Consider the following 144,179-nt stretch of genomic DNA (forward strand, 5'->3'; position numbering starts at 1 on the left):
AGTGAACATTGTATGAACGGGCGGCGCACGGCAGCTCCCACTTGGATAATTAAATATCTGGACTACGTAAACCAGCATGCAACCTTGCATACGCTTATCAGGCGAAACCTCACTGCCCATAGGGGCGGAGTCTTATCAAAATAAATGAGGCATGTATCCCACCATCTGCTGCTGTGCGTTTTCTGTTGCCAGTGATCAAGGCCATTATCGTCCGAAACATGTATGGCGCTTGTTTGAAGGGGAAGGCTGGAGCAACTGCTGTCCTCACGAGGGAGGTGTCGGCTCTCCGGGTGTGGCCTTTCCATGGAGGACAATCTTTTTTGACTATGTTTAGCGGCCTGTCCGGTCACGGTAAGGTCCCGCCGCAGACACAGCGGATCCTGGGCTGTCTGACAAGATGAGCCGGCAGGACCGGGGAGCACCCATCTGTGAGTGACCTTGCGTATTGGCAGAGGAGCCAGTTTTTAACTTTCAACAAAACCCACTGGGGTGAACATTGTATGAACGGGCGGCTCACGGCAGCACCCACTTGGATAATTAAATATCGGGACTACGTAAACCAGCATGCAACCTTGCATACGCTTATCAGGCGAAACCTCACCGCCCACAGGGGCAGAGTCTTATCAAAATATATGAGGCATGTATCCCACCATCTGCTGCTGTGCGTTTTTTGTTGCCAGTGATCAAGGGCATTATTGTCCGAAACATGTATGGCGCTTGTTTGAAGGGGAAGGCTGGCGCAACTGCTGTCCTCACGAGGGAGGTGTCGGCTCTCTGGGTGTGGCCTTTCCATGGAGGACAATCTTTTTTGACTATGTTTAGCGGCCTGTCCGGTCGCGGTAAGGTCCCGCCGCAGACACAGCGGATCCTGGGCTGTCTGACAAGATGACCCGGCAGGACCGGAGAGCACCCATCTGTGAGTGACCTTGGGTATTGGCAGAGGAGCCAGTTTTTAACTTTCAACAAAACCCACTGGGGTGAACATTGTATGAACGGGCGGCGCACGGCAGCACCCACTTGGATAATTAAATATCGGGACTACGTAAACCAGCATGCAACCTTGCATACGCTTATCAGGCGAAACCTCACCGCCCACAGGGGCGGAGTCTTATCAAAATAAATGAGGCATGTATCCCACCATCTGCTGCTGTGCGTTTTCTGTTGCCAGTGATCAAGGACATTATCGTCCGAAACATGTATGGCGCTTGTTTGAAGGGGAAGGCTGGCGCAACTGCTGTCCTCACGAGGGAGGTGTCAGCTCTCCGGGTGTGGCCTTTCCATGGAGGACAATCTTTTTTGACTATGTTTAACGGCCTGTCCGGTCTCGGTAAGGTCCCGCAGCAGACACAGCGGATCCTGGGCTGTCTGACAAGATGACCCGGCAGGACCGGAGAGCACCCATCTGTGAGTGACCTTGGGTATTGGCAGAGGAGCCAGTTTTTAACTTTCAACAAAACCCACTGGGGTGAACATTGTATGAACGGGCGGCGCACGGCAGCACCCACTTGGATAATTAAATATCGGGACTATGTAAACCAGCATGCAACCTTGCATACGCTTATCAGGCGAAACCTCACCGCCCACAGGGGCGGAGTCTTATCAAAATAAATGAGGCATGTATCCCACCATCTGCTGCTGTGCGTTTTCTGTTGCCAGTGATCAAGGACATTATCGTCTGAAACATGTATGGCGCTTGTTTGAACGGGAAGGCTGGCGCAACTGCTGTCCTCACGAGGGAGGTGTCGGCTCTCCGGGTGTGGCCTTTCCAGGGAGGACAATCTTTTTGGGCTATTTACACTGTATATATTTAATGGTCGACTTTCATAGAATTTTGGAACCCTTGTACAAACACTGTCACAAATTTGGCACCACCACTTTAAGTTCCTGTTTTCACTGGGGACACTGCGCACAATTGTAGTTCAAGTCTTTTGGGCATTGTATATATTCTTTCTTTCCCTGTTTTGGGGATATACAATCAAGTGTGATATACCGCACCATTAGTATGTGTGGTGTCTTCCCCCTCTGACATCACTTTAACCCCTTTTAATTGTGATTGTGCATCTTAATATCAAAACAGACAGTATCATAGCACAGGAACCACTGTTTTTGATATTAATCTACACTGGTTCCTCATTGAGTAGGGTCCCCTTGTTCTGGTTCTCGATAACAGGGATAGCAACAGGACACCATAAATGAATCTGGCGAAGGTAATTAGTGCATCATAGCCACTAACAAGACAAAAAGAACACAGAATGAGTGGAAAATCCAAGAACTAGACTATCATGAAAAAACAACAGTTACAAACATAGTGTTGAGTTACTTACTAATGAACCCCCCATGTCTCAGTAGGAGTAAGGAGGCCTCAGCAGAAGGTTACTTCAGCAGAATACATTGGGCATTGATTGTGGGAAAAAGGTGCACACTACCTATCCTTGGACAGATATCGTTGCAATGAAGTCCCTGCACTATGATGTCCCATGGTAGGATGGGTGGTTGGGGCAAATGCCAATTTTGGTACTTGCCACCTCTAGTAACAGTTGGCGTCACTTTCAACACATCTGTCCCATCAAGTTGAGGTCTGTTGATGGGTAATATTAACACATAACTCAACTGACCAAATGACCTGGTGGATAAGGGTTCAGGTTTTATGAAATATGCAGGGGGCAAATAGGAAAAAGTGAGAGATAGACAAATACAACATTCATGAACTGAATGAGCCCATCGCATCTGTTGGGGAAGGAAGGCGCAGTTCAGTTATCAAAAGCACTGTCCTCCAGCCCCAGACGCCGAAGTTATCTAATCAATTTGTTACTTATGACTTGAAAAATACGAAATGGGGAGGACCCACAGCTCAAAAAATTGTTATAGTTATGAAAAGAAAAATGATACTGTATTCAAATGGATGCCACATCGGCATTTTTCTGCCATTGTCCATCTTGGGTGCTGGGCTGAACTGCAAAGCAGGAGCGCTATAGAACATCTTTTTATAAACGAGATGTCCTGTGGACTGTAAAAATAAAATGTCAATATTGGAGAGTCAACATAAGCATAATAGTGTCTGAAAAGCAAGAGTGCATAGGATGGTGTAGTGGTGTGCTATTATCTAAAAAGTGAGAAGAACCAAGCTCGTACCACCAATCACAGACAACTAATTTCATGTACCCGGCTGATAACTTTAATAATAACAACATTATGTTGTATGCAGTAAAGCAGACCACTAGTTGATCATGTAATTACAGTTTGCAATTTGAGTCACTACTCTACATATTCCTATTCAACACACCTCTGAAGTCCACAGGGGTAGTCCCCTTTGAGTCCTAATGTTTCTTATTAAAGCAGATACAAGGCAATGGTCTTTCTTCTTGTCATTGTCAACGATACTTTAAGATCTATTTCAGCTGAAAGATATAGACCTGTAGTGTTTACAAGGAAATGAAAAGAATTTGGGGATTACTAATTTTAGTTTAGTCTTGGTAAATAAACTGACTGGATCCAGAAAAACCTACAGATGATGGACTTATATTAAAAAAAGAAAAAGGAAAGTATATATCTCATCAAGTGAAAGGCAAGTACTGATGCAGAATGATCCCCCAAACAATGCATTATCAAGTGCAGCTTACCAAACCCTCCCATCCACCACAAAATGATGGATCATTTGGTAATTATTATTAGTGTAAGTAAGGTACTTGTTCCACATGTATGGTTCCCCATATGTCTCTGCCTTCGCAATGGAAGGGATTCACTATATAGGGCAGTCTCAGGTTCTAAATCTTCTTCACTGGCAACCCAGCAGAAGGAAGAAAGAAAGGATACAATGGGATGGGAGTAATCTTGTTCTTTAACTTTTTCTTAGGCTACAGAGGCTTTCTATTTCAGCAGGCAGTCACCATTTGCTCATTTCAAAGTCTATGGTTGGACCGAATGTTGAATTAGTCTTTCTCAGCTCTTACCACTCAGCCAGACAGGACCAAATGATTGGTGTGCCCTCCTTATTTGACTATGTGCGCCAGGCACACTAGGCCATTCTATTTTAATTCATCCTTTACAGTAGAAGGTGTAAGTAAGCTGTATGCCCAATATAAATTATGTATGAATATTTTTAAGCAGTCCTTCAATATGTAGCTTCTGTTCTATTAGTTTTTAAAGTAGATTTTATCCTCAAACTCAGGGGTATCATCTGAAGGATAATCATTGTCCATGCTTGAGATGTCAGACCAATTACCCTCGTCATCCTCAGTTATTTCAAGAACACTATAATCCTCTGGAATTAAGTGTTTATTTATTTTAATCATCCCCTGTCTCTCAACATTTTAAGGCGAGAGACTGGCCCTTGTGACTAAGATACCTGCCCCATCTGCACTGAAAGCATGCTCCAAAGAAACATTGACTACCGGACATACAAAATACTTTATTGCAAGCCTGCTGAGCATTGTCCACCATTCCCTCTTGCCATACCAATAGATCAATCGGTCTTGACCCTGCTACACTGCTGTTTGGTCATCCTGGTAGTCTTGGACCATCTTCTGAATTCATTACCCCAACATGAAAGAGGCAACCCATAAAGGGTATGTATCACTACTTAACCTAAAGATAACCTATCCCTCCTGATCTCAACAGCCATTTGTAGTTTTCATAGTCCTCTCACCCTCAGGAAAAAGCATGCTTCATCATTGAGTCATCATGTAGGGACCTTTTTTCCCTAGACAGGCTCTACCTGGTAAGCGCAAGGGAGCTCTTTGATTTAATGGGAGGGATCCTAGAGTTAAAATTATCCAAGGAGTCTCATAAGGTTTATGTGAAAGGCCACTCCTTGGTAGGATTAAAAACAAGATAGGACGCCAAATGAGAGATTATGTCCTGGGCGTAAGTGAGTCAGCATGTTTCCACCACCTTGTTGCCTCGGTCCTGTGGTTTACATCAGGATCTTTTATGATGGATCCCTTATACTTCCACACTTATTTTGCCTATTGCTATAGTGAACTACCAACCTTTTTAGTGGTCAATTATCCACGGATGCCGGCCATTCATACAGGCATACATACAAATACAGACCTATATTGGAGTCTCATTCATGAATATCCTACATTAAGGCATCTGCAGATTTAACCCGTTTGCTGTTTCTGCCGGCCAACAGCCGCCGCGAGCACTAACTCGGTAGTGCTGCGCACGTCCGTTGGCCGACGTGGCCTCGCCCGCTTAATAGAACATTCAGCACCGCCGCGGAACGTTGAAGCAGCAATCGGGTAAAGAGAGAAAGGTTGGTAAGTACCACACGTGTCATGTGTTAAGGTGTCACAACAGACTCTTTGTGATGTGCCTATCGATAAAGAATATTGTGGTAAAACCCAATTATGCCTTATGATCCACAGACTTCGAAAGGAAAAGAAAAGTGTGCCCGAAAGAAAACTGATACGGGGAAAAAAAGAAAAAGAAAACTATCACCTGCACTATCGTTAAAGGCAGTGAGTATATATTCATGTAAGTACAAATTGCATAAGTTCAAATGCAGTCATCTCTTATGTGATAAGCACACAATGATTCCCTAAGTCCTACTTACTTGAAATTCTAGTTAACTAAGCCACATGAGGTTGGGGAGGCTGGTGGTCCCTGAAGTCACAAATTAAAATTCTAAAAGTAGAAAGACAGGGGAATTTGTTCAAACTCGTAAGAAAGGAGGGCGCTTTGCAGCTGCCCCCATCTTTTGCCCCATTTGGACTACTAGATGCTATTTTTTGACTCTGACAGAGCATTGGAGCCTGCTAACCAGGCCCCAGTGCCAGTGCTCTTTCCCTAAAACTGATATATGTGAATTGGCAATCCCAATTGACATGGACGTTACCCGTTCTTATATGTTCCTAGTCTATGGTACCAGTGGTACCCAGGGCATAGGTGGTGAAGGGGTCCCCAGGGCAGCGGCATGGACATGTGCCACTCTAGGTGACCTAAGCCACCTACTGACAGCAGGCCTGCCATTGCAGGCTGCAGAAGCAGTGCAAACTGCTCGAACTGGACTGTGCCTTCACCATGTGCAGCACATTCAATACGCTATTTGTAATATGTCAGGCACCCTTAAGGAAGGCCTCCTAAGCCCAGGGGGCAGTAGCAGCATATTGAAGATGAGGACATATAACCGCAAGCCTATACACCCCTATAGTAGTGTTCCCCATTGGGAAGTACTATAAGTATTAGCGGTCCATAAGGCAACATAGGCTGCCAATCGGGCATTTTCGAGGTTGGCAGCCCCATTATGGTATAGCCAAAATATGTCATATTTGGTATCAAACAAAGTTCCTTCTCATCCCTGATATGAGTCTTGTGCCCTGGGTGACATTGCATGCACCCAGGTGTCGACCTTAGAGGCTGCCCACCTGGCTGCCCCAGCATCTCTGTACTCAGGCTGACCAGCTGTGTTTCCTGAGCCTACTGCCACCAAGACAGGATTCTGACCTCCTGTCAGGCAGTGTGATCACTCCCAGGAGTCAGGAACAAAGGCTTGGTCAGGAAGGAGGTCAGACATCTCTCCTCCTAAGCGGGCTAGTGAAGTGGCACATCAAGGCGGTGGGTTTCACTGGCTGCACCACCCCTGATATGAATCAGGGCTTACTCCCAGTGTAGGAGTCAGCCCTACCCCAGGCACATTTGCACCTGGGCAGGTGAGAAATTAGCTATGCAGGGCGGTGTACACCCCCAGAAGGCTAACCACACTTCCAAGGTGAGCAGCTTTGCTCTGTACACCACCATTTGATTTCTGCCATCTTTAGGAATGGCGGAATAGAGGTTTCTGGATTAAACAGGTGACCTACACCACCGGATATAGTCACATCACCAGCAGACTATCTGCAGGGACTAGCTGCCCATTGGCTACTAGCTTCCACCCCCCTAACTTCCATAAATCTATGATTTCAGGGACCCCCACCTAACACAAGAACCTTACATCAAGGAACGACCAAGAGGAGATCCATGTAGCCACCAACTGGACTTTACCCACAGCACAAAAGCAAATAAGAAATACTTTGTGCCTGTGGCAACAGATTTCGAACTCAGTGAACGACCGTCATCCTTGGATAAAACTCAGCACTCCCAAAGAGAGAGACCCCTGTGGAATCCACAAGCACCCTGAGACTCATCAGGACTAATGTCATCAGTCTCCTGCAAACTGCAGGTAAAAACCTTCACCGGATTCAATGAATCGCTGGTCATCTTGCCCTGTGCAGGATCACCCAAAGCCAGGTGTCCCAGTGCATTGTGGGAATTGTAGTCTTGTCTGCCACGAAGTTTCAGGCTGCTACGACACTCTCCAAGACCCAGTAAACTTCCAGTATCTTTTTGCTGTGCTTACCAATACCAAGGCGTCTTGGTTGTCAATCTGGCCACTAACACCCACACATGACGCTGCATCTACAGGGAACATCATGCAACTTTCATCTGATGTAAGCAGCTGTGCATCTTTTGTGTTTTTCCGTTGTGTTTTCTTGCAGCACTGTGTAAGCCATAAAACCAGCATCCATGCGACTCCCATCCAGCACTAAGGACAGCCAGGACAACTCTCCACCCGGACTCCATGGGACAGGTAAAATTGATCTGACTATTGTGGCCTATTTCAGGGGCCCACATTACCTTGACCCTTTAAGGGTTCCACATAACTCATCCTGCAAGTGACCGATTGTCAATAGTAATTTCCCCATTGACCGCAATGTTATCTTTTTCATGTATTATTTTGTACTTATTTAATATTGCTTCAAAAATAAAATCTATAACTCTGGTTATATTTATGCTATTCTGTTAATTTTGGTGGCTAAATTAAGATATAAATACACTTTATTTTTATAAATTGGTGTCGAATTTCTCTCAAGTCATGTTGATTATTAATTGTCCATGTCGGTACTCTGAAATGCTTAACAGGTTCCTCTAGTAAGGCCTGACTGCTTTTTGCCACACTACCATAACTGAGTTAAGAATTTATAAGTGTGAACCCAAAGACCATCTTTGGGTGTTGTTATAGTATTACAAGGTGAGGACTAACACCAACACCACATAATGCTCCACTTTCCAACAAAACTCAACTCAGGAATTTGTGTCCAACCGTTCCAATATACTTCTTGTCCCCACTTACTTGGCCAAGGGGTCTGCCAGATAGTTTAACCAAAAGGCGGTACCCATTGCCTCGTATCCTGCTATTATGGTCATGTCTCTCCTAGTTTGAACAGCGCCACTTAATGGAAATACGCTGGCGTAATGTCAGAATCATGAAGTTCTGCGCTCAACTGTATTCAATTGCTTGCAGTGCCTAATTTGTAAAAGAAAATAAGTGCCAGGGCCCCCGTCAGAAGGGTACTGCAGCTTGCACCACCCATTGCCCCTGCCAGCGCTGCCGGTAACTACCAACACAACTACTAACCAACACATTCCTTCAAGTGTGACAATACAGACTAATCCAAGCCCCCAAAGTTTAAACAATAGCTTGGGTGGCAGGTATTAGTCATTTTTAATGTATATTGAGTTAGTAAACAACTATGGTTGTGCTAATCTCTAAATCTGATAAACAGTGCCACTATGTGGGAGATTGTTATAGGTAAAAAACAATAGAGGAGTAACCCCTCGTGGGTAGAGAGAAATATCTCTCTAACAATGAGCCCAAATGCTCTGGTCAGCACATTTTGCCCCAACCTGTTGCTGGATAATGCATATCCTTATAGAAGACCCCTCACTCACCAACCTAGTTGGTGACATGCTTCATCATCGGGGTCCCACCCCATAGGCCGAGTGCCTATAGGGTGTGCTGCGACACCTGATTACAGTGGAGCTGGTTTGGTTTTTTTATGTGTTCAAGACTATCAAAGCTGTGTTTAAAAAGGGCCAACACTACTCACTTCAAGTATTTTATTCTTGAGTGCTTGAACCCTCGTTAAAATTAAAGTGTGGCACCTTTGCCTAATTAGGTAGGCTTTGGTGTCAAAAGTAGTATTCAAAATATATAAAAATAGCCAAAGTGTGCTATGTGAATGTGAATATACAAAACTATTGTTTAAGAAGGTCTACATGTTTCAACCCATACATGGATTCAAGGGTTTTCGTCAGGACCGCTTAGAAGCGGAACTAACCTACTTGGTTCTTGCTCGGCTCTACGGGGCACGCCGAGCAAGAACCAAGTAGGTTTTTCGGTCTGACGATCAGAAGCGACAAGAGACGGAATCCTGTCATCTTGGTAACGCTGGTGCCCATGAAGCGATAGTTCCGCTTCTAAGCGTTTTTTCAAAAAAGAAAAACGCACCTTTTTTCACGAGACCACTATTTATGGTCTCTTTCTTGAACTAGGGCAGGACGCTCCTTAGCGTGGGCGGACAACCCAGTTCAAATCACCACGGTCCTGACGAAAACCCTTGAATCCATGTATGGGTTGAAACATGTAGACCTTCTTAAACAATAGTTTTGTATATTCACATTCACATAGCACACTTTGGCTATTTTTATATATTTTGAATACTACTTTTGACACCAAAGCCTACCTAATTAGGCAAAGGTGCCACACTTTAATTTTAACGAGGGTTCAAGCACTCAAGAATAAAATACTTGAAGTGAGTAGTGTTGGCCCTTTTTAAACACAGCTTTGATAGTCTTGACCACATAAAAAAAACCAAACCAGCTCCACTGTAATCAGGTGTCGCAGCACACCCTATAGGCACTCGGCCTATGGGGTGGGACCCCGATGATGAAGCATGTCACCAACTAGGTTGGTGAGTGAGGGGTCTTCTATAAGGATATGCATTATCCAGCAACAGGTTGGGGCAAAATGTGCTGACCAGAGCATTTGGGCTCATTGTTAGAGAGATATTTCTCTCTACCCACGAGGGGTTACTCCTCTATTGTTTTTTACATATTAGTTGGGGGACCAGGAGTTCCCACCTCAAATAGTGCCTGTAATTATTTTTCCCTCTCTCTCTCTTTTGTTATGAAGATTGTTATAGGTGCCGGTTTTGACAATTAAGTGCTGGTGCCGAGTTGCCGAGCACCGGAAACCACTGGCCCAAATTAAGCACTGATTGCATGGGTCAGCCACAATTCTTCTTGGTGTCTTTTGTACACACTCCATACTGTTCTCTGATGTTTGGGTTAATTCTTCAACTGCAAGAAATAAATCTTAAGAACCCTCCAAACCCTTTGTCAGAGTAATAATATTAAATTATCTTAACCCCTTCCATGCTCATGACGGAACGGTTCCGTCATGCGCATCGGTTGAGCTGTGCTCATGACGGAACCGTTCCGTCATGAGCCCATAGGCTCATTCGAACGTTCAGCACAGCGCGAAAATTCGCGCCGCGCTGAAGGGGTTAAAGAGTTTTCCACAACACTACCCAGAGAGCAATTAAGAAAGGGAAAAGTAAAATAAAATAAGCTATTAATACGGAAAAAGTTTTCTGCATGGTAAATAAGTGCACCTCTGCCCTGAGTGCCCAACTGTATTGTTGTCTGGATCCCAAATGCTGATTTACGTTATAGGCGCACACGGATCATATGTGTGCACCATGACATAGCTTTACCCTCTTAGTGGTGGAAGGCCTTCACAATGAGTAAAACAGCACAATAACACTTGCGGCAGCATACTGTGTAATGTTCTGTATTAGTGACCAAGAATGTTTACCCTGTGTCATTGGAGTGAGGCATACAGGCTTACGCACCTTTTAAAAGTTCCTCTGATATTTGTTTAACTCACCCTTGGCCCTCATCTAGTTGATGAAGAAGTGCATGCGTGGTGAAAACATGAGCTGAGTGCATGTGCAAGACATACACTACACAAAGGGTGCAGTGTGGGACAGTGTGCATATGGTAAATGTGTGTGCGCTAGCAGAGGGTGTTTAAAGTGACAAACTCTAATGCAGTACAGAGAGACTGTAGTCTTAAACAGTGTGCACAGACTGAGTGTGTGTGCTGCATGTGGAAATGGTGGTGGTAGCATGGTACATGGCCACAACAGTAGTAGACAGTGGAGTGTGCTTTGAATGTATACTGCATGCAGAAGTGCCTGCACTGGCACCTTACATGGATGATCTTGGGTTCCAGTTTGGGAAGCCCAGGCCTGCCTGGTGAAAACATGAAGAAAAGAGGAATTTTCCCCAGACAGAACTGTATATGCTTCATTCCTGTAAGCTGGATGGGACAAGCACTGGCTGAGGGGGAGCCAGGCTCTCGGTGTGCTTATCAAAGGGCTCTGTGATTTAGTGACAAATCACAAGACAGGGACCAGGACACAGGAAGAGGGAGATGGAGCTCATAAGAGAATCATAAAAGGTAGGGCTGAGGGCCAGGCTTAACTTTGATGCAAATGTAATTGTGGTTGACATTAGGAGTTTTGCAACTCTGCGCTCCACTTGGAGCGCAGAGTTCACCCAAAAATCTGCCTCCGCTGCGTGGTGAAGTTTTTGCTGGCGCCCAGCTCACATACCTCATTTCCATCACAATGTCTCAGCTGTGGCATGTGCCTGGCAGGAGAGGTGGCTTGGACACACAAGAGGCTTGCCCCGAGGGCTGAAGGAGGAGAGAGTAGGGCGAAGAGTGGCAGATACAGCCACAGCATATGCCGTGGGAACCCTGTTATACCTGAGCATCTGCTCAATTCAGCCCAGGCAATTGTGCATGGAGTAGGCAGGGCAGTTGAGAATTTTTGTGATATAAAGCCAGAAAGAGACAAAAAAAACTTCTGAGCATAGAAGTCATGGACTTCAATTGATTACAGTGTGTTTAAAATATGTATTCCTGATGTTAGAAAAATGATATTAGGTGTTTTCGGAGCAAGTGATAAACACACATGCAGGTGAAGAAAGCCCTGCAAGAAGCACTCTCGAAACTATGCCTGTGTAAACCACAGTTGGGTGTTCGCTGCTCAGAATCCAGCTCAGCAATGCATACAAATGCTATGATGCGTTCTCCCTTCCCATATACCTACCTGGCTAATTTGAGTGCCCAACATGGTAAGAACCATGGGTCACAGTGTCTCTGCAAGAGATCCCGAGGCTTGCAGAAAAGTCTGTAGTGAGCTCTGCAGCCATCTCCCCACACTGTTGACAGAAAGGAAGAACTAAGCTATGAAACTTTCCCAAAGTCAGCTCTGATAGGTCCACGATCAGCTGAGATTCACATGCATATCAGCTGTACCGCATCAGCTTCACTCCCTTATGTTTTCACTGCCGCAGACCGGACAGCAAAACAGATGTCCAACATGGCGTCAGACGGACCAAGTGAACAGCTGACTGACCAGCCGCTGTTCTTCTTCGACTCCAGGCTGTGGAAGTGATCTGTGGGAAATTAAGCTGCACTCCTGATTTTCACTTTGCCAGCAGCCTTTGATGCATGGGACTCATGTATTTCAGCTGCAGTGGAAAAAACAAGAAAGCAGAGACTGAACGGGTCTCAGGGGGATAAGCGTGTTCAGCATATTTCCAAAAGCCTTCTTGAAGGATATTGGTCATCATAATCTCTATTAATGAGAGTGCCCAAGGGGGCTGTTAGTGGCCGAACAATAATACGCATGCACAAGGAAGTCCACAGAATTTGGCAGAGTTTTTCAGAAACTCCAATGCATTCCATTGAGTGAAACTCAGCGAGCTCTTCCCAGGCCTAGTTACCATCCAGGTGTAAACTCTGGTCATTCTCATGAATCTTATTTTCGGTTAATCAGCTTTGGAGTCCTGCCTGCTGTGATAGACATCTTTAGAATGAAGAACGAAGGGGAGAGATGTCCATATCAAAGAAGCAGAACCCCCACATAACACTTCAAATGCCCAGACCCTAAACCACATTGGAACTATAAGTATGGGAGACTGAGACCTCATACTTTGTCATCTGCCAAGCAGCCAGCCAGACTGCATGAGGAGGGGATGCTCTGCAAGGCTTCAACCTGTGACCCAGACTAGGAGCCTACCCTGCTAGTCTCTCTACTGAGTAAGGGCAAATCATCCAGGGAAACCAAAACCACCGCCCTGGAATCTGGAGCACCAGTACGTGTCTGCTCACCAAGAGCGGTGTTCCCGTGAGGGAGAGTAGCGTGTTGGAGGAAGTGAGATCAAGAGGGTAGCCCAGACATTTTTGGTCTCCTGAGCGAGGTGTGAGGAACTGTTATGCACCAATTGGGCAATTGCCCGCATGCCTTGTCGTTCAGTTTGGTGACCCCATTTGCCTGGAGGAGCCACCGTGCACCAAAGGACAGTGCCACATCAATCGGCCCATTGCCTGTGTGCCACATTGTGAAGTTTGGCAATCCGCGTATGCCAGACAGACCCGCTGAGCACAAAGGACAGTGTTGCATCAAACGAGCAGTTGCCGGTGTGCAGTGTTTTGAAGTTTGGTGACCCCGTAGGCCAGGACAGGCCGCTGTATGCTAAGAAACTGTGCACCATCATCTTGACTGTCACCCATGTACGAGAAGTTGCTGCAACCCTGTATGCCAGGAGGGGCCACAGGAAAGGCAAACAGAGGCCAGCGTGACCCAAAAGTGTGGTTCGTCCAAGTGACCCGCATGCCAGGAGGGGCTGTTCGAAGCACTGAGGCTGGAGTGCCCTGTCGTTGACCATGACCTAAAAATGCTGCTACAACCAAGCCAAGGGAGGCTTAGTATCTGAGGAGGCAAGAGGGCAGAGGAGACACCGTTGGACCCTCTGCCGGAGCAAGAAGCCTGCCCCCTTCCCCGATAAAGGAAAAACCAAAGACTTACTGCGTGTGACTGGAGCCGGAGAAACTTTGATCTTCAGGACGCTGGCAAGCGCAGCTCAGGAAGGAGCGCCAATGCCTGCCAGGAGCTGTTCATGCAGCCCGGCTTTGCCGATCCAGGCCAGGACTGCACTGCACCACTGCCAGGGCTCGTAAGCTAAGAACTGGGCCTACCAGGCACCCGGGGATATACCATCTTTGTTTTTTGGAACCACCCAATTGACTCTAAATGACTTTATTGTCTGAGTACAAGAAGAGGAACAAAGCCAAGTAGCTTAAATTCCCTGGATGTTGCCACTTCTGAATAGGAAATAACAGTACACCCGTACATGGGAACTGGGAAGCCCGGGGTAGGGGGAGGCATGACAACTCCTAGTGTGCCTACCTCTAGGGGAACTGTGTTATTGTTTTTATAATGTTGTTTACCCTTGCGTGTATAGAATTTGAATTAAAATACTTCTTTAACACAAAGTAGGAATTTGACTTGACATTGATTTATTGTGTGCACTGAATGCACGTTGAGTTATGAGTTGTGTTCCCTGATCTGTACCCACACTTCCCTCAGAGGGAGCCTTTAATGCTTGTGCTGTGCTAAAACTAAAAGTCAGGTGCCGAAGGAAGTGCTTGACCCGATTGAGGGGATCCATAGTAGGGTGGTCCCTGGAACATCAGGAGTAAAAGGCCTCAACCACCTTGGGTAGGCCCAGTAACCCCTGCTTGCCACGTGGCCCTCTAAAATTCTGACATAAGCAGTCTAGTTTATCTGTCAACTGTTATACTTATTCTTGTTATTTCAACAAGAGAAGTTTAACATTCTGTGTCTGTAGACTGCCTAATAAAGAAGAGTATAAACACTAATTTAGAAATCTTTACAACATGATTTCAGTATCTAATAAGCACATATGAGGGTGACAGTGGCCCATAGAACTGCTAGCACATAAATAATTTTCAGGAAAGCAATTTTCAACACAGACATAGAAAAGTGTGATCAATGGAACATGAAGCACTATGCCCCCCCTAGAGTAAATCAAAGAAAGATTCCCCTGAAATACACAAAATATATATATATTGGATGTCCAGAGCATCACCTATTAGATTGTGAATAGTCCGTCACTTAGACAGGTTCATGGTTGTAAAACAGACAAAAGATCAAAGAGTCCATTTGTTTTATTGCAATTCTATGTATTATTCCATTAGAACAACAGCCGACAAGTGTTTCGTCGTTTCTAAAACATTTTTCAAGGCTCCAACAACTAGATAATAGACAGCCGATACAGTACGTACAAATGAGAAAATCAAATCCTGGTCCTCAGAACTCCGAGGATCACAGGTAGAAACAAACCGTGAGGAAAGTACTTCCAACACAGAACCTCACAATTAGTGTCCAGGCAATGGTATTCAATAAAGATCATGTAGCTTATCAAGTAAAAGAAATCGATTGAGAAAGAGTATAAATCTATTCCAGTATGAGCCTTAGTAAGCTCATTCCTTCGTATTAACGATCAATCAGCAGTCCGTGATTCAGATTCATGTGTAACACTTACACATGAATCTGAATCACGGACTGCTGATTTTTTTTGCTAGATATTGACTTATTGTGTGCACTGAATGCACTTTGACTTATGAGTCGTGTTCACTGATCTGTATCCACAGTTCCCTCAGAGGGATGAAAATAGTGTAATCGGTTTTAAGGTAAGTATTTTGTTGTGGGAGTTGGTATTCTGGGGTTAGACTCAGGGGATCCCCTAGGGTCAAGGATGTACTCTTGTTACACCCTCAGCGGCACTAGGGCGGCCGGGTGCAGGGTGCTGAGGCCCAATGTTAGCCAATAGGGGTTATGGGGCCTCCGGTTGGTGGCTGCTGACGGGCAGGCCACTGGTTTGTGGGAGCCAAGGTCATGGACTTAAGCTCACGGCAAATGGGGGTTTAGGCCAGCACAAAAGATGCACCCTCAGCGGCACTGGGGCGGCCGGGTTCAGAGTGCTGTTTTGGAGTCTGAAGCCCTGTAGTTTTCAATGGGGAGTCTCCAGTTTGCAAAAGCACTGCAGGCTCGGTAATGAAGGTCTTCTGGGTGCGACCACCACTTTGGGAGGTAAGTTGGGACACTGAGGGTTCATTAGGCACCGTCGGTTTGGCCACCCAAGGCTGTGGGGAATCAGGTGCAGGGGTGCCTTTTAGGATCGGATCTTCTTACCAGCTCCTGGCCGCGGTTGGGGGGGACCTTCCGGTTTGAGGCTGCAGGCGTCAGCTGGAGGCTTGAGGCAGGTCAGAGGTCACTGGATCTCGGGTCAGGATTGCTGGGGAGACCTCCTCTTGGTGTTGGGCCATTTAATCTCTGGCCGTGGATGTCAGGTGCACAGTTGTGCAGACTCGCAGATCCTTGCGGAGCTGGAGCCTGGTGTTGAACAAATCCGGTGTTCACAGGAGACACAGTCTTTGTGGTTGATGGCAGGCAGGTCCTCCAGGGCATTCAAGGTTGCTGGTTGAAGGACACACTGGGATTTCGCAGGAGCAGTTTTGAGGTGGAGACAGGCCGGATCAGCTGGGGCCAAGTCAGTGGGCGTCTTCCTCTTGTTAGCTTTGGCACAGATGTTCTGTCCTTCTTCCTTTCTTGTAGTTGGTTCTTGTCTGAGGAAGCAAGGTTCAGGGGTGCCCCTAAATACTAGATTTAGGGGCATTACAGGTAGGTAAAAGGTTGGTACCAATGTGTCACTTCCTCGAGCTGGGTACATCCCCTATTATGCCACTCTCCAGTGGGAGGGGGCATATGCCTTTCCCTGGTTGGCTGGGTCCCCCATCTGCAAGATGGTGGGGACTGAGAGTTGTGCTTCACCTCGCCTCCTGAGGGGAGGAGTTGTCAGAGGTGGGCACACCTCCCTTCCTCACTTAGTTTTCCCGCCGGTTCTTCCGCCCAAAGTGGGGGTCAGAACCAGTGGGGACCAGTTGCTGGAAGCAGCAAGTGGCCTGGGAAAGCTTACAAAGGCGGCAAGCCTTTGAAGTTTCCGCTTCGTGTACTCTGCCCATCCTGGGGGAGGAAGCTTGGCACCTCGTCCCAGGATGTGCATTCTTTCAGGTCCCTGAGAGCTGCAGGCTCTCGACCCAGGGGTCCAGAAACATGTCTGGTGGTGGCAGCTGAAAGCAGCCACTCAGCCTGGACACTTGTGATAGGTCAGTTTTCATGGGGCATCTCTAAGATGCCCTCTGTGTGCATTTTTCATTAAATCCCACACTGGAATCACGGTGGGTTTAATGTGCTGAGAAGTTTGATACCAAACTTCTCAGTTTTCAGTGTAGCCGCTATGGTGCTGTGGAGTTTGTAATGACAAATTCCCAGCACCATATACTTTTAATGGCAGCACTGCATTTACAAGGTTAAAGAATGCACTTAGACACCATAGGGGTACAGGGTTTGTGCAGCTGTACCCTCACCACTGGTATAGGGCACCCAGCTAGAGGGGTCACTGATCTATGCCAGAGCAGTGGGTTGTAGGCATGGCACACAGGGATGCGTGTCATGTTGAGTCTTCACTTTGTTCTGCACCAAGACACGCAGCCTGCAAAGGCAGTGTGTGAGCGTAATGATACAGGGCCTCTAAGGGTGGCACAATAAGTACTGCATCCCTTAGAGGTCTTCCTTGGTCATAGTGCCCTGGGTACCCGTGGTACCATTTATCAGGGGCTGACCTGTGGCCAGAGATGCCAATTGGGTTTTGTTTTTAATGCAGGTTTAGGGAAAGAACATAGGCCCTGGGCACCTGATTGGCAGGAGACCAGGGCACAGTCAGTCAAAGCACATCAGCAGTTCAGCAAAAAGTGGGGGCTACCATGCAGAAAGAGGGCACTTTCTCGCAGTGGCCCACTATTCTTGGCAAGTCCCACAGAGTGGCTGTGCTAAAATTCACTCTTAACTGCTGGCAGTCTCTGGTATGAACCAGACTGTCTCGAAGGCTAGCACCTCTTCTACTTGAGAATAAGGCCTTATCCCATATCTGTGACCTTGTATTACATATGTACCGATTTCTGTTTATCATTTTCTTAATGTAGTTCGAATCTATGTTTTAGGTGGTTACACACACTAAACAGGGTTCAGTAGTCACTCTCTGGTTGGTTTCGAGAAGGAAGAGTATTTTTATTTTGATTCCTAGCTCTCTTCCTTGATCTGTGAATCACCTTCTCTGGCTAACCCCTCATGCTCAACTTCGATAGTCCAAGTTGTCTGCAAAGAGTATGTCCTCTAAGGCTCTCAATGTGTCGGATAGTGGAAGGCTAGTAGCTTCAGAATTGTCACTGTTTCTGCTGCTTGCCAAAGCCTGTGTCTCCTCACATGACTTAAGTACTGCTGAATGAAACCAACCCATTGCAGAGGATGGCTGAGAACTTGAAGCGGTTGTTGCTGTAGGTTTTGGAGCTCGATGCTGCTGCAGAGACTGCGCGCCAACACCACCCTGTGTGGAGGTTGCGGCTGCACTTGAGAAATTCTTCCCCAGACTTGAATTTGTTGCTGTGCTACTTCTAGATCAATCTCTTTACTAATGGTCCAAGTCAGTAAAAGGAATGAGAGTGCTCTGCTTTTTTGTTTTGTGGATTGAGTATTGTGGCACAGATGTAGTGTTTGGAGAACACAATCTCTTTCTGCAGCTTTTGATTAGTATTCAATCAAAGGATTAAGCTATCCCAGAAAAGCTGCCTTTTCATTGAGACTGGTGAACATTTGTTCCTCCTTTTTCAACTGATCATCTAGCAGATGTAACAATGGGATTGCTTAATACGTGGAAACTTATTTCCTGCTGTGACTTCCTAGTTCCTAATCTCAAAAGGAAGTAGCATTTTAATGAGGCACTCCAGTAGCCATTTGTCCACCTCCATTTTCATGGCTTTGGCAGTTGCATCCCCTCTCCTTTAAGTTAAATTATTGTTGATAGACTTGTCCTGCTCAAACAGGTGCTTGTAGTAGGAGCATGTTTTAGGTTGAGTTCCAACATGTTGGAACCAACTATACGAGGGCTTACAGGTAGTTTATTAGCACACCTAAGGATCCTGAACTGTTTCCAGGCTTTGAATGAACAACTGAAATGAGTGCATACTCTCTGGCCACTATGTTGCTTCTTTTTTGACAAAATCCTGCACAATTAGACTGATGCAATATAATAAACACAGGACTCTGAAATATCCACTGTCAGCCAAAGCATTACTGCCTTTGTAAGTTGCACCAAATACAATTGTGAAACCTCTGGGTTTAAGCCATTTCTAGTCCTAGTCCTTGGTATTCAAAGGTGTTGGTAGCCATATGCATGTTCTCCATGGCAAACATCGCAACTGTTGTATGCTGTTGAATGCCCTGCAAAGCATCATTCGCTATGAGACCACAACTAGCCTTTGCCAGACTCCCTGGAAAGACATCCCTTGTGTGGTGATGCACATGTAATCTGCTCCTTGACAAGAGGTCCACATGTCCTATGTGAGATGGATGGACTGAATAGCGCTCTTCTTCATAGTATTGCTAATCAATTGCAGCGCTTCATGATACAACGCTGGCACATCCACTTTGGCAAAATAGCTCCGCGTGGGAACTTTCCTTTTAGGCAGCCTCCACAAATTCCAAGAAGCCCACTCCTTCAAAAAAAGAAAAGAGGAAGGTAAAGTAAAGCACTAATATTTTAGTCAGCTTCCTGTTGCAGAAAAGGGCTTTTTCATAGTTCAGGTAGTATGGCAACTCCTTGTTAAACATAGCCTTAATAATAGACTGTTTTTCTGGTGGTATCACTGCCACAAATTACCTATGGGTACCCGCAGCAGGTGGGCTGTCTGCGGCTTTTGGATGGTGGTTGCTGTATCCTGCTGTGCTTTGTGCCATGCAGAGGTTGCTGTGGGTAAGGACTGTATGCTATGTGGGAGGCTTACAGGGCTGCTTTGCGTAATGCTGCTACTGTCATACTTCTCTATTTTCACCTCATGACAATCTTCTTCTATCACCTCAGCTGCTGGCTGTTGCTCAACACAAGCAGCAATTATTTTAAGGTGCTCTGCCCACAAGATTGTGTGCTGTTTTTTCCAATGGACAGTTGGCCTATGTTGCCATAGTGTGCCCACCTAGCTTACCACAAAGAGCATTCCTGTGGCTAACGGAGCCTATTGCAATGTTATTCATCATGCAGGATATGCGTAAAGAAGTCCCAAACTGGGGAGGAGAGCTTTCTTATTGTACCAAAGCCTAAAACCCTGACCAACTGGAAGTAAAGCTAGCTGGATGTGTTGCTGTTTGCCTTGCTGTAGGGCGTTCTATGACTGTGGTCAGGGTGGTGATGGTGTCAGACTGCAGGTTTCTGGCATCTTACAAATAATGGGAGCCAGTGATTTTACCTCTGAGCAGGTTGAATAGAGGCGATCTGTACCTCCTCTGTGCCACTCTCCAGATTGATAATTACTGGCTCATCATCATCACCACCTTCCTCAGTTGCAAGGCTTTCAGGAAACTTCCTTTCCCCTTGTCTTTCGCACTTGGCCCCAGTCCAATTTATATCCAGATCATCAGAAGGTGGGTGTGGAAAAGATGGGGGAGTCCTCTTTCTTTTTCTTGCTGGAGATTGTGAAGTTGATAGGGAAGAACAATATTTTCAATAATATCTTGCTTAGCAAGCAACTCAATCTCCTGGAAGATCTGTTGCTGACTGCAGCGCCTGTTGTCCACTTTCATGTGATAATTCGGGTTGTGGCCGAGGCAATTCCATTTCAGATTCACTGCTCTCCATGGGATGTATGTCGTTACAACGCATGCTTTTTCCACGCATGCCTTTACAACGCAGGTTTTACAATGCAAGTCATTACAACGACTTGCGTTGGGGGGCGCTGGATAGTGAATAGTTTAATTTACTATTCCAACTCCAGTCCCCGTGGATAGTAGGGAAGGTTTTGGATAGTAAATTAAACTATTCCCTATCCTACAGCGCCCTCCAGCACAAGTCGTTGTAACAACTTGCGTTGTAATTCCTGCATTGTAAAGGTACTGCGTGGAAAAAGTTTTGTTGTAAAGGATGTTTCCCCTCTCCATGAGTGCACTCACTGCAGCGCTGACAGACATGGCCTTAGATTTTGGTGGTGGTGGTGCGGTTGATGCAAGAGTCTGAGCCTCTCTCTGCCCACAGGAGGCCGCAGTAGGACTGAAAAAAAATGAGGGCTTAATGCCAGTGGTGTCAACCACCTACTTCCTCTCTCCACTGGCCACTTTCATGGTAGGAACCTCCTACATTTTGGCCATCTTTTTAGAACTAACAGTTAGCACTTAAGCAGTAGAAGCAGACACACTTTGTTGTAGAAGACTCAGTGGTCACTCTCAGCTAATTCCTACATAAACTTCTCTCTGTATGAGCACTGGGTGTGATGCCTTCTGACGCACCTGAAAGCAAAGCAACAAAAAAGGCAGTGAAATGTGGACATTCAGACGAATCCAGCTAATGTAAGACACGTAAAGTCATCATCATCATCGTCCTCATTATCTTAAATTCCCAACAATAGTGTACCCAAAACATGCATAAACTATTTTCTCACATAACAATATTACACAGAAAAGGTTAATTTGTTTCCCACCAGAAACATGGGACCCATTTAGGAGGAAAGGGTGCAGGGAAAAACATATAATATATGTGTTAAATAATTGCTGGTGCCTCATCAAGACCAAAGTTGAGTCCATGGGAGGCAGGCAAAAATCAAAGAAAAACACCTTAAATATTTGCTGGTGCCTCTCCAGGGACCATGGGACCCTAAAGTAGGCAGGGGTTGCAGGGAAAATATAATAAATACATTCAATAATTCTTGGTGTCCCGCCAGGGCCCTCTGGACTCTATGGGAGGCAAGGGAAGACAGGCAAAAATTTAACAAAATTCAGGGCACCTGGTGACTCTATGGGAGGTGGGGGTTAGGCAAAAAACAAAAAACAATAGTGCACTACAATCAGCCACAAGCACAAATAAATACATAAAGAAAAAATAAAGCAAATGAGCAGAAATGTCACAGGCCTCTTCTATTAATGTTCCTCGAAAATGGCTTTTAGAAGGGGAATAAAGGGATTTAAGCACATATTGGTTGCACAACATGGTGGAAGCTAATTCATCCACCACATGGCCAGAAAGGAAAGAGGCATGGAGAACAAAGTAGACAGTTGCCCTGGGGTTCCACAGGCACCTTCCCCACTTTCAGAAAAACACCTTCTATCATTGCAGGGAAAGCTTTACTAAGATATAATCAGCAACCAGCACATGCAGACAAAAAATAAGAAAACCTACTTTAATGTAATCTACAACCATCCACAACCCCTTAAATGGTTATGAAAAAGCAAATAGCACAGCAACAGCTGGAATGTGAAACATACATAAAAATACACCTAAGGACTAGTGCAGGGAAGACTATGTCCCAAACAGTAAAACAACATTATAGTAAAATGATAAACAAATCAGTATGAAATTAAAAAAATTCACACAAGAAATGGAGAAAAAGTACATTTAATCAAAGGCCTCGACCATCAAAACAGTGCAAATATTTCACTATACAAAGAGTTAATTCAACATGTTCCCCCTGACTCAAGCACAAACTCCAGGCCACCTACCAATAAAGATTCACAATGAAAACCCCAAAAGTAAGAAAAACTTCTGGTGCATGCCCTCCCTCACACAACAATCTTTTTCCAAAGGGTTGAATTGAACTTACTTGATTTATCCCAAAAGGTGTAAATACAGCAGGGATTGTAGACAGACAGAGAGAGAGAGAGAGAGAGAGAGAGAGAGAGATGCTTTCCCTAAAGAATTCAAATACAGAGTGACCGTTGGAAGTGGGGCCTGTAATTTTCTTACCTTCTTAGGCAAAATTCTCATCGGGAATACAAGGATGAGAGAGAACTTCCCTCTTTCATGGCATACTATAATGTACATGCATGTTTGGGAATGAAAGAATATCATTACAGGGGTTCATACCCCTTAGGCACATTACAATAGCACTTACTGCACTAAAGATAGTTACACCCTTGAAAGTGTTTAACTGTATACAGCTTCTGAAGAGACTCAAAATTGGGATGAATAGGTGTCCCAGATTCGCTGGACATTCTCAGTTTTTCAGTATCTATCTCACCAAATTGCCAGTGGCGGCTGCCGCATATGTAAAGTGGGTGGTTGCAAGATCGGTAATAGGGAATAATAAATAATTTAAAAAGCGTACTTGTAGATGAGGGCCGCCTCAGTGCACTTCTCTGGCTCTCCTCAACGGCAGTCACTGGGGCACAGGCTCCCGACCCTCTCCCGACCTAGCTCTCAATAGCATGAGAGCAATGTCTGGATTGGTCTGGGCAGCCTGGTTTACTGCTCAGACAGCGCCTAGGAGTCTGTGCTATTTCTCCAACCCGGCTATGCAACACATCCATGTTGTAGAAATCTAAGTGCGCATATCTGTTTGGCCGGCCTAAGACTGCAGGCCAAACCGACAGGTGCACTTTACACTGCCCATCACTCCTCCCCATCATTGCCCGACCCCGCCCTACACTGACATTGTGTAAGTAAGTCAGCAAAAAATAAAATTATGATATTGTTTTAGTATCATTTTATTTTTTGCTGACTGACTTTGACAAGTGGGGCAAAGCTCCTCCACCATTACAGAGGAGCCGGCCCAGCAAATTTCCGAAAATATACCATGCACAGATTTTTAACGCGGAAGAACTTAGCACAAAGGGAGACAAATCTTCCTATTTGCCTGTGCAGAATAAGTTAGCAGCAGCCGTTTACGTGGCATAAACACAGTGTGTCACTGTAATGACCACAAAAATGTCGGCCTATGAAGCTTCCTGCCTCAATGTCACCCAGTGTTACATTTAAAAAAAAAAAGTGCTGGACCCAAAGTTTTGCTGAGAACCACACAGCTGGTTCGATCCAATGGCAGGGTGCGAAATTCCAGGGCAGCTTTGTCTTGATTCCACCTGGTGCATCTTTCCTCCATCATCACACACTCCCTGCCCCATTATATCTGTCTTTTTGTTTTTTCCCATACCTGCATTCTATCGTAATATTTTTTTCTGTCTTTCTCTTCCTCCCTTTCTCTCTTGATCTTGGTCAAAGTCTGATGAGGAAACAAATGTGCTTGTCACCAAAAATGAATGCCAGTGGGCCGCACCTGCAAATACTGACTCAAATTAAGCACTGCCCTCACCCTATTTAGGTCTCGCGTTTGGCAGTGCATGCGCTGCCTCAGTGAGACCTTAAGTAATCTGTATATGTTGGCTTGCAGCCGGAAGTTTCTCCTGCTGCTTGCCATTGGCTTAGTGTTATTGCCTTTCTTACCTTTGTTTTCAGTGGCTGTTCTGACTTCCATGTTGTCCGGAAGCAGCAGCCACCAACTACAGGTTTAGTCTGCACTGTTCAGACTTTTTGTTTGTCTTGCGCATCGCTGCCTGACCTAAACATGGCAGCGGCTCATGCGCAGACCGATCCCTTTAGCGTTTGCAGTTTACTTTTGTTTGCATGATTGTTATTCATGTGCAGTAATTGACAACTATTTCTCATGTCTTCCAAACCTGTCAGGGGTGCAGGTATCTGTTGTTAATGTAAACCAACTCAGCTATGAGGTAGGAGGTTAAGCCCGTTTGTTTACACAAGCCTTCCCTGCCCTCGCCCTTTTCTTTACACGAGGCTTCCCTGCACGTGCCTTGAGCACGGGGTCGCACTTCGCAGCTGTTCATTCTTCGGAGGTCTACAGTATTACAGTCGGTCTTTTCTCCACTGGCCGCTGATCTATTAGACACAACCATTACAGCGCCGATCCTTACAATACTTACTTGTTTTTGGGCAGTTTCATAACGTGTGAACTCAGCTGGAGAACTTTCCATGAGCACCATATTGCATTAAGTAAGGCCAGATTCATTTATTTTGTTATGCACAGCAATATTAAGTGATTTGCCCAGAATCACATTATTTCGATCCGACTGCCGGACTTAAATATGTTTCCCCAAGTGCCAAAGTCGCCGGCTCTGGTCACCGGCTGGGACTAAAAGGCACACGGACAAATATATTTGTTAGAAAAAAGTTTATCGAAGAGTCGAGGTGGCCCATTGAACGGGACATCCACAGTGAGCTTGCTTGAGACATCCCTCAATGTTTATGTTTTAAGTTTTAATTGGAGCTGTTTTCAGAGGAAAAGAAAGGGTGGTGTCGGAAATCCAGGGGTTTCTTCAAACTTTTTTGGCCCAGCCTTGGAACCGTAGCAAGGATTAGAGGCATATACCAAATGTAAACAGACTTCAGGATACGTCAGTCCCTCACGTCTCCCTAAATATTCAATTTTATTCTGCATCATGTTTTACCGATTGTACTGCGTGCATTTGCCTTTTATCTATTTTCCCAGTTAAAACAATTCAGGAAAAGAGAGACTCTGAAACAGGGTGTAGTTGGCACACACATGGGCCTTTCACACAAAAACGGTGCACAGCAATGTCTTTTAGTAGTTTCTCATTTTTACGTCTCCAATGAAATGTGTACTTTTATTGTGGCGCGTCCCTGTTTTCATATTAAATATTCGTGCTATATAAAAATAAAACAACAACAAAAAAAACAATTGCAATGCAATAGGTTTCACATTACTGAATCTTTGAGCTTCTAGTGTTGCATTATTATTAGCAATGCCAACAGTTCAAAGTTTTATAATGCGAGACCTATTGCATTGCAAATGCTTGTTCTAGATTGGTGTGCTCTCTCAATTAAGTCATTCAGTGCCTCGCTATTGCTGCCAACTTGTAGCCTTACTGCTGTGTCAGTGGCATGTCCAGGTTTTGGTTTTTTAGAATCTGAACATACTACTCATTATGTGGGTTGAAGAATACCCCTTCCTAGAAACCACATGCGCTCTACCTCATTATAATTTACAGTTCCACTCTAGCTTATTAAAACGTACAAGGTTGTCTAAAACTTCCATTGGTATAAGATACCGAAGATCTTCAGTGTAACCCATGAATAGCAAGGAACTCCATCAGGTAAGAACAAGCTCAAAACAAAGTTGGCTCCTCCTCAGGAGCGGAGGAGTGTCCCCACGCTGCTGCAAGCTTAGCAGGCAAACACAAATAAATAAAATGGTACGACAATGCCATTATATTTATTTGCCACTGCACCCGCTCGCCTTGCGTACAGCTCGAAGGTGGGGGCGGGGCCTGAATTCTGCAAATTCAGGATGACAGCGCTAGTCTACAATGTGCATGTCGGAATGTGTGGCCGTCTTGCAATTGCCCGTCCGACATGCGTATTGTAGACCCAGCAATCCAAAGGCAGTGAAACAGCCTGGGGATTGCTGGCACAGCCCCCAAGCCTCAAAATGAGTGCTGGGTGAGCCTGCTCCCACCAATCCTGGAGCTGCTTTCATGCTGAAAACATAATGAGAACATCTCCGGGATGGATTGGTTGCAGTTGTGTTCCACAAGTAGGAAGAAAGTCTTCCTTTTCCTGCTCTTAGACAGAAAAGAGAAATGCTGCAGCACCAGTCGTGCTCCCGAATTTATGGTGAGATGTGCGCCTTCGTGCCCATACTTTTTAGGTCTCGCCTGGCGTTGCAGCGCATGCGCGCTGCTCGCTCTGCGAGGGCTTCTTGGAATCAATACAGTTTTGGAACTTCGCTTTCTGCTCTGCCCGTAATTTCTATTGGTGCGTGTCATTTTGCTTCACCAATTATGCTAAACGGGGTGTTATGATTGGCCCGGAGGCTTTTTTGTCCCTCCTGGTTACCAGCCTGTCCACTTTTTCCCCACCCACTCGGACTCGGTTGTTTACTTGCGGCTTCACACATTCTCCTTTAAAAGGCCGTAAGCACTATTTTATTTTCATTTTGAGCACTGTCCACTTTGGCTGAGCTTGTTTCTTTAAGTGCGGTCTCCTTTGGCTGGACTTGTTTCTTTAAGGCGCCGCTTTCATTGCAGGACACGCTGATTTCAATGGCCGCAGCACTCCGCTCACTCGACATCACCATGGAGACTTTGCTCGTAGTTGTGCATTCACCTGCAGCACTGGTGCTTCCTGTTTATCGTAAGCAATCCCCCTTCCCTGCTGCTTCTCCGTTTTGGTTCCCTCGAACCGGGTGATTTTGCAACAGCGACATTGTGGTTTGTTGCAGATGTCACATACAAGGTACATCACATTATCAGCCCTTCCCCACCCTCCAAACGCAAACAGTCCTCTGGTGGGTTTGCTTTTTTACTTTTCTAATGCTCGCCTCCTATTTTCATCTCCTGGCAGTGTTGATGTTGTTGTTAGTTAAATGATGGGAGTTATGAGGATTTATTCCAGGCTGTGTTATGAGTTCGGGAGCCCGGAAGTGGTGAAACTGTGGAAGGTTTGTGATCTCAGCACAGAGTCATGGCGCCGGGAAGCAGCAACTAGTTGTCGGATATGAACGTGGTGCTGGTCATGGCATATGGCAGTTTGGTGAGGAAAACAAAAAAACACTGGTAGCTGGTGTATTGCAGAGCATGGACGTTTGTTGCAGGAGATCACTGAACATGCTTTTTTGGAACAATCTTTATAATTGTCAAATGCAAAACTGGAAGTCCCATAACAGACATTGTGCTAGGACACCCAAAAAACGTTTTCGTTAGTGGCTGCATAGTGTGGCCGATTAACTCAGTCAGATGTCCATGTAAATAAAAATCTCTCATATGTATGAACGAGAGGGCTTGATGCATATAGGTGCTGCGCTACTCATAAGCTCACAGTGCTTTAAAGGTGATGACTAATCTTCCTATTGTAGTTCTAAAAGTGTAACTACCACCCCCTCAAAAATAACCCTAACTGATTGTTAAGTACAAATTAGTTGTGCATTTGGTTCCACTTCATAATTCTGTACAGAGGAAATTTAGTGACACTGCATATTTATGAGAGTGTGATAAAGCTGTGTTTCTGACAAGGCTTTAAATACATGTCTTAACAGCCCCTTTGAACAAACACCAAGTAACAAATGCTTCAGAGTTTACTCTTAATTACTCCTTACTTTCCAGTATCAATCAATCAATAGAATTTGTATAGCGCGCTACTCACCCGCAAGGGTCTCAAGGCGCTGAGGGGGGGGGGGGGGGCGCTACTGCTCGAACAGCCAGGTCTTGAGTTGTTTCCTGAAGGAGAGATGGTCAAGGGTCAGCCGTAGGTGAGTGGGGAGGGAGTTCCATGTCTTGGCAGCCAGGTAGGAGAAGGATCTTCCTCCGATGGTGGATTTGCGGATACGTGGGATGGAGGCGAGGGCGAGGCTGGCGGATCGGAGCTGGCAGGTGGGTGTGTAGAATGTGAGGCGGCTGTTGAGGAACTTCGGGCCTGTGTCGTGGAGAGCCTTGTGTGCGTGGGTGAGGAGTCTGAACGTGATCCTCTTGTTGACGGGGAGCCAGTGCAGGTCTTTCAGGTGGGCAGAGATGTGGCTGTGGCGATGGATGTCCAGGATGAGTCGTGCTGAGGCGTTCTGAATGCGCTGGAGTCTTTTCTGGAGTTTGGCTGTGGTTCCAGCGTAGAGGGTGTTCCCGTAGTCCAGACGCCTGGTGACGAGGGCCTGGGTGACCGTCTTCCTGGTTTCGGTGGGGATCCATTGGAAGATCTTTCGGAGCATGCGCAGGGTGTTGAAGCAGGATGACGAGACAGCGTTGACTTGCTTGGTCATCGTGAGGGAGGAGTCCAGGATGAAGCCCAGCTTGCGTGCGTTGTTCGTTGGCTTGGGTGCGGTGCCCAGGGCGGGGGGCCACCAGGAGTCGCTTCAGGTAGAGGGAGATGGTCCGAGGATGAGGACTTCCGTCTTGTCTGAGTTCAGTTTCAGACGGCTGATCTTCATCCATTCCGCAAAATCTTTCATTCCTTCCTGGAGGTTGGCTTTGGCGGTGGCGGGGTCGTTGGTGAGGGCGAGGATCAGCTGGGTGTCGTCGGCGTAGGAGTTGATGTTGAGGTTGTGTTGGCGCGCGATGGCTGCGAGAGGGCTCATGTAGACGTTGAAGAGGGTGGGGCTGAGTGAGGATCCTTGCGGAACGCCGCAGATGACTTTGGTGGCCGCGGATCGGAACGGGGGAGGCAGACTCTCTGGGTTCTTCCATCGAGGAACGAGATGATCCACTCCAGGGCCGCTCCTTGGTTTCCGGTGTTGCTGAGGCGCTGTATCAGGGTGCGGTGGCATACGGTGTCGAAGGCTGCTGAGAGGTCCAGGAGGATGAGGGCAGCAGTTTCCCCGTTGTCGAGCAGGGACCTGATGTCGTCGGTGGCTGCGATGAGGGCGGTCTCGGTGCTGTGGTTTGCTCGGAAACCGGACTGTGAGGGGTTGAGAGATCCGTTGGTCTCGAGGAAGGTGGAGAGTTGTCTGTTGACGGTCTTCTCGATGACTTTTGCTGGAAAGGGGAGGAGCAAGATGGGGCGGAAGTTCTTCAGGTCCGTGGGGTCCGCGGTGGGTTTCTTCAGGAGGGCGCTCAGCTCGGCATGTTTCCAGCTCTCCGGGTAGGTGGCGGATGCGAAGGAGCTGTTGATGATGTTCAGGAGTTGGGGTGCGATGATGGAGTCGGCTTTGTTGAAGATGTGGTGTGGGCAGGGGTCGGTAGGGGAGCCGGAGTGGATGGTGTTCATCAGGCGGGTGGTGTCTTCGGTGCTGACAGGGGTCCAGGTGCAAAGAGTGGTGGTGGGGGGCACTGGTTCGGTGGTTGGGTGCGTAGTCGGCGCGTCGAAGCTGTTGTGTATGTCGGCGATCTTGCGGTGGAAGAACGAGGCGAGTGAGTCGCAGAGGTCTTGCGAGGGTGTGATGTCGTTGCTGCAGGCGCTGGGGTTGGAGAGCTCTTTAACGATGCTGAAGAGTTCCTTGCTGTTGTGGGTGTTGTTGTCCAGTCGTTCTTTGAATGTTGTTATCTTGGTGGTGCGGATCAGCTGGTGGTGTTTTTTGCGGGTGGCGTTCTTGAGGGCGGTCATGTGTTCTCCTGTCTGGTCGTGGCGCCAGGCTTTCTCAAGGGTGCGGCAGGTTTTCTTGGAGTCTTTGAGGTCGTTGGTAAACCACGAGGCTTTCCTGCTGCCGGGTCTGCTGGGAGGGTTTTTCAGTGGTGCGAGGTCGTCGGCGCAGTTGGTGAGCCACTGAGTGAGGTTGCGGGCTGCTTCGTTGGGGTCCGTCGTGCTGGTGGGTGGGTTCTGGCTGAGGGCGGTGGTGAGCAGGTCGGCGGTGATCCTGCTCCAGCTTCTGCGGGGAACCTGTTGCGGCTGATGGTGGGTCGTGGTTCTCCTGAAATTGAAGTGGACGCAGCTGTGATCTGTCCAGTGTAGTCCGGTGGAGTGGCTGAAGGAGATGTGCTTGCTGGAGGAGAAGACGGGGTCAAGCATGTGGCCGGCGTAGTGGGTGGGGGTGGTCACCAGTTGCTTGAGTCCGCTGTTGGCGAGGTTGTCCAGCAGGGCGGCGGTGTTGCAGTCCTTGTTGTTCTCCAGGTGGAAGTTGAGGTCCCCTAGGAGGATGTAGTCTGAGGAGGTGAGGGCGTGCGGACTGACGAAGTCTGCGATGGCTTCGCTGAATTGTGTGCGTGGTCCCGGGGGTCTGTAGATGAGGGTGCCTCTGAGGGTAGTCCTGGGGTCGGTGTGTATCTGGAAGTGATGGTGCTCGGCGGCGGTGAGGGTGTCGTCGGAGTTGGTTGTGATGCGGATGGTGTTTCTGTGGACGATGGCGATGCCTCCTCCGGTTTGGTTGACGCAGTCCCTCCGGGTGATCTTGTAGCCATCCGGGATGGCTATGGCGATGTCGGGGGCTGAGGAGGCGTTCATCCAGGTTTCTGTGAGGAAGGTGACGTCTGGGGATGTTGTGTCGAGGAGGTTCCAGAGTTCGACGGCGTGTCTGTGGACGGAGCAGGTGTTGAGCAGGATGCACTTGAGGTGGTTGTTGCTGGTGCTTGGCTTGGCGGGTGCAGTGCAGGTTCGGAGGCATGTGAATTGGCAGGCTTGGCAGGTGAAGGGTCCGTGGGTGCGTTTCGGGGTGGCTCGGTAGCAGGCGGGGTTCCGGCTGGCGTTGAGTGCGTGGAGGGTGGCGGCATCGTAGGTCCGTCGGGTGCGTTGGCATCGTCGGGGGCCAGGGGTCTTGGCACTGGGCGCGGTCCAGGCGTGGATGGGCGTAGACGGGCTTGCCTTTGGCGCACAATTGGCGCACAATCGGCGTGCCCGCTGCGCGTGAACGCTGCGCGTAAGCGCGGGCTCCATATGAGGCGAAGTGGGAGGGAGGAGCAGCTGGGAGGCGGGAGCGGGGTGGGAGTACAGAAGAGAAAAAGGGGGCGGGCTGCGAGGGAGCAGCGGCGGGAAGCGGGGAGCGGGGGGGGGGCACACCAGAGGGTACAATTAACAAATAAGCACAATATCACTATCAAAACAAATAGGCACAGTATCACATTACCAGCAGAGAAGAAGTACAATCACAAGGAAGCACGAAAATGCTCACATTGGTGTCATAAGTAATTCTTTTTAACAAGTAGAAGATCTAGTGTGGTTCCTGCTTGATCTGTAGTGTGTTAAAAGTAAGCAACGTTTAATTGGGTGTTTCTATTAGTGTAGAAGCTTTCATGTTACAGCACCCAAAATAATGTGCTGCATGGCTAAATACTTATAAGGTCCCAAAGGCAGGGCTTTAAGTGGGCCGGGTCTCAAGGGGTCTGAGCACCAGCAGTTTTTTAAAAAGGTCCTCGACACGGGTCTCTATCAGGCTCTCTTTCGAGCCCTGGCACAGGCGGTCTGTTTTTTTTCCGTACTGCAGTGACAGCAGTTTGCTGTCACTGCACTCCTGAAGAAAGTGCCAGGGCGCAAAACAGCCTGATAGAGACCCGGTTCGAGACAGCAAGCACATCGATGTGCGTTGCTCACACTGCTCACTTCTCACTAGTGGAGAAGTTACCGCATGTGCCAGGTGAGCGTTGTGGGGGAAGAGAAATCCTAGAGTCATTTTCTTTCTGGATTTCCCTTCTCTTTCTGAAACGCAAGAGCAGCAATATTGTGGTAGTGTCACCAGGGGTTTAATAGGAAACTTTTTCAATATGATATGTAACAAACCATAGTTGCAGCCTATTTATCTTATGCAACTAATAACCATTGGCAAAGTCAATAGTCCTTACTTGTTGTAGGTATGATGTTCCTTGTTGTATCACATATCTGGATGCAAAGCAAAATACAAGTCGGGCGGCACACTATGCTAAACACAGATTTTTAGCGTAAGTGTTTTAAAGCCACACACTTAATTACATCCGCCACGCCCCTTTGAGAGACCCCCAGTTTTTCATCCCACTTAAATTCCTGCCCAAAGGTGAGCCCGATTGCATTGCAGATGCTTGTTTATTAAAGCTAGCCGCCACTGGCTCAAAATGGTGACCTTTGATCCTCAATGAACACTACATCAGCATGTCCAACCTCGAACCATTCTTCCCACAAGTCCCCAGTGCACTGACTGCCTGTGTTGCACTTCAAACAGTTTGTCTCTTATCTTTCCCCAAGACACGTATTTGCTGATGTCCCAGCATTAGTTCCTTCCTGCGTTGTCCCAGGCAGTGGCCGAATTGGAAGAGGTTTGTCTGTGTTAGTTGCACTGATACTACTGGAGCTCGAGCTGGACCTGGAACCGAGCCCACCCACCTTTATTCCAGATGTGAACATGGCAAAGCTCTGGAGCGGTATCCAGGCAACCACTGGGGGAGATGACCTGCTGGCTGGGAGCCTAGAAAATGAAGAGAGCACGAGCGCGACGCAGTGAGCGAGCGACAGAAAGTGAGTGCGTCTGGGGGAAGGGCGACGTAAAAACATATTTAACGCTCTCTCTACTTTTTCCCTCTCTCTCTTTCTTAATTTTCCAATCTGGCTTCCGCAGAAGCTTCTATTGTTTCTGTGATGGAATTCGGATGGTTTTATTTTTGCTGAGTGGTTCACACGGGGCCTCGTTTCCCACCTTGGGTTGTTAGAGCGCGGTTTGGCTGTTGCTGCTCTATTGATCCTAATTTGAGGCTGTAATTGCAAATAAAAACATCATTATTTCCCCCCAGCTAGCTTAATTGAAAGGATTGATTCAAGAAAACTGAGGTTGATAAGAACTTTTGCACGAGCCAAGTGCTTTATGGAAGGTTTAACACTTTCGCTGCAGTGCACGAGAAACGTTTGAGTGGGGAGGTCGTGAATGTAAGGCACTTCGCTGCTAGTATACATTTGAAAGATGGCTCCTTCATATCGTGGGACAGTGAAAGAGACACAGGGGTCGGTACACTAAGGACCACCTTAAGAAATCGGAAATCTTTGGAGTAGTTTTCTGATTTTCATGGTCCTTACAAAATATTATACATATGTGAAATGTAGGATTTTGCATCTGGTGGAAACATGTAAAACATAAAACTGATATAAATGTGCATTTGCACTGTAAAAGTTTGTGTTTTGTTTTAGCTTCAAGGCACTACTCCCCCCCTTAAAAAAGAAAGTAGGGGTTCGCCCCTTCAGTATTAACACCCTGAAAACACTCCTGAATTTAAATGGAGGAACTTTGCATATGTTCCAGGAAGGAACACTACCTGCACATGATATGCGAAACCCACAAATCTATGAGTGTGTGGGTGTTTCCTGTGTTTACACATACCTTTCATATACCGAAGCTTGTGAATGTGGACACGCCACCATGCTGGAATGATAGAACATGATAAGTTCAATATCTTCTCTGTAATATTGACTCTTCATTTTAATTGTAACAATCTATTTGAATGCATCTGTGCTTTTTTTACATCCATTTTTCCAAAATGTAAATATTGATTATGGAATTTCTGCATTTCCAAATGCACTTTGCAAACTTAGGGCCTCATTTATGAAAAGTGACGCATCGCTGTGTGAAAACAGCGGTGCGTCACTTTTCATTCTGCAATCCTTGCGACATGCTGGATGCGTCATATTTACAATATTACGCATCATGTTGCAAGAAGTTACAGTTACGTCAGTATTTCTGACGTATCTGTGGGCGCAAAGATGACACATTTCTGGAGTGTGTCACAAAAGTGACGCAACTCCAGCAATGGGTCATTACACATGGGCAAGTCCCATTTCAACGTGTCTGCGTCAGTCTTACCCCTGCTGTGAGCCATGCGTAAGATATTGACGCATTTGCGTCCTAGAAGTGACATAGTAAAATCTCATAGATTTCAATGCGTCACTTATACGAGTCTTACTTGCGTCAAAACGTCCACCCTGCATACATTACACCTGGTGCAGGGGTTTACAAAGTGACGTATCTACCTTAGATGCGTCAATTTGTAAATATGACGCAACATGGTGCATTTTTTACCCTGATGGTTAGTCACAAAAAGTGACGCACCTGCAAAAGTGATGCAAGGGCTCATAAATAAGCCCCTTAAAATTTAGTCAACCTTGATTCTGCAAATTCATCCGCAGCAGTCCCCCATTAGGACAGAGGAGCGTTGCCCCCCTGCTGCCGGTGCAGCAAAAGTGAAAAATAAAATGGGAATAAAATGAAATATCATTTTATTTTTCACTGCTCCCAGCTTCAGTAGTGTTTGGGGGCAGGCCTGCTGCTGACTGGCAGCAGGGAGTGGTGCTCACTCCACCAGTTTACACTATGTATATCTCTTTGACCGTCTGACTTGCTACAGCCAGCTTGACATGCAGTGTAAACCTCTCTATCAACAGTCTTAGCTGGATTGAGAGCAGGCACAGGCCCCCTTGGCCTGTTGGAGCATCGATGCAGCCCATTCAGCCCATCCTGGCGCTACTCTCATGCTGCTCATCTGCACTGGCTCGACAGGCCTCCACCTTTGAGGGTCAACAACCACCACTGGAATTCATGAATTTAAAGTCCACTTAAGTGGCATAAGAAGAGGGCCCACTAATTGCCAATATCCTGTCACAAGTTGCAGTTTCACACATCAGAAAACTGAGGGCACATTCATAAAAATATTTTGCATAAAACATTCACGTGCCTCGAGACCCTCACGGATGATGCAGCCATGCTGTACAAATCCTGATTGATTGATTGATGCATGCGAAACATGATGATTAAATATTGTGATCTTATTGGCACTAAGGGCCGATTCAAATGTTGGTGGAAAGAGAACTACATTGCAACATTATGGTTCTTCTGTCCGATTTTGATTCGGGTGGACCATAGTTTGACGACGGCGGAAACTACTACGTCTCCACAGTGGTCAAAGTTCTCCGACAGCCCGACGGAGTAAAGGACATTTGGGATTTCCCTATATGTCAACCCATTTAATTTAGATGGGTGGACATATAGCTGTTTTCCAATGCCTGTCTCTGCCAGGAGAAACCTGGAGGACAGGGGCACAAAAAAGTGCTCACTATCCCCTATCCGTGGGAGGAAACTCTCCTGGCAAGTGGGAATTGTTTTTTGGTTTTCAAGAACAAAAACCGCCTTTGAGATTTCCTTATTAAACATAAAACATTTTTGTAACTTTGTAAAAAAAAAATTGTAACAGCTCCATAATGTTTGACTGTAGCTGTACGTCAAAGATAAAATGCATTGGAAGAAACCACCTTGGCAGTGGTTTCTGTCAATTCTTGAAATGACCGCCGCACCGATGGACATTTCAAAATTTGGCAGGCGGCCCCTTCGTCAGGTCAACAGAGTCATTTACTCCATCGCTCTAGCGGAGGACAGGCCATCTGCCAAGATCAAAATCGGGCCCTAAATTTCCTTAACTTCAAGCTTTTGCATAAGACACCGGGCAAACTTTTGAACCATCTATACAGGCATTAAATGAGAAAGGATTTGTTCAGATGGCTATCCCAAATGTATGGAATGGGATAATGCTTTTGTCTGTTGCAGAAAACTAAAAAACAACATATTTAAATGGTATTAAACAGGATGAGAAGAATGATTCCCTCTTTTAAAGTACTATTTTCTCCTAGTATACATGCAAAATTGGGGTAACAAGACAAACACCATGTAAATTCTAAAAATAACGGGCCCAACTCACAAAGGTAACTGTACACTTTTGTGTAAGTTTACTACTTTTAGATATTCACAAAGGTATACTTAGACCAAAAGTCTAAGTTTATGAATTTTAATATTCACAGAAGGCTTTTACGAGTAGTATCTTTACATCCGCATTCCGCACCCGAGGTGACGATTCTGCCCCGAATGTGCAATTGAAGATACGACTCGTAAATGCCTTTTGTAAATACCAAAAGTCATAAACTAAGCCTTTTGGTCTAAGTTTACATGTGTGAATACCTAAAAGTAGTAAACTTGCACAAAAGTGTAAGTTTACCTTTGTGAATCAGGCCCAACATCTATTGCACATGGGCACTTTGAGTTTAGAAAAATACCCCAAGTTATTTTGTTTAAGTTTTCATATCCTGACGCTGAAAGTGCCCATTAGGAATACACAAATATAGTGCATATCTAATGTAGTTACTTACATGCAGTGCTGATTTTAATTAGAAGGAGATGCCTGCAGAGGTGATACATTATGAGTATAAAGTAAGACCAGAACTCAAAACAAGAATTAAAATATAATTGGAAAGTACAGTATAAAAGTAAAACATCTTTTACATAACAAAGCTTGTACATGTGCGCATGTTCTCTGATGACTGTACCATGGTATAGGTAGAATTCCTCAAATAATGTATCTTTAATTAAATAACATGTTGAATAATTTGGCTTTCTTTGCCACACGTTTTAGACCTATAAGTTGGTCCATCACTGCTCTATACTTTGAGTGACCCCTCTAAGGCGTAGTCTGCTTTTGAGCCTCAGATTTTAGTTTCATGATGATTTGACAGTTACTATTGAGTCCTCAGGTGGCCTAATCACTTGCAAACCATTTGGAACATTCTGTCACACAACAAAGAAAGGAAGGCACATCCAAAGCATGTGGTAACAAGTCGTGAAGTGATTTATGGCCTTGCAGTCCTTACATGTACAGCATATGGTCCTGCATTGCGAATTCAACAACCTACTGCAGGGTCGGAATGGTCAGAAAATAGCAAACACAACAAGATGATGGACAGATTGCTGAACCTTTTCAACCACTCATCCCAGGATGCTTGTTTCTGGTCCGGGGAGGACCTGGCTTGTTAGTTCTGGCTGGACTGTTACCATGAGAAGCAGGTTTAAGACCGATTTGCATATGGCTCGGTCTAAAGTTGGGTTGCCTGGGGAGCAAAACAATGATGGATTTAACACAGAATTCTTGACTGGGGTGAATGTTTTTTTTGTTCCTCATTTTGTCCATCATTTATTTATTTTGCTTTCTGGCCCGAAGTGCGCCGTGTATGCCCAGACAAAGGTCCTAGGCTCACTGTCCCACTTGATTCAAGCTAGCCTGGCTGATGAGGGGTGATACCCCGAAACCGGTCCCAAGATGCTTGTTTCTGGTCCGGGGAGGACTGTTCCCATTAGGAGCAGGGTCAAGACTAATTTTAATATGACTGGATCTAAACTGGGGTGGCATGGTGAGAAAAGGACAATAGATTTAACCCAGATCTCTTGACTGGGGGTGAATGTTTGATTTGTTTTGCATTCCGTCCATTATTTGTGCACCTTTTGATTTTTTGCCCAATTGCGCCGGGTATGCCTGGACGTGGGTGCCGGGCTCACTGTACCACTTGATTCAAGCTAGCTTGGCTGATATGGGGTGATACCCCAAAAACTGTTCCAGGATGTTTTTTTAGGGGAGGACCTGGCTTGGCAGTCCGGGCTGGACTGTTCCCATGAGGAGCAGGGTCAAGTCTGATTTGCATATGGCTGGGTCTAAACCTGGGTGGCATGGTGGGAAAAAAACAATGGATTTAACCTAGATCTCTTGACTGGGTGTGAATGTTTGATTTATTCAACATTCCGTCCATCATTTGTGTCTCTTTTGGGACAGAAAATAGGTACTAAAATAAAAGTGACCCCCATTACGGAGTCAGGTGGTTAGAAAAAGTGGCCCATGTTTCGATTCAAAGCAGTTTTGAACTTGTAAAGAGATGCTGTATAAGTGTTTTGCAATGTAACGAAGACTGAATTGATTTTAGCTTGCTACATGCAATTTGTGTTATAATATCATGTAAAATAATAAGAAACCCAGCCCACCAGACCTTAAACAGACCAAAAAACAGCCACAAAAGTGGCCAACAAACTAACCTGTTAAACTAATCCATCGGAAACTGCCTGATTGCCCTACAGGTATATTTGACCATGATCTGCTCCATGGCACATATTGTGCTAGTGTTTGTGGGGATGATAGAGCATGGACACGCGATTGCTAGGAAGATGGCCATGTACTGCTGTTGGATTTTGGTGAGAAATGCAGAATAGGGCACATGCTGAGTAATTGAGATTCAGAACAGAAGTCATGAGCAATAGGAGAAAGAGATTATATTATTGTAATTATTGTGGTCATTAAATTTGTCAGAAGTCTTCAAATAGAACAACAATGCAATATAGCCTTAAAGAGCAAGAACACAGATAAAAATGTAAATTGACAGCATGTTTATGAACTGTATAAAACATAAACATACACAGAATGGCAAGCATGGTGAAGGCTAACTGTATGCAAAACATGAATTATATACAGCTGTCAGACCACAAGCTACATTTGTTGACTTAGCTGGCCTTCTACATAGATTGCTTAGAATATCCAATGCAGAAACAGAACAAGTGGTATTTGCAGTAAGCTAGAGGGAAGATAAGTATGACAGACTACAAGGCAATTTCTTCATCTCTTTCTTGAAAAACAAAATAGAGGGAAAGGTGCAAGTAAACAAGGAGAAAGAGTTCCAAAGTTTTGGCGCATAGCCAGAGAACAAATTATATAGCAAATGTTTTTTGTTGAAAGCAGTGGCCTCCAGTAGAAATGTGTCAGACCTGCATAGTGTATAAAACCCCCTGAGACCTTTGGTTTCCAGGCCAGGTTACACTGCTGATGAAGGAGAATAGTGGTGACAGCAGGATAAGGAGGATACTACTAGTTGAGGATTCGTGTCTGCAGAAGTAAACTCTAAAGCCAATGGAAACCCTTGTGTGCTTTGCGTTTTGAGTTTAGAGATATAATGTTACATGAAACGGTTGTCATGAATGGGAGCCCTAATGCAGGAGTGGGGGTAGCAGGACAGGGTATCAGTCTTAGGGGAATACTGCTGCAGCCTAGGGCTCAGGTCAAAGTTACTGGAAGGTCAGCATCAGTAAAAACAGATTGATATATGTTGCAAGCACCTATGGAGTTTGTGTATCCAAACGTTTGAGTGTCCAATGAGGTGGCAATTGAGTTTTTTTTTATGTTGTGAAAATTAAATCAATGGATGAAAGCATTTGTTGAAGGACAAGGGAGGTTTTCAGGGTTGGTGATTCCACTGAAGTCTAAGGAAGGCATTTTGCTTGTTCGGAGGTGATCCGTGGAAAGAGGGTGACACTCACCAAATGAGGATGAGTTGAATGTATGGTTTAGATTTAACCAAGATCAGAAGAATGAGTTGTTCAAAATTCATTGAATGTCATAACTAACTCAATTCAACTTCTTTAGTTCAGCCGTTGATGTGTGCCAGATGGCCACACTACCTTTAAATTGCAGACGTGACGAATATGTCAATGGTTGCACAAGATAAGAAAATGCTTAAGGTTAAATCACAAAAAACAATTCCTTTTCTAAAATCAAAGTAAAGAGGAAAGGGAAGGGTTTGCTTTAGGCCTGGTCAGAACTCGCAGAGTTTCACTCTGCAGAATTCCGCGGTGTTGCAAAAAAACTCCGCGAGATTCCACACAGAGTTCCACGAACAAGCCGAAAAAAGCACATTGCTCTGTGTTAGAGCACCAAGTGGTCATTCCGTGCTGAAAAATCAGTGTGAATGGCACAACGTGGTGTGCCAGAGGGTGCACCTTCTCAAGCTGATTTTCCTGCTGCTCGGTTAGATTTTCTACTCGAGCACCAGCTTTCTGGTTGCGAAAAATGTCACGACTACCCGCGACTGCCCATGCTATGGTGAAACGTTGCCAGGTGTCCTCCAAGCAACTGGAAATTGTGCTAGGGAATGCCAAAGCTCGCTTGCACTCGCCAACTTACCACACATGAGAAAAAAAGCTCTGCCACACAGCGGTTGATGGAATTTGGCTGGAACTCAGTGCCAAAATCCCACCAATTCTGCCGATGGAGCAGAATATATTTGTGAGAAGTTGGCCTGATGTGCAGTGCTCACTATTCTAGTGATCACTATATATCAGTCCAAACAACCCTTATTGATGATTGGTTGTAAGTCAATCCTTATAGACCAGCTATCCTAGTAGCATGGATACGAGCAGTCTAAGGCTAAGACTCTAGAGGGCGTGTTAAGCCAGTTGTTTTACCATCACATTACCCCTTGAACACCCAGTGAAAGGACACCACACAAGTGTTATGAAAATAAACAGTGTATTTATTAGAATCACAACAACCCTGTACTCTTTATGAGGACAGGGTGCTAGGCACACAACAAAACTCTTACGAAAATACTTAAGTTAGCACGGTATACACAAATGCCCGAGGGGCACGAAAAACCATATACTTTAAAAGTGGAATGCGAAGTTACTAGCAGGTAAGTACAGTACTAATAGGCTTTGGAATCGCTAGGACTTGACTAGGGAATCGTTAGATTACTTCTAGGAGACCTAGGGGACTCGGGTGCAGAGTGTGCACTCTCACGCGGGATGCGGGACAAAGTCTATGGAAGCTAGTAACGCTAAAGTTAGTGTTCACGGGCGAACCCGACCTGGTAGGGAGAAAACGACAGTGGATCCTGACCCTTGGATAGTGAGGCTATGCTGGGGCACCGAAATGCCGAAGTTACCTAGCCCAGGGGCTGCAGCTGCATAGGTCTCAAAAGACGTCGGGAATCCTCGTTGCCGGACCAGGAGCCTGGAAGAAAGATGCTGGCAGGCGACCAGTGAAGATTGTTCGAGTTGATCCAAGCCTGGATCTGGAAGAAGGATGACACCTGAAAGCAGAGGGGACCAAGCTCGTGACTACTAGCCAGTAGTCAGTGGGCACCAGGAGGGCACCGGATGGTAGTCACCTCGACTAGGTGAGTGGGCGACGCTGGCTCTGCAGATCTCACGGACCAGGAGGCGTTGTCGGCGACCAGGATGGAGAGGCGAGCTGTCCCACGATGGATGAAGCTGTCGGCGTCGAAGTTACCCAGGATTGGGCAACAAGCCTTGGCTAATTCAAGCCCACGCGGTGGACTCAAAATGGCGTCTTGAGTGGACCAGGAGGGTCCGGGGTGCTCCTCTTCTGGAAGGGAGCAAGGGCCAGCCTGGAGCAACCAGACCAGCAGCAGGGATGTCGTCGGGCGTCGTTCAGAAGGCCACAAGCCAGCGGGCTAGTAGCCAAACAACGCGGTGAGCAGCAGAAAGCAGAAGGGCCCCACGCCGATCGTGGAGATGCTGGGGGGCTGCTCTTCGGTGCTGGAGCTGCTCAGGGTCGGGGCTTCTCGGACCCCAAAGCACTCACCAGGAAATTACTCGGCGGGCTTGCTGTGCAGAAGTCGTGCAGTCTTGCAGATGGCCGGTCCCTCGAGGTCTCGTCGCACCCACGGTTCTCAGCTGGGCTGTAGAGGTGGGTAGAGGTCAGAGGTGCCAGGGAAGCCGGTTCTCGTCGAGCTGGGCAGTCGGATTCCGGAGGAAGGACTTGCAGCAGACCGCAGTGTTCTTAAGATGGCGCCTGCGGATGCAGGGTGACTACTCCTTAGTCACAAGGGAGAAATCTTAGGAAGAAGTCTTGAGTTCCTTTCGTGGAAAGTAGTTTCAGGATTCAAAGATGATCTAATTTGGAAGGGGGCCTGCTCCTACCTTTATCTGGGAAAAGGGGGCTGGCCCGCGACTAAGTCCTGCCCTATGGGTGGGACCAGGAGGGGGGTGGTTACACCCCTCTCCTTTGGCGGGCTTTCCCCAGGCCAGGGTCTGGAGTGCCCCTGGAACTGGTTTCAGCCGGCCTATGCACAGTGAGCACCGGGGTGCCACTTGCAGTCACCTTCCTCTGTAGCCCTGCCTACCTGGAATACACAAAACCCTGTCTGGGACGGTGCTGGCACCGCCCCTGGCAGGAAACCCTTTGTCCTTGCCTCCTGCTCTGGGAGGACTCCCAGCAGCAGGAGGGCAGACTTGTGTCTCGGTGGCAGCATCCATTTTGTGGATGCTATGGCTCTGTCTGACTTTAACCGGGGTTACAGGTTACATACATGTCGTGTCCCTCTAGAAGGGTGGAATGCTAACCCCGTCGCCAGAATTGGCGAGGGGTTAGTGTTCCAATTCGTATGACACCTTACTCGACATGTTTTGATAAAGCGATACCAGAGTTGGCATATAACCGCGAGGATTATAATGCACTTAAGAGTATATGGTATGCGATATCATGGAAACGGCTAAGGGATGGATCCCGCAAGCCGCAGACAGGCTCAGCTCATGCCAGAGCACTATCTCACACAATTCCAAGCACTCTGCCTTCAGGATTGTGAAGGCCTGCCATAGGAGTGACTGATAGGAGATCTGTGTGCCCATTTTAGGGTTAGATATAGGAATACTATATCTAAAGCAAGGGGTGATTACACCACCTTGCCCCAGCTGTCGTGCAGCCAGTTGTGTCAGATTTGGATGGCCAGCCAGGGGTGGCATAATACATGCTGCAGCACTGGTAGGCCCTGGGTACACCTATGCCCTGGGTACCTAAGGTACACCGTACAGGGACTGATAAGGTGACTCAGTATCCAATTAGATATGTACCTAGGGTACATGGAATCCATTTTACAGAGAGAGCAGTAGGCCTGGGGTCCTGAATAGCAGGGCCCCAGGTCAACTAAGTCAGAAAACCAGCAAAACACCAGGCAAAAAGTTGGGGGCAACCATAGTCAGGGATCTACCTTCCTACATAACCCCCCCCCCAAACGAAAGGAGATAAGGCTATCCTTGCCAGGTAAGCCTATATTGCCTGAGTGGCCATATAAGGAAGTACCAGCACTGGCATGGTTACCCCCTATCTCATGGTCCACTAAGCAATCCCTCACCCTAAGGGTGTCTGAGGGTCTCTACCATAGGGAATCTCTACCTGTGGTGTGTTTTGGCAAAGTAAAAGGCTGGTGCTGAGATGGAGTACTGAAGTGAGGCTCCACTAATTTTGGGCTCAGCTTCCTCCAATCACTATCCACCATAGAGGCCTTTCTTTCCAAGACTGAGTTGTTTTGGGCTCTCAGGGTCAACCTCTGGCTACCTACAGCTGGAGGTTGGGTCCCTCTGTTTGGCTTACTGGAGGGACAGGTCAGGTCTGGGGCCCTCAGGTCCCAAGTTTGGCTGTGCCCAACAGTGTCCATCTGTGGGAGGTCCCTAACTAAATTTAAGGGGGATCCCTCAGGAGTTTGTTTTATTTTCACTTGGCTAGGACTACTAGCTTCAGTGCCCTTAATCTGCTGATTGGGGGGTTCTTTTGGACAGGGGGCCCTTTGGGGTCCAACACTGGCCTCCCTGACCTCTACAGCCCTGGGCTGACTGAGGCAGGGTAGAGAGGGGCAGGTTACCTGCTCCAGACTGGGTCCCACCTTGGAAGGGTCCACTGACATCAGGGGTTCTGCCAGGCTAGGCCTGACTACCTCTGTGGCAGTTTCTTCACAAGGGGTCAGATCAGTTCCCTGAGGAGGCTGATCCTTTCCTAGAGTCTGGTGGGAGGGAGATTTCTCTTCCTCCTCAATACCCTCTGTCTGAGTGGAGTGATCCATAGTTTCAGGCTTCACAACACTATTATCTGTCTGAGTTTGAGCTGTGGCCATCACAACTCCACCAACCTTTTCAGGAGGGGGCTCAGTTTGGGTGTGGGCTGTTACCATTACAGCCTTGACAACCTGTTCTGGGAAGGAAGTTGTCTGAGATTGGGTTGTGACTGGCACAACCCTCCTGACCTGTTCAGGGAGGACATCTTGGACTGGGGCGGTGGCTAACACTGCCCCACTAACCTTACCATGGGGGTTTACCATTCTAGAATGGGTTTCTTGCTCTACCTCAGCCCAGGCTGAGGTCTCTAAATCATTCCCCAGTAGGCAATCTACAGGCAAGTTGGATGACACTGCCACTCTCTTGGGGCCAGTGACACTTCCCCAGCTGAGATTTACTACTGCCATGGGATGAGTTTTCTTCACTCCATCAATGTTTACCACCTGGTATGTGGCACCAGGTAAAAGTTGCCTTGAGGGGACTAGACTCTCAGTCACCATGGTGATGCTAGCCCCTGTATCTCTATAGGCCTCAACTTTCATTCCATTGATGAGGGGCTCCTGTCTGTACTTGCCCAAAGTGTTGGGACAAGTTGTGAAGTTGGCAAACCCCATGCCAGTCTCACAGACAAGAGTATCTGCGTTTGGGGACCTGGTTAGGCCAGAGTCCCCAGGAACTCCCAAAGTAAGTGCACCCAAATTCTTGGGGGCACTCCCACCACCTGGGGGATTACTACTAGTAGTAACAGGAGGTTTGGGAATGTTACCTGGGGGTATGTTCTCCTTATTGTTATTCTTTGGGCAACTGCTGTCAGTTTTTAAATGACCCACCTGTTTACAGGGATAACAGTAAGGCTTTTTCTGGTTATTGGAAGGATTCTGGGACCCACCCCCCTCAGAGGATTTTTGGGGCCCTGATGTGGTTTGATCTGGAGATTTATTCCCACCCTTCTCTTGAGGCTTGGTTGATTCCTTTTTTTGGTCACCACCTTGGTTCTTGGGCCTAATCCTGGTTCTAACCCATTTGTCTGCCCTCTTACCCAATTCCAGTGGAGAGGTCAGATCAGAGTCTACCAGGTGCTGGTGTAATAACTGGTTCTGACAATTATTTAAGACTTGCTCTCTCATAATAAGATTATACAATCCTGTGAAGTCAGTAACCTTGCTACCCAGTAGCCAGCCTTCCAAAGCCTTAGTGGCACAATCAACAAAGTCAGACCAGTCCTGAGACTGAGTTTTCTGGGTGTCTCTGAACAGCAACCTGTACTGCTCAGTAGTTAAGCCAAACCCATCAACCAGTGCATTTTTCAGGACCTGGTAATCATTAGCATCCTCCACTCTTGTAGTGAGGAGCTTATCTCTACCTTTACCATCAAAGGAGAGCCACAGTATAGCTGCCCACTGACTTTGGGGGATGCACTGTACAGTGCAGGCCCTCTCCAAAGCAGCCATCCATTTCTGGATGTCATCCCCTTGTTTAAAGGGGGGCACTATCTTTGTCAGGTGTTTAGTATCTAAACCCTTCTCTTTTTCTCTTGGGAGATTGCTGCCACCAGTGGGAGCTAACCCACTCATCTGCTGCTCTCTAGCAAAGGCAAGCTTCTCTTTGGCCAGGGCAAGTTCTTCCCTTTCAATCCTCAGAGTAGCCTGTCTCATCCTAGCTTCATGCTCCATTCTCTGAGGGGAAGTCAATCTCCTTTGGGGAGAGTTCCTTCTCCTCTGAGAAGAGGCATTAGAGTGCAGAGATCTATTGGAGTCCCTAGAAAGAGATCTATCTCTCCTAACTCCAAGGTTAGGCCTACTTAGGGTCAGTACTGGGGGTCCCCCAGATCCTAGCCCAAGCAAGTCTAAGTTGGCCCTAGTTAGCCTTCTGACTACCTCAAAACCTTTGTCTACCTCGTCCCCAGAGAGTTCCTCTTGATCCCCCTCCTCAACTGCATTGGCAATGTTGGGGAGGTCTGGATCCCCAGAGGTACCCTCTAAGGCTGGCATATTCCCATCTAGCTGAGAAAGCTTTCTCGCATCATAAGTCTCTAAGAGACCTATTAAAAAGGGAATGGTGGGGTTAGACCCCTGTTTCAGTTTCCTGGAGGTACACACTTGTCTCATCTCCTGAAAACTGAGGGCTGCATATCTTGATTTGACCTGTGGAGGGTCAACATCCACAAGGGGAGTCTCAGTAGATTCTCCTTGGGTAGATATGCTCTTTCTAGTGAGGTGTAAGTGGTGCACTTACCTACACTATATGTTTGCCTACTGATCCCTTGCTAGAGTTGTAGTTTAGGGTGTGCTAGGCCCTAGGAGCTACAACAGCTGGTTCAGTAGAACTCAGAGTATTGTAAGCTAAGTTATATGTACCTTTAGTACTTATGTGATCTTTCACAAGATATTCTTAGGATATGTGTGGTAAAACAACAGCAAGCTCAAATCCCACCCGCTGCTCACCAATGTGAGAAGTTCGCCTGATGTGCAGTGCTCACTATTCTAGTGATCACTATATATCAGTCCAAACAACCCTTATTGATGATTGGTTGTAAGTCAACCTTATAGACCAGCTATCCTAGTAGCATGGATACGAGCAGTCTAAGGCTAAGACTCTAGAGGGCATGTTAAGCCAGCTGTTTTACCATCACATTACCCCTTGAACACCCAGCGAAAGGACACCACACAAGTGTTATGAAAATAAACAGTGTATTTATTAGAATCACAACAACCCTGTACTCTTTATGAGGACAGGGTGCTAGGCACACAACAAAACTCTTACGAAAATACTTAAGTTAGCACGGTATACACAAATGCCCGAGGGGCACGAAAAACCATATACTTTAAAAGTGGAATGCGAAGTTACTAGCAGGTAAGTACAGTACTAATAGGCTTTGGAATCGCTAGGACCTGACTAGGGAATCGTTAGATTACTTCTAGGAGACCTAGGGGACTCGGGTGCAGAGTGTGCACTCTCACATGGGATGCGGGACAAAGTCTATGGAAGCTAGTAACGCTAAAGTTAGTGTTCACGGGCGAACCCGACCTGGTAGGGAGAAAACGACAGTGGATCCTGACCCTTGGATAGTGAGGCTATGCTGGGGCACCGAAATGCCGAAGTTACCTAGCCCAGGGGCTGCAGCTGCATAGGTCTCAAAAGACGTCGGGAATCCTCGTTGCCGGACCAGGAGCCTGGAAGAAAGATGCTGGCAGGCGACCAGTGAAGATTGCTCGAGTTGATCCAAGCCTGGATCTGGAAGAAGGATGACACCTGAAAGCAGAGGGGACCAAGTTCGTGACTACTAGCCAGTAGTCAGTGGGCACCAGGAGGGCACCGGATGGTAGTCACCTCGACTAGGTGAGTGGGCGACGCTGGCTCTGCAGATCTCACGGACCAGGAGGCGTTGTCGGCGACCAGGATGGAGAGGCGAGCTGTCCCACGATGGATGAAGCTGTCGGCGTCGAAGTTACCCAGGATTGGGCAACAAGCCTTGGCTAATTCAAGCCCACGCGGTGGACTCAAAATGGCGTCTTGAGTGGACCAGGAGGGTCCCGGGTGCTCCTCTTCTGGAAGGGAGCAAGGGCCAGCCTGGAGCAACCAGACCAGCAGCAGGGATGTCGTCGGGCGTCGTTCAGAAGGCCACAAGCCAGCGGGCTAGTAGCCAAACAACGCGGTGAGCAGCAGAAAGCAGAAGGGCCCCACGCCGATCGTGGAGATGCTGGGGGGCTGCTCTTCGGTGCTGGAGCTGCTCAGGGTTGGGGCTTCTCGGACCCCAAAGCACTCACCAGGAAATTACTCGGCGGGCTTGCTGTGCAGAAGTCGTGCAGTCTTGCAGATGGCCGGTCCCTCGAGGTCTCATCGCACCCACAGTTCTCAGCTGGGCTGTAGAGAAGGGTAGAGGTCAGAGGTGCCAGGGAAGCCGGTTCTCGTCGAGCTGGGCAGTCGGATTCCGGAGGAAGGACTTGCAGCAGACCGTAGTGTTCTTAAGATGGTGCCTGCGGATGCAGGGTGACTACTCCTTAGTCACAAGGGAGAAATCTTAGGAAGAAGTCTTGAGTTCCTTTCGTGGAAAGTAGTTTCAGGATTCAAAGATGATCTAATTTGGAAGGGGGCCTGCTCCTACCTTTATCTGGGAAAAGGGGGCTGGCACGCGACTAAGTCCTGCCCTATGGGTGGGACCAGGAGGGGGGTGGTTACACCCCTCTCCTTTGGCGGGCTTTCCCCAGGCCAGGGGCTGGAGTGCCCCTGGAACTGGTTTCAGCCGGCCTATGCACAGTGAGCACCGGGGTGCCACTTGCAGTCACCTTCCTCTGTAGCCCTGCCTACCTGGAATACACAAAACCCTGTCTGGGACGGTGCTGGCACCGCCCCTGGCAGGAAACCCTTTGTCCTTGCCTCCTGCTCTGGGAGAACTCCCAGCAGCAGGAGGGCAGACTTGTGTCTCGGTGGCAGCATCCATTTTGTGGATGCTAAGGCTCTGTCTGACTTTAACCGGGGTTACAGGTTACATACATGTCGTGTCCCTCTAGAAGGGTGGAATGCTAACCCCGTCACCAGAATTGGCGAGGGGTTAGTATTCCAATTCGTATGACACCTTACTCGACATGTTTTGATAAAGCGATACCAGAGTTGGCATATAATCGCGAGGATTATAATGCACTTAAGAGTATATGGTATGCGATATCATGGAAACGGCTAAGGGATGGATCCCGCAAGCCGCAGACAGGCTCAGCTCATGCCAGAGCACTATCTCACACGATTCCAAGCACTCTGCCTTCAGGATTGTCAAGGCCTGCCATAGGAGTGACTGATAGGAGATCTATGTGCCCATTTTAGGGTTAGATATAGGAATACTATATCTAAAGCAAGGGGTGATTACACCACCTTGCCCCAGCTGTCGTGCAGCCAGTTGTGTCAGATTTGGATGGCCAGCCAGGGGTGGCATAATACATGCTGCACCCCTGGTAGGCCCTGGGTACACCTATGCCCTGGGTACCTAAGGTACACCGTACAGGGACTGATAAGGTGACTCAGTATCCAATTAGATATGTACCTAGGGTACATGGAATCCATTTTACAGAGAGAGCAGTAGGCCTGGGGTCCTGAATAGCAGGGCCCCAGGTCAACTAAGTCAGAAAACCAGCAAAACACCAGGCAAAAAGTTGGGGGCTACCATAGTCAGGGATCTACCTTCCTACATAACCCCCCCCCCCAAACGAAATGAGATAAGGCTATCCTTGCCAGGTAAGCCTATATTGCCTGAGTGGCCATAGAAGGAAGTACCAGCACTGGCATGGTTACCCCCTATCTCATGGTCCACTAAGCAATCCCTCACCCTAAGGGTGTCTGAGGGTCTCCACCATAGGGAATCTCTACCTGTGGTGTGTTTTGGCAAAGTAAAAGGCTGGTGCTGAAATGGAGTACTGAAGTGAGGCTCCACTAATTTTGGGCTCAGCTTCCTCCAATCACTATCCACCATAGAGGCCTTTCTTTCCAAGACTGAGTTGTTTTGGGCTCTCAGGGTCAACCTCTGGCTACCTACAGCTGGAGGTTGGGTCCCTCTGTTTGGCTTACTGGAGGGACAGGTCAGGTCTGGGGCCCTCAGGTCCCAAGTTTGGCTGTGCCCAACAGTGTCCATCTGTGGGAGGTCCCTAACTAAATTTAAGGGGGATCCCTCAGGAGTTTGTTTTATTTTCACTTGGCTAGGACTACTAGCTTCAGTGCCCTTAATCTGCTGATTGGGGGGTTCTTTTGGACAGGGGGCCCTTTGGGGTCCAACACTGGCCTCCCTGACCTCTACAGCCCTGGGCTGACTGAGGCAGGGTAGAGAGGGGCAGGTTACCTGCTCCAGACTGGGTCCCACCTTGGAAGGGTCCACTGACATCAGGGGTTCTGCCAGGCTAGGCCTGACTACCTCTGTGGCAGTTTCTTCACAAGGGGTCAGATCAGTTCCCTGAGGAGGCTGATCCTTTCCTAGAGTCTGGTGGGAGGGAGATTTCTCTTCCTCCTCAATACCCTCTGTCTGAGTGGAGTGATCCATAGTTTCAGGCTTCACAACACTATTATCTGTCTGAGTTTGAGCTGTGGCCATCACAACTCCACCAACCTTTTCAGGAGGGGGCTCAGTTTGGGTGTGGGCTGTTACCATTACAGCCTTGACAACCTGTTCTGGGAAGGAAGTTGTCTGAGATTGGGTTGTGACTGGCACAACCCTCCTGACCTGTTCAGGGAGGACATCTTGGACTGGGGCGGTGGCTAACACTGCCCCACTAACCTTACCATGGGGGTTTACCATTCTAGAATGGGTTTCTTGCTCTACCTCAGCCCAGGCTGAGGTCTCTAAATCATTCCCCAGTAGGCAATCTACAGGCAAGTTGGATGACACTGCCACTCTCTTGGGGCCAGTGACACTTCCCCAGCTGAGATTTACTACTGCCATGGGATGAGTTTTCTTCACTCCATCAATGTTTACCACCTGGTATGTGGCACCAGGTAAAAGTTGCCTTGAGGGGACTAGACTCTCAGTCACCATGGTGATGCTAGCCCCTGTATCTCTATAGGCCTCAACTTTCATTCCATTGATGAGGGGCTCCTGTCTGTACTTGCCCAAAGTGTTGGGACAAGTTGTGAAGTTGGCAACAGACAAGAGTATCTGCGTTTGGGGACCTGGTTAGGCCAGAGTCCCCAGGAACTCCCAAAGTAAATGCACCCAAATTCTTGGCCTTACCCCTTACCCCTGAGCACAACAGTCTTTCGGCAGCCCCTGGTGAAACAAAGGGCATTTGATTCAAATCTGCCTGGGGGGTCAGAAAGCCCACATCGACCATCGGAAATTATTTAATTTACTGTTTGGGGGAACAGTTTGCTTGACTGTGCCCCCACCCTAGAACTGCCCCAAAAGTCTTTATATTCCCACTTGTTGTTTAATGGATTGTTTACCACAATCTACCTTCCCTGGTGCGGGTGTTGTAGGGAAGTAGAAAGTCCACCAGACATTAGGAAAAAATGGTTAGAAAAAAAGTAGAAGTTGGGTGGTCCGCCCAGGCATCGCGCTGTGCTTCAACCCCTGAATCGCCCAGCAGTCTATTAGTCAAGTTTATAGGCAATCTGCTCCCAACAAGTGGGCAAAAAGCCCACTGGTTATCAAGTAAAAATTGGCTGAAAAAATGGGTGAGTGCAACTCACCCAATACTCATGCTTTGCCACACACTAGAATGAGCCTAACAGTCTTTCAGATTTGAAGTTTTCCACAAATCTGTCCGCAGTGATGTGCTGTTCCGAAAGCCCACCAGTGTTATGTTCCCCAATGTACCCCAATCTAGGCCTAGGTAGCTACACAATCTTTTACCTACATTTATCCTGCCTTGCTCTGCATAACGGTTCTAACACTGACTTTTTACCTAGTTGTGTGCTGAATAAATTTCGATCCGTTTCTTGGAAACTAGCCTAATCTATCATGCATGAGGATTCTTAGAAAAGTCCCTGCACATGACGTACTTAACAGCATGAACAAATTCTGTGTAAAATGTCATTGTCTTCTTCATCCTAGGGCAAAAGAACTACTTTGCATAATCGCAGGTATTGTTCTAGGTTCATTTGAATAGTCATACTTACACCCCATCCATTATGTAAGGAACCCCAAGGATATCTTTATGATATAAAAGACTCATACCAACACTAGAAATACAGAAGAGAAGCTTCGACACTAGACGCTGAGGTCCCGGCCTGCAGATGTTCCAGCAAGTAGTGGTCTGACATCCCTTGCAGGGTGTCCAATGCATGACCAAGACGGGGTCCTTCGTTCTCTCCCATCCGGTAATGGGATGGGCTCTTTCGTAGGGGGATTCTTGGCTTTACACTCACTTATGTGCTAGGTACACTTAGATAGGGTTTGCATCGTAGGAGTGTGCATGATTACTGCCATGTATCGATATGCCTGCATATATTAAGTGTTTTAGCACCATGGTAGAATTCTACCTTTTATTTACTCTGTCTGTGATTGTAATCTTAAACATCTGTTTCTGTCTAATGATTATAGCAGCAAACATATTTTATACTAGAATGACTCTGGTTCAATAAATACTTATTGAAAACAAACCCCTTGTTTATTCTGTGTATCTCTCTGAGACAAAGTGATCACGATCGACTAGGCGAAAAGTACTACACTGTTTCCACGATCCCCAAAGGATCAAGGGTTGTCATGTTCGATAGTTGCCAGAAACGATTTGCTCCGCGGTAAAATTAGAGGGTTTATGGTGGCACTGTGAGCTAGCCGGTCTAAAGGCTAACATATCCTTTGGTGGTGTCTGGGACGCCAATCCCGTAGTTTATGTTGTCTAAACATGCAGATCCTCTGTATTATTTGGAACTACACAACACTAGACACAAGAGATATACTTGTAGTTCTTCGGATAACCCCTTCGCCGCGAGGCTAATTCCCCTGCAGCGCAGGGGCAGGGGGGCTGTGCGCAGCGCCACGGTGCTTGTGATGAGCTCGGCTCGTCACGCTGCATGGTGGCGCTGTGCTCATGACGAGCTGAGCTCGTCATGACCACGCCCGTTTCCGTGGAACGCTCAGCACAGCAGGGGAATTATCCCCGCGTGTGAGCGCCGTGGCGGTCATGACCAGCTCAGCTCGTCATGAGCACAGCACCACGTGCCTCATGATGAGCTGAGCTCGTCATGAGCACGGAAGGTGATAAACCTTTTTTGGGGCCCAGCCACACAAAGCGGTATCTTTTTTATTGAGAGAAGTATGAGAACTCTGGGTGTTAGGATGGTAGGAATTTTGTGGATTCCCATTGATTCAATAACTTTTCCTCACATAAATGTAAGTAGAATGTGTGATTTTAGTGAAAGTTTGCAGTTTGCAGGACATTGTGGTTAAGAAAATATAGTGGGATAAATGCAAGCCACACCACCCTGGACTCTCCTGGGTGCCTAGTTATTAGAAATGTCTGGGTTTAGTAGGCTTTCGTGGGTATTGGTCAAGCCTACACCCAAATTTCACAGCTACCCATATCGCCAATAAGGGCGGTTTTTCATGCCAGAATTTTTATGACACCTCATCATGTTTTTGGGCCTTTTCTGTCACAGGCACTAGGCCCATCCACACAAAAGACGTATACTTTTTTGAGGGAAAAGTGTGCAAATGCTGGGTAGTAGAAATCTCTGCAGATTCTACATATTTTCTCACTGAAATGTGATGAAAGCGCGTAATTTTAGCTAAAGTTTCAGGTTGCAGGGCATTCTGGATAAAACACTTAGTGGGATTCACACAAGTGATGCCACCTGGACTTATCAGGAGGTTGAGGTTTCAGAAATGTCTGACTTTGGTAGGGTTTAGTGTGTGGAAGCTGAACCCTGGTCCAAAATCTGCAGCTACACACATCACCAAGGGTCATTTTTATTGCCAAAAATTTGACATTCTGTTTTTGGACCTTTCCTGTCATGGGGGATAAACCCACCAACACAAGTGAAGTAACGTTTTTATCAGGAGGAGTCTGGTAACACAATATAGTAGAGTATTTTACATTGCCCATTGTGTTTCTCTCCATTTTTGGCTTTCAAATGCAAGCCCTTTGAATCATATGATAGTTTGGGTACCCAGAAATTGTAAGGTAAACAAAACCCAATATTCCTAAACACAGTATCTTGTGCAAATCTAAAAAATGCAAAGGTTCATATTAATTTTTCATTCATTAGATTTAACTGCTTGGATTGTTGTATGGTTGTATGGTTGTTACTGAATGTAATATTACGAGCTGCAGCTCAGTTGTTGGTTCAGTACAGTATATATCCCTGTGGCCAGAAGGGTCTGAGAGACATTACAGTAAGTTATCTTTGTAAATCACTCTTCCAGGCAAAAGTTTACAGATGGAAACCTTGTCACCAATTGCTATTTTTTTAACTTATTGTCACAATTTTTGTATCAATTAGTTTTTTTTGGAAAACAATGAGCAATCTACGCAAATCATCCCCATATAAATTCAGAATTTTGGCTTGTTTTCAGCAACGTACAGCTTTCCAGGTTCACGAGAGGGTTTCACACGTGTTTCCACCACAAACTGAAAGTAAGTTGAACCACTGGAACAAGCATTGGCAAAACCAATAGGTTTTGGCTATGCAAGATTTTTCAGCTTTGTCAATGTTTTTTGAGACATGTTGCCCAGCAGTGAGGGCGGTGGGGCACCGTGGCTTAAAGTAAAGGACGTAAAGCACTATGATGCGGCAAGTGTTAACGTAACATATCGCTATTTTGTCTCTAAGGCATGTTGCACAGCATCCCGCACTGCTGTGCTTTAAGTCTATAAAAAACATTGACAGAGCCAATTAACTCTTGTGTATGCGAGTGCTATTTGGCTTAGTCAATGTTTTTGTGGTGGACGGGTTGGAGGTGGCAAGGGGAAGCATGGTTGGGGAGCTATATAATGGACAACAGGAGGAGGGCGAGGGCTGTGTGAGGAGAAATTAGGGAAGAGGGTGAGGGTGAGGGAAAGCAAACTGAGGTGGGTGTGGAAAAGGAAGGAGCAGCACCACAATGATTGTGGGAGGAGCACTTGGGCAAGCAAAATGAGGGAGTGGTCGGGGAAGGAGAATGGAGCAAGAGCATAGTCAGTGGTAGGGGTTGAGAAAATTAATGGAGGGGGGCAAACTGCAAACACATGCATTTTTAAAGAGTGCATAAAAAAAGGGAATTAAAAAAGTACCTGCAGGAGCGAGCTTCCATTGGAATGACAATGGCTGCAGACAGGAAGAAGGTAGTTGGTCCATGCTCCATGGAAGGGACAGCACTGGAAGAGGCTGGAAGAAGCAGGAAACGTTAACCAATAAGAAGCCTTGAAACAAGAGTGACATTAAAGCCATCCACTGCTAAGTAATGGGTGGAATCAAGACAGCTTCACCTTTTTAGGGCTCGGGCCTACGTCACCACGAAGTGGGGGCGGAGCTTCCGAGCTCTTATGTATTCGAAAAAAAAAAAGAATTCTGAAAGGGGTCCGGGCTGCCACATTCCTTAGTGCGCGCCGCGTTTTTTATGGCATCTGCCTAGTGATTCGTCTTCGCTGTGCTGTCTATTTAGTAGCCTTGACGTGATAGGCTATATTTACTTTTCGTCCGTCATTGATGTTAGTTTCATGGCATATTCTCTGCGGTTACGTGCACGGCAGACTTATTAATCTTAATTAGGAGCTGTCAGAGTGGCCGTGTAATGCATTCCAGATGGTGGGAGCGCGTTCACCATTCAGCATTGCATTGCATGTATCAGGCGCGCGACTCTATGCCACAGTGAAGATCCTGACTTTAAAGCCAAGCTCCACCGCCAGTGAGACAAAAGGTAAGGTCGAGATGACTTTTAGAAAAATATTATTGTGTGACTGCATTGTGGCTTGATTCATTTCGCTCTGTGCAGTGTATGCTTCAGCCGTGAGTCGGCTGTGGCTTTTTGCTAGCATGGTGTTGTACCCGTTTCACAAAGGTGTGGTAAAAATGTGTGTCAATTAAGTGAAGCACGAGTTGAGCGTAGCCATGAATACACTTTACAAGTATTGTCACATTTCGGGACGTTTCTACGCTGTTCCGGTAAAATGTACGCATGACATAATTTAAATGTGTATATGTGGGGTAATGAAAAAATTCGGACTTTTGAAAATATTACAGCAGTTCTTTCTGCACAATGCACACACCTGTAGCTTTTGGTCCGTTGTAGAATTGAGAAGTGTTCTTCCCTTCACAACTCCCACACGCAGAATATTTTTTCACTGAGAAGACATATCTTGCAAATCAGGGAGCGATTTGTGTAATTGTGGGCACTTTCTGCATATCTTACTCTAAGTTCCTTCTGGTGTTAATTGAGTTCTGAGATAAGTGTTGCAAGTGCATTTTTAAATTCATGTGACTACTACAAATGTTACTTCCACTGGACCGATAACGAGGAGGTGTGTAGATACCGGATGGCATGAATTTATGACTTTGGTTGATATCTCATCATCTTAATCCACCTATTATGATTTACTTCCTTTGGGGATCCGTTTTTGGGTCTTGTCTAAAACAGCATGCAGTTGCTCTTGCGTGAACGTTTCTTACTTTTTGGGGGCTTAGAGGCCTCCCAATGCATACCCTTGATTGGCTTCGTTGTCACATTCATTTGCTTGCTTCTTATGTGTCAGCTTCCTTATGCTTCTTTCCTGTACTTGTGTTTGTCCCTCCCTTAGATGGATGCATTACCGTCCGCCGATTGCTTTTTCAGGTCCTCTTTTTTTTCTTTTTGGTTAAGCACTGAACAAGAGTGCATGTGTTTTTTAGCTGTCTCATTCTGATAATTCTACCCCCTCCATGTTTCTCCCTTAGTCCTTCCCACTCAGCCCCCGTTACCATGTGTTTTCCACAGTCCAAACCTCCATTGTATTTGTGCTTCTCCCAGCCCCTCCTGCCCACCCTCCATTGTCCCTTTGTTAGTCAATTTGTTTACTCTAGTCACTCCCGGTATTCCTCTGTTGTCAATGTACCATCTTCCAGCAACATCCACCCACCTTCCATTGTCCGTGTGCTTGCCCTAACCCTCCCGCCTACCCTCTGTTATCTCTCCGCTCCTGCTTACCCTCCATTGTCCGAGTGCTTGCCCCTAGCCCCCACCCACTCTCAAATGTCTGTGTGCTTGCCCCAGTCTTTTCTGCCCACCCTCCATTGTCTGTGTGCTCCCCATCCACTCTTGCCTGTCCTCTCTCCCATCCACGCCCTTCTCTCCTGCCCTGCACCGCTCCCTCCATGTTGCTTCGTCCCCCAACCCACTTCCTCATTGTTGAAAAAACCACAAACGGAGAAGTGGGTTTGGGGAACGAAGCCGCAACATTGCCAATACCTCTCATCGTGGTGGATGAAATTCTACCTTTTGTCCCTTTTTCTGCAGGGCTCCATGCTATCATTTACAACTGCTCAGAGCAGATGGTGAATGGAGCGGGTGGTGTGGATGGGGTGGGTGGCAGATGGGTGCGGACCGCCAGTGGGGCGCATTGCATACTCTCCCATGCCTTAGAAGGAGATCAGGAGAGGACTAGAGACTGGGACCAGAGTGCACGTGCAGCCCAATCTCCAAAGCAATTTTCCTTGGTGTAAAATCCAACCAGTAAAATAGGGCCCGGTATTCCCGCACATAGCAAATTTTCATGAAAAAGCACCAGGCCAGTTACAATTAGTTAGAGCACTCGTGTGGGTACACTGCATATACTCTGTTTCATATCGTTAGTAGTGAGTAGTGAGTGCAGAGTAGTGAGTAGTGAGTGCAGAGTAGTGAGTAGAGTAGTGAGTAGTGAGTAGAGTAGTGAGGTGAGTAGTGAGTAGTGAGTAGTGAGTGCAGAGTAGTGAGTAGTGAGTAGAGTAGTGAGTAGTGAGTAGAGTAGTGAGTAGAGTAGTGAGGTGAGTAGAGTAGAGTAGTGAGGTGAGTAGAGTAGAGTAGTGAGTAAAGTAGTGAGTAGAGTAGTGAGTAGTGAGTAGAGTAGTGAGTAGAGTAGTGAGTAGTGAGTAGAGTAATGAGTAGTGAGTAGAGTAGTGAGTGCAGAGTAGTGAGTAGAGAGTGCAGAGTAGTGAGTAGTGAGTAGAGTAGTGAGTAGTGAGTAGAGTAGTGAGGTGAGGTGAGTAGTGAGTAGTGAGTGCAGAGTAGTGAGTAGTGAGTAGAGTAGTGAGTAGTGAGTAGAGTAGTGAGGTGAGTAGAGTAGTGAGTAGAGTAGTGAGTAGTAAGTAGAGTAGTGAGTAGTGAGTAGAGTAGTGAGTAGAAAGTAGTGAGTAGAGTAGTGAGTAGTGAGTAGAGTAGTGAGTGGAGAGTAGTGAGTAGAGTAGTGAGTAGTGAGCAGAGTAGGGAGTAGTAAGTGCAGAGTAGTGAGTAGTGAGTAGAGTAGTGAGTAGTGAGTATAGTAGTGAGTAGTGAGTAGAGTAGTGAGTAGAGTAGTGAGTAGAGTAGTGAGTAGAGTAGTGAGTAGTGAGTGCAGAGTAGTGAGTAGAGTAGTGAGTAGTGAGTGCAGTAGTGAGTACAGTAGTGAGTAGAGTAGAGTAGTGAGTAGGACATCACAGGCAGCAGCTGTGCAAGCTTCTTACACTCACAAGGAGACCACAGACAGCTGAGGTGCAAGCTTCTCCCACTCACAAGAAGGAGATCACAAGCAGCAGCGGTGCAAGCTTCTCACACTCACAAGAACGACATCACAGGCAGCAGCAGTGCAAGCTTCTCACACTCACAAGAAGGGCATGACAGGCAGCAGGTGTGCAAGCTTCTTACACTCACAATGAGACCACATGCAGCTGAGGTGCAAGCTTCTCCCACTCACAAGAAGGACATCACCAACTGTAGTGCTGTAAGCTTATCACACTCACAAGAAGGACATCACAGGCAACAGTTGTGCAAGCTTCTTACACTCACAAGGAGACCACAGGCAGCTGAGGTGCAATCTTCTCCCACTCACAAGAAGCACATCACAAGCAGCAGTGGTGCAAGCTTCTCACACTCACAAGAACGACATCACAGGCAGCAGCAGTGCAAGCTTCTCACACTCACAAGAAGGACATCGCAGGCAGCAGCTGTGCAAGCTTCTTACACTCACAAGGAGACCACAGGCAGCTGAGGTGTAAGCTTCTCCCACTCACAAGTAGGGCATGACAGGCAGCAGGTGTGCAAGCTTCTTACACTCACAATGAGACCACAGGCAGCTGAGGTGCAAGCTTCTCCCACTCACAAGAAGGACATCACCAACTGTAGTGGTGCAAGCTTCTCACACTCACAAGAAGGACATCACAGCCAGCAGCTGTGCAAGCTTCTTATACTGACAAGGAGACCACAGGCAGCTGAGGTGCAAGCTTCTGCCATTCACAAGTAGGACATCACAAGCAGCAGTGGTGCAAGCTTCTCACACTCACAAGAACGACATCACAGGCAGCAGCAGTGCACGCTTCTCACACCCACTAGGAGACCACAGGCAGCTGAGGTGGCATCTTCTCCCACTCACAAGAAGCACATCACAAGCAGCAGTGGTGCAAGCTTGTCACACTCACAAGAACGACATCACAGGCAGCAGCAGTGCAAGCTTCTCACACTCACAACAAGGACATCACAGGCAGCAGCTGTGCAAGATTCTTACACTCACAAGGAGACCACAGGCAGCTGAGGTGTAAGCTTCTCCCATTCACAAGAAGGGCATGACAGGCAGCAGGTGTGCAAGCTTCTTACACTCACAATGAGACCACAGGCAGCTGAGGTGCAAGCTTCTCCCACTCACAAGAAGGACATCACCAACTGTAGTGGTGCAAGCTTCTCACACTCACAAGAAGGACATCACAGGCAGCAGCTGTGCAAGCTTCTTACACTCACAATGAGACCACAGGCAGCTGAGGTGCAAGCTTCTCCCACTCACAAGAAGGACATCACCAACTGTAGTGCTGTAAGCTTCTCACACTCACAAGAAGGACATCACAGGCAGCAGTTGTGCAAGCTTCTTACACTCACAAGGAGACCACAGGCAGCATAGGTGCAACCTTCTCCCACTCACAAGAACGACATTACAGGCAGCAGCAGTGCAATCTTTTCACAATCACAAGGAGACCACAGCCAGCCGAGGTGCAAGCTTCTCCCAGTCACAAAAAGGACATCACAAACAGCAGTGGTGCAAGCTTCTCACACTCACAATGAGACCACAGGCAGCTGAGGTGCAAGCTTCTCCCACTCACAAGAAGGACATCACCAACTGTAGTGGTGCAAGCTTCTCACACTCACAAGAAGGACATCACAGGCAGCAGCAGTGCAAGCCTCTTACACTCACAATGAGACCACAGGCAGCTGAGGTACAAGCTTCTCCCACTCACAAGAAGGACATCACCAACTGTAGTGGTGCAAGCTTCTCACACTCACAAGAAGGACATCACAGCCAGCAGCTGTGCAAGCTTCTTATACTGACAAGGAGACCACAGGAAGCTGAGGTGCAAGCTTTCCCAATTCACAAGAAGGACATCACAAGCAGCAGTGGTGCAAGCTTCTCACACTCACAAGAACGACATCACAGGCAGCAGCAGTGCAAGCTTCTCACACCCACTAGGAGACCACAGGCAGCTGAGGTGGCATTTTCTCCCACTCACAAGAAGCACATCACAAGCAGCAGTGGTGCAAGCTTGTCACACTCACAAGAACGACATCACAGGTAGCAGCAGTGCAAGCTTCTCACACTCACAACAAGGACATCACAGGCAGCAGCTGTGCAAGATTCTTACACTCACAAGGAGACCACAGGCAGCTGAGGTGTAAGCTTCTCCCACTCACAAGAAGGGCATGACAGGCAGCAGGTGTGCAAGCTTCTTACACTCACAATGAGACCACAGGCAGCTGAGGTGCAAGCTTCTCCCACTCACAAGAAGGACATCACCAACTGTAGTGGTGCAAGCTTCTCACACTCACAAGAAGGACATCACAGGCAGCAGCTGTGCAAGCTTCTTACACTCACAAGAACGACATCACAGGCAGCAGCAGAGCAAGCTTCTTACACTCACAAGGTGACCACAGGCAGCAGAGGTGCAAGCTTCTCACACTCACAAGAAGGACATCACAGGCAGCAGCAGTGCAAGCTTCTTACACTCACAAGGAGACCACAGGCAGCTGAGGTGGCATTTTCTCCCACTCACAAGAAGCACATCACAAGCAGCAGTGGTGCAAGCTTGTCACACTCACAAGAACGACATCACAGGCAGCAGCAGTGCAAGCTTCTCACACTCACAACAAGGACATCACAGGCAGCAGCTGTGCAAGATTCTTACACTCACAAGGAGACCACAGGCAGCTGAGGTGTAAGCTTCTCCCACTCACAAGAAGGGCATGACAGGCAGCAGGTGTGCAAGCTTCTTACACTCACAATGAGACCACAGGCAGCTGAGGTGCAAGCTTCTCCCACTCACAAGAAGGGCATGACAGGCAGCAGGTGTGCAAGTTTCTTACACTCACAATGAGACCACAGGCAGCTGAGGTGCAAGCTTCTCCCACTCACAAGAAGGACATCACCAACTGTAGTGGTGCAAGCTTCTCACACTCACAAGAAGGACATCACAGGCAGCAGCTGTGCAAGCTTCTTACACTCACAATGAGACCACAGGCAGCTGAGGTGCAAGCTTCTCCCACTCACAAGAAGGACATCACCAACTGTAGTGCTGTAAGCTTCTCACACTCACAAGAAGGACATCACAGGCAGCATTTGTGCAAGCTTCTTACACTCACAAGGAGACCACAGGCAGCATAGGTGCAACCTTCTCCCACTCACAAGAACGACATTACAGGCAGCAGCAGTGCAATCTTTTCACAATCACAAGGAGACCACAGCCAGCCGAGGTGCAAGCTTCTCCCAGTCACAAAAAGGACATCACAAACAGCAGTGGTGCAAGCTTCTCACACTCACAATGAGACCACAGGCAGCTGAGGTGCAAGCTTCTCCCACTCACAAGAAGGACATCACCAACTGTAGTGGTGCAAGCTTCTCACACTCACAAGAAGGACATCACAGGCAGCAGCAGTGCAAGCCTCTTACACTCACAATGAGACCACAGGCAGCTGAGGTACAAGCTTCTCCCACTCACAAGAAGGACATCACCAACTGTAGTGGTGCAAGCTTCTCACACTCACAAGAAGGACATCACAGCCAGCAGCTGTGCAAGCTTCTTATACTGACAAGGAGACCACAGGAAGCTGAGGTGCAAGCTTTCCCAATTCACAAGAAGGACATCACAAGCAGCAGTGGTGCAAGCTTCTCACACTCACAAGAACGACATCACAGGCAGCAGCAGTGCAAGCTTCTCACACCCACTAGGAGACCACAGGCAGCTGAGGTGGCATTTTCTCCCACTCACAAGAAGCACATCACAAGCAGCAGTGGTGCAAGCTTGTCACACTCACAAGAACGACATCACAGGCAGCAGCAGTGCAAGCTTCTCACACTCACAACAAGGACATCACAGGCAGCAGCTGTGCAAGATTCTTACACTCACAAGGAGACCACAGGCAGCTGAGGTGTAAGCTTCTCCCACTCACAAGAAGGGCATGACAGGCAGCAGGTGTGCAAGCTTCTTACACTCACAATGAGACCACAGGCAGCTGAGGTGCAAGCTTCTCCCACTCACAAGAAGGACATCACCAACTGTAGTGGTGCAAGCTTCTCACACTCACAAGAAGGACATCACAGGCAGCAGCTGTGCAAGCTTCTTACACTCACAAGAACGACATCACAGGCAGCAGCAGAGCAAGCTTCTTACACTCACAAGGTGACCACAGGCAGCAGAGGTGCAAGCTTCTCACACTCACAAGAAGGACATCACAGGCAGCAGCAGTGCAAGCTTCTTACACTCACAAGGAGACCACAGGCAGCAGAGGTGCAAGCTTCTCACACTCACAAGAAGGACATCACAGGCAGTAACGGTGCAATATTGTCACACTCACAAGGAGATCACTGGCAGTACACACCATCGCGGGAAAGAAGAAGGATGTAGAAGATCATTGAACGATCCTTTCACCATTGGGCAAAGATGACCTAACACCGAAGAAGATGGATACATATGTTTTTGTGTTTAATATAGATGTTCCTAGTTAGCAGACTTCAGAAGCTCTTCAACCACCCTTTCCTTACAGCACGCGCTGAAAGTTTTAGGTGGATCAGACTGGTTCGGGCTATTCCCTCTGTGATTATCCTTTTGCCTTTTACAGTGTGAGCTTGATGATGGTGTTTTCTAAACTCCTTTAAGACCACAGGCAGCTGAGGTGCAAGCTTCTCCCACTCACAAGAAGGACATCACCAACTGTAGTGGTGCAAGCTTCTCACACTCACAAGAAGGACATCACAGGCAGCAGCTGTGCAAGCTTCTTACACTCACAAGAACGACATCACAGGCAGCAGCAGAGCAAGCTTCTTACACTCACAAGGTGACCACAGGCAGCAGAGGTGCAAGCTTCTCACACTCACAAGAAGGACATCACAGGCAGCAGCAGTGCAAGCTTCTTACACTCACAAGGAGACCACAGGCAGCAGAGGTGCAAGCTTCTCACACTCACAAGAAGGACATCACAGGCAGTAACGGTGCAATATTGTCACACTCACAAGGAGATCACTGGCAGTACACACCACATGAACACACACCATAACTCATAGCAACAATACATTGGCATTTACAATGCCATTAGCTCAAACTCAAATAAATCCGAGCCTGATTGCATTTCTAATGCTTGTTGTTCTTTACAATAGATTTTGCTGTGTGGCTAATCCTAACTATGTACTTCCAGTTAAAAAATGCAAAAATGGTGGTAAAAATATTGTTTTTCTTTTGCAGCTCTGCTTCTTCCTGAAAGCAGGGAATATAGTCATATTAGCAAATTGATAAAACAAGAAAATTTAGCCTACAATAATATGGCTAGCTTGTAAAATGCTCACATGAGTAAGCTTAATGAAACAGAAAAATGGAAAATGTGCCTTTCTCTGAACTTTGAAATGAATGTGTAACATGATAAATCTGATTTTTTTTTTGTAATAAGCATCCATTTCTATCGTATGTGCATTGTCAAGTTAAGCTAGGCCTCATTTACTTTCTATTTTACTATATTTGCCTTTATTTTAACTTTCTTAAATAAATATGTGTTTAGCAAGATGTGGCATGGTGCAGTATTAAATAAATAATTAACATTAACTTCATTAGACATGTCATCTTCGTAGAATGTGCTGATTTCAATAAATGTTTCCTTCCCTTCCTAAAACTACATGTTTTCATTGGATTTGGTTAGATTTAGCTGTCATTTGGTAACAATAACGAAAACCAACAGTATATTAAAACAATAGTGTATGCAGGAAAATGTAAAGCTCTTGATATAATTTCATAGATGTTACAACTAGAATATTTCTTCTTTAAACTAGTTCATTGTCACACAGTGTAGTTCTGAATAGCTAATAGAGTAAGCTGCATGAACTAATGAACATGAACAGCTGCAATTTAGTTGACTGCTTGTAGATAATGTCTGTCGTCTTTGTATGATATCGCGGGAAAGAAGAAGGATGTAGAAGATCATTGAACGATCCTTTCACCATTGGGCAAAGATGACCTAACACCGAAGAAGATGGATACATATGTTTTTGTGTTTAATATAGATGTTCCTAGTTAGCAGACTTCAGAAGCTCTTCAACCACCCTTTCCTTACAGCACGCGCTGAAAGTTTTAGGTGGATCAGACTGGTTCGGGCTATTCCCTCTGTGATTATCCTTTTGCCTTTTACAGTGTGAGCTTGATGATGGTGTTTTCTAAACTCCTTTAAGAATACAGATATTGCTGTGACTAACTCTTAATTGACAAAAGCCTGCGCTTTATGAGGAGTTTAACAAAAAATCTAAATCTTCAAAAGGTCTTTCAAACAATCAATCAATCGCATGTTTGTTAAGCGCGACTACTCAACCGTAAGGGTCTCAAGGCGCTGGGGAGGAGAGGAGGTGCAGGTTCCAGTCCATCACGGAGGGGGTCTGTCGAGGAGCCAAGTTTTGAGGTTTCTCCTGAAGCTGGGGAGTGATGTTGTCTGTCTGAGGTGGAGCAGTAGGGCATTCCAGGCTCTTGACGCGAGGAAGGAGAAAGAGCGGCCTCCCGATCTGGTCTTTCTGGCATGGGGAACCACGGTGTAGGAGAGCTGGCTGATCGTAGGTGGGCCGATTCACAGAACTCACGTAAGACAAAATCCTAAACTTACTACTTTTGCTATTCACAGAAGTGAAGATGTTGTCTTAAGTTTGTCTTAAGACTACCTTAAGACAGACTTAAGACAGACTTAAAAAAAACTTAAGACAGACTTAAGACAGACTTAAGACAAAATCCCAACTTAAGTCTGTCTTAAGTCTGTCTTAAGTCTTAGGTAGGGGTGGGCGTAGTGGGTGTAGTGGGGCTTCGCGAAGCTATGCGAAGTGGGCAAAAAACTACACCCACCCACGCACTTCGCGTAGCCCCACTACGTGCCACCCGCCTCCCTCCTGCCCCCCTCCCGCCCTCCCTAAATGCATAAATTAGCTTAAAATGAATTATATAAAACCACTTACCTTGTCCGCTGCTTCCCCGGGGCTCCCTCTCGTCATCGCGCCGCCGGCTTGGATACTAATGCGCATGCGCGGCCGCCCGCGCATGCGCATTAGTATCCAAGAGTATCCGGCGGCGCGATGACGAGAGGGAGCCCCGCGTACGCAGCGGACAAGGTAAGTGGTTTTATAATTCATTTTGAAGCTAATTTAAGCATTTAGTGAGGGCGGGAGGGAGGCGGGTGGCGGGCAACTGCGCTACGCCCAAGGAGTGGGCGTAGTGTTGCCTGCTTCACCTACTTCGCAAAGGGCGAAGTAGGCAACGCTACGCCCACTTCGTGGGCGTAGCGAAGTTGCCCGCCCAGGGTTAGTCTTAAGACAAACTTAAGACAAAATCTTAACTTCTGTGAATACCAAAAGTAGTAAGTTTAGGATTTTGTCTTAAGTTAGTTCTGTGAATCGGGCCCAGGGTTCTTTGGGGTTAGTGGAAATTGAGTCTGCTGTTCAGGTATGCTGGTCCGGTGGTGTGGAGTGATTCGGGTGCATGGGTGAGGACCTTGAAAGTGATTCTAGTCTCGATGGGGAGCCAGTGGAGTGTGCGCAGGTGCTAGGAGATGTGACAGTGTCTTGGCAGGTTGAAGACCAGTATTGTGGCGGCGGTCTGGATGTTTTGTAGCTTGTGGGTGAGGTTTTTGTTTGATCCGGCGTAGAGTGCGTTGCCTTCTTCAAGTCGGCAGGTGACGAGGGTGTGAGTGACTGTTTTTCTGTGCTTGAGCAGGATCCATTTGAAGGTCTTACGTAGGAGGCAGAGGGTGTGGAAATAAGAGGATGCAATGGAATTGATCTGGCGGTCCATTTTGGGCTTGGATTCCAAGATGATTCCAAGGTTGCATGCGTGGTCAGTGAAGGTGGGTGGGCTTCCGAGGGGGTGCCACCAGGAGTCGTGCCAGGCTTTGGGGTGTGGGCCCATGATGAGTACTTCTGTTTTGTCGGTGTTGAGTTGTAGGCAGCTGCGTTTCATCCATTTGGTGACAGCTTCCATGCCTTCTTGAAAGTTGTGTTTGGCTGCGTTGGGTTTATTGGATAGGGAGAGAATGAGTTGGGTGTCGTCTGCGTATGTAACAATGTTGAGTCGGTAGGTTCTCACGATGGGGGCGAGCAAAGCCATGTAGATGTTGAAGAGCGTTGGGCAGAGGGAGGACCCCTGGGGACTCCGCTGGTGGTTGGTGTAGGGTCCGAGAGGAAAGGAGGGAGTCTGACCCATTGCGTTCTGCCGGAGAGGAAAGAGTGGATCCAGTCGAGGGCCTTGTCCCAGATCCCTGTGTTGTGGAGTCTGCGTGTTAGGGTGTGGTGGGAGACTTTGTTGAAGGCCACTGAGAGGTCGAGGAGGATGAGGGCTACTGTTTCTCCTTTGTTCAGTAGGGAGCGGATGTCGTCTGTTGCGGCGAGGAGGATGGTTTCTGTGCTGTAGCCTTTTCTGAAGCCCGATTGGGACGATTCAAGTATGTTGTGCTCTTTGATGAAGATGGCGAGTTGACTGTTGATGGGTTTCTCAATTACTTTCGCTGGGAACGGGAGCAGGGAGATGGGTCTGTAGTTTTTGAGGCCGGTGGGGTCGGCCGAGGGCTACTTCAGGAGGGGGTTGAACTCAGCGTGTTTCCAGCCGTCGGGGAACGAGGCGTTCACCAGGGAGTGGGTGATGGTGTGGCGGAGCATGGGAGCCATGGTGTTGGGGGCTCAGTTGAAGATGTGGTGGGGACAGGAGTCCGTGGGGGGCCCGGAGTGGATTGACTTCATTGTCTCAGTGTGTCTTCGGTTGTGAGGGCTGTCCAGCTGTCAATCTTTTGCTTCAGGGTGTCGGGGTGGTTGGTGAGGGCTCAGTGTGTTGTTTGTCTTCATCAAAGTTGTTGTAGATGTTCTTGATTTTGTGGTGGAAGAAGATGCTGAGTTTGTTGCAAAGGTCTTGTGAGGGAGGAATGTCGGAAGACTCGCTGGTGGGTTGGGCGAACTCCTTGATGATGTTGAAGAGCTCTTTGCTGGTGTGTGCGTGTGTGGAGATTATGTCTTCGATTGCTGTTTTCCTCGTGTTTCTGAGGAGTTGGTGGTGGGCGTTGGTGGCGGCTTTGAAGGTGCTGTGGGCTTCTGTGGATTTGGAGTTCCTCCAAGCCTTCTCTAGCCGGCGGCTGGTCGCTTGGACTTTCGAAGTTCGGTGGTAAACCATCTGTGTTTCTTGGCGTGTGTGTTGATTTTCTTCTTCAAGGGGGCTATGGTGGTGGCGCTGTCGGTGATCCATCTGTGCAGAGTTCGGGCTGTGGTGTTGGGGTTGTCATCTTCCGCGGTGGTTGGGGTAGAGTTGCCGAGTGAGGAGGTGAGCTGGTCATCGGTGATTTTGGTCCAGTTTCTCTGGGAGAGCAGGTGATGGTGTCTGTGGATGGTGGGTGTTCTCAAGGTGAAGTGGATGCATCAATGGTCTGTCCACAGGAGCTCTGTTGTGTGACTGAAAGTGATGGAGTTTCTTGTTGTGAAGACGGGGTGGAGGGTGTGTCCTGCTGAGTGCGTGGGTTTGGTCACGATCTGGCGGAGTCCAATGTTGTGGAGGTTGTCCAGGAGGGATGTGGTGTTGGGGTCTATTTGGTTGTTGAGGTGGAAGTTGAGGTCTCCCAGCAGGGTGTAGTTGGTGGATGCGATGGCTTGCGGGGAGATGATGTCCATGATAGAGTTGGTGAATGGTCCGCAGGGTCCAGGGGGTCGGTAGTTGAGGGCTCCCCAGAGGGTGGTGGTAGGGCTGACCTGTACCTTGAAGTGAAGGTCTGTGGGCGCGTCGGGGAGTGGGCTCAGACAGAGGGTGGATTTGTGGACTATGGCGATTCCTCCTCCTCCTCCTCCTCCCGCGCGGGTTGGGCGGTCCTTCCGGGAGATCTTGTATCCTTGGCGAATGGCGATGGCGATGTCCGGTCCCGAGGTGGGGTTGGTCGGGGTTTCGGTGAAGAATGCTACATCCGGGGCGGTGCTGCCGAGGAGGTCCCAGGTTTCAGTGGCGTGTTTGTGGAGTGATCGGACGTTGAGGAGGATGCATTGCAGTTTATTCGGTTCGGTTGTGTTCTTGCGAGCAGTTTGTGACAGCTGAAGGGTCCCTGGGTGTCAGCTGGTGATGCTAGCTTGCAGTTGGTGTTGCGACCTGGGTTGAGTGTGTGGAGTGCCGCTGGGGTGTCTCGTTCGGGGTGCGGAGGTCCAGGGTTCCTGACACTAGTCACGGTCGGGTTGTTGACGGCGCAGACGGGTTTGACTTTGGCGCAACTTCAGGGCGTCCGCACAGCGTCTGCAATTAAGTGAGGGTCAGGGAGGGCTGAACAGCTGGGAGGTGGGAGTGGGGAGGGGAACTGGCTTGGGCTGGTCGCACTGGGGGAGGGGCCTCGGGGGCAGCAGCGGTGGGGGAAATGGGTGCAAAAAAGTGGAAAAAAGGAAAATGTGAAGGAAAGAGAAAGAGAGTGAAAGGGTGAAAAAGAAATTAGGATGAAAAACGAATAAAAAGGAATCAGAGGTCCACTGAACCACCAGGGATGAGGCGCAGGTATAACCTGCAGGTGGAGGAGGGCCTCAAACCCCAACACTCAAGAGTGCAGGGACTCAGGAGGGCCTCACTTGATGGTGGCGTTGCGAGGGTGGGAGAGCAATTTCACTGACAATGAGTCCTTAAAATTCTTCATGGGTTTTGTAGGTCAGGGTCTATTAGAGTAGGAGAGGGGTGTAGGTAATTTTCTTTATGGAACACACAGTAATATTTCCTGTTTGTTGCTAACCATTATTTTTCTTGATCTTTTTGCAAACGGATTTATCTAATTTTCTAATCTGAATAAAGAGATTACAGACAAAACTATGAAACTGAAAATGATACATTTTGAATTGAAAATAATTTAAACTCTCATTATTGACTGAACGTAATAAGTTAGTGTTGAACGTTTATATTGACTTATGCTCCATTCTAAAACAGTGGGAAAGATGCAGTTGACCTGAAGAACATCAAGATACGGAGTTGGGGACCACTTTTATAAGTTAATGGTTGAACTGGTTGAAAAATAGAATACTCAACCTTTTGTTGATGTCACTTTCAGGGGAAAAACGTATGCTTTCTTGTACAGGTTTTTATTCCCATTTTTTCAACAGAATAAACGTTGTCTCCATGTTGGATATTTCTCCGGTCCCTCCAGGGAAATCCACCGTCTCTGGAGATCTTTAGAACCTCTAAGGATTCTAAGGATACTTGGAATGCAAATCTGGCCTTGGTATACTTTGTGGGCAGGGCGACCGGTGCAGTCGCACTGGGCGTTGTACTGTTGAGGGGGCACAGACATCAGGTGGCGATATTTTTAGAAATAATGTACGATTTAAAAAAAACAACTTATAGGCAGAAATAAAAATGTCAAGTTAATTCTTGTAATTAATGTTCCTGATAGAGAGAAATCAGAGTTTTGTATAGTGCTAACTCATCATACAGTAGCGTTGAGGGTTAATATCTCTGTTGGAAAGAAGTCCTTTTGTCACAGAGATCCATTTGTTACTGCAGGTCATAAGATACAACCATAACATAAAACAGTGAGTGTTATGATCTGTCATCGAAGATGTGCATAAAATAGGTTGAACTTTATGTTTTTTTTGCCCAGTTTTTCATTATATATTCCTACTGGAATATATAATGAATGGAATGGAACCCAAGGGTTCGTTTGGGTAGATATACATTCCTATTAGTAAAGCTAGCATTTACCATTGCTTTAAAACAAATTAAATGTATATGAGAGAGGAGCTATAGAGAGATGAGGGGCACTTTTGCCTGGTGGCAGTGAGAGCAGTGAGAGAATCCGAGAAGGAGGTCATGTGGGGAGTGGGGTGCACCAAAAATGATTGTCACACCGGGCGCCACCAGCGCTAAAGCCGGCCCTGTTTGTGGGGGAAAGTTATGAAGGTCTAAGCACAAATTGCCCCCAACATTAAAAAAGATGGCTCGGTATTGCGGGTGGGTGTAGAAAACCTGCATCAGCGAAAGGGTTAAAATAGATTGTCTTTTAATGTGAAACCCAAAAAGTAGAGCAAAGCAGAATGCCCAACACACGGTCGAAATACCACTCATAAATAAAAAAGAGTAAGGGAAAAGCGAAAATATAAGTAGAACACAGAGACAGGCAGAGGAGCAGGATTTCGTTCGAGATACTACCGATTTAGAGTGGTACAAAAATACACAGATTGGACTGTGCATTCGAAAAATCTGCTAAGTTTTTATTATCGACCCCAGGAAAACAAGTCGAGTGAATGGAGACTGAAGGATTTTTATTATTTTTAATACTCAATTGCCGTTTAGTGGATCCAAGTCCATCACAGCATTGCTATATATTTTTCCTGCACAGTGGCCTTTATGTGTGACAACATATTGTGGAGAGGGGGAGCTGGGTTCAAGGATAAAACGAACACAATTAAAACAAAAAAAAATCACGTTCTCAAGAAGCTCTGAGGAACACAAACTACAGAGCGCATTAAACTCCTCAAACGCTGTCAGCCACTGGGGGAACCTTATATTTATGCTGGGGGAGACAAATACAAGCAGGGCTTGTGCCAATGTCCAGGACATGTTGTTAATCAAGTAGAAATATTAGCCTGGGTTGGGAGACAGGGCCTGCAGAAGAACATCATGTGATTTAAGGTGCCAGACTGTAACCTGTCTTCACAAGGCAGTAAATCAGAGGCTGAAGGGGCGATTTTACTAGCAAAAGGAGCACAGATCACCCAAAGATATGTTGTGGTTGTGTTTGTGTGTGTTTATTGAACGTGGCATTCGCTTTTCACAAAGATACTGAATTAGTAAGCGTGTGGTATTATTGTTGGCACTCATAGGGTAGTAGTAGCAGGCACTTAGACCACCTTTCTAGTTTTTTTTCCAAATATGGGATGACTGGTTTGTTTTACTTCTGCAAAGCTGGCAGTGTTGGTTGGCTGGTCAGTGACAATGGGCCGGCTTTAGCGCTGGTGGCGCTCTGTGCGACAATGTCTGTTGGCGCCCCCCCAATGACCACCTCTGCCACGGATTCCCTCGCCAGCACCCTTTAACAGTGCCTCTCAAGTCTCCATAACCACTGTCTCAGAGTCATTTAGTTGTATAGCACCACTCATACCACTGTAAGGTGTCAGGGCACTTTACACCACATACACATTGCACAGAGAAAATCATATGTGTGTAAATAAGTGTATAGGAAATGTTACATCAGACAGTCCTACAAGGTGTAGTGTAGGAGTGACATGTCATTGATACTGGTAGGCAATATAGTTAAAGTTCTTGTTCAGGAAAGTCACAAATTCAGAATTTAAAATGTAACACCATTGTTAGGGGTTCTCTTTCATAATAAGAATTGCTTTCTACACGAATGAACCCTTTTCACAAGATTAGGATAATGAAAGACTGGGCAAAAAAACATATAGCTCTAACATATATCTTCCAGTTTGCATGCAGCTCTAGTATGACAGATAATAGCTCAATGTTCTATATTAGGATTTTGACTTATAAACAACAAGTAACAAAAGGAGCTCTCTTACAGAAGTAGTAACCCACTGACCTATTTACATTATATGAACTTCGTTATCTGCATGGTACACGTTCTTAACAGCAGGCATTGTAACCCTCTGCGCTACCTTAGGATGAGTCAAAACATCTACTAGACAAACCTATAGTCTTTTTCCAGGAAGGCGATTAATCACCAGACTTCTGTTGACATTGTAATTGATGTCTGAAAGTTGCTGGAGGCCAGGAACATGGCAGTAGGTGCTTTTAAAATGATAACACACATTTTAAAAAATGACACCCCTACCCCAAGTCAACGCCCGGTGCGGTCGCACCGACCACACTGCCCTAGTGCCGGCCCTGAGTGGCATACAATGTAAATGTAAATGTATAGGCATTTATATAGCGCACTACTTACCCATAGGGTCCCAAGGCGCTTTGACCGCTGCGAAACCCTTCCTGGCTTCCCTGAGAGATGGTCCCTTAATGGGTATCTCCAGGGTGAGACCAGGCATCCCCGGCGGTCTGGTGGGGCCGTTAGTGAAGATGAGGCAAGCTAATGCCCAGAGTTGCCGAGTGTGAACGCTGATCAGAGTGGGCACCGAGGCGAGAGAATTATCGAGTCCGCTGACCCTGGTCCCGAAACCTGCCGCGCCGGGAATCGAACCCTGGTCCCGGGCCGTCCTCTGCTCTCGGGTCTGCCGCCTCTAACCAGTGAGCCACACTACTTCACTTGCTGGTTATGCTACAGTAATAAAGACATTAACAGCATTTTGAACACCATCCCAAAACTAGACATCTTCGTTTAATTAAAGACATGTGCCCGATAATGTAAAAAAATGTTTTTTTTTGCCACACACTGATTGTTGTACCACAAAGTACCAATTTGTGATAAAGTGAATCAATTCGTGAGAAAACAAATAGATTCCTTGAGAAAGTGACTCAAATCCTTATTCATAATCATGAATCTAGTTTAACATATCTACTATTTCAACGTGTGGTGAATGGGAGGGATTGCAGATATTCAAGAAGATTCTCATTATGGTTTGTCAGGAAGAAACTTAAGATAAATTAGTTCCAGCTCTACTTTTCGGAGGCATTATGATCTGCACTGGGGAGATGTTGTGAAATTTTAAAAGGAACACTTTATTTACGAAGAGATGGGCTGGGCTTGAGGGGAATCAGTAGATTATCAGTAGATAAGACACAAGGCCAATGTCTCTAAAAGTCCATTTGGGCTGGGGAAGCATCAGCCACGTGTCACGGTCGATATCTGGGAGCAAATCTATAGATTTGATATTCCTGACTTGATGTATTGGTTTATGAAATCACCTGCAGCCCCCACCTTGCTGGGCAATATCCAGCATTCCCAAGAAACCCCTAACACAAGGCCTTGGCATATATTTCATTATGCAAACTCCTTAAAGGGGACGTTCCACCCATTACATTATGGTCACTGACCAGCCCACAATACAAACACCCAGAAACATGCTGTCACTTTGTTTTTTCTCACAGTAAGTTCTCTTACTTTTTTCAAAAAATACCTGTTGACACTTACTACTTGGCAGCCTCCATCTTTCTCGCTTTTTGCTGTTCCCTGACACCTTTCAAGCGAAAGAGAGGCACATATTACATTGTTACATTACTTGGAGCACAATGCATGCTTGGGAAGAACGCCCCCTTTAAATACGCGGATACAATTCTTAGGCCACGCCCACTGTTTCTGTTTCACTGCTATAACTGCTTTTAAACGGTCTAAAAGTGCAGATTTTTGACAGGCTTGATGCTAAACAGCGCACAACGACACCTTAACCTCGGGCAAAGGGGCGCAGTGGCCACTGGAAACCAGAAGTCCTGTTTTATATCGTGCTGCGGCCCTGAACCTGCCTCCCTTCCCAGCCTCTCAGCCTGCACGACATGAGAAATAGGAGAGAATGGGCGCCCACGTGATTTACAGCCGAGAAGAAGGGTGGGTTGGGATGAGAGTGTGTGTATGTGTATGTGTGAGAGAGAAAACGAGATGGCTACCGGCCAAGTTCCAGCAAGGAACAGAATATCTGGCTTCCTCTAATCTCTAGAGGAAAATTAAGTAACAAAAACCCTTAGTGGAAACTTTGCACACTTTCAGTACCGCTGGCATGTTTGACATAAGCATCTGATATATTATTTAGTTAATGTGCAACAGCCTTAAAGGCGCAGTTTCTTTATACTCCAGCCTGGGCTGTTTTTGTTCTGTCAGGCAGATATTTAGATCCTGAGATGTGATTTTTGAGCCCTGCTGAGGGTTGGGAGCTGGTGGTTTATTGTTGTTACCAAAGTACCCGCTGAGCTCCCTTCCATCACACGAGCCGGTGCGCCCCACAGGGAATTGACGCAATTAGTCCAGATGCAAAACATGAGACATTTGCCATTTAGTTTAATAAGCAGGTTACTCTTAAGAGCCCCTTCTTAATGTTAATCTTTGACACAAAAAGTGGACAGTGAAAATTGCTTACCTCCAGTAGTCAAAGCCATTTCTAAAAATAATGTATTTTTGAAGCTTTGCAAATGAACAGAATGAAACAGACACCAAATCCCTTTGGTGCAACAATCATACGCCTAATTGCAGATCCATAACAGGATCTACCTGGCCACTATCCAATGCAATCAATCATCCAAAAATACACTCATCTAGTTCCAATTTGGTGCCACTGTCCAAATGCAGCCAAGCACAATATCAACAGACTAGTTTGAACCCAGTCATCAACAAATGCTAGAACCTTATAAAATGTCCATACTCTGATCAAACTTCAGGATCATACAAATGATAGGAATGTGCTAGACAGATGCACTCATTTGATACATGGGGGGTGGAAACAGTACAAAAATAGATGGATTTGTCTGATTGAGCTCTGGTATGACAAGATGAACTGGAATACCTGCGAGAGACTACTGGTCATAGGTAACTCTATATTGATACACTCCATATGTCTGGATTCAAGGAGTATTTTATGTTGAATTATCCACGGAGAGCTCTATGAATTAAGAGGGTGGCATTTAGTGAAAGCAGTTATCATTATAGTTGTGTGCCTGTATAGTCCTGCTCTCCCACTCTTTGTATGGCTGCAAGCTCTTTGGAGGGTAAGTCAGTGCTATTTCTCTATGGGAGCTTGTGCTGCGGCCGGTTTACGGCATCAGCACAAGCTCCCATAGAGAAATGTGAGTTTCTGTTAGCACCTTGTGCGGTCGCATTCTAATAGCGTTGTCAGGACCGCTGACGAAGGTCAGTCGAACCCGATATCAAAATGCTGTCATCCGCCCGGCATCGCAATTAGGCCCTAAATGTTAATTCCAAGTCTAACCCAATATATATTTATAATGAAATTGAATTAACAGATAGAAATAAGAATATTTATTCAGTAAGTTATTTAATGTCTATTGCATTTAACAAAGCTATGGACCCAACATAATGTGTGTGGGCATAGTTATCTTTCAAGCATGTGTAACTAGCCAGGAAATTCACTCACGGATAAACATTTTGGGGCACATGCATCAAAAGTAATTGCATTCGCAAATGGTGCGAATCGCAAAATTCGGCTGTTTGCGAATGCAATTCCCATTTTTGGGATGCATTAACATTTTTGTAATTTTCGCAATTTAAGAAATCGCAAAATTGCGATTTCTTAAATTGCGATTGCATTTAAGGAATCTGAAATTGAGATTCCTTAAATGCAATGCATCAAACTCTAAAAATGTGCAAATTCGCAAATAAGGGGAGCAAATTACCATGAAGTTGACCTTCATGGTAATTTGCGAAAACTTTGAAAGATCAAAGTTCCATTTTACACACGCACATGCCCTTGGGGCATGTGAGTGTGCAAAATGTACTGCTAAGCAGATTTCAGGGGTGCAACAGGGTGTCCTTTGGACACCCCTGCACCCTTGAAATTGCATTCTTAATTTGCGAATTTCTAATGGTGAATTGCAAATTAAGAATGTCTTTCCATTCATTCCTATGGGCCTCTAGGCCCATAGGAATGGATGGGGAGGTATTCCTTAATTGCGATTCTCAATTAGAGAATCGCAATTAAGGAATTTTAAGAAATGGCTATTTTTATAGCAATTTCTTGATGCATTGCAGTTTGCAATTCCTTAATTGCGATTCCTTATTTTTTGCAATTAAGGAATCGCAAAATGCAATATTGATGCATGTGCCCCTTAGTGCAAGAAAAGGAGGCAAATTTCCAGTTAAAACGACAAATTTGAATTACACATTTATTTGCTTAATCGCTGTGGTGTTCATTGTCGGGCAATACTGCCCTTTTTCTGAGGCATTTTCTTGTTGATCTCAAAGTGTACTACATGATGCGGAAAAAGAGATTAAAGACTATCTTGATGTTAGAAGAATATTTAGGGTTAGATTCACTAACTTTTCATACAAGACAGTACAACAATCAAAGTTTCACATACATATGACAAATTACAGTGCAAGCCATATTTCCCAAGATCGGGCACATTTTGCTGTCATTCCCTTTGCTGGTGCTTTAATTAGGCTGCCTTGTGTGATGCACAGTCGAACACCTTGGTGGAGGAATACGTCTGCGCTATCTTCCTGTACAAATTCCTCTGTCTAGAAAAACTCAGATAGATCATATGCATTGGATATGCTCTGTATATTGCAGCACAAGTGCAATGCATGTTTTTTGAGAAATAAAAAAATATCCCTTTGTAAATACCTGCTTTAAGCAGGTGTTAGTTTTGATGCAAAGCCCAGGCTAGCTATCTTAGCAGAATGGGACTTGGATCAAAACCTATTGGTATTGCCACTGTTCCACTCCAGTAATTCCCTGTGAGGCAAAGCAATGGGAAGCAGCATAAATGGGTCTTGCATTGAGAAAAAAAGCAGCTTTCTAGAACAAAACAACTTATGTGCTGGATAGTCAATATCTTTATGAGACTTTGTGTTGATTTCCTTCCCTTTTTTTTAGTAAATCTGGCCCAACTTTTGATCCTAAAGAAAATGCTATGAATACCAGATAATGGAAGGCTCTACATTGACACATCGGGTTTACCGGGAAATGTAACCCCATTACACCATACTAATGATCATTCTGGAGGGAAGAGGCAAAGTTGCTGAGCTGCCGGTGCTGCTGTAACCTGTCTAACAGTCGATCAGGGTTAATTACAGTTGTCTCATGGGAAACTTTACTGAACAAAGTCTAGGTAACAGTTTGTTTCCACTGTCCAGGAAAGAACACTGAGTGATTAGCGCTGCTGTGATCCGTTGTTGTGATGAATAAAAGTCCCCTGCATGGCTCTTGAAAGGATGCACATCTGCTTCAAAATCACCATATCAATCTATGGCTTTTTGACTCTTGCTTTAGCAGACTAGAAAATCACACATATGCTCTGGATGGACTTTTATGATGAGGACTGATACTGAGAGTGGGGCTCTGTGGTCTAGAGGGACATACTATATGCACCCTCTTTGCTGTGTATGATTACGGAGTGGCAGTAAAATGATTTTAATAGCAGGACAGGGTTATAGACCAATCACCTGGAATGGAAAGTCACCTGCTGGCTACTTCTTCTTTTTTTTCTAAATTGGCCCTTACTCCCCAACAATCTGGTCCTTCACCCATCCATGTGGGACGTGAATGATACATAAGTGTACTTGTTTTATGCACGTGGAACACATATGACATATGTTGCTGTGGTCTCTCTGGGTTCCACTTGATTATTCACGTGGTGGCTGGAGAAGTACCCTAGAATGCAGATGTGATGTATAGAGTTTCCACTTGGACATTCTAGGGATTCTTTGTACTGGGTCAGACTGAGGATTGTTAAAAAGAGGAGGAGACAGAGGGTCTGTATAAAGCTACAGTGTTTTCCCCTCTTCCTCCAGGCTCATTGTCCTCCGGAAGGAATTACCTTCACAGGCTAATTGGTAGTTAAGCGGGGTGATCTCCCTTTCGTTTGTGCTCTTTTGTTGAATTGCTCCTGACAGGAGACTCATGGATACACCGCATCTTCTTGCTCGCAATTCATGACAAAACGTTTGGTGGGATCAGTCTGACTGGAATAACCAAAAGAGCAGAACTGTGGAAAACACAAATGCTGTATACAACGCTGTTACAAATATGTGGCAGAAAATTCCAACCAGTGTGCCCTAAATTCAATTACTGGATCATGGATCCCCACATCAGTAGAGACTAGGACCCCACTTGAGCACCAGGGCTGGGTTAACTATAACTACTGTCAACTCCTCTTGCCAGGCTCAGGATCACTAACCAAGGGATATTTACGTAAGCCTGCCAGGAGATACTGCCTTGACCCTCCTTTGGGTGAGAGAGAGGGAGGGAGCTGACTGAACATAATTGTTCAGAAGGAGAGAAGGCATGAAGGAGCTGAGGAATGTAGTGCCAAATATGTCCACTCCTGGCTCTAGGAAGGCCCTACATGTCAGACTCAGATTAGAAGAAGGCTTTTTAATAGATTGACTAACGTGTGATCCTCTGATCCAGCGGAATTCATTCATGAAGCTTTAGCCACCAACCAATGCCCAACAGCGCTCTCCTGAACAGGCAAAGTCTACACCCACTCCGAGGCAGCACAGAGGGGAAGGGGTGAATGGGATGAGAGAAAGATGAGAGATTTTTTGTAGAACTGCAGAGATCTCTGCTTCTCTGTCTGACTGGATGAAGTGTTTCTTCAAGCTGAACCCTCCCTCAATTTCTCATGTGTGGAAGCCCATAATAGAACGCCAGTGCAGTATCTTAACTTTCAAACCTAAACATATTTAGCATACCTTTAGATTTCACAAACACCCTGGCTTGGTACTTGGATTTGAAGCTTTAAACATCAGAATCAACAGCCTTGCGTATAAAATGAATTACAACATCTCTGGGCAATGTTCCAGGTCTTTTGTGGTATGTTCATAACACTGTGTATGAGCGTTGACTCTAACAATTGTTGGCAACAATGTTTGCAAAAGATTTCTTAAGGTTAGCTACATTCGCTGCTATGTTTCTTGCTACTTCCAATTTAAAATAATTCAGATTTTTTTGGGCTAAGTTTGTGCTTTTGAGAAAACTCTCTCATTTAATAAAGCACACATGCACGCTTTTTCTTTTACTTATCTTGGCTTAGAGAATCATTGTCCTAACCTTTCTTCTTTCGTTTGCAGGTACCATCTGTTTCAATGTCATCAAGGTTTCAAAAGATCTTCAGGACTGGTTGCTGACTAAATGGTGACCACCAGGATGGGACTCGAAGGCTAGAGTGATATTTAGGTGAACTGACAGGTGAGCGGCAGGTTCTCCAATTGCCAAGCAGTGTGTTGCTGAAACATAGTGCCTTATTTGCTTCCAGGATGATTACCAAAACTTTGAAGGAATGTTCTAGAAGCTTCCAGAATATTGTAAAAGCTTACAGCATGTTCTAGAATCCTCCTGAATGTGTATCAGCCTGCAAATGCCAAGAGCTTAAAGGAATGTTCTAATTTAAGACTGCTATGCTTGCACTTAACCAGGAATATGGCCTGAATAGGACCTTCTCCGTTCCTGTATTTTGTTACTAATCCACCTGACCTGGCCGTGCAGCACATGAAGTTTTCGAATGGTGGGACTTTTTATGACACTGCCCCATTCTGTGAGAGTGAGACTCAGGGGTCCTGAATTGAAACCACAGTATAATTGAACAGTGTACCCTTGTGGGTCAACAGAGAAAATTGTAGCCACCCGAGCCACCAAGACATCTCATGGCACTAAAATAAGATCAGACTGCCCACCGCAGTCCTCGATGGAACAAATCAAGCATTGCCAGAGGAGAGTTATACCTTCTAAGCAGTTTCCATCAAAGTACTACATACTCATCCAGACAACAAAGGGGGGGACACCTAGTTTGGGTGATGGGGTTTTATATTTAGACCCGATAATCACAGAAGAAAGAACTGATGAGTCATGAGCAATTTGACTGCACTCTTCTCATCTGGTGCTGATGCAGCATCTGCTCACCTCTTAAAAGCACCAGAGATGCCACTTGGACATCAGCCAGGAGGGCCAGGTCAGGACTACTTCCCTAATGCTCTGTGGCCTGTACCAAGTACAGAACTGTGATAAGGGTGCCCCACTCACCAGACACTTGCCCAGAGAAGGAAAGGAAACCCTGAGAGGGGAAGGAGTCAGGCGCGGGTGGTACAGGTAAGAGCAGTGTGGGGTGAGGTGGCAGAGGCGGGGTGGGGGGAGTTGACATACGATGGGATAGGCAGAATTAAATAAATACAGCCGCTTACCTTGCGCTCGCCGCATCACCGACTCGACGAAGCAGCGAGCGCAAGGTAAGTGGTTTTATGTATTTATTCATTTATTTTACCTATCCCATCATATGTTGACTTCCTCCCACCCTGTCCCATCCCTAACCATTGCTCTTACGTGTACCATCCATGCCTGGAAGGAACCAAATTGTGTCACCGGGGTGTTGCCCTCTAGTAACCCCATCATTCTTCCACCAAGAAAGGGCCAAAGGCTAAAGCACATAACCAATAAAGGCTGTCTCCACTAGATTACTGTGGACACTGTTTCACATTTGTCCCACTGAAGAATGCCCTCTATCTGCTATATATACTGTAATTATGTTGTGTGTTGAGTAGCAATTTAGTACTTCTTTTTTATAAACTAATACTGGTGTGACAATAATGTATAGAATGTAATCTGATGTCTGCTGAGTTCTGAGTCTCCAACCTCACACAGGTAAACAGACAAAATATCGACTAAAAAATATCGAATGGACATAATATCGAGTACAAAATATAGGCTGGACATAATATCTAATGGACAGAATATAGACAGCAAAAATATCGTTTTGAAGGTAAGTAATGTAATATCGAATTTTAAAATATAGATAGTCAAAATATCGAAGTACATAATATAGGTTAATAGAAATATCGAACATTTAATAAAATCGATTTTTTTATAGTGTATTTTATGTGTTAAAAGTGTTTATTTATGTTATAATGTAATTTAATTAATGAATTTAATGTTATTTAAATTTTGCGTAATTTAATTCTGTAGCGGATTGTGGGTTTATAGGGGAATAGGGTGGGAAGTAATTTAATTATAATTAATTAAATATGTACATTTATTTATTGGTATTTGTTTATAATTAAGTGTTAATTCATTTTTATTTTGTAATCAATTAAATGTTAATTTGCAATTAATTTTATTTAATTGATTAATTGATAATTATGTTAATTTAACTAATTTATTTTCTGTAGTGGGTTGTGAGTTTATAGGGGTATATGGTGGGAAGTAATTTAATTATAATTAAATATGTTAATTTATGTATTGTTATTTATTTATCATTAATTGATAAATAATTGTTATTTGGTAATTAATTACATTTCAATTGACAATTAATTTTATTAAATTTATTAATTGATAATTATGTTAATTTTACTAATTTATTTTCTGTAGTGGGTTGTGGGTTTATAGAGGAATAGGGTGGCAAGTAATTTAATTATAACTAATTACATATGTAAATTTTTTGGGGTATTTATTAGATTTTAATTGTTAAGTAACTTTGTAATTACTAATTAATTAATTGTTAATTTGTAATTGGTTAGTATTAATAGATAACTAATTGTAATGATTAATTTAAATTAGTATTTGTAATTAATTAATTTTAAATATTAAATTGGTAATTACTTTTAATTATTTTTTATAGATATTAATATATATATATTTTTTTAAATAATATATGAAGTATCTACTTTCCCTACTGTTGCACTCACTGGAGTGGGAATAGTAATTTTTACCTCTACGCTATCCAACGCCTTACCTACTGTTGCACTTTCTGGAGTGGGAATAGTAATTTTTACCCCTACGCTATCCAACGCTTTCCCTACTGTTGCACTCTTTGGAGTGGGAATAGTAATTTTTACCCCTACACTATCCAACGCTTTCCCTACTGTTGCACTCTCTGGAGTGGGAATAGTAATTTTTACCCCTACGCTATCCAACGCTTTCCCTACTGTTGCACTCTCTGGAGTGGGAATAGTAATTTTTACCCCTACGCTATCCAATCCTTTGTCTACTGTTGCACTCTCTGGAGTGAGAATAGTAATTTTTAGCCCTACGCTATCCAACCCTTTCTCTACTGTTGCACTCTCTGGAGTGGGAATAGTAATTTGTACCCCTACGCTATCCAACGCCTTACCTACTGTTGCACTCTCTGGAGTGGGAATAGTAATTTTTACACTTCCACTATCCTACGGTAATAATATTGGATATTTTTTAATTATATTATGTTACTATATATATATGTTTTAACAAATATGATTGTAATTTTTTTTAAACTTTAATTAATTATTCAATTATTATAAGGTAATTTAAGTATTTTTAAGTATATTTTAGTAGTTAATGTTTAATATTAATTTAATTTTACATTGTTTCTAATAAAGTCGATATTTTTATAAACTATATTTTTGTAAACGATATTTTTTACTCGATATTTTTGTACTTACCTGTTTGTAGATACAAAGTCGATATTCTGTCTGTCTATATTTTTTTGCCGATATTTTTGCTAGTCGATATTATGTCCCTCGATATTATGTCAGTGATCCCTCACACCATCTCCCTGAGTAAGCCTTGGGCTGCTGCTCGACCTCGCTACTCTGAAGGTCAAGTGCCAAAGGGGTGTAACTGGTCCTCTGTTTTTGGTTTAACTTAAGGTTAATCAAGACCCTGTTTACCTGAGGTAAAAGACTCTGATTGCCCATTAACCCCAATTTTCCCTGGAGCTCCTAAAATAGTTCACTCCCAACTTATTTATGGGGGATTTGGGATGCACATACCTTGGTGAGACAGGAGCTGTTGAAATCATTTTTCATGAAAGCACCCCAAAAAATTATGCGTCACACCTGAAAACGGCTAGCAAATCACCTACACTATCTGTGACTCCCATGTCAGAAGTGTTCTCTAGCTAACTGTCAGATCCGGAAGCAATCTTACTGTCCCCACTCACAATTTCCCAAATAAAACACCATGGGCCAGATGTAGGTAATCAGATTTTACCAATTCTTAAATACCGAATTTTACCGATTCGCTATTCAAAAATCAGTAAATGAGATGTAGGTAAAAAATCGGTATTTTTTACCGATTCGGTAAAATTCGGTATCGGACTTTCGGAATTTACCGAATCGGTATTTACCGAATCGGTATTTCCCGAATCGGTATTTCCCATTCATTCCTATGGGCTAAAAAGCCCATAGGAATGCATTGGAAATACCGAATCGGTAAATACCGAATCGGTAAATACCGAATCGGTAAATTCCGAATCGGGAAGCAAGCAAAAGTGAAACTAATGAAAACAGCCAATCAGGTGCAACCACCCTCCCCCTCCCTACCAGGAAGTGGCTACCCAGGCAGCTGCAACTCATTAGAAGGTTCTGGAGAGGTAGTCAGAGCTGAGCAGAGACACAGAGCAGCAGGGAGTGATTTTTGGGAGTTTACCACAGTGAAAATGGCTAGCAGCAGTGAGAGTCAGAAGGCAGAGAGGAAAAGGAAAGTTAAGTTCAGCAGCATGGAGCTGCAGGTACTTGTGGAAGAGGCGGTGAGAGTCCACCAGCAACTATTTGGCAGGCACTCCCTCACTGTAGCTGAGTCAGCAAAACACAAGATGTGGCTTGCTACTGGAGAAAGGGTCAATGCAGTGGGAGTTACAAGCAGGAGCATTGATGACCTTAAGAAACGCTTCTATGACATCAGGAGCCTCACAAAAAAGAAGATGTCAGAGCTTCATAAGCAGGCTGGTGTCACCAGTGGAGGCAGGAACCCAGCACCCCCCCCTGACTGACCTGGAGGAGTTGGTGGCCTCAACCATCGAGCCAGACAGTATTGTGGGACTAGGAGATGTAGACAGCTCAGCCAGAGCCAAAGAAAAAGGTAAGACGCATGCGCAGCATGACACCCAATACCAACCTGCTACCCTTAACCCTTTGTTCACAGGGCAACCCCAGTCCAGTACTGCTAGCACTATACAGGAGCAATGCATTATGGGAAATGTAGTCAGCTAATGTAAGACCATGTGTAACTGCATAGACATCAGCAAGGCAGTGAAATTAATGCAGAATAATGACAGTAAAATGTGTAAAGCATTTATTTTAGTGACTGTGACACAGTAGCAGTCAGTTGACATACGCTTATTTATACCTAGGGGCAACATCAGCCAGTCGAGCCACAGCAACAGCAGGGACTGCACCACCGAGGGAGGAGAGTGACGAGGCAGGGCCAAGCCATGTCCATGCCTCGTCGGAGGAAGAAGACACAACTGCCATCTCCCAGGAAGAGGAGACAGTCCAGACCCGAGTTTCCCCACTCCCCACACCTTTCACAATCCCCTTCATTGGTTTTCTCTCCTGAGACCTCCCCATCACTGTTACTGCCTGCACCTGCAACCTCACCAGCCAGGAGGCGAGTCGTGGCCCCACTGCCAGTGATGGAGGCAGCAGAGGGTGAGGCTCAAGCCACTGCACCTGTGAGTCCTGCTGCACTGCAGCCCACCACTGAGTCTTTCACCTCGCGCAGACGGCAACGCAGGCCCAGCAGTGCAGGTGGACCTGGAGATGGCACTGTGTTCCGTGGGCTGGAGGGGAGCATGGTGCGCATCCAACGCATGCAGGGGAAATCCATACAGGCCTGCCACCGCCAATTTCGTGTCCTAAACGAACACATTGGAGACATGGGGAAGGGCATCAGAGACATTGTAGAAAGCAACAGGGAGGTAGCAAAAACAAATGCTGATCTTGCTGCAGGAATGCAGCAAATGAGCACTTCAATCACCCAGCTGTGCTCAAAACTGGACAGCCTGGAGCACACAAGGCGCAGGGACGCCCGTGTCAACAAAAGGGCCATGAATCGTCTGGCCACTGCCACATCACAGCTATGCCGTAGAGGCATTAATATGCAGGAGAGCCTCACTCAGAACACGGCCGAGGTCACCAGGGGCATGGCCAGGATCACTAGTGCCCTCGAGGCAATGATAATATCACACACTGCACTGAATCCTGCCATGGATGTGGCTGAGGGAGACGACAGCAGTAGCCGCAGCAGCTTGGCAAGCGCTGTAGTTCAGCCACGTAGGAGCAGCAGGCGCCCAGCTGAGGCTGCAGGCCATGAGGAAAGCAGTGACCAACATCCCAGTGGCTCTGGGAAGCGCGGGCGCAAATGACTTTGCCGGTGTGGGTGATGTAACCCAGGACATGTAGTCCCCACCTTTATTTTGTTCAATTTGTTGCATTTCAGTGCATGAACGTTGTGGCAACATTAAATTACGTTCTTCTCATTCACAACCTGTCTGTGTCTCATTACTTACTCAGAAATAGTTGCGTGTAATCTCCTCACGTCTGTATCTGCCATCACTTGGTGTTGTCACTCCAGCAGGTTATGTTTCAGGCACAGCAATGTCGTCGTCATGATCCTCGTAGTCAGACAACTCCACCTCAGTACCCTTCTTAACAGCAAGGTTGTGCAACATGGCACAGGCAGCAATTATCTTACAGCAGGTGATGGGGGTATACTGCCTTGCACCTTCACTTTTGTGCAAGCATCTGAATCTGCTTTTCCAGATACCAAAGGTCCTTTCAACAACATTCCGTGTGCTTTTGTGGGCCCGGTTATATCTCCTTTGGCTGGGTGTTGAGGGGTTGAGGTAGGGGGTGAGTATAAAAGAGCGGAGGGCATATGCACTGTCTCCTAAAAGGAAAAGGGAATACATTACTCACATGCATACATGTACTTCTTACTGCAATAGGTATTATGGGGGTCAGACACTGTGTCTTACCTAGGAGGCATCCTTCACCACATTCCCCTGCAGTCAGCCGTGCATAGATGCCACTGTTTTGAAATATATACGAGTCGTGGGTACTCCCAGGGAATTTTGCCACAAGGTCAGTGATGACGAACTTTGCATTGCAAATCACCTGCACATTGATGGTGTGGGTGGACTTCCTATTCCTATAAATATATTCTGTGGCAGCAGGGGGACAAATGGGAATGTGCGTGCCATCAATGCAGCCAATTATATTTGGAAATCGAGCCATCTGGTAAAATTCTGATTTTGTTTGCACCAGTGCAGCATGGGTAGCAGGAAAAGATATATAATGCTCCATCCTCTGTAACATGGCATCAAGGAATTGAGGTGTCGGGTTTTTAGGAACCCGGTGGTGCCAGGGGATAACACCCGAAGACCTCTGAGTTCTCCCTGTTCCGGACCACAGAAACACAGAGTCTTCTAGTTGAAGTCAGAGATCGAGTTTTATTGGCTGCAACCAAGTAACATGTGTCCTAGGAGTACGACAACACGGGTAGTGTATCCTCAGGAGACTGTTCGTTTTTACAGAACCAGCCTTCTCCTTATATACAGAAATAGTAGCTGCAGGCAAGAATTCTTGAGTTTATGATATGGCTATACACATATTTCTACAATAATACAAAGAGCGAAGTCATGTAGGCCAAACCATAGTTTAGACGTCCAGTTCGTGATAGATTACCCGGCCAGGCCCGGAACTCCCATCAGATATCGATGAAACCCCAATAAAGCAGGGCACCTCCTAGTCATAAAACTGGCCATAAACAAGGAACATGGACAGGTGCGTGTGTGTAGAAAACATGGTCTGTGCGTAGTGAATGGTTTGTGGCGTGTTATGCATTGATGCTATCTTATTCGGCCACTGGGCGAGGAGCTGCCCAAACAGGTTCGGCTGGAGGCAATGGAGTCAGTTGGGACAGGTCAGGGGGAAGTCGGGGAAGGTGGACGTGTCCTTTTGGATCAAGCTCGACCTTACGCAATTGACTTATATGAGGGCAAGACACAAGATGGATGCTGTTCACAAAATGGAGTCTAAGGGTTCGGAACGGAAACTATGATTTAAGGGTGTTGGCATCCCCCAATCATGACGCAAATGCATAGGGATGATGTCCTAATCATTATCGGTCTGTCAACACCAAATTCGTCATGGTACGTTGATATTTTGTGGCACGGGTATTGGACCTCGATACCGGGATAACAGCAGGGTCCAGAATTTCAGAACCACAGACCCTCCTTTTGCCCTCATATTAGGCAATAACTCATGTTAATCTGAGTCCAAATCTGTATGAATGAATTTGTGGAAATGCTGCTGTAGCATCATTCTGTTGCTCAGTTCGTCCCTTGACACAGGCTTCCTTACACATGGAGTAGCACAGAGGCCACATAGTGCAGGAGCGCACTGTACACACAGGCAGAACATAAACAGAAGCGCTAAGATCATCCCAATGAAGATCAGTGTTTTCCATCCCCAGGCAGTGATCAGTTCCCAGAACCACCCTAGCAGGGACCAATCCCCTTTTTCCACGTGAAGGGAACCAGATATTTCGTGTAGTTTGGAGATGGCCTGGTACACTGTCGGTGCATTATCAGGGATGAAAATGCAGCAACTGGATTGGATCACTCTACATACACCACCACGGTCTGCAAGTATGATATCTAGGGCAACCCGGTTCTGAAGGGTCATAAGTCGATCCGACTGAAGCTCAGCTGTTAAGTTGCCAAGGGTTCCGGCCGTTTCGGTCACGGCGGATTCAACTATCCTTGATAACTGGCGAATGTTCCTGCTGTTCACCATAGGCCCCCAAAATGGCAGAAAACCTTTTGCGAAGTCTGCAAATTCCTGACCCGCAGTGTCGTCTTGACTCACGACACCCCTAGCTGTTCTTGTCCGATGGTAATCTGCCCTGGCCGTGTAGGTGGGTGGCAGCAGAAATGAGATAAAACACGTGCCCGAGAAGTCAGGGGGCAACCATGTATAGGCTTTGTCATGGCAGAGGAAATAGGTGCCTTTAGCTGCCAAGAATAGAGGGGAAGTTCGGGAAGCGAATACATACGTTTCCGTGCATGCGCTTTTTCCTAATTGTGCTTTGGGATCCCTGCCGATACCTTGCAGACATAAGTGACCTCGGTGGGGCACTATCCATACTGGGCGGGATTTCTTTGCTGTCTGGCCCTTACTCAAGGAAACCCCATATTTAGTTACGTTCCAACGACTGTATGGAGTGAGTTCATCTTTAGGAATCACTTGATATGTGTCAATATCCCTACTCATATTTCTTATCCCTGCCACTAGTGCCTTGTTGCTGGAATCGCTCTCAGTGGAACGGGGCGGGTATGGTTCTAGGGCGAACAGGAACATGGTCTGGAAAGCCCACAGAGAACCATAATAACTGAATGGCAGGATGAAGTATGGGATACCCTTATCAGTTGTGTGCGGCATGAGTCCGCATATCCAGCAGTTCGATGTGTTCATTATGGACTGGTGTTGGTGTAGGAGTTGGATGAATGAGTTATTTATAAATTCGAGTCTTCTGGCAGACTCGTGTTCAGGTAGAGGGTGAAAGGAGTGTGGAGAGATAGTAGGAGGAGGTGGGGGCCGAGTGTCATTTGCAAAGGTAACTTGAAATATGAATAGAGTATAGCCAATCAAGAACAGCGTTATGCTATACAACATTAAAATACATATTATCAGGAACCTTTTCCTGGCCAGTACTGTGCATAATTGCCCTTTAAAGTTCGTGAATCTGGCAGGTCTCTCTACCCTCAGAAACTCCATCCTCTAGTTGCTGCCCGCGGTGGGAGATTGGTTCTGCCAGGGAGTGCGCTCTGTTCAGTCCGGGGTAACTCCCTTGTACCAACCAGAACCGTTGACCTAAACGTCCCCAGCTGCACTCCCCAGACTTCAACCGCGACCCTAGCAGCAGAACCGGATGGCGGTTCGAAAATCAAAAATGATCAAGTTCCCTGGCGAGAGAGCTGAAAAATCAAAAATAGTTCTTGGGGGAAAGGAAAATCGCATTAATTTGCTTTTTTTTTTATTAGTCTCTTTGTCTCGACCTTAGATTATATCGTTGTTTCCCAGGTACGGTGTGATCTTCAAACAATGTCCTAGGTTCTGTAGTGTCCAACTGCATTGACGGTGGCACAAGTCCTTGTAAAATATGATCACTCTCCTTTTCGGTACCAGTTCCTTTCAAACGTGCATCGCTGAAAGGGACAAAGCGAGGTATGGACTCTGTCTAGGAGTCGGCAATTCCTTCCTTGACCCACCGGTCGTATGGAAGGGGCAGAGGGACCCGTTTACAATGGGTCCCGTGGATCCAGTTCTTCTTTCCTTCCACCCGAACGGCTGATCTTGTGGAAAGAAGGACAAGGTATGGTCCGGTCCACCTGGGCTGTCCGTTGTTTGTGCGCTGAAAATTCCGCACCAGCACCCAGGTGCCGGGTTCGATGGAGTGACCTGGATCATCAGAGGCTGGTGGAGAGGAACTGTGAACCTGTTGGTGTAAAACACGCAATTTAGTTGTTAATTCGCACAAATAGTCAAGCAGTACAGGGTGTTCTATTTCGCTGAGTTTCTTCGGCCTTGGCACGCCCCAGATGTTGGCTGGGCGGCCAAACACTATTTCATGGGGGCTAAGTCCTAATCTGGAATGGACAGTCATTCTGGTAGACAGAAGTGCTAGAGGCAAGGCGTCAGGCCATTTAAGACCTGTACTGGCTTGGATCTTGGCTAGTTTGAGTTTTAACGTGCCATTGTAGCACTCCACTAATCCAGCTGATTGGGGGTGATTTGCAGCGTGGAATTTCTGGTGTATGCCTAGACACTCACACACTCTCCTCATCACTCGTCCCACGAATTCACTTCCATTATCACTCCAGACGATTCTAGGCATACCGAATCGAGGGAAGAACTCCTTGACAAGGGCTTTGGCAGTTGACAAGGCGGTGTTGTCCTTAAGGGGATACGCTTCCACCCACCTGGAGAAGGCGCAAACAACAACGAGCACATATTTCAGATTGTTGCACCTCTCCATGTGGATGAAATCGAGCTGCAAAACCTCGAACGGATACGTTGGAGGCGCAAAATGACCAGCTGGAGTTGGGGTTCCCCTACCGGGATTGTGCTTCAAACACACCATACAGTTTCTGACCACATTCTCTGCACATTTTGGGATATTACTATTCTGCCATACTGGGGCCAATAGTTTACAGATTCCTTTCATACTGATGTGCGCAATTCCATGGGCCATTGTTACTACTGCAAGTACATATGCGTTAGGTAATAGCCATCGCTGGTGTTCTGACAATTCGACCCAACAGCCATTCGCATCTAATCTACCCCTGCTTTCTCTCCATTCATTCACCTCTTTCTCAGTGGCCTCAGCTTGCATAGTTTTCACGCTTTCGATAGTGTCCTCACACATACCCACATCAGTAATCCATCTAGCGGGACCTACAACATACATCCGACTCATTGTGTTCCTTGCAGTCTCTTTCGCAACCTCGTCTGCAAATGCATTCCCACGGCCAACATCATCTTGAATCTTTCTGTGTGCACTGCATTTCACAATTGCAACTTGTAGCGGCAAGGTCAGTGACTCGAGGAGCTCATTAACTAGCTGACCATGTTGTATCTTTGCACCATGCGACGTCAGGAACCCACGTTCACGCCACAATCTCCCAAAACTGTGAGCCACGCCAAAGGCGTATTGGCTGTAGTGTTTCCTTTCGCCAACACACATGCTCTTGTAAGTGCTATTAGCTCTGCGGCTTGCGCGGAATTGTGGGAAATGCGCGCGGTCTCTATAATGGTGTGTAATGTCGTTACGGCATATGCTGCAGTCGTATCACCATTCGGCAACTTGAAACATGAACCATCAACCCATAAAGTATCATTGCATTCAGGAAGGGGAGTGTCCTGTAAGTCTACTCTCCCTTTGGTTTCTTCTTCTGTCCTAAAGCAGCAGTCATGTCTTTCAACCTCGTCTGTCTCTGCCGGGATGGGTAGTAGCGTAGCGGGGTTGAGTGTATCACACCTCTTTATGTGAATGTGACTCGCTAACAGTGTTAGTTCGTAACTGGACAGTCGAGCGCTAGTAAGATGTTGTGTCTTCGTCCTGTTTAGCAAAATGTCTACTGCATGCGGGACAGTAACGATCAGAGTATTATTCATGACTAATCCAGCGGACTGTCGAATGCAGACAGCCGCTGCGGCGGTTGCCCTCAGACAACTTGGTAGTGCCTTAGCCACAGGATCTAGAGTCGCTGAAAAGTACACGCATGGGCGCTGTTTGTCCCCAAAGTATTGTGTTAGGACTGATAATGCACAACCTTCCTTCTCATGGACATATAATGTAAAAGGCTTACTGTAGTTGGGGTTTCCCAACACAGGAGCCGAGCACAATGCATCACGCAACTCGTGGAAACTTATTTGACAATCTTCAGACCAGGGCATAGGATTGGGCGTGTCTTTACAGAGTAGTGCCAGCAAGGGTTTAGCCAGTAGTGAGAAATTCGGTATCCATTGTCTACAGTACGATGTAATGCCCAAGAAGGCCCGAACCTCTCTCTGTGTCCTCGGGGCACTCAGTTCTGCAATTGCCTGTATTCTTTCTGGTGTCAGTCTCCTTCCCTCCTTCGATAAGATGTGACCTAGGTAGGTCACTTCTTGTCGACAAAATTGCAGTTTTGAGAGAGAGACTTTGTGCTTCATGTCACATAAGTGGCGTAATAACGACAATGTAGCTCGCTTGCAAATTTCTTCAGTGTCTGCAGCGATCAGCAGATCGTCGACATACTGAATCAGAGTTGAACCATCAGGTAGAACAATTGTGTCTAGTTGTGTTTTCAGGGCCTGACTGAATATTGATGGGCTTTCGCAGTAGCCTTGAGGAGCGCGTTTGAAGCGGAAGCTTCGTCCTCCTAAATTGAAGCCAAAAATATCTCTACTCTCCTCAGCGATCGGGATGCTGAAGAAAGCGTTCTTCAGGTCAATCACCAAAAACCAAGTGGCTGAAGCTGGAACCATTGTCAATAAGGCAGTAATGTCGGGGACAACTGGAAACTGTGGGATAACCACCTTATTCACTTCTCTGAGGTCAATCACAAACCTGTACACAGGGGGCTGTGAAGGATCAGTACGCTTTAAGACGGGACTGTTAAAAACGTTGCCTGTTGTTTCTTCGATGACATCTTTCTCGATCAGATCATAAATAATTGTCAACAACGCCTTTCTGGTTCGCTAGATATTTTGTATTGGGGAATACGTGGCAACCTAACGTTGGCTTTCAATGTTATGACATACGGTGCTATCTCCAAACGGCCTACATCATTGGAAACCATTAGCCCAGAGTATATCCGGAAGAGATGACAATTCAGTTGGAACATTTTCCTTTGACAGATACATTGGGGAAATGACTTTCTTACCTAAGGTAAGTTGTACTCCCAAGGGAGAACAGTACAAAGTCGCATATAACCTCTTTAGTAAATCCAAACCTAACAAATTTTCACCGCAACCTGTTGTAAGAATGAGGGGTGCTTCTAATTCGCATGGGCCAATAGAAAGGGACATGGGACTAGAGATCGGGTTTCTAACAGGGGCGCCAGAGAAACCTACTGAAACATTCATTTCGCCGGACCAAGGTGCGCCAGGAAGTTTCGAGTGCATAATAGAACTTTTTGTAGCACCAGTATCCAGCAGAAATGGCTCTGACACTCCTGAGGTAATCACCTCGATATAAGGTCCATTCTGATCTACTGGAACTGAAACGACTCCCTCTCTTTGTCCATGGCTGTCCTAGCAATTATTACCCTCATTCTCGTTTTCGGTGTAATAGTCGTCGGCATAGTACTGAGCTGACCTAGACGATGCATTATTCTGTTGGTCAAAGCTGTTCATGGAATTCTGAGGCGGAAAAGAAGTGGTATTCTGGGGGAAATTTCCACGGCCCCTCCCCCTAGGAGCATGTTGAACACCTCTACCCCTTATACCTGAAACACCGTTTAAACGTCGCCCAAGAGCCGGACAATTACCTTTAAAGTGACCCTCTTCCTTGCAATATGCACATTGATTCGGGCCATACGGAAAACGCTGATGGGAAAACTCGTTTCCTTGCGCGTTTCTCGCATACTGCTGTGGTTGTTGATAATTGGGCTGACTAGCCGTACGAGGCGGATAGGCCTGCTGGAGAAGAATTTTAGTTTTTAAATCTTTCGTCTTTTTGTCTACCTTATCTAGCTCGTCTCTGCGCCTATTTTCATAGTACTGGGCTGTAGCTAAAATCTGTGCTGACGTAGAGACAGCCCAAGCACTCTCTGAATCTTTCAGTTTATTACTCAGTTCAGGAAGCAGATTATGTACAAATTTGTCTACAAACAATCTTTGACCACCCTCGGTAGCCATATCCTGACCACTATGATCGGTGAAAGTCTCCTCAAATCTAGTGAAAAAGTCGGACACATTCTCATCTTTCTTCTGCTTGCACGCAGACAGCTTGTCCCAATTTACGCGTAATTCAGGCATTAATGTTTTCATGTACGCGATAATCCTACCGGGAAGTTCGGCTATTAACGGCTCAGGTTTAGAACCACCGACTTGTCTAGCATCTGTAGCGGTAATATTAGCCCATGAGTCACCTAGTTCTTGATCATGATCTGTATGACGAATTTTACTCCATAAAGGATGCGGAACAACATTCCCAAACAACATGTCTACATCCGCTAAATTCATTATACATGAGCTGGCAGTCTGCGATAACTCCTTATAATACCCAGTCGGATTTTTACGGGGATCAGGTAGTGTCTGCTTGAGTGCTAAAACTTCGGATCTTTTCCAGGGGACATGTACCCATACACGCTGAAAATGTGGCAAAACTGGTGGATTTACGTTCGCATCACCTTCCCTCCAAACTGGAGGAACCTCTCTCATGGAGTACTGTCTCGTTTTTTTCCTACCTGATACGTCGTCTTCGTACAATGATCTAGAGACGTTTCCCTTACTCCTATAAGATAACAATAAATCTATCGCTTTGTCAACATCGGCACCTATAATCATACCTTCATGGAACTCAAAACGCATACGCCATAATTCGTTCATTTTGCGTTTGGGATCATTTGTCTCCAAATCTTCACACAGATATACACACATCTCTTCGAATACGTATCTCTGAGTGGGTGCATCCCATTGACGAAAAACTTCCATAACAGACTGAACATCATATCTGGCAGTGTCCGTAATCCATTTGCGTGCTAGCTCATTCAGTACTTCTCTTTCCTCGTAATCAGGCAGCTGACTACGTAACTGTCTACGTTCTGTTTTAGGGGTCGTTTTAGGCGACCCAAAGAAAGGTGAAAACAGACCAGTGACAGTACTTGCCACTTTTTGTCTAATAGAAGGAGAAGCTTGCGGAGGGGCAGATGCGTCAGAAAAGACAGGCTGATGCAAAGAAGAAGTCGAGGCAATAGCAGAGGAAGTTGAAGCAGTGGCAGACGTAGTATCATAGGGAACAGTTGGAGCTGTAGGCAAAGTGGTAGAAGTAGATGGAGTATGTAGCAAAGGCAGCGGCCCTTGAGAAGGCTGCGCCGGAGAAGTAGAAACCAGCTGAAGAGGAGCTGGCACTTGTGCAAGAGCTGTGTTTCGTGCGCCGGGGCGCGGTATAATAAAACACTTTGGGGGTGCGGTAGCGTCTAACGCATACGGTGGTGGTGAGCTTAATAAGTGGGACATTAATGGATCTTTCTCGGATGTTCCCTTTTGACTTTGTCCCTTATGTGGTAACATTGGGTAGCATTTATCTACTGCTAGTTTCTTGCTCCTAAGCACTTGTTCGCTTTCTTGCTCTTCCTCGTTATCCCTGTATGCAACGGCAGCTTGCACCATCGACATCCCTCTTTTATTCCTTTTTGCTAATTTTATTTCTTTCTGTTTGGCTTCTTTGCACCATAAGCGAAAAGAGTCAAACATCGCCGGCCGGGCTTTTTTCTTGAACAATTTGACCTCGAGGTTATCTAAAATTTCTGAGTCAAAACTACCATATTGGGGCCATTTTAAAACACCATCCTTGCGGGTGTATTTTATCCACACTTCATTATATGTGATAGGACCTACGCCATGTTTTACGTATAACTCATATGTTGGAGTTCCAATCGGAGGAACCGGACAAGAATCCTCTAATCGGGAGTCCTTACTACAACCAAGACAAAACAAGTTTCCAAGTCTGCTAAAACCAGGCATCTTTGCTCACTAGTCTAGCTTCAAACTTCAAAGGATTATCGATTACGATATTTCTCGTGAATACACGAGTCCTTCGGCTTTGGGGCTTGCAAGTACCAAATCAAAAGCGTATCTCAAGGATACCAAAAACTAAGGATCAAACTAAGGACTGGGAGACGCTCCACTTATACTTAACTGAAGTATTTGAAGATCGATGACGTCACTAGAAGACTCGTCTATCGTTTCGCTCTACCAAGGATCACTGGGTCCAAGACAGGGCGATAGTCAGGGCAGCAGTCCTTCGTAGCCGTCGGGACGCGGGGAACCTCGCAGCAAAGACCTTCGGAACCACGTCGACATACAGGGGTCGCTGAAGTGGCTAGCCGTCCTCTGGAATTTTCACACGAAGCTCCTCACGAACATCTGGCTTGGACCGTCGCCGCTTGATACCGCCCAACGTTGGGCGCCAACTGAGGTGTCGGGTTTTTAGGAACCCGGTGGTGCCAGGGGATAACACCCAAAGACCTCTGAGTTCTCCCTGTTCCGGACCACAGAAACACAGAGTCTTCTAGTTGAAGTCAGAGATCGAGTTTTATTGGCTGCAACCAAGTAACATGTGTCCTAGGAGTACGACAACACGGGTCGTGAATCCTCAGGAGACTGTTCGTTTTTACAGAACCAGCCTTCTCCTTATATACAGAAATAGTAGCTGCAGGCAAGAATTCTTGAGTTTATGATATGGCTATACACATATTTCTACAATAATACAAAGAGCGAAGTCATGTAGGCCAACCCATAGTATAGACGTCCAGTTCGTGATAGATTACCCGGCCAGGCCCGGAACTCCCATCAGATATCGATGAAACCCCAATAAAGCAGGGCACCTCCTAGTCATAAAACTGGCCATAAACAAGGACCATGGACAGGTGCGTGTGTGTAGAAAACATGGACTGTGCGTAGTGAATGGTTTGTGGCGTATTATGCATTGATGCTATCTTATTCGGCCACTGGGCGAGGAGCTGCCCAAACAGGTTCGGCTGGAGGCAATGGAGTTAGTTGGGACAGGTCAGGGGGAAGTCGGGGAAGGTGGACGTGTCCTTTTGGATCAAGCTCGACCTTACTCAATTGACTTATATGAGGGCAAGACACAAGATGGATGCTGTTCACAAAATGGAGTCTAAGGGTTCGGAACGGAAACTATGATTTAAGGGTGTTGGCATCCCCCAATCATGACGCAAATGCATAGGGATGATGTCCTAATCATTAGCGGTCTGTCGACACCAAATTCATCATGGTAAAGTTGATATTTTGTGGCACGGGTATTGGACCTCGATACCGGGATAACAGCAGGGTCCAGAATTTCAGAACCACAGAATTTGTGGAAAAACCTAGAGAGGCTGCTCTGGGTCACCCCACCCACCACAGGAACCACGCTCTGGTAGCTCCCAGACGCAAGCAGGTGGAGGCTGCACAGCACCTGCACATGGGGTGGAATAGCATGTGCCCTTGGGGTAGTGTGCTGCAACAGTGGTTGGCGGTCCCTGATGAGCTCCAAGATGGTGTTTGGATCCAACCTGTACCTCTGCAGTATCTCTGCCTCTGTGAGCATGAACAGGGTAACCCTCTGCCTGTAGACCTGCTCCTGTCTCAGCCATTCCCTCTCTCCTTCCTCCTGTAGCCGTAGCCGTCTTGCAATGACATAAAATGCCGCCATTGTGCAAGTAGAATTGCATTTTGGGTCAATTTTTATAGGTTGCACCTGTTTACCACCTGATCCCAATCCATGGTAAATACCGACTCTTAAATACCGAATTTCAAGCAAATTCGGTATTTCAGAGCTTCCCTACATCTCAATATCCATTTTTACCAATTCTTAATTACCGAATCGGTATTTTACCGATTCGGTAAATTTACCGATTCGGTAAATTTACCGAATCGCAAACCGTTGCGATTCGGTAAATTTACCGATTCGGTGATATTTCCGATTCGGTAATTTACCGATTCGGTAAATTTACCGATTCAGAGGATTTTCGGTCTCCTACATCCCGAAAGCTCAATACCGGTCGGTAACGGCCGAAAATACCGATTTTCGGCCGTTACCGACCGGTAAAGGCTTTCCTACACCTGGCCCCATATTCCATTCTACCTGACCACTTCATGGTTATTACAGTCTTCGTGAACATCCTGTGTTCATGAGTTCCTCTAGAAGATTCTCAGGCATCTTTCAGAGTATTTTCGAAAGAGATTTCCACTATTATAGGTTTTGACTGTTGAGGAAAATTGTTAAGGATTTTTCTTAGAATTAGTTTTGTGTTGCATTAGAACATTATTCGTATATGATTAAAAGCCTTCTGTTTGCACCCTCTAGCATGTAGTAATGGGGCAATTAAGCTGTACTCTATTTTTAATACCAAGCTGTATTTGGACTGTAAATTATTTGCATAGCTCGTGAGAACATGGAAATGTGCTTGTTGATCAATATTTGGACAAAATATTGAGGTTAAAATATCGGGAGACAGAAATATCTGAAATTAAATATTGTTACATGCAAATATCGTGAAGCACAAATATCGTTGACAAAAATATTGCTTTTTTGAGGAAAGTCATATAATTTTAAATAATATCAAAAATGTTAATATCGTTTTCACTGATATAGTGGTTAAAAGCATAATTTCAGAATTATTTTAATGTGTTCAGTTTATATATTAGTTTTATATGTTATTAATGTTTATATAAATGTTATCAATTGCGTTTAAAATAGCTTGTAATTTTAAGTGATTTTGAATTTAAAACTTTTAACCGCTTCAGCGCAGCGCGAATTTTCACGCTGTGCTGAGCGTTCTAATGAGCCAACGGGCTCATGACGGAACGGTTCCGTCATGAGCACAGGCCCACCGACTCTCATGACGGAACCGTTCCGTCATGAGCCTCGAAGGGGTTAATAGTAATTTATAGTGTCATAGCAAGTTGGTGGGTTTGTAGGGGGATAGGACGGGAAGTTAATTAAGTAAAAACCAATTTAAGAATTATTTAATTAATTTTATTTAGTTATATGGAAATTAAGTAGTACTGATTTATTCTCATTATATTTTATTTGTTAGGTTTGTTGGGGTATAGGGTTGGAAGTTAATTAACTAATAACTAATTAACAATTACATATGTAGACACTCCACAATTGGGGCTGAGATCTCCACACACATAGGTACAGGTAACATTTTGAATTTGTAGAATGTTTTGTAGTACTAGAAAAAGCACTACAAAGTGCACTTTGAGAATCAGGCCCACAATGGGCATGTCTGAGGGGCCTGTCATTTATGCTCAGCTTGTGTTTTTGAGAGCAAAGATGAATTCTACAATACTACTATAAGTCAAGTAGGTCCCTCATTGTGACTGAATCAGGCCCTGCAAGGTCAGTCACTATAAGTGAGAGGAAGGGCCCAATATGCAAGTAAAGTTTGTAACAAACATCAGCCTAGGATTGTGAAATTTGTGTTATTTGGTTTTGTTTTCTCTATGTCCCTTTGTAGAAAATTCTCAGTCACACTTTAACTGGGAATCCACATGAAAGCGGAAGTTTGGAAAAAGGAAGAGGTAAAACGTGAAATTAAGAAAAATGCTGCGAAAAATAGTAGCCATGTGAGACTGCATTTTCATAAACATTTTCGACAATTTATATGGAAATTGTGCCGTCAAAATCTTTGGACACATCCATGGATGCCGACCCACCAAAATGCCTGGGGCAGGGGAAGTTCCATCACATATCCTTTGATCTTAATGACATCATTGAAAGTGACATCATATCAACCCTGATGTTTTGCAGGAAGGCATGTCACGTGACCATAACATCACAACAATTGAGGATCTGCGTTGGATGGTATTGATATGTAACGCAAAATTGTGCTATGCACTGCTTTGCATTATTTTGTATCCAGAGGTCGTTCCATGGTTGGTGCATGGGTGTTCCCATGTAACCACCTATGGATTTTGTCGTGAATCCCTAACTACAGACCCTGGGAGAGAGAACATTGTGCAAAAATCTTATGCCTCCTGGAGACAGGCATAACAAGGAGAAATGTTTTCATTTCTTCTTGTTTTTCCAAATTTGAATTTGTGCGGCATTGTATAGCTCACATACAGCGGCGAACCCTGGCGACCCGATGTCTATAAAACAGATCAGTGTCAGGGTTCTTTGACACACCATGAAAAGTTTGGGATGTTTAATGATTACCTTCTCAAAGTGTCAAATTTATGTGAAAGTAGTGTATTAAAATGCCCTGTTTGACACCTGGCTTTCAAAGTTTCGTAGGAACCAACCAAGCCTCCTGCAGGAAGTGCTTGCTGCAATGGGGACACCATTCTTCATCCTACCTGGCTACTTGACGGACCTGCGGACTCCCTTGGTCTGACCTAGAGACCCACGCCTCGCGGAACCCGCTGCGCGGGTCCCGCATCGGCCAGAGGCGCTGACGAGCATCGCAAGGGCTGCACCTTCACCTTCCATCTGGGGCTAAGGGCTGCGAGGGCTGCGAGCAGGAGGGGCTGGACTCAGTTTCCCAAGAGTCCCAGCCTACCTCGCGCCCGCAACACCTGGGCCGCTCTCCCTCATCGCCCCGCCCCCAACAGGCTGTAGAAAGTGAACGGACTTTCTCCTCTTCGTGGGACACCATTCTTCATCCTACCTGGCTACTCGACGGACCTGCGCACTCCCTTGGTCTGACCTAGAGACCCACGCCTCGCGGAACCCGCTGCGCGGGTCCCGCATCGGCCAGAGGCGCTGACGAGCATCGCAAGGGCTGCACCTTCACCTTCCATCTGGGGCTAAGGGCTGCGAGGGCTGCGAGCAGGAGGGGCTGGACTCAGTTTCCCAAGAGTCCCAGCCTACCTCGCGCCCGCAACACCTGGGCCGCTCTCCCTCATCGCCCCGCCCCCAACAGGCTGTAGAAAGTGAACGGACTTTCTCCTCTTCGTGGGACACCATTCTTCATCCTACCTGGCTACTCGACGGACCTGCGGACTCCCTTGGTCTGACCTAGAGACCCACGCCTCGCGGAACCCGCTGCGCGGGTCCCGCATCGGCCAGAGGCGCTGACGAGCATCGCAAGGGCTGCACCTTCACCTTCCATCTGGGGCTAAGGGCTGCGAGGGCTGCGAGCAGGAGGGGCTGGACTCAGTTTCCCAAGAGTCCCAGCCTACCTCGCGCCCGCAACACCTGGGCCGCTCTCCCTCATCGCCCCGCCCCCTAACAGCCATCCAATCGCCAGTGAAGATATAAGTGGGAATACAAAGACCGCTGCGCGGGAGCGCGCGGGAGCGTCCCGGGAGAAGCCCGGGACAAGGGCGGGACCGTCTGTGGCCGTCAGGGGCCGAGGGAGGCCGGGCCGGGCCCCCCCTCTTGATCCCCTTTAGCGCCACAACTAAGGATATGCCTACGCCCCCACCACGGGAAACTCCCTCCAGGGATGGTGCCTGCAGTTCCGGGACACTGGACAACTATTTCAAATCCAACAAAGGAGAAGCGGACTCGGAAGGTTCACTTGAGAAACGCAGGGCGGAGCGTAGGCGCTCCATTGAATCCTTGAAAACCAGGCCTCTGCTAGATATCATCCCCCACCCCACTACCCAAGAGGTAGGCGCGCTATCCACTAGCCTAGACACCTCAACAATAGAGGATTTTCCTGCTTTACTAAGGTAAGTTTCTTCGACCCAAGGGACACTATCTGACCAAATCATAGAGTCAGCCCCCCTAGAGATCTTCCATACCCCCGTCGACTTGGTAACTCAAACCCAATCAGTACCAATGGCCAATAAGAACAAGCCTAAATTAAATGTCATGGCAGAGATACACAGGCCCCCACCCAGTAAACGGGCTCGGAAATCAGCGGGGGGACAGGGTAAATCCAAAATATCGCACCTGGATTTTGGTAAGAGAAATACTAACACTATCATATCGAAGAAGAACACGGAGATAGCCCCACCATCTAAGCTCTTAAACCCTAGCATAATTGCGACTACTAAAGAGTCAGAGGCAGATACACCGAATCCTAATCACCCATTCCTTGCTAAGGGGAGCATCGAATTCTTACTCCGCTCCCTCCTGCAGCCCATCACTGACAGTCTAAAAAAAGTTGAGATTAGGCTTACCTTACTAGAAACTTCTCTTACCACGCTGAATTCTCTAGTAAGTAAGCAGACAAAGTTAGTGGAAACTCACTCCATGGGTGGGGAACTCTCTAAAACAGAAACCGTAGCTAACGTTAGCAAAGCCCCCCTAAAAAGTACGCCACCGGCTGCCCCTCTGCAACCTCTTATGTCTGTCCAACTCCAAGCACGGCACATTAACCCAAGTAACAGATCTATTGATCCAGTGGCTTTAGCCCCACATAGTTCACAATTAGAGCCCACAGGAACAAATCAAGACCGGGTTAATGACTTTCCACTCACGCCCGCTTGCCCAACTCCCAGACCACGGAGGCCAGATCTCCCACCCGAGACCAATAGATTAACGGTGGTCTTAGCTGGTGCCCCTCATCTAAGATCAGGAGAACATGAGGATTATCAATCTCTCAAGAAAAAGGTAATCAAGTGGTTAAACTGGAACCGACCCCTGCCACCTCACTTTAATAACGAAATTATTATGGTGAGGAGGGTTCCATGGCTAGGGAAGACCAGGAAAACCATAGTGGGGGACTGCATCATGGTAACCTTTAAAGATCCGGGCACGGTTCGACACATTTGTGAAGGAATGAACCGATCCCTTGATTCCACGATACAAACCCTCCCAGTATCCTTTTTCTTTCCCCCAATTCCTAGGCACCAGGCTCAAACATATGATAAATGGACAAGGGTGGACTACAGACGCAACCACAAAGGCTTTGCCCAACGCCCGTATTACCAACTACCGGACACACCTTTCTGCGATTTTAATCGCTTTAATTGTCTGAACGGGCTGGACGGGGTTGACTGACTCACCGCCCATAAGTCTGCGCTAGGGGAATCGGGCTTCTGTGGCCCCCCGGACCCCCCGATGATGTGCCCTGTTGCAATTCCTGGCCCACTGAATGATCTATCCATCCCAGAGCACGGCCAAATTGAATTCTCCAATTCTACCACTGATGGAGTAGTTGCTGCAGAGCAAACAACTGTGGTTCCCTTCCCAGAGGGCGAGGGGGAGTTGGGATCCACGGAGCCACATGTACTTTTTGCTGCCCCAGCCGCAGGACCTGTAACACAAGTGGAGTATGGTCTTACCCCTTCTATCCCCCTTGCCATGACACCCCCAACCAGTGAACATTTGAGGATAATCTCCTGGAACATCGCGGGACTAACAAACAAATTGGAAGAGCCTGCCTGGGGAAAGTACATAGAAACTGGCGACATATGTATGTTTCAGGAAACCTGGGCCAGAGAGGACTATGAGTATCCAGGGTATGCATCCTTTTTTATTCCAGCCAGGTGGGAAGGCAAAGGCCGACCTTCAGGGGGTCTTGCGACATGGATTGCTGTCCACCTGGGCTGTGTGGCGACACGGCTCCCATGCAGCTCCGATGACATCCTCGCGGTCTTACTAACATGGCCAAACAAAGTTAGCCTCCTGCTGGTCAACATCTATTCTAGGCCAATGGGAAAGGCAAAAGAATCACCGACTTTTAATGAACTTTCGAATTTTCTATCTGAACTGTCGACTGATTCTTACTATGTGGTGGGCGGAGACTTTAACTCCCACTTTGAGCCACTTCCCGGCCTCCAGGCAGGATTCTTATCAGAAGAAGAGGATAGGTGGGCAGTACCAGGGGCTGATGTGACACCTCCGAAAGCCTGGACCCCGCTAGCGTTACAAATCACTGCCCTCACGCTAAGGTACGGTCTCAGAGCGTGTAATGGGCGAACCATTTCGGACACACCAGGCAAAATTACTTATAATCGCCAGGGAAGGGAGTCACACTTAGACTATATTCTGGTCCAACTAGCGAGGTGGCCATTAATACAGGATTTTAGGGTTATTGACAGGATGGACAGTGACCACAATGCTCTCGAGTTAGATCTCGCCCACCCAGTACCGCAGGGTCTAGTGACCCATGAGGAAGGGAACCATCCCACACTCCTTATAGACAACACCAGGAGAAGAATTAGGTGGGAGCATATGGTCACAAATAAGGACAAAATCCCACTGCTTTATGCAGAGATTACTCCCATCCTGGAAACTGTTGGGGCTCTTGATAGTGTGGCAAACCAAATAGACACAAGGAGTAAACTGTTTGATGCCCATAAAGAACTCATAAAAGTGGCGGCACCCCATTTGACACGTAAAATACAAAAGCCAAGAGTGCGGCCCCTAGGCAAAACACAATGGTATAACACAGCCTGCAGACGGGCCAAAACAGAACTCCTTGGAGTCATTAAGGAGGGCATAGGAGGGGAACGTCTTAAGCAATATAGACAAGCCTATAAGAAGCTTCTCACACAAGCCAAAATTGAATGGGAGGAAAATCAGTGGGAAGAGCTCACAAAGGCCCTAGCAGTACAAGATCAACGACTGTTCTGGAGAATGGTGAATGGGGGATCAGGGAGTCTTCACTCGGCAGTGGAGCCTAACATAGCGCCGGGAGTGTGGCAGGCCCACTTCGAGTCGCTATATAGCGCTGAGCCTGGAGAAATTCCTGTGATAATTGAACCAGTGAGACAGGGCTTGCAAGCGGACCAAATAACATTGAGTGAGGTAACAGCTGCTATTTCAGGCCTGGCTCCGGGGAAGGCGCCTGGGCTAGACGGGCTCCCGGGAGACCTGTACAAGCAGGAGCCCACCGTCTGGGCGCCCTACCTCGCAACCCTTTTTAATGGTGTCCTTGGTGGGATGGAAATCCCCAGTACTTGGCTGGGGGCCGAGGTGGTCCCGATTTTCAAAAAAGGATCCCCCCTGCTCCCAGCCAACTACAGACCAATTAGCCTGATAGATGTAGCACAGAAGCTGTTCGGCAGGGTTCTCCTGAACAGGCTTCAGGAATGGACTGAGGAGGTGGGCGCCCTCAGTCCATACCAGGCAGGCTTTAGGAAAGGGGTATCGACTGTGGACCAGGTCTTCAGACTAAATCTGATCTACTGGAGGACAGTAAGGTTCGAAGGCGGTAGTCTGTACACGATTTTCGTGGACCTAAGAGCCGCCTTCGACCTTGTGCCTAGGGGTAAACTATGGGTCATCTTAGCAGGGATGGGCGTCCCACCAGATATCCTATTGACCCTGCAGAGGCTGCATCAAAATAATTATGCCCAGGTGAGGTGTGGGAGGTCGGGGGAGCTGACTGATAGATTCCCCGTTGGCAGAGGGGTGAGACAGGGTTGTGTGCTGGCGCCGACCCTGTTTTGCCTCTTTGTCAACGGGGTAATCGCCCATCTAAACGCCACCGACTACACAGATGCCCCTAAATTGAATGGCAACAGTGTACCCGCAATAATGTTCGCGGACGATACACTGTTGGTATCCAAAACACCCATGGGCATTCAAAAGATACTTGATGCTTTTGTGGCCTTCTGCCAGGATAGAGGGTTGGAAATCAATGCCACAAAAACCAAATATATGGTATTGAACCCAAACACTAAACAGCGTCCAAACCCCCTATTGGGAGCAGTACGACTGGAAAGAGTAGCCACGTTCGAATATCTTGGCGTGACACTCAACGAAAATATGACCTGGGAGAGCCATCAAACTAGGGCTAACCTTAAGTTAGTACAAATCACCGGGGGTATTTCCCGGATGATGACCGGTTCGACCTACCGCCCATTGGGGGCCCTAATTCAGATATATAAGGCACAGGCAAGGGGGGCTATTCTGTATGGGGCTGAATTGTGGGGACACATTCCATGTCGGAATTTGTCTTATACAGAAAACAGGTTTTTAAGGCAAATTACCGCACTTCCCCCCAGCACACCGCTTCTCCCCCTGAGGCTTGATTTAGGGCTGCGGCCACTTGCCGACGAGATAAGCCTAAGACCCATTGCCTTCTGGCGCAGGCTATGGAGCAGCGACAATCTCGCTGATTATAGGGCGGAACTGGTCGAATTATTAAAACATCCTAAGGCGCTCAGTATCCCCTGGGTCCAAAACATCCAGTCAGTTTGCACAGATGTGGGGCTCCCTGAATTGTGGACTGAACCAGCTGATACAGCACCAAGAATCTCCAGGAGAGCATTGGCGAAGCTGTACCACGAACACAAAAGGGTAAGGGCTATAGCTACCCAGACGGAGGGGTCCCTTTCCTCTATATTCCTGCAAACCAAGGATCTCTATACATTTGAGAAAGCTTTGGATCCTGTTTATCCCATTTTCTCTAGAAAGTTATTCCTCCAGTGGAGATACAGCACACTCCCATTACGGTCCTTTTGCAGTACATGGTCAAAAGTCCCTTCTATTAAGTTCTGTCCTCTTTGTGCTGACAAAGAGGAGAACGATTTGCACGTGATCTTTTTCTGCCCAGCATATAAGGCAGCAAGAAAGTACTGGCTGCTGCCCTTGATTAAGAATTTGGGTGGCAGGGAATATGGACCGATGTACAGGATTTTGAAAAGTGATGTTTCCGGCCCAATTGTTTTTGCACTTTCCAAATTCTTTACGAATGTTTGGCACACGCGCAGTCGTCTTTTAAAAATTGCTGGGTAGATTGTAGAATTGCTTACTTTTTAATAATCACTTGCATTCTCTGGTTATGGTTTTAATTGCATACACTGATGTTTTATATGACTGTGTCGGAATTTATGTGATTTTACTGTACATGTATCTTTTATGACCAAACGGTCGAAATAAAGATTTCTAAAGTAAAGCTTGCTGCAATTTAGAGCCGATATTTATAAACTACTTTTTTTTAAAAACATCTGATTTGTTAGTTTTGATTTGATTATTTCGTATTGTCATTTGTTTTGCTCATAGTGCAGTGGTGCAAGACACTGGCGTAACAAAACTTGAGGAGGCCCCCCTGCAGGGTACATGGATGGGCCACCTCTACACTCAATCAGGAGCTCTCCGTCCAGAGTAACGGGTGGAGGGGGCACCTGGAGCTTGGGGACCCCCAGGCACCGATGGGGCTGCGGGGGCCTGTGTTAAGCCACTGGTGCAAGAACCTAAAGGAAAGAACAGAAGAGGATAATGTACCAAAGGGCTGTTTATTTGCAAATAAAGTCACATCTTTGGAAAACAGGAAGGATTTCAGCTCTGTCAGTATTGCATGACTGGACTAAATAGGATAGTTTCATAGGATCTGTGCAGTTCCTGCCAATTTAGTTTTACAGCATTTAATTCTAATAGTTTGCTCCTTAGCAAAAGTGAGGAGAGAATTTGTTTAAAGTGAAAGTAGGGTGGATCCTTGCAATAGGAACAGGGATGAATGGCCCCATCAGATTCTTTGAGGATTAACCCAAATAACCTTCTTCCTGAAAGCCACCTGCTGCTCTTTATCAATGTGTGTGTGAAGTCATTGCTCCACATGCCGCATGGGCAGCCCTTCTTAGGATATACATATCACATTCAAGGATCCTTGGCCTCAAGTTTTCAAAGTGCCACTATACCAGTATCTACACAGGGGACCTGACCATGACCAGTGACAAAAGGGAGGCCTGGTTAGACAGCTCCCCAAACACAACAGCATGGCCACAGAGGGACAGGAACATGTATCTCAACAGTCTCATATGCACTACCATTGACAGACATGTTCAGCTGCATCCCTGGGGCCTGGACCTGCTGCTCTGCAAGCCAGATGTCTGGGTTGTTAGGGATGGCTTCCAGTCTACCACCAGTCTGACCCACTCTGCAGCCACAGCAAAAGCAGGCACGAGCAGCAACACAATGAGGTACACTTGGGTCACAGTGGTGCTATTCTCCAAAGCATGGAGTGAAAGGTCCTCTTAGCCTTCTTACCCACAAGCACCATAAATTACTGCTAAGAGTCCTGCAGTGACCCCACAAAAACCCAGGTCTTGGAGTTAGAAGACCTTAATCACATGTGACACAGATACCAGCTACAGAGGTTAGTTAACACAGCTCTCAAACAATCACTGTAGCTTGTAGGGGGAAACTCAAATCCGTCTCTCTGATACGGAAGTACAGAAAAGAAAGCTTCCTGCAGCAGTACCTTCACAGTTATACAGGACTCCATCGGTGTGAGCTTCACATTTGTCACAGCAGTGTCTTCTCAGAACTTGAGGTCTGTAATAGCAATTTGGTATTTCCAGAAGTGTCCTCTTAGCTTTACATGATCCTAATCATGAAAGATTCATCTATAAGTGCTTTTTGAGTAGTTCTGTGGTCCCAGGTAGTAATAACTTCTTCCAGCAGCACCTTCCTAGCTCCAGAAGACTCCTGCAGTGTGAGCTTTTCTTTAGTGTTTTGTCCGCATTGCATTGTCATCCTCAGCGTGGCCTTTATTGCTGCTTTCTTGTGCCTCAGGAAACCAAGGATCCCAGGTAGAATTAACTTTCCCCAGCAGTGCTTTCTCAGTGTCTGAAGACTAGTACTATTTTGCCCCCCAAAAATAGTTTCTGTTTTCAGTATTTTACTTCAAATCCCTATGATCATTGTTATGCCTATTTTTAAGGACCTACAGGTTTTACTTGTAAGGCTAGTGGCAACTTGTGGTGTGAAAGGGCCCGAATCACATAACTAACTTAAAACAAAATCCTATACTTACTACTTTTGGTATTCACAGAATGCATTTAGTAGTAGTAAAGTTAGCATTTTGTCTTAAGTCTGTCTTAAGTCTGCCTTAAGTTTGTTTTAAGTTTGTCTTAAGTTTGTCTTAAGTCTGTCTTAAGTCTGTCTTAACACAAGAAAAATACAAAGTTCCCCAGTAAGAATGAAAGAATAGTGTGAGTGTGCAATGTAACGGGGGAAGAGGTTATCTGACAGGCGGTCAATTGCCCGTGTTGCTGTCATCGTGCCCCTCGAGAACAGCTTTGTTACTAGTAGTACTCCCAGTCCATTACTGGCACTCTTTCTGGCCTTTTCCTCCGCAGGTACCTGACCATAGCCTGTGTAGGTCCCACGGGAGCAGTATGCGAGGCACCCTTTGACATACTCTAGGGTAAGATTAGCTCTCCATACCTTTGCATTTTGTTTGTCCTCAGTTTCTTCGTGAGCCTGCATTCACTGTCATGATGCCCTTCAGCATCCTGGTTTTAATTGTGTTTGTGCAATTGTATAAGTATTACCCCCAAACTACCAGGCAATGGAGTTTCTTATTGACTCTTCTATTGCTTTTTACTTTTGTAGGTCGCCTGATTAGAGTAGGACCACTTGGCCTGCCATCTCTGACCTACTGGATGAGGTTGTATTTCTCTCACCCTTTTTTCACACTGTGTAGTACGTTACACCTAGGTCCTGAAGAATTGCCATGATGGCAAGAAACATGTCGACCTGACCAGAGGGTTGTAGATAGTTTACTGAGTACCGTTTAAGTTTATATCTCCCCTCCCACCCCCTTTTAACCAAGGGAGTCTACCACCTGAATAAAGCATATTGTGGATTGACTTACCTTTTTTAACTCACCTTCACATCACGACTACACTTCCCTTGCCCTCTCACACGCATGCACCATATGGCTGGAACAAAAGATCTCCGATAAAGAGCCCCTTTATGGGTGCCCATCAGACATTGCAGCGCCAGTCTGACGAGGAGCAGAACCCATATGATGAAGCATGACACCTAGCTTGCTAGGTGTGTGAGGGTTTTAGTTCCAACAAAGGGTTTCCCCCACCTTTTTCTTCCTCTTCCCCCGTTACATTGCACACTCACACTATTCTTTCATTCTTACTGGGGAACTTTGTATTTTTCTTGTGTTACTAGTTGGTTGGACTTGTACACTGGACCCCGTTAAAAATAGTCCAATTTGGTTCCCCCCCTTTTGTTGATTAAGTCTGTCTTAAGTATGTCTTAAATTTGTCTTAAGTTTGTCTTAAGTTTGTCTTAAGTCTGTCTTAAGTCTGTCTAAAGTCTGTCTTAAGTCTGTCCCACTACTTTTGGTATTCACAGAAGGCATTTAGTAGTAGTAAAGGTAGGATTTTGTCTCAAATTTGACTTACGACAGACTTAAGGCAGACTTAAGACAGACTTAAGACAGTCTTAAGACAGTCTTAAGACAAACTTAAGGCAAACTTAGGACAGACTTAAGACAAACTTAAGACAGACTTGACAGACTTAAGACAGACTTTAGACAGACTTAAGACAGACTTAAGACAAAATCCTAACTTTACTACTACTAAATGCCTTCTGTGAATACCAAAAGTAGTACGTTTCGGATTTTGTCTTAAGTTAGTTCTGTGAATCGGGCCCTAACATCTTAAGGCTATCCCGGCCATCTTCCCTAGCCCCTCAGTCCTTCCCCCAGATTTTGTGTCTCCTCGACCCATGACGGTGTTGAATCTTTATGACGTTTAAGGATGTTTCTAAGCAATAAGCTTATTTTGAGTGGATTAGCATGTAGGAAAAGTTAGGTCATAATCAGATAGAGCTAATGCTAAGGTCCACGTGCACTAGCGCTTAATTCGTATAGTATCATATGGACTTAACTGGTTGATGTATAACGTCAATGAGCAGTTTTCAAGCAAATTGATAACAATATCAGGTACGCAGACAAACAAGCAGTAGCTGTTAAGTAATTATAATGTGATGTGCATGTACTCTATGTAGACATTTCTTAGGACTGTAATTAATTCCTATATTTTAATATCTATATTAAATTGATGCTGGTTCATTGAAATGTTCCTTGGAAACATGAGGTGAGCTCAAGTCATCATCAAAATAATCAAGACTTCTAGAACTCTAAAGTGATTTAAATTTGCATGGTGACGCTGTAGACAACTGTAATGAATTTCCCTGATCTTGCTATAATAATAATTCGATTTATAGTACAGGGGGTGTCCAATTATCCTACTCTATGGGCAGAGAACACTTTTAGGCAATGTTACTCTACATTAAAGTGCCCACACCTCTGATTTTCATTACTTACTTGATACACACTCCTGCATGATTTCCTGGCTATTGATGAAATGTGGCAGCTTCGGACTTTGGAGGGGAAAATTCAAATGAGACATTCATCTGAGAGTCTTATCAGCAGGAAGAGCTCCATTTGTCAGGGGTGTACGGAAAGGACACAGCCTTACTGGCTGAGACATTGAATAATGATTCCCCTGTCCTTTCCTCAATGTGTCTGGAAGCACACGGCGCTCCTTCCTGCCACTTCAACCTTGGTTTTTGAAACAATGCTCCGCTGTAGGGCTCTGCCCACCCTGCCCGGCGAACCTGCCAGCTCGGAGCATCGTCCCTTTCATCAAAGTACAAGGAAAAGAAAACAAATCAATGGAAGTTTATCGAGACATCGAGATTCTCCCTTTTCCTGTGGAACCAAAGTCAGGAAACCTGCTGTTTATCCCCTCTCCCACCAAATTCTAGACTTATTTTGGCCTCAAAGCAGGAACTCCAGGCACTGCCTGACCTTTTAGGAAAGAGAGTCCTTGATAACATCATCAGTTCTGCTTTAGTTGCCTCCATTCTCACCAAAAGACAGAAATTAAATCATTGACGCTCTATCATTAGTTGTGTCCTACTCCTGTCTTAGGTGTGGTACTAAAATTTTGGGCCATATTATCAAGACCGGCGATAACATTATTGCCGTTTTAGCGGCAGGAAACTGCCACTAAAGCGGTGATAAGGGGCTTGATAATATGCCCTTGTGAATTCCCATTGAAGCCTATGTTCACACCAGAACATGGGCTTCTATGGGAATTCACAAGGGCGTATTATCAAGCCCCTTATCGCCGCTTTAGCTGCAGTTTCCTGCCGCTAAAGCGGCGATAATGTTATCGCCGGACTTGATAATATGGCCGTTTGAGTTTTAAATATCGTACTTAAAGTATAGCAGCTCTATAATATCCATTTGTAGAATAGTGCCAAAGTACCCTGATGCGGAATTAGAATAGTAAGGGGCTTATTTATGAGCCTCTAGCAGCACTTTTACGCTGCTGGTCCATCGCCTTGTTGACTCACTGACAGCGTAATTAATGCACCAAGTTGCGCCGTATTTACAAAGTGACGCATCGAGGCAGATGTGTTCCATTGTAAACCCCTGTACTACATTGTATGCAGGGTGGGTGTTCCCCAGCAAGAAAGCCTCATAGAAGTGACATAGTGAAATCTATCAGATTTCACTGCGCAACTTCTGGGATGCCACTGAGTCAAACCTTACGCCTGCCTCTTGGCAGGCATAAGGGTGACGCAGGTCATTTCACATAGGGCTTGCCACATGTGGAAGGACACATTGCTGGAGTTGCATATGTTTTCAGACACACCAGAGCAATGCATCACTTTTGCGCCTACAGATATGTCAGGATTCCTGATGTATCTGTAAATCCTTGTGACATGGAGTGCCGTACAGTAAATAAGGTGCATCCAAGGTGTCGCAAGGGGGGCGCACTGAAATTTTTTCATAAATGAGACCCTAAATCTGTATATCCGTTTGTAACCTACACTCAAAAATAAAGTCGACATTTTGTAGTTTAAATATATGCAAGTTGTTATTTCTGTTGTCAATATTTTACATACAAACTTTTCTTAAATATCTAGAACTGGTTCTTAAATAGTTTTCTTTGAGTAGGTGTGTGTTAGAATTGGCTATTTCTGGTAGGCCAAGGCTGACGCCAAAGCCAGGCAGAAACCACCATTCTAGTCAGGGCGAGGGAGTCACACGCCAAGATAACCCCTGCTCACCCCCTTGGTAGCTTGGCACAAGCAGTAAGGCTAAACTCGGAGGCAATGTGTTAAGCATTTGCGCCAGCACACAACAGCAACAACATCCTAGGCACACCACAAAAGGAACTCCACACAAGGTTATATTAAAATAACTTTTGTATTGTCAAAACACATCAGCTAAAAATCACACATGTACATTGTGCCAACTGGCACGGGCAATATTCATAAGGGATTATTTACAAGACAGGGCCACATGGGCCACTGTCATAATCAGCACTTAGTAGAAATATAAATACTGTCAGAAATTAGAATAAAAGGATATAAAATAACAGTTATAAATCACATCCAGTAACTACTGGGAACAGGTAAGTACCACCTACGCAACCCTAAACACCTTAGGAGAATGTCACGCAGGGGACCAGGACCTCACTAGGACCACCTGTACTAAAAAGAACAACCACCTAAGAATAAAATACATTTAGGGGTATAAACAAGAACACATTACCCATGATGCATGAAACACATTCAGAGGAGTAGTAAAGGAAAACACATGATGCCTAAAAACATTCAGAGGTGTAAGACAAGGGAAACACATGAGGCATAATCCTACACATTCAGCGGTGTTCAGAACAAAGCACATGATGCAATAAAATACATTCAGAGGTGCCCCAACTCAATAGCGCAAAAACACACAGTAGACAATTACCATCCTAAACATAGCAGGTAACCACATTGCGCAAAACTTACATACCAGCCACCATCCAATAAAGGGACTAAAAGAGCCCTGTGTCCAGAATGTCAGGGCGCGCTGCCATGCAGCGCCAGTCAGGGGTGCGCCACTGGCGCAAAACCTAAACGTAGCAGGTGCCCACTATTTGCTGGGCACCTGGGAACCACACAAAACCTAAACGGTGCAGCTGCCCACTAATTGCTGGGCAGCTGTGAATCAACAAAAACTGCGCCAGGGGCTGTCACTAGCCCCTAGAATAAATCTGCGCCAACTGCTGAGCCACACAGGCTCTGAAGACACTCGTGTCCACAAACGTTGAAGCCACACAGGCTCTTAAACAAATATGCCCCCTGAGCCTAGCAGGCTCTGTAACCAACTGTGGGGGGTCGTTGGAGCCCCCCTCGGGGGCTCGACATCAAGGAAATGCCCCCAGCCTATCTAGGCTCGCCAAACAAAAATGCGGGGGTCGGAGTCCCTCTCGGGGGACTCAGCCTTAAGGAGATGGCCCAGTCCGAGCTCTACATACGTTGCGCCGCCCTGGCTCTGTCTCCATTCGTCACCGCCAGCACCATCACGGAGCCCCCCCCCCAGCACTCTTAACTCACCGGGCTGTTCTCGGCGGGGCTCCTCTAGGCAGTGCGGGATCCTTCTCTTCTCCGCCGGCTGGCGGCCGTGACTCGCGGCGGGGGCGGGCACCGGCAATGTGCCCTGCGCCCCCACCGCACTGCTCCACCGTCTCTCGGGGCTCCCTCCAGAACACGGGAGCCCCGCCTCATCCCGCGATACTTCTTCTCCGCTCAGTCGCGATGCGGGGCTCTCCCAGTTTCACGGGAGCCACGCGCCATCTGCCGCCATACTTCTTCTCTCGCTGCAGGGCTCCCTCGGCACACGGAAGCCCTGTGCACTGGCCGCCACGTTTCTTCCTCGCCGCCACTCCGGTCTCCCCCCCTCGCGCTGCAGTGCCGAGGGCGGGACTTCCGGTGCTTTGTCTCGGGCCGCGCTGTGATTGGCCGGCCCCAACACTTCCGGGTTGCCGCGGGCAGCGCGGCGGCCCGTTCTAGGCAGGCAGGCTGGGACTAAATTAACCGAGTAGTGGGCTCCCTCGAGTAAAAATATAAAAATAGCAAATAAGCGAGGTGGGCACTCGCTAGCACGAATGAAGCGCTTCTAAGCGCCAAAAGGCAGATGAAGCGCTCCCATAAAGCAAAAAGCGCCCTCAAGCGCTAAGAAAGGTAAATCAAGCGCTCCCAAGCGCTATAGCAAAGAAAAAGCACTTCCAGGTGCTTAGGGGAGCAGAAAGTCCAGCAAAGTCCTTCAGGAGTCCAGGGGCTGGGCAGGGCCCAGGGATTCCCCTGGGCCCAAGCAGCAGCACGTCCCTGGCAAGATTCAAGTCCAAGAACAAGAACCTTTTGGAAGGGGACACAGCCCCTTCTTATACACAAAAAGTCTTTGAAGTCTTTGTGCAGGCAGTGTGAGAACCAGCTAGAACTGGTTATAGGGAAGTCCTTCCAGTATCAGGGACAGAGGTGACAGTCGCCCAGCGGGGAGGTGGAGCCAGCATTGTGGTCAGGCAGGCACAGCCCTTCACTATCAGGTGCTATCTCCTCCCACTTCCCTGGCAGCAGATGCTGCCTTTCATCCATGGGCTGACTCAGACAACCTCTTGGGGCTCCACAGCCCCTGTCACCCTCAAACCGGACAGTCAATCCACAAGCAGGCTCAGGCACTCCCGGGCCAGGCTCACCAGCCAATCACACGCCAGGCACAAATTACACAAATATGCCAACTTCTAAAAGTGGCGCTTCTAGACTTGACACAATCATGCCGCATACACCATTACGCAGCATTCAATCTCACGAGTTCGCACATATCAAACTCGACCCTGCACTCCCCACACATCAGGAACTACCATGGGCATACATATTCCCCATTCATTCCTATGGGAGGGCAGGTCACTCACCACACATACACAGAGAGCTCACGCACTTTACACTGTACCACAGTGAAAAAGTGCGCAGAGGCCTAAAATCACCAACACCAGGTTCCAGAAACAGGCTAGGAAAAAGCAAAAAGTTTCGGGGTGAACCTGCCAAAAGGGCCAGGTCCAACAGTGTGTCTTTCTCCGGGCTTGGGAATGCCTTACCCACACATTTCCAGGAGTAGCTTACTCATTGAAAAAATGATTTATAAACCAGTGTGAATGAGAGCAGGAGATATCAGAATATAAGTGAGTTTTGAGGCACACATTGACAAGTTCAGGGTTTTAAGAGATGTTTAATGGCATCTGTTGTGACATGTAAGTTACACATTCAAACCCAAGTAGGGTCAACAGAGCCATTCAGCCTTCCTAGGTTGATAAAAAGAGCATCATTTACATTTTGGGCTATATCACCTGGAGCAGTAACTCCAGTTGGTATATACCACACGTTGCGGCAAGCAAATCAGAGCTTGAGCTCCAGTGTGACTCACAGGATCAGGCGACTGACGGGGAAAAAAGGCAACTTGCCAATCTGATCACTTTAATATTTGAAGTTGTGTGCCGGCTTGCCTCCCACAAACCTGGCCATCTGCATATCTCTAAACTTCATAATGTAATTTCTCAATCACAAAAGCCTGCTTTCTGGGCAAAGATCTAGCTTACTGCCTAATTTGGAGTCATTCTGCTCAGCTGTTTTAAACTAACAACACTACTGAAATTCACCAGTTATAGTTATCTCAAGTAATTATAAACTTGTGCCCTAAAGTAACTATAACATGTGCCACCGCCATGCTTCTCATCAATGGTGTCATTTCAGATGCTGCAATGATGTGTTATCAATAATTTCAAAGAACATGTCATGTTTCAAAGAACATGTCATGAGTGCTTGTCATATCGTGTTGATCACTCGCCCTGAGGCGGAAGCCGGGGCTCTTAGCGCTCTCTTGCGCCGCTGTCCTATTCTGTGTTGTTTTTTGACTGAGAAGAATTACACAGGTACTATTTGTTAGCACAAACGCTGCCTTCAGCATTTAAGAACTGAATCTTTTAAAAATTGTATATATCTTAATTAGCCCGTTTTTACGCTGGTTCTTACCTGGGGTGAGATTACTTCCCTCCAGGCAGCATTCAAACCGGACAGCGCAGCTCAGCTGTGCGTGACGCTGGGCACTCCCCCCCACCCACCGGAGCCGCCATCTTGGGAAGGGAAGGGAGACGGTGCAGTCCATCGTCCCTCCCGCCCTCCCATAGTACTTAAGGAACTCCCTACTTACAAACCGGTATTGCTTGTCATATCGTGTTGATCACTCGCCCTGAGGCGGAAGCCGGGGCTCTTAGCGCTCTCTTGCGCCGCTGTCCTATTCTGTGTTGTTTTTTGACTGAGAAGAATTACACAGGTACTATTTGTTAGCACAAACGCTGCCTTCAGCATTTAAGAACTGAATCTTTTAAAAATTGTATATATCTTAATTAGCCCGTTTTTACGCTGGTTCTTACCTGGGGTGAGATTACTTCCCTCCAGGCAGCATTCAAACCGGACAGCGCAGCTCAGCTGTGCGTGACGCTGGGCACTCCCCCCCACCCACCGGAGCCGCCATCTTGGGAAGGGAAGGGAGACGGTGCAGTCCATCGTCCCTCCCGCCCTCCCATAGTACTTAAGGAACTCCCTACTTACAAACCGGTATTGCTTGTCATATCGTGTTGATCACTCGCCCTGAGGCGGAAGCCGGGGCTCTTAGCGCTCTCTTGCGCCGCTGTCCTATTCTGTGTTGTTTTTTGACTGAGAAGAATTACACAGGTACTATTTGTTAGCACAAACGCTGCCTTCAGCATTTAAGAACTGAATCTTTTAAAAATTGTATATATCTTAATTAGCCCGTTTTTACGCTGGTTCTTACCTGGGGTGAGATTACTTCCCTCCAGGCAGCATTCAAACCGGACAGCGCAGCTCAGCTGTGCGTGACGCTGGGCACTCCCCCCCACCCACCGGAGCCGCCATCTTGGGAAGGGAAGGGAGACGGTGCAGTCCATCGTCCCTCCCACCCTCCGCACTCACCAATGGATAAAAACATCCGCTCTACACGTCCGCGCAGCGGGCGGGCGCAGCGGGCGCGCCGGCGGCGCGCCGAAGGCGCGCCAAAGGCAAGCCCGTCTGCGCCCGTCCGCGCACGACCGGGCCTAGGGCCAGCCCCCATGCCGGATCCCACCGCCATTAGGCGACTCTACTCTCGGCGAGATCTCCTTAGCCTCAGACCCTCGAAAAACAACAACTGTCATGACACTCATGACCCAAATGTCCCCTTCGTCGGCTGTAACATCTGCAAACCTGGAAACCTACTCCTTCCCAGGCTGGCCGTCCCTCTCCTGGGCCTCAAATTAGCCACACTTAATTGTAGATCGCTCCCCAAACACGCCCTACTCATTAACCACTTAATTGTCGACCACGACCTTGATATACTATTCCTCACCGAAACCTGGATCACTTGCCATTCTAACGCCGACATAGTCGCTGCCCTCCCCCCGGGCTTTCTCATCATGTCCCAACCCCGCCCTGTAGGTCGAGGTGGTGGGATAGCCATCATCCACCGAGACTACTTCACCTGCCGCTTGACAGAGATCCAGAGTAAGGAGTCGGAGAGCTGTCTGTTTACACTGACGCTCTCGCCGACCTACTCCCTATCAGGCCTTCTGGTTTACAGACCCCCTGGTCATTTCGGACCTTTTTCCGCCACGTTCCTGGAATCCGTCTCCTCCCTGGCCTACCAAACTTCCAACTTCCTGATTACAGGCGACCTCAACATTCATTTCGATGACCCAACAGACACCGGGTCGTCCGATTTAATCTCTGAACTTGGCGCCCTTGGCTTCTCCTTGATTAACTCAGGAGCCACGCATGTGAAAGGTCACCTACTTGACCCTGTATTCTCGAACATTCCTTCCCTCCTGTTCACCAATTCCATCCCCCTCCCGTGGACAGACCACTTCCTGGTCTTGACCCATCTCCCGGGGGCCTTTAAGAAACCCCACAACCCTCCAACCCTCATCAAGGATAGATCCTGGGCCAGACTTTCGATTGACAACTGGGCCTTGGCGCTCGACGCTTCTACCCCCACTCTTGCAGTCGACTCCACCATGGCGGACACCCAGTTCAGGGACTGGATTTCCTCCTCCCTTGATAGTCTTATCCCCATCAAAAACCGAGAGGTGAAAAACAAAACCAAGAGCCATGCCCCCTGGTACAATTCTGATCTTAGAGTCCTGCGCAAAGTGTGCAAACAGGCTGAGAGAGCTTGGAGAAAAGATTGGCTCCACAGCAACAAGGATACTTATCGCAACGCGGTTAGACAATACAAGACTGCCTTGAAATCTGCGAAATCACTATTCTACGACAACAGAATAAAAACCTCGACCAACTCAGCCAAAGAATCCTACCAGATTGTCAAAGAGTTATTAAACATCCCTACAGCACCTCCCCCTCACTCCCCCAACACAGACAGAAGCAAGGATCTAGCAAAATACTTTGACTCTAAGATTCTACGGATACTGGACTCTCTTCCTACCATCAGCCCTCACATCCTGGCCACAGCGGATGATAATAATGGCCCACAGCTGAAAACTTTCAGAGCAGTTTCCCTCCTCGAGGTGACGGCCACGCTTGATAAAATGAAAAGTGGCTCCCCCCTGGACCCAGCCCCGGTCAGATTTCTAAAAAAGGTGTCCTCCACCATAGCCCCCATCATCAGGGACCTGATCAACTCTTCCCTAGCTAATGGAACGGTCCCCCCCAACTGGAAGAACGCAGTCGTGAAGGCTTTGCTGAAAAAGCCCCAACTAAACCCGGACGACATGTCCAATTACAGACCGATCTCATTGCTCCCCTGCATCAGTAAGATGGCTGAAAAACTAGTCAACTTACAGCTATCCCAATTTCTCGAAACCCATAACATCCTGCGCCAATCCCAAACTGGGTTTCGACCCGGCCATGGCACAGACACTGCACTCCTCGCTGTCATCGAGGAGGCAAGGTGTATCCTGGACTCAGGGGGATCAGTGGCAGTGATCCTCCTGGATCTTAGCGCCGCTTTCGATACGGTGGATCACCGTGTCCTGTTACATCGCCTGGCCAAGGCTGGAATTGTGGGTACGGCGCGAGCATGGATCGAATCCTTCCTCTCCCATCGATTCTTTCAGGTGTGGGACGGTAACTCCCGGTCAGATCCTCTTCCATTGAAAAACGGAGTTCCCCAGGGTTCGTCGCTCAGCCCTACCCTTTTTAATGTCTATATGGCGCCCCTGGAAGACGTAGTGGCCCCATATGGCATAAAAATAATCAACTACGCGGACGACACCCAACTTGTTGTATCCCTGTCCCACCTGGATAATCATCCGGACAGTTTGCTTCACTGTCTCCAGGACATTCATACCTGGATGTGTGACTCGGCCTTGAAGCTGAACGGCGCAAAGACCGAGATTATGCTCCTAGGCAATAAACGGACGACCTTGCCGCCTACGTCCTGGCCCGACACCTTCGGTGAAATCCCCTCTCCTAAAAATGAAATCAAGACTCTAGGAGTTTGGTTAGAACCGGACCTCACCATGAAAATACAGGCAACCAAGACAGCAGGCACCTGCTTCGGTCTACTACGGTCTGTTCGCAAGATCCTGCCTCTTCTCCCCCTCCCCTCCAGGAAACTACTTGTCCAGGGCCTTGTCTTGGCACGGCTCGACTACAGCAATGCCATTTATCTGGGGGCCCCTGAGTACACCTTGGCCAAACTCCAACGTACCCAGAATGCGGCAGCCAGGCTCATTATGAACCTTTCCACTAGATTGTCGGCTAAGCCCGCCCTGAAAGCCCTACACTGGCTCCCTGTTCGCCAGAGAGTTGAGTTTAAGGCCCTATGTACCACCCACAAGCTCATGAATGGAGCTGGCCCGGACGCGCTTAAACATATGGTTACCCCATACAAAGCCTCTAGATCCCTTCGCTCCGACGCCGAACATCTTGCTACGGTGCCTAAATTCAAGAAGGCTCGTTCCGGCGGTCGCCGCTTCTCGGTCAAAGCCTCCACAGCCTGGAACCTTCTCCCCCTCAGCCTACGTCTGGAACCCTCCCACATAGTGTTCCGTAGGAAACTTAAAACATTCCTGTTTCCCAATTAATTCACTCCCTCCCCCCTCCCCTCTGGATATCGTCAGGCTCATAGCGCGGGGATGCCTACGGGTCACCAGGCGCTCTAGAAATCGCGAAAATAAATAAATAAATAAATGAGTGATGTAATATGTGAGGTAATATGCAAGGTAATTGGCAGTGTATGACAAGGGCACACATTATAGTACTTGAGATAACTGTAAGTATTTTGGTAGTTTAAAATGGTATGTTTGAGCTGACATTCTCACCTAACAATAGTGTCTCTTCAGCCTTTGTTTTTTTCAGTGAATTAATATATATATATATATTTTTTTAAAGTATAGTAATATATCCATTGCAGTGTATGGCATGGAGTTGAGTTCCCAGGCCCCTGCAGATGGCTACCCATCACCTCACACTGCTTTTGGCCATGCTCAGTGTAGGTATGGCCACAGGTCCCGTGGCCAGGTCCTGTGTCCAAACCCAGCAGTGGCTATGCACAGTGTACAATTGGCCGCAAGGCCAATCCAGGACCTGTGCCAAACCCCTCTCAGGTCACCATCCCCTACCGTGCACGGCTAAATACTTTGTCAACGTAAAGTAATATTTGATTACCATCTGGAACCATGCCAATCACCCAATGGAGAAATACTTCAGCTCTGAGAGGCTTGATGTTGGCCACTGTGCCTGCAGTCAGGCTCTGAACCTAACCCCACATGGGCAGGCAATACCCTGCCGTGCATGGCCTTTGGGCCATGTCGTGAACACCCAATACGCACCCAACTGCTCACTACACAAAGCCTTCTGCTGTGCATTGTGTGGGATTGAGCACAGCTGCATACAACTCCCCATAGGTGCCCAACTGCTAAATGGTCATGCAACAATAGAAAGAGTGTCATTTTAAGTAAGGCAGACTTACTAGTATTGTCAACGGGTAAGAAAAACAAAATATAAAAAGCGGCCCTATTGGGTTTATCAAGGAGTCAGCACATCAACCTACTTAAATCAGACCTATTGGCCTTGTTAACATCTATAATCACATGTATATTTTATAAATGAGCCCATCTTAATCTTTAATAATAATGATTGTCAAAAATATTTTCAATAAAGCATTTTTGTTAAAAACATCAATATGTCTATGAGAATTTTCTTACATTTTGTCAGATCACGAAGCGCCGCAACAGAAACAACCACAAGGGTTCCCTTCACACCAGCCAAAGAGCATACAGTTATAGCTCAGAATGTTTTAAAAAGATAGAGTACACTGTCCTGGGGTCATGGATTCAATGATACAGGATTAACTGGTTTTAAAAAGAAATATTGCTGGAGGGCTGTTGTGCGACTTGCTAACTTTTACAACATTAAACAAATGTGTGGTGGTGCCCCTGCACCTCCTAGGGCAACCAACAGGAACCAAAAATATAAATAAAAGCACTCGTGGGGCACTATGGGGTGCTCTTTTCTTGGAACAGTGAATAATATATAAGTGGCCCCAAATACTGATTTATTATTATTTTTATTATTCTTTTTTTACTTTCTTGGTGTCCCAGTCCCAGCCTGGATAGCCAAACTTTATGTTAACTGTATAGCCACAGTGGATGCTCCAAGGCCCCGGCGTCCCCTACCAGCTCTGTGAACTCCAAGGGCCCCACAGCCCCTGCCGGTGTCCCAACAGCTGGCCATTAGTCCGAAGTGGAAGCCCCAGTTCCCAACCAGGGAAACCACAGCATGGCCAATGGTTGGGGCCTGCGGGGAGCCACAAGGCCTCCGCAGCCCCTGCTGGCTCCCCAGCCAGCACCCATAGCTTAGGCCAGCGGGAGCCTGCTATTATTTTAATGTAAGCATGAAGATGACTGTGAACATGGGTAATGGTTGAGGTCAGCGGGGCAGCCACATTCTGGGTCCCGGGTTCATTCCTTTGCTCTCACCTGGGGGTTATTGTGCTCCCGCCGGGCAGCCGCAAAGTTGCGTTCCCTGCCTGGGAGAGTGCAGGCAGGGAATAACATTTCTATTTGCTGCCTGCAATCTCCTGGATATGAAACAGTAGTGTCCTGGGGGATGGGATCCCTAAAACACTGGTTTGATTGGGTCCTAGGGGACGGGACCCGCCCAGGCTGGTGAAGTGTCGCACAATACTCACACAATGCAGCCGGGTTTACAGATTGGGGAATGGGGCCTGATGCACCCCTCCTCAAAGAAAAAGCCCTGGCCACGGGGAGTGAGACCCCTTTGGCCCTCCTGATTCTTGGGGAGGGGAGCCCCCTGACCATTTCCCCTAAATTTTAAAGTCAGGCCTGGAGCTGGGGTCCTCGGGCCTCAATAAGGTTTGGGAATTAGGGGTGCATGGCCCCTCACCTAAATATTAATTGTGGCCCCATGAATGGGATCCCCAGGGCCTCTAGAAGGCTAGAGAAGAGGGGTCACACTCCATCTCCACAAAAAATAAAGATTGCACCAACCCTATGTGGCCTGGCCCACCCAAGGGGGCTTATATCTTAAAAGTGCAGGAGCTTGCACTTTTTCTTTTTTATTGTGACCTCGAATTCACAGATCCCAGTTAAAAGAAATTATGCTTCTGAGTGAGAGCCCTTCCACCAACCTAATATAGGCTGGGCGTCCCTATCCAACCCCATATGTTTTTTAAATTATTTTTCGCAAACAGGGGATTGAGGGCCATATGCATCAACACATTTTCCCATAGACACAGAATGGGCAAAACCCTTTGCTGCATCTGGCCCTGAGTTACCAAGCCCTAAAATGGATGCTGCCACACCTTTCGGGATGTGATGAGAGTCATTCAGATCTTATCATTAGATCTGTCAACTCTCTTGCTCGTCCATGGCGTGATATATACATACATTTTGAAACTTAACTTCTCAAAAACTACTACACAAATTTACAGCAAATCGCAAAAAGCATGATTCCTTGATCAAGATTTAGCTATCTGCCAAATCTGGTTTAATTTTGTTCAGCTGTTTTGGATGTAGTTGTGTTCAATTTTCCTTTGGGAAATTGCATGAGAAAAATGCATTTTGAGACACCCCTTTCTATTGCCACTGCTTGAACTTTCCAAGAAGGAGCTGAGGTGGATGAAACTTATCTTGGATAGTTTTTATGAAGATTCCTCTAACAGTGCCAAAGTTATTAGCAAATCAAAAAATGATTTTCCTATGTAAACCTTGTTCTCACTATAACTATCCGGTGGTGACCACTACTGTGTAATATATATATTATTATTTTATTATGAGTAGTAGTGATAGTAATAGTGATTGTAGTAACTCTTGCCTCCATATTCTGTGATCATGCATTCTCATTACTGTTATTATCAGTAGAAGTAGTAGTAGAGGTACAAGTAGTAGCTTTAGTAGCAACTACTACTAATTACCATGTCAAGTGATCATGCATTATTGTTGTAGTTATTAGTAGCATCATCAGCATTATTATTATTAGGGATGTTATTGTTGCTAGTGGTGAACCTTTAGTGGTAGTAGTGAGAGTCACTTGTGGACCCATCCATATATCATCTACATTTTCCATCTTGGAAGTATGGTCAGAGTTACAAGGCAAAGATATGATTAGCTCAGTCAGTACAGGAGAACATTTTTGAGGTGACAGGGAACATCTAGCCCCCGCTTTCGCAGTGTTCTGACCTCAAAGTTGAAGTCTCCCTACTGCAGGCGTTGATCTCTTTGGTTTCTTCTTCTCATAGAACTCTTTCATTTGTCTTAATATTCGTAATTATTTTCTGTCCCCCTTTCCATGCTTTTGTGTCTGTGTTCCTTGTCTCTATGTCCTGGTCCCGCCGGCATCTTCTGCTTGTCTTCCCAGAGACTGCTTCTTTACCGCTGTCTATATTACCATTCCTGTCTGACCTTGACTGATGCCTGTGCCAACCTGTCCCTCTCTCCATGACTTCGACACAACCCCTTCATCCCCAGTGTCTTGACCTCTGCCTGAGTGTATAGTTTCCATGTAACTCAAGTCTGAGTCACTTCTGTCCCTGGTGTTTGTGTCCCCTGTTTCTCTGTCTACATGACATCATGCCATGAAGCACCTGTGTCATTGCCCTCTTGAGTAGGTTACCATGTCCCTCGATTTCTTCTTTATGTTCAGGTAACTTTTGTGGTTGTTCTTGATTGTTTCCATGTCTTCCCTGTCTTGGTTTATTTGTACAATGGTCTATACAGCTAAATCCACTTTATCCCAGTGTATAAGTCCCCAGTGTCTGTTTTTTGGGTCTGTCTCCTATAACTTTGCTTCCCATCAACATATCATTGTGCTCCTATCTCTGTATCTGTCCATTGCAAAGAAAGAAGGAGTCCGGAATCTGAGGAAAGGTAGAGGGAAGTGAGCAATACAGTCAGCCCCTTGCAATCCATCCTCCCCAACCGCCTTCGTCCAACTCCTTTTCCACATTCCCCCTCCACATTTTATTCCATACAACAGTGCTACATTCCATTCGTTCCACTCTGACCTCACTCGATCCATCTCACAACAGCAGTTACTCCACTGTTCCCTCTTGTCCCTGTGTCCATTTCTCTCTTCCACTACTTCTGCCACATCCCACCTATGGCTGCTTCTTGCTTGCCCAACATTCTCTTCCTGTCTTGACTTTGGGCCTGATTTAGATCTTGGTGGACAGCTTACTCCTTCACAATGGTGACAGATATCCTGTCCACCAAAATATAAATCTCATTGTATCCTGTGGGACTTGCATTCTGGCATATGGGATATCCGTCACTATTGTGATAGAGAAACCCTTCTTCCAAGATCTAAATCATGTAATTTATCTTTCCCTGCCACCCAATCTGTTTCTCTTTGTATCCATGCTTGTGTTTTTGTCTCTCCATATCTTCATGGTAAACATCTTCATGGCCCCTATTGTCTAGTAACTATGAGCAGCATCTTCCTAGGCTGCATCAGTGATCCCTTTTCCTGTTCTGTTTTCCCTATCCTGTGTCTTTGTGTTTTATGTAGTTTTAAACAGCAGGATTAGTGACGTATTCTTTTCATGCAGGGGGAGATTAAATGGCTTGTCGCGATTCACAGGATGCTGAACCGAGGAAGGGATTCAAACCTGGTCTCCCAATTCCAGAGTGAGCAGCTCTGGCTGCTATGCCGCATCTTCCGTCCCAATTTTTGTGGCCTTGCAACCTTGCGTCTAGATCAGTGATACTCAAAGTATGGCCCGGGGGCCACTTGAAACCCTCCTGACCTTCACCTGTGGCCCCCTGCAGAAGACAGCCCTGAGATGCTATTTACTTGAGAGAGCACTAACATGCAGAAAGATGTCAAATAAACGGCCACGTGCTTACTTATACAATAACTGAATTTAAAGGAAAGAAGCAAATAAGGTGTCTTGTACCACCTTTTTTTTTACGACATCTTGCAACAAATATGAAAAATATGATAAAATCTCTTCAAAATTCTAAAAGTTTATTTAATTAACATGCATGAGCATTTCATCTTAGTATGTCAGATCAAGCTTCGGAGTGACATGCACGTTTAGGTTGACAGTGGTTGGACAAGAAGGTGGGGCAGGAGTTTATATCACAGTTACTCGGGGGAAGAGATGTGGCATTGGAAGTACATTTCGGCTTTGATCATGTGGGAATCAAAGCCAGGCTTATGTGTTCTCATAAGAGAAGACGTTCATCTGGTGTGTCAATTTGAGGAGTTTAATGACAGACTGGTGCACTATTGAATCGCCTCAGAACCAGATGTTTCTTCAGATACTCAGCGCATTCATAGAAATTCTTAATGGAAGAAGACCATTGGTCCTGGAGAAATGTTAATTATGTTTGCAAAACTCCCATAATTTGAGAATTTCCCGTTACATGAAATTGCTTGAAATTTCAGATTACACAATGGTGCATATTTCTTACATACAAGAGTCTTGTACACACAGCAAATATCTTGCAAAAGACATTTTTGTTCGGACCACTTTGCAGCTGGTATCTTGTGAGACTTTTTTACTCGAAGTGCTCACTCACGTGAAACAAGCCATGGAAGATACCAACAAATCGCATTTCTCTCAAAAGCATCATTTCATTATATTTCTATGCAATTTCGCTAAATGTTATGGACCATAAATATATTGTTTCGCCAATCCTTTGAGACAATGGAGGCCAGGTCCACAGGGCGCATCTGGCCTCCACCAGAGTCCTCTCAACTTGACTCACCTGGTTCCCAATTTTACATGAATATATCGTCCATTCTCAATGCCTTTTGTGGCTCGTGTTCTGTTTGGATGCTTTTCTGTTTGTTGTTGGTCCTTGGTACAAAGCACCCTGTAATGTTAAAACGTATTGCAATTTTTAACTATCATCTTTTGCTGCAGGATTTTAATTACAATTTTGTAGTGAGCAAATGACACTCAGTGTGCTGCAGGAAAATTGGCCAAATGTGCATAGTGAATCATTGTCCTTCTTTAAAATATGAATATGGTGTATCGCGAGCACGGGAAGAGGAGGCTGGGCACTCTTTCTCTCACACTCCAAAAACATGGATCACTTTTTGAAAAAATAATTCTCTTAGCAGGCAATGGGCACGCTGATCACAGAGCAACATACCAAAGCAGACATTTATGTGGAAAGGACGTAATCATTGCCTATTTATTTATTGTAAATTGTGCTCGTGAGGTGCACTTTCCCGAGTATAAATAAAAAAAATAACTTACAGTAGGTCAGTAGTTTACTGCAAAGTATAGTTTCAGCACTGCACACGTGCTGCACAAAAACGTACATGTTTATATACAGTTTGCCTTTTTCCCATGCTAATATCTTATGTAAATGTGAAATTTAGCAGTTACAAAGATTTTGAGTGAGCACACATGTTTGTGTTTCCTTTATTCTTATCTGTGTTCACTGAATTTGGTAGTTAGTGCATGCCTTGACCAGTGACTTGATTACAAGTAACTTCCTCGGCGTTCCACATCATTAATACGACATGTTGACTTCACGAGGGATATGTCCTTCTTCACACAGTTTGTCGGTGGGATATCGGTGACCTCACTTCACAGCTGCTTAGCTCCTGCCTGCGCGAGGCATGTATCTCGTGTCTTCACGTGTCCATAGGGAGCAGAGGTTCCTGGCAATGATGTTATTGGCGTGGAAGTGTGGCTGCCTTCCCTCAAGGTAGAGTGCTGTATCCTAGAGTGCTTTCATTGATCTGGAAGGTCCTTGTCTCTTTGGCTCTGGGTCCCCCTCCTCCTTAAACACAACCTGGGTCCCCTCCTCCTTGAATACCACGCTCGGGTACCGGAGGAAATTACAATGTGGGACGAAGGAGGGGGGGGGGGTTAGCGAGGGGCAGGCATTGATTTCCTAGTCATATAAGACAAGCTGAACTGACCAGTCGGAAAGCAGATACTCCCTCTGCACAGTCTCTAACATAGAAACGTTTAGCCCAGCAGCATGTCCGCCATTTTCTCTTTCGCTCTCCTTTTCACTTCAGTCTCACCTCCGCCTCAAGCCAAAGATGGACCAGGCTACCTGGAAAGCATGAATGATCCGTACAGCTCTCTGCCTCTGACAGGGTCAGGGATGTGGCCTGAACTTCATTGCATTGTAATTGTATTGTAATTGCGTTTATATAGTGCTTACTACCCCTGACGAGGCGCCAAAGCGCTTTTTCGGTGAGTAGCACGCTACTCTGGAACCCATAAAGGATTAGTGGTGAATTAGTATAGTGAAATATGAAATTAATTTGAGAGGTGGACATTTTAGTTTGTTATTTGGATTGAAAAGGATGGTGGAGTGATAGAAGATGGAAGGATTTATACTTTTTTGTGTTATTTTTTGTTTGTTTGTTTTGGAGGTCACAGCAGTAAGAGGAGGCTTGGGATGAGTAAAAGAGATGTGGATGTGTGACTAACTCAGCCTGAGGTGTCCGAGATCGCTAGGCCTATCAGAAGTGTACTGACAGCCATGCTGATAACTGTTTCAGAAGGGCGAAACGAGGAACTGGGTCAATATTAAATAATAGAACGCACATTCGTCTTTTGTGAATTGTGAGTCCAAAAGTATGTGTGTGCAAATTACTTTTGTGCTGGTGCGGGAACTATTTGCTGTGGTGCTAGATTCATCCAATAGTGCTCACACGGTGATTAACACATGCACGCCGTTTTAGAAAAATGTACACCCATTTTACCCGCTTATAAACCATAGTCAAGTATTTCAATTATGTCTTCAGCGCCAGGATACTCCATGGAGTCGCAGTGCGCTTTACAAGTACACCCACATTTACATTTACATTTACTAAGGCTCCCAGCTTTCCGGTTTTACTGATTTTTACAGATATAGACAGAAAACACTATGGGGTCCATTAGGATGTCGGGCGGTGGCACCACCGCGGTGGTAGCGGGGTGGAAAAACAGCTTTTTCCGCCCGCGAGCAGCGGAATTCACGTCCGCCACATTAGGATAGGTAAACACAGGTCATTTCCCGTCCGCCGCGGAGCGCCGCGCCCCGCCATCAAGGTGCGCCCACCACCGCGGCGGCGGGAGCCAATCGAGACCCTCCGCCGCGCCCGATGACGTCCGCCCCGCTCGACACCACCACACATATGCACCACATAACACACATACCGACACAGGGCCCAAGCACAACACTGGCATCCTGCTGGGGGGCACAACACATCCACATGGGCACCCACACATCACCCACATCACAACAAGACACCCCACGGCATCCGGAACACACAACGTCCGCCAACCTGCAGCAACGTCATGGTCACGGACACGTCACCGCCGCAGTCAACACATGTGCACTATGCAGAAGGCAGGGCCACACCAAGGCATGGGAATGGCACAAACATCACAGGGACACACCACCCCAAACAACACTGCACCCCACCCGAGCCAGTCACAGGCAAGGTGCCTATCCCGTGCACCCCCATGCACACCAACAAGCACTGTAACAACAAGCACACTACACACACACTGCAACACACAACACAAAACCAGGGACACAGGCACTGCAGGATTGGCTGACAAGGAACACACAACACCAGTTCACTCCCCACAGCCCACACAATTGCATACAATCATCCACACAGGGCAAGACAAAAGAAACAACAGGCATACAACTCCTGGCTGACACATGTGTGTCTCACACCATACAGGGGCACACATACATACACTACAAACTAACACCCTTCACACTGCACACCTCTGCCACACCCAACACCACACATGCCATGTAAGCCATGCCACCAGGACTAAGGGCCAACACAAGATGACCATACACATACACGCCTGGGCACACAGAAAGGAAAACACACACATACCTCATGACATGACAGACAGCTACAAAACCACGGAACAGCTGCACACCCTGTGCTGCCAGTGTCCCCCAAGGTGACCTGTGAACAGTGTATGCAGCACAAGCAAATCACCAACAAGAAAACTGCATGGGCTGTAAAATAGCCATCACAGAGTACAACATCAGCAGCGCCAGAATGGACTGAAGACCCTGTCACCCCTGTCTAAAAATCAGATGGCCACAAAGAGCCCTGCAATGGTGACCTTTAAAATAGAGCATGGTACTCAGTCAAGCAAATGCAAACAAGAAAAGGACTTTAATCAGCAATGAGACTGAGAAAACACACCAGAAGTAACTGTATTTATTCACATATTGCACAGATGTAGCAATACAACATTAGTAGACAACAGCAAGCCACAAAATCATGTACAAATGGTAGAGACTATGCACAGGTCAAACACAAACAGGAAGTGCAGAGTCCATGGCAGGGGAGAGTACAGCACATCAGAGCAACAGGCCCAGAGTCCTTGGCAGGGGAGACAGCAAGTACATGAGAGGCTGCACGGGGAGAGTACAACACATCAGAGCAACAGGCCCAGAGTCCTTGGCAGGGCAGGGGTGAGTACAGCACATCAGAGCAACAGGCCCAGAGTCCTTGGCAGGGCAGGGGTGAGTACAGCACATCAGAGCAACAGGCCCAGAGTCCTTGGCAGGGCAGGAGAGAGTACAGCACATCAGAGCAACAGGCCCAGAGTCCTTGGCAGGGCAGGGGAGAGTACAGCACATCAGAGCAACAGGCCCAGAGTCCTTGGCAGGGCAGGGGAGAGTACAGCACATCTGAGCAACAGGCCCAGAGTCCTTGGCAGGGCAGGGGTGAGTACAGCACATCAGAGCAACAGGCCCAGAGTCCTTGGCAGGGGAGACAGCAAGTACATGAGAGGCTGCACAGGGGAGAGTACAGCACATCAGAGCAACAGGCCCAGAGTCCTTGGCAGGGCAGGGGAGAGTACAGCACATCAGAGCAACAGGCCCAGAGTCCTTGGCAGGGCAGGGGTGAGTACAGCACATCAGAGCAACAGGCCCAGAGTCCTTGGCAGGGGAGACAGCAAGTACATGAGAGGCTGCACAGGGGAGAGTACAGCACATCAGAGCAACAGGCCCAGAGTCCTTGGCAGGGCAGGGGTGAGTACAGCACATCAGAGCAACAGGCCCAGAGTCCTTGGCAGGGCAGGGGAGAGTAGAGCACATCAGAGCAACAGGCCCAGAGTCCTTGGCAGGGCAGGGGTGAGTACAGCACATTAGAGCAACAGGCCCAGAGTCCTTGGCAGGGCAGGGGTGAGTACAGCACATCAGAGCCACAGGCCCAGAGTCCTTGGCAGGGCAGGGGTGAGTACAGCACATCAGAGCAACAGGCCCAGAGTCCTTGGCAGGGCAGGGGTGAGTACAGCACATCAGAGCAACAGGCCCAGAGTCCTTGGCAGGGCAGGGGAGAGTACAGCACATGCAACAGGCCCAGAGTCCTTGACAGGGCAGGGGTGAGTACAGCACATCAGAGCAACAGGCCCAGAGTCCTTGGCAGGGCAGGGGTGAGTACAGCACATCAGAGCAACAGGCCCAGAGTCCTTGGCAGGGCAGGGGAGAGTACAGCACATCAGAGCAACAGACCCAGAGTCCTTGGCAGGGCAGGGGAGAGTACAGCACATCTGAGCAACAGGCCCAGAGTCCTTGGCAGGGCAGGGATGAGTACAGCACATCAGAGCAACAGGGCCAGCAACACACCCAGATCGCAAACAATGGTCTTGACTAGCACACCTCCGTGTGGCACAGGCGTATGAGGGTGTTGACAACTCACTCCTGGCTGTCATGTGGAGTGGGACCTGGCTGTGTGTCAGGGACTGCAGGTCCACTTGACTGGTGTGACAGAGGGACATGTGATGTGGTAATAACAGAGGGCCTGCAAGGTGGAGGGCTGTGCGGACCAGGTGGCACCGTGGCACGTGGAGGTGGAGTCATGCTCACCCTCGACACAGTATGGGTAGGAGAGGTTGGAGGGGTGCCCTTCCACTTTTTCGGAATATGAAATTGCTTCCCTGTCATGGGGTTGATGGGAAGTGGCGTTGACACCGCCCGCACACACCCCAACTGTCCCACATCAGGGGCAAACACTGGCACTCCCTCTGGAGAAGTGCTTGATCCTGCTGAACACTTGGGCTGGCTACGCCTCCGGACCACCTTACCCTCTCGGGAAGGTGTACCCCCTACAGTGACCACCTTCCCACTTCCCCCAGGGGTGGTGTCTACAGTGCCCTCCTGTCCCTTCTTGCCAGGGCTGCTCACAACACTGACCTCCTCTACCTGAGTCACTGGCCTGGACACAACACTGCCCTCCCTTGCCTTAATCACTGGGCTGCTCACAACAGGGGTCTCCTCTGCCACAATGACTGGGCTGGTCACAACAGGGGTCTCCTCTGCCACAATGACTGGGCTGGTCACAACAGGGCTCTCCTCCACCTGCCTCGATGTACTTTGTTCTGGGGTTGATGTGGTGGGTGGTTGTGTCCCTGTGCTCTCCCCAGGTGTAGCCATGACATCCCACACATCCTCTGTGGGCATAGCTGAGTCAATTTCTGGTGATGCCTCTGCAGCATGTGAGCCTGATGTCTGCCACAATGATCTTCTGGCCTTGCTCTTCTGTGACTTCACCTTGTCTGTGCATATTGGGGGGGCCCTGCTCTTCTTTGGGGATGGAGTCTGTGGACGGGATTGTTTGCTTTGGGTCTGACCTGTGCTCCTAGTTTTGTATCGTTTAGTTGATGTAGGTCCCAAGTGGTCACTGTCATCTGATGTGGCCACTGACTGGGTGGATGTCACAGGCACCTGAGCTGCAATGGGAGCATGTGCCTGTTGGAGGGCTGACGTGACTGTTGCTGACAATGACTGGAGTGTACGATGTAGCCCACCCACGTCAGAGTGTATGCCCTCCATGAATGCCAGAACCTGGCCTAATTTGTTATCGTGGGCACTGAAGGCATTGAGCAGGGCGGTCTGGCCCACGCAAAGTTGGCGCAGGAGCTCTACGCACTCTGCACTGAGGGCAGCAGGGGGGACAGGTGCAGGGGCAGCGGTGCCATGTGTGAATGTTACACGTCCCCTCTTAGTGACACGGATACGGCCAGCCCCAGAGGAAGTGGATGGGAGTCTGGGCAGTGGCCGCTGGTTGTCACATGCTGCAGCAGACTCCCCATCCCATGTGGCTGCTAACAGGGACGCATCCCCCCCTGCCATCAGATGAAGTGGTACTCTGTGTCTCAGCCACAGATTCCTCATGCATACTCCTGTCACCCTCAGTAGCGCTGGTGTGGTCAGTGTCACTTGGCTCAATCTCACTTTGCTCTGCTGCCGCTGTCGTGCTGGTCTCGCCACCACTTTCAGGATCATGTTCCGCCGTGGTGTCTTGCGAATCTGCATTAGTGAGAGAAACAGGGTTGTGTAAGTGTCATCATCTGGTCACACGATATCAGATCAATGCAGCACATGAGAGGCCTAGAGCTACATGGTAACCACCACACCCTCCAATCACTGTGCAGCTACACACTATATAGACCACAACAGTGCCTGTCATGCGGACAAACAGCCAGGAGTGGAGCAATGTCGATGCCACACAGCACTACACCCTGCCCATGGATGGTGTTCCCCTAGCCCACATTGACCTGCCCCATGGACATGATGTAGCCACAACACACATCACCACTTACAGTCCAAAAGGGAACCAGAGGGGACCACACACACCTGTATTGACTATCAATCAATCAATCAATCAATCATAACACTTGTATAGCGCGCTACTCACCCGGGAGGGTCTCAAGGCGCTAGGGGGAAGGGGTCCGCTACTGTTTGAACAGCCAGGTCTTGAGTTGTCTTCTGAAGGCGAGATGGTCCTGGGTCAGTCGAAGGTGGATGGGGAGGGAGTTCCATGTTTTGGCCGCCAGGTAGGAGAAGGATCTTCCTCCGGCGATGGCTCTTCGGATGCGTGGAACGGCGGCGAGGGCGTGGCTGGTCGATCGTAGCTGGCGGGTGGGTGTGTAGAAGGTCAGGCGGTCGTTGAGGTACTTGGGGCCCAGGTCGTGGAGAGACTTGTGTGCGTGGGTGAGGAGCCTGAACGTGATCCTCTTGCTGACGTGGAGCCAGTGCAGGTCCCTCAGGTGGCTGGAGATGTGGCAGCGTCGGGGGATGTCCAGGATGAGTCGGGCGGATGCGTTCTGGATGCGTTGGAGTCTTCTCTGTAGCTTGGCTGTGGTTCCGGCGTAGAGGGTGTTTCCGTAGTCCAGTCGGCTGGTGACGAGTGCCTGGGTGACCGTCTTCCTGGTTTCGGTCGGGATCCATCGGAAGATCTTGCGGAGCATGCGTAGGGTGTGGAAGCAAGATGATAAGATGGCGTTGACTTGTCTGGTCATCGAGAGGGAGGAGTCCAGGATGAAGCCCAGGTTGCGTGCGGTCTGTCTGTTGGTTTGGGAGCGGTGCCCAGGGCGGGGGGCCACCAGGAGTCGTCCCAGGCGGAGGGTGAAGGTCCCAGGATGAGGACTTCCGTCTTGTCTGAGTTCAGTTTCAGGCGGCTGGTCTTCATCCATTCGGCGACGTCTTTCATCCCTTCGTGTAGGCTGGTTCTGGCGGTGTCGGGGTCCCTGGTGAGGGAGAGGATCAGCTGGGTGTCGTCGGCGTAGGAGATGATGTTGAGGTTGTGTTGGCGTGCGATGGCTGCAAGAGGTCTCATGTAGACGTTGAAGAGGGTGGAGCTGAGTGATGATCCTTGTGGTATGCCGCAGATGACTTCAGTGGCCTCGGATCGAAACGGGGGGGAGGCGAACTCTCTGTGTTCTTCCGGCGAGGAACGAGACGATTCACTCCAGTGCCTTCTCCTGGATACCGATGTTGCTGAGGCGTTGAACTAGGGTGCGGTGGCAGACAGTGTCGAACGCTGCAGAGAGGTCCAGGAGGATGAGTGCCGCTGTTTCCCCGTTGTCGAGCAGGGCTCGGATGTCGTCAGTGGCTGCGATGAGGGCGGTTTCGGTGCTGTGGTTGGCTCAGTGGCTGCGATGAGGGCGGTTTCGGTGCCACATTGCCAAATAGGCCATTACAATCACCATGTGCCAATCAGGGTTCACATTGTCGTCAGATGTGTGGGCCTCTAACATCATGGTGCATGCAAAGTAGACAGACATGGTGTCACACTCATTAAGTGGACACAGCAATACGGCAGAATATCGACTCCACCCACCATCACAAAGAAGAGTGACCATGTGGACACCAAAAATCTGTCAAGGACTGAAAACTGCAGGCAGGAGCAGCACAGTAAGGCCATGGTGGCCCAATGCCTCATACAGACACACATCACAGTTGCCACTCACATCACATATCACTGCATGTCAGCACACGCACATCACATGTGTCACCGCTGCCACAGGCACTCTACACATGCATCCACTCCCAGACAAACTCTCCCTCCCCGGATACTCACCATCTCTGACTTGCTGCTGATGCCCCTTCAGACGTGCATCCAGGTCTGGATTGGTCACTGCCAGTATGCGTCCCATCAGCGGAGTCATGGTGCGCCGGGCCACACGCCCTGTGCGTGGTACCATCCCCAAGGTCATCTCTGCCACTTGCTTAGCCAGCCGGCTGATGTCGTCCCACCTCTTGTGACAGTGTGTGTGTCGTCTGTTTGATACCCCCAGGGCTCGCACCGTTGCTGCTATGGCCCTCCAGACAGCCTTACGTTGGTGTACCTTGAGCTGCAGGTATGAGAGTAAAGAAGGCCAAATGTACAATTACACAATGTCATATGTCAGCATCTATCAGTTCAGCAGCCAGACACTGTCTCGGGACTTACAGTAACCTCCCTCCCTCCAGAACTGGGGGTACCCTCACAAGGCCACTCTGCATGGCATGAACATTAGTGAATGCATGCACACATTGAGGTTCCTAGTCTCCATGATAATCACACTAAAGCATGATGCTTCAACACAAATGCATCGACAGCACTGTGTAATTCTGAAATTGTACAGGGCACTGATGGGGCATATCCACTAATCAGTGTGAAGCAACTGTAGCATGTAAGTTGGCTGATGTTCAATGTTTGGCTGTGCAGCCACTGAACCTACTCTGTGGGTCACACTGACTATGACTACAGGGACACCCTGAAATGTCATCACAAGCGTACACTGTCCTGGCATCTACAAGGCTAACAACCGTTGGTTATGTCTGCCCGAAAAAGTAGCACAACCCACTCACACATACAAGTACAGGCCTAGGACAGAGTCACAATGCAACACACACACTCCCACGACCTGGAAACAGCTTGTCTGTCAGTGTTTGTCAGCAGCCCACATCCAAAAGCACATACTGCAGCATCATGACTACACGTCTGACACCACCCTGCCCTACTGCTCCCTTCATGGTGACTTACCACGACATTGGGGCCACCAAACAGGCGTGGGTACTGTGCCAGCACCTCGTTCACAAGGACGTCCAGCTCCTCACTCGTGAATGGACTGGCATGTATCTTATCTGTTCTTGACATCCCTGTGGACATGGCAGACCTGTGGCGGAAGTGAGTTGGGAGGGGTCCCAGGCAGCAGGCTCTTGAAGCAGCAGGACAGGGTCCCAGGCAGCAGGCTCTTGAAGCAGCAGGACAGGGTCCCAGGCAGCAGGCTCTTGAAGCAGCAGCAGGAGATGGTCCCAGGCAGCAGGTTCTGTGAGCAGTGGGAATGTGAGGCTCACTCCTACAGATTTATAGCCCCCTGGGGTCGTTAGGAAGCTTAAAAGCTGCTACAATTGGTTGTCCGGGTCTGCCCTATTCAAAAGCACCCAATGACCGGCTCCGCGGTAGCGGAGCTCACCTTCCGCGATTTTCAAATCTGCATCATGCCACCGCGATCATCCATGCCACTGGCTGTTTGCAATGCTCCACGGCGGTGATGCACCGCGGGTGCCCGGGGTGCGCTACTGCGATGGTGCATCATTCAAAAGCATCCAATGACCGCCTCCGCGGCAGCGGAGCACAGCTTCCGCGATTTTCAAATCTCCATCATGCCACCGCGAACATCGATGCCATTGGCTGTATGCAATGCTCCATGGCGGTGATGCACAGCGGGTGCCCGGCGGTAGGTACCGCGACTCATGCGGCTGAGTATACCCACCGCCATGTACACAAGTCCATGTGCCAATGGCTACCTTGGCTGGGTAGATGGTGGTGCTGGGGTCACACCACCGGGGCCCGGCGGTAGGTACCGCGACTCATGCGGTGGAGCATACCCACCACCATGTACACAAGTCCATGTGCCAATGGCTACCTTGGCTGGGTAGATGGTGGTGCTGGGGTCACACCGCCGGGGCCCGGCGGTAGGTACCGCGACTCATGCGGCGGAGCCTACCCACCGCCATGTACACAAGTGCATGTGCCAATGGCTACCTTGGCTGGGTAGATGGTGGTGCTGGGGTCACACCGCCGGGGCCCGGCGGTAGGTACCGCGAGTCATGCGGCGGAGCATACCCACCGCCATGTACACAAGTCCATGTGCCAATGGCTACCTTGGCTGGGTAGATGGTGGTGCTGGGGTCACACCGCCGGGGCCCGGCGGTAGGTACCGCGACTCATGCGGCGGAGCATACCCACCGCCATGTACACAAGTCCATGTGCCAATGGCTACCTTGACCGGCGGTAGGTACTGCCATTTTAGTACACATTGCTCTGTATGTCAATCCTGGACACTGTATCAGCACCCTGCAGCTACATGGTGTAGGGCACATCATTGCACACACGATGCCACACAGCCATGTCATCCACAGGAGGACGCACGTTCATTGTGAGCCACTTTTGCCTGTGTTTCTGCCATTTTAGTAAGGGTTTTGATGGCTGATGATGATTGACAGACGTCAGGTGCTCTACATTGATGTCGTGACGTTTAATGTGTTGTTGGTCAGTGCAGACCTTGACCTGGCTGGTGTCACTGCATTGTATTGTTCCTGACTTGTGCATTCACAACTGATCATGCACACAACCGGAAGTGTCCCTGCTACTGTGATCATTGTGTTAATGAATGGTTGCAGAATGTACCTGATGCATTGAGTTGTGGCAGGTACAGCAGATGGGTATGACAGACATGTTAAGTCACATTACATTGGCGGGTCTTGTTGCACCATGTCTGCACATGTCAAATGTTCAACCATTATATCCGCATTCACATTCCCCGATGTGTTACTGTCACTTGGGTATTGTCACTGGAGAGGCCTGCCCTCTGTGTGTAGCTATTGGCCAGCCATGTAACCAGATGTGCCATGCATCTCTCTGGCCCTTGTTCTTTTCCCATTACATCATTGATGCTTTGTGCTATGGCCATCTCATGATGCTTGTCACTGACCTATTCATTTTACTCCTCAACTGAGGACATGGAGAATGAGGCAATCATCAGGAAATTCAGGCTGGACAGACCAACATTGAAGATCGTGTGTGATCCATTGGAGCCCCACCTGCAGCCTCGCCGTCACTATCCTACGGCATTCACACCCACCTACAAGGTGATGGCAGCACTACACTTCTTTGCGACTGGTTCATTCCAAGAGACCGTGGCTAACGCTGGGGGGATGTCGTAGCCCATGTTCAGCATGGTGCTGAGGGATGTACTTGAGGCCATGATGATATATCGCAATGGCTACATACATTTCCCCAGGGGACGTGAATTGGCTGCCGTTAAGGGGGACTTCTATCCACTTGGGCGCATCCCACATGTAGTCGGTGCCATAGATTGCACCCATGTAGCTCTAGTGGCACCGCAGGCGACGGAGCACATTTATCGGAACCGCAAACACTACCACTCCATGAATGTGCAGGTGGTGTGCCTTGCGGACATGACAATATCACATGTGTGTGCAAAGTATCCCGGTTCGGCCCATGATTCGTACATTATGAGGAACAGCATGGTGCCACGGATGATGGAGAATCTGCATCCCAAACGTTCCTGGATTATGGGTGACTATCACTACTGCTATCACGTGCTGTGTGTCACTGGCTTTACTGTGGCCGTACAACATTGCAATGGGTGTTTATCATTCACAGGTGACTCTGCATATACCAGTAGGCCATGGCTGTTGAGCCCACTCCGGAATCCCCGGACACCAGCAGACATCCGCTACAATGAGGCCCATGGCAGGACACGACGGGTAATCGAACGGACTTTCGGCCTGCTGAAGTCAAGGTTCCGGTGCCTTGACAGGACCGGAGGCGCACTCGCATACTCGCCTGGGAAGGTGTGCAAGATCGTTGTGGCATGCTGTATGCTGCACAACCTGGCCATCCACAAGGGGGTCCCCCTGCTCCTGGACGATGGTGAGGAACCAAGGCCACAACCTGCTCAGGGACCAGAATCCAGTGATGAGGACAGTGGAGAGGAGGAAGGAGTTGACCTACGCCAGCAGCTAATCCAACGCTACTTCACTTGAAGGTGTGTGACGAGTTACAACGTGTATATACTCTGGTGTGGTTGCTTTTGTTGTGAATGGATATGCGCAGATGTTCCCGATAGCCACATGTTCTGTCACCTATGTATGGTATTGGTGGAATTGACGTTACGTACGGAGATGTATGCTGGACCATATTTGTGCGTATCTGCTAGACAATGTGTAGTATGCCTGTGATATTTTGGATATTTTTGGAGCAGTGATCTGTGTGTGTTGCCACGATGAGACCAGTGACTGTAGTTCTGTTGTGTGTCCCTAGGTGCTACAGAGTGTTCCTGCCCTGCATACTGTACATCATGTTTACACATCATGGACATTATCAACAATGTTAATACTGCACTAAAGAATTCGCTACACAAAATCTGGAGTGTCAGGTATTTTATTTTCGGAGTGGACATGTGAATTGTGCGGGAATATTTACAGGAAGGTGGGGAATGAGCAGTGAGTTGACAGTCATGGTCGCAGAGATGCAAGAGTAGACACCACATGGATGTGGTGACCCAGTCCAACAGACAGGTGCCATTGCCAAGGCAATGTGGGGAAAGACAGTCCAAACAGTGAATGCAGTTGGGGAGAGGGTTGTCTTCACGGCTGGCTCCGTGACTGGCGTGTGGCAGGTGCTTTGCCTCCAGAGACTCCCAGGCTCTTCTTTGGACGCCCCCTAGATCTTTTTGGCGGTGGGGGGCCTGCTGAATGGCCAGCGGCGTCAGAGGACTCGCCCCTCTCTGTTGGCGCAGGGGAGGATGGTGGACTGTCCTCCTGCTGCACAACAGGAGGGGACGGAGGTGGTGGTTGGGACACAGGCCTGTCCCTCTGCAACGCCACTTGCTGGCCCATGAGGTCCACCATCTGTCCCAGGCGGTTATCGATGGACCTCATCAGCAGGATGAGCTCCCTTAATAGTTCATCCGACCGGCCACTTTGTCCCTGGACCTCTTAGTAGGCCTCCACAACTCTGGTGAAGTGGTCCAGGGATGGTGTCCACTCCTTCCGAGGTCTGGTGTTTACCCTGGCCCTCCCACCTGCTCTGCTGCCACGGACCTCTTCCCTCGCCACTGGTGCGCCACGCACTGCCTCCCTGCCCTCCACAGGTGTTGCTGTGGGCTGGTCATCCCTAGGGACAGGGAGGGTGCTGCAGGTGGTACTGGTGGTAGTGGTGGTGTTCGTGGCAGTGGCGGCGGTGGTGGTTGCGGTGGAGGCAGAGGCCGTGACAGCAGGGGTCTGCTGCGTTGTTGTTGCAGCAGAGGTGGTGTTGGCGAGGATGGGGGCCTGGGACCTCTGGGTCTGTGGCACACCAGATGGGCCGGGCTGGAGCTCATCGTCCAAACTGTCCTGGGAGTCCGCATCTGTGAGTCCATGTGCCGGAGGTGGAGACTGGCTCTGCTGGTCGTTGGTGTGGTCCCCAGCAGTGAGTTCTTCATCACCTGTGGAGTAGATGGGGAGTGGTCAGTGTTTCCGTCATCTGCGTATCATCATCTGTCTGTACACTTGTTATATATGCTGTCATCAGTTGGACAATTCATGGCAACACCGTGTTACATTTCATAGTGCAGAGTGACATCATGGAGTCATACAGGTTGAATGTCAATGCATTGCGTCCAATAGTTATTTGATTTCTACACACACACACTTCATGAAGAATTACGGTTGTTACATACCTGTAAGGTGAGTGTGCAGGGTGCAATGTCTGACACTTGCTCCTGGGTGGGGGCGGCCTCCATGCTGCTGGGCTGTGGGCCAGGGGGCATGCTGGGAGTAGTGGTACAGGCCTCCCACCCACAAACACCCTCCAAGTGAAGATGGCTACCTACCTGTAGGTTTGTTTGTTAAACAGTGCAATGGCTGACACTTGCTCCTGGGTGGGGGAGGCCTCCCTGCTGCTGGGCTGTGGGCCAGAGGCATGCTGGGAGTAGTGGTACAGGCCTCCCATCACACACCCTCCCAGGGAAGATGGCTACCAACCTGTAGGTCTGTTTGTTAAACAGTGCAATGGCTGGCACTTGCTCCTGGGTGGGGGAGGCCTCCATGCTGCTGGGCTGTGGGCCAGGGGGCATGCTGGGAGTAGTGGTACAGGCTTCCCACCCACAAACACCCTCCCAGTGAAGATGGCTACCAACCTGTAGGTCTGTTTGTTAAACAGTGCAATGGCTGACACTTGCTCCTGGGTGGGGGAGGCCTCCCTGCTGCTGGGCTGTGGGCCAGGGGGCATGCTGCGAGTAGTGGTACAGGCCTCCCACCCACAAACACCCTCCCAGTGAAGATGGCTACCAACCTGTAGGTCTGTTTGTTAAACAGTGCAATGGCTGACACTTGCTCCTGGGTGGGGGAGGCCTCCCTGCTGCTGGGCTGTGGGCCAGGGGGCATGCTGCGAGTAGTGGTACAGGCCTCCCACCCACAAACACCCTCCCAGTGAAGATGGCTACCAACCTGTAGGTCTGTTTGTTAAACAGTGCAATGGCTGACACTTGCTCCTGGGTGGGGGAGGCCTCCCTGCTGCTGGGCTGTGTGCCAGGGGGCATGCTGGGAGTAGTGGTACAGGCCTCCCACCCACAAACACCCTCCAAGTGAAGATGGCTACCAACCTGTAGGTCTGTTTGTTAAACAGTGCAATGGCTGACACTTGCTCCTGGGTGGGGGAGGCCTCCCTGCTGCTGGGCTGTGGGCCAGGGGGCATGCTGGGAGTAGTGGTACAGGCCTCCCATCACACACCCTCCCAGTGAAGATGGCTACCAACCTGTAGGTCTGTTTGTTAAACAGTTCAATGGCTGACACTTGCTCCTGGGTGGGGGAGGCCTCCCTGCTGCTGGGCTGTGGGCCAGGGGGCATGCTGGGAGTAGTGGTACAGGCCTCCCATCACACACCCTCCCAGTGAAGATGGCTACCAACCTGTAGGTCTGTTTGTTAAACAGTGCAATGGCTGACACTTGCTCCTGGGTGGGGGAGGCCTCCATGCTGCTGGGCTGTGGGCCAGGGGGCATGCTGGGAGTAGTGGTACAGGCCTCCCACCCACAAACACCCTCCAAGTGAAGATGGCTACCAACCTGTAGGTCTGTTTGTTAAACAGTGCAATGGCTGACACTTGCTCCTAGGTGGGGGAGGCCTCCATGCTGCTGGGGTGTGGGCCAGGGGCTATGGTGTGAGTTGTTGTACTGACCTTCCTCCCCCATACAGGCCTCCTCAGCAGAATGGCTGGCTACATGTTGGGTAGGGATGGACAGTGTATTGGTGGTTGGGTATTGCAAGGAGGTTAAACATTTGTCTGTACTTACCAGCCTCCGCTCCCCGGCTACTCCTGTGAGACTCTCAGGTAGCAGGATGGCAAGCACCTTCTCCTCCCATGGTGTGAATGTCTTCTGTGGGATGGGAGGGCCACTGCCAGTCACGTTTGCCAGAGTCCAGTTCTTGCTCCTCTTCTCCTTGACAACCCTCTTGAGATCATGCCACCGCTTTATGATCTCCTTCTTGGATCTTGGGGTGGCCCCAACTGCATTCACCCTTTGGACTATCCTTTCCCACATTTGTGTCCTGGTGGCTAATGGTGTCTGTTGGACTAGGTTACCAAATAGTTGTGGCTCTACTCTCACAATCTCGTTGACCATGACTGTCAACTCACTCTCGGTGAATTTTGGCATTTTTTGTGATGTCATGGTGCGTGGGGGTTGAGGTGTTTGTGGGTGCAGGGGTGTGTGGGTGCAGGGGTGTGGTGATGAGGTGTGTTGTGTGCTGGGGGTTTGTTTGTGATGGTGTGATGGTGGTGTTGATGGTGGTGGTGGGTGGGTGTGGTGTGCTATTTTGCCTCTCCTCTCAGATGTGGTGTATGGCCTTCTGTTCTGGAAAGATGCAAAGGATTGTGGTGAGTGGAGGGGGTGGCTTTGTACTCAGCTGTGTGGGTGTGTCCAATTGGATTGTGGTTGTCAGGTGTGTTGTGGGTGTGGTTCTGTAGTTTTGTATATTTGTTAGAGTAATTTATGTATCTGTGTGTGTGTGTTGTATATTTTGGGGGCAGGGCTACTTTGTTTATGCAGTATTTGGCATCACTGCGGTGCTTTCACATCGACCGCCATGTATTTCATGTTCGTCCGCTGCGGTGGCTTTGCTGCTGCTTGTCCGCCAGTTCTCCCATTCACTCCTGGCTGCGACCGCGGCGGTCGGTGTCGGCGGTTCCGCCCGTGACACCCTCGGGGATATCGTAATTTCCCGTGCGGTGTCTCCACTTTCCCTGTGGACGGTTTTGTCTTTTCCGATGCTTTTCCGACCGCCGCGGTCGGAGTTTTGGCATCACCGCACACGTCGGGCGGTTTAATTTTCACCGCTACCGCCGCGGTCGGTCTGTAGTGGCGGTCGATCCTAATTTGACCGCCGGTTTATCCGTCTCCATGGCGGGCTGTTGTTTTCCGCCTCCATGGCGGGCGGGGTGGTTTTCCGCCCGCTATCCTAATGGGCCCCTATGTTTTCTAACTGTATTTGTATTTTTTTGTAATGGAAAAATACAGAAAATCGAGTCTCTTTTGAGTGACATTCCATGCTGTCTTTCATCAATTCCAGAACATCTGAGCAGATAGATGGCATATGGAGTTAAAACACAGGATGAGTATTCCTTAAATCCCCACATATGTCAGCATCCATTTGTAGTATAATGCTAATAATTCACTTGTTTGTATTGTCATGTAATATTTGGCTGCTTAATTTGCTAAAACACAACAGCCGTCAAAGTAGAAGTGCACGTTTATTAGTTAAATAAATGTGTAAATATACCAATTTACAACTTAGTTTATTGGAAGAACACAAAATAAATATGGATAAATACTGATAAGATGGACAAAAATAAATATGGCTAAATACAGACGGAAATCTTAAAAAAATAAATACCATAAAACCGGGAGCCCTACTTACAACATGCTATAAGCTTGTGGTAACTCCCTGTGCAAAAGGTAGGCCCTAGTTGTTAAATGGGTGCCATGACTGCTTATGCTCATTTTAACACTAATGCATAGATCTAAAGAATCATGAGGGTCTATTGGGAAACAGGGCCTCTTGGGAGGGAGGTCAGTCTACAGTAGCACACTGCAATCTCTTATTGCCATCATTCTGTGTCCCCCAGCTCTCCCTCGAAGCAATTGCTCTTCCTGAGACAAACCCAGGATGGCACTTTCGATTCCTGACAAGTTCAATAGATTTACAGGAAGCAATTCATTCGTCTACTGGCGGCTTCCTGAAAGCAGCCTAAGCTGTTACATACCTAACGCTAGTGCAACGATTTTATTTTAAGTCAAGACATATTGTGACAGTGGCAGTTTCTATATAACATTTGAAGCAAATATTCATAGAATTTTTAAATTAGTTCTGAGTTTTTCAAGATTTTTGGTTGAAGATTTATTTTTATTTATGAATCAGTCAACGATGATTGGTATAGTAACCTGGCCCCAGAAACTATAGCTACATGGCGATTGGCAAATGATACATTGGGGCATAAGGCTTTACCGTCGGAGAGCGAAAAGCAGAGGCGTACAACGTTGGTCCACGAGGGAAGAATTTTGCAACAGTTTCAAGACACCCACAGGAGATATTTTGTTGTGATACAAATGATTATAAATGAGAAACTTTTATATAATTAATGGTTACCCATAAAATATACCATGACTAGAGCTGCTGTGGACAAACATTGGACACTCCTGTCCACGTGGTGATATAGCAAATATGAATGTTCTTGTATTAGGTCAGCGGCTGCATGTAGCGATAAACACATGCAGTGACAATAAAAAAAAAAAAGTATTATTAGGATTATTCTGTCATTGCACTATTTATTGCAATTGGCAAACTTTTCTCAGCACAGTGGTCCACTCCTCAGCTAATTTGGAATATCTATTTTGCTTCGTGTCTTGAGGACGGCCGGCACGATGTCCCCGAGCAGCTTTTAGATAAGGCCGGAACTATGCATTTCTAAGGCTTCACACATATGTCGAATTTAGAAGGGAAACAAAGCCATGAACAAATAAGTTGAAGATGATTGAACATATCTGCCCTAAATCAAAAGCTTATCGGAAGCACGTTTGAGCCCTCAATATTTAAGGATACTACCTCTTAGAAGGAAGTGAATATCTCCTTGTACAATCATTTGGTCCCCTGGGAAGTGAAAGGTCAAATCTGGAAAGGTTCTGAGGAAGGAGGCGTTTTTCCACCGAAACGCGCGTCCACCTAGTGCGGAATCTTATACTTGGCAATTGAGATTTACCCTTTGGCAGAGATTTTCTCTGTCATTAAGATCCCGTACTTGTACAGATATTGTTTGAGTGAATTCAGTGAGAGTGAGGTTGAGATAGTATGATTGTTGTGACAGTGGTGTGTATCCAGGGGTTCATACTCTTTATGATTTGATATTTTCTAGAATATTGTGCTTTTTTATTATGTATATATTGTATGATGATTTTTCTATGATGTATTCACATGTGTAAACTATGAAAAAATTCGAAAAAGTAATGAAAAGCAATATAACTTTTTTGGTACATACACAAGATAAAATGATTTGTCTATAAGTAAAAGAATGATTTATAAAAAAAAATGTTTTTAAAAAAAAGGAAAGATCTTGTGTAAATAATAAAAAATACAACAAACTTTTTGTGGTTGTCACTAATGTACTTCTGTAATGGATTATAAAGAAATAGAAGTATATCATTGTTGAATCACTTCGGTCAATGTTCAAAAATGTATTGCTCTGTGTTTTTTTCATTCCCCTCTTTCCCTGACCTACTTTAATTTCGAGGGGGTCCCATTAATTCTGCTATTGCCACTCCTCAGGTAG

Source organism: Lissotriton helveticus, chromosome 7, assembly GCF_964261635.1.
Source record: "Lissotriton helveticus chromosome 7, aLisHel1.1, whole genome shotgun sequence".
Taxonomy (NCBI): domain Eukaryota; kingdom Metazoa; phylum Chordata; class Amphibia; order Caudata; family Salamandridae; genus Lissotriton; species Lissotriton helveticus.